This window comes from Helianthus annuus, chromosome 4 (assembly GCF_002127325.2).
Source record: "Helianthus annuus cultivar XRQ/B chromosome 4, HanXRQr2.0-SUNRISE, whole genome shotgun sequence".
NCBI classification, from domain to species: domain Eukaryota; kingdom Viridiplantae; phylum Streptophyta; class Magnoliopsida; order Asterales; family Asteraceae; genus Helianthus; species Helianthus annuus.
The window spans coordinates 112,402,359-112,546,537 of record NC_035436.2 but is presented as its reverse complement, the minus strand read 5'-3'; positions in this window follow the sequence as shown (position 1 = coordinate 112,546,537).

Below are 144,179 nucleotides of genomic sequence, written 5' to 3'. Positions count from 1 at the left end.
CGCTGAACTATGACGGCACTGGAGGTGCAGTGGTGTTCGTACGCTGGATGGAGAAGACTGATGCTACTATCCGTATGAGCAAGTGTGCCGCGGATCAGCAAGTCACTTTTGCTACAAGGTTGTTTGTTGATGAAGCTTTGACTTGGTGGAGCTTGCAAGTCCAAACTTTGGGTGATGATGTCGCGTATGGCATGTCTTGGGATGAGCTAAAGGAGAAAATGAGAGAAAAGTATTGCTCTCGTGCTGAACTCCAAAGGTTGGAGACTAAATTCTGGCATTTGACCATGGAAGGTGCTGATATTACTGGTTATACCCGAAGGTTCCACGATCTGTCGAGGGTGATCCCCTATATGGTGACTCCCAAATTTAAGCGCGTTGAACGCTACATCTGGGGATTGGCTCCGGAGTTTTGCAGCATGGTAACTTCGGCCAAACCCGCAACAATCACCGAGGCTGTAACTCTAGCTGTCAACCTTATGGAAGATGCTGTTCGAATGAAGAAGTTATTGTTGAACCCAACAGAAAAGACCGAGATGCATGTTGAGTCGTCCGGTGACAAGAAGAGAAAGCATTCGAATCTGAATCAAGCAACCCGCAGCAACAACAAAGGTTCATATAACAAGAAGCGTGACACTAACCCACTGAAGGAGGAAAGAATCTTTGCAGCGGCAAATGATACGGCAACCAAAGGATACCAAGGCACCCTGCCTAAATGCCAAAAATGTAACTATCATCATAAAGGAGCTTGTCAAATTTCAAGATGCGACAAATGTGATAGATTGGGTCACCAAACAGAAGACTGTTGGGGTAAAGGAAAGAACGGGAATGGAAACCGCAACAGTGCCGGTAATAGAAATGGTGGAAATAGAAATGGCAATGGTAATCGGAATGGGAATGGAGCTGGGCAAAACCAATGATGCTTCAGTTGTGGAAGCAAAGATCATTTCATAAAAGATTGCCCAAGGGGAAACAACACTCAGGCTCGAGCATTTGTGATTGGAGCAAAGAACGCACGTGAGGACCCTAATGTGGTCACCGGTACATTTCTCATTAACAATCACTTTGCATCCATATTATTTGACACTGGTGCCGACTATAGCTTGATGTATGTGGAATTTCAATGTATGTTTGGAATAGAATCTAGTAGATTAGATATTCCTTATTCTATAGAGCTAGCCAATGGTAATCTTGTTGAATCGGGCGAAGTTGTTAGGGGTTGCATATTAGAACTTGGTGAACGAAGATTTAGCATCGACCTCTTACCTATTCAATTGGGTAGCTTCGATGTAGTTGTCGGAATGGACTGGTTGTCCAAGAACAAAGCTGAAGTGGTTTGTCACGAGAAAATCATTTGCATCCCTCTGGCGAATGATGAAACCCTCATAGTACATGGGGAAAAACGAGACGTGCCTCTGCGAATCATCAGTTGTATGAAGGCACAGAAGTGCTTAAGGAAAGGATGTGTTGCTTTCCTAGCGCACGTTGTAGACAAGAAGGCTGAGGAACCAAAACTCGAAGACATCCCCGTGGTGAAGGAATTCCCTGATGTTTTTCCTGAAGATCTGCCAGGACTACCTCAGCAACAACAAGTCGAATTCCATATAGACTTGGTTCCAGGAGCCGCTCTTGTAGCCAAGGCACCCTATCGGCTTGCACCATCCGAAATGCAAGAATTATCTACACAACTCCAGGAGTTGTTGGATAAAGGATTCATAAGGCCAAGCTTCTCACCTTGGGAAGCTCCAGAATTGTTCGTAAAGAAGAAGGATGGAACTCTGCGGATGTGTATCGATTACAGAGAACTAAACAAGCTCAGTATCAAGAATCGGTACTCGCTACCGAGGATTGATGACTTATTTGATCAATTGCAAGGGTCAAGCTACTACTCCAAGATTGACCTTCGATCTGGATACCATCAGTTAAGGATACAAGAGGAAATCGTACCAAAGACTGCATTTAGAACACGCTACGGACATTACAAGTTTCTTGTGATGCCATTCGGACTGACGAACGCACCAGCGGTATTTATGGATCTGATGAACCGCATATGCAAACCATATCTCGGTAAATTCGTGATTGTATTTATCGATGATATCCTGATTTACTCACGAACGAAAGAAGAGGACGAACAACACCTCAGAACGATTTTGGAACTACTGAAGAAAGAAAAACTTTATGCAAAGTTTTCAAAGTGCGAATTCTAGATTCGCAAAGTACAGTATCTTGGTCACATTGTGAATGAGAAGGGCATTCATGTGGACCCATTCAAGATTGAAGTAATAAAGAATTAGGAAGCTCCCAAAACCCCAACTAAGGTTCGACAATTTTTGGGCTTAGCGGGCTATTACAGACGGTTTATTGAGAATTTCTCAAATATAGCTCAACCGCTAACCATCCTCATGCAGAAAGACAATAAGTACGACTGGGATGATAAGCAGGAAGAAGCTTTCCAATTACTTAAAAATAAGCTATGCGATGCACCAATACTATCCTTACCCGAAGGCACTGAAGACCTCGTGGTATACTGCGACGCTTCACGACAAGGCTTGGGTTGCGTGCTCGTGAGTCATCGCTTACGCTTCAAGACAGTTGAAGGCTCATGGAAGAAACTACACCACACATGACTTGGAACTCGGCGAGGTGGTATTCGCCTTGAAGATCTTGCGACATTATCTACATGGCACAAAAGTCTACAACATATATTTGATCAGAAGGAATTAAACATGCGTCAGCGACGGTGGGTCGAGCTGCTGAACGATTATGACTGTGAGATTATGTACCATCCTAGAAAGGCAAACGTTGTAGCAGACGCGCTAAGTCGAGGGTTAAGACCCTAAGGGTTCGAGCATTAGAAATGACTATTCGAACGAACCTAACTGCACGTATTCGTAACGCACAACAAGAAGCCCTTAAGGGAGAAAACCGTAAGCTGAATACCTCCGGGGTATGTTGAAATATATGGTGCCAAATGAAGAGGGAGCCTTATACTTTAAGAAGCGTATTTGGGTTCCGCTCTATGGCAACATTCGAGAAGTCATCCTTGATGAAGCACACAAATCGAGATACTCGATCCATCCAGGATCGGACAAGATGTATCAAGACTTGAAAGAATACTATTGGTGGCCGAGACTCAAAAGCGATGTTATTTTTTATGTTGGAAAATGCCTAACCTGTGCCAAGGTTAAGGCTGAATATCAAAAACCGTCTGGCCTACTACAACAACCAGAGATACCCATGTGGAAGTGGGAATAAATCTCGATGGACTTCATAACGAAATTACCCAGGACCCCTAGAGGGCACGATATGATATGGGTGATAGTTGATCGATTGACGAAATCTGCGCATTTCCTACCGATCCGAGAAAAGGATAGCACTGGAAAGCTTGCTGAGATACAATTAAAAGAAATTGTGGCACGTCATGGAGTGCCTGTCTCAAGTATTTCAGACAGAGATGGACGCTTTGTCTCAAGAATCTGGCAATCCTTTCAGGAAGCCTTTGGATCTCAGCTAGATCTGAGCACGGCCTTCCATCCACAAACAGACGGTCAGAGCGAACGGACTATACAAACATTAGAAGATATGCTTCGCGCATGTGTCTTGGACCTAGGCGGCAGCTGGGATACTCATCTACCTTTAGTTGAGTTTTCCTACAGTTACAGTTATCATACAAGCATAAAAGCCGCACCGTTCGAAGCTCTGTATGGCCACAAGTGTCGGTCGCCTTTATGTTAGGCATACGCTGGAGACAAACGAATGGTTGGTCCTGAACTTGTACAAGAGACAACCGATAAGGTTATGCAGATCCGAGAGCGCATTAAGGCGGCTCGAGATCGACAAAAGAGCTACGCGGATCGAAGATGAAAACCATTAGAATTCGAGGAGGGAGACAAAGTGTTGTTAAAGGTCTCACCTTGGAAGGGCGTAGTAAGATTCAGAAAGCGTGGGAAGCTGAATCCCTGATACATCGGACCATTCAAGATTTTGGAAAGAATTGGTACCGTGGCATACAAGTTGGAATTACCGAAAGAACTTAATGGAGTACATGATGCGTTCCATGTATCCATCCTCAAGAAGAGTCTAACACAAGAAAACGTGATCATCCTTGCGGATGAAGTGCATATTGACGACCCCCTCCGATTTACAGAACAACCCGTCGAGGTTACAGACTGGAACGTCAACAAGACCAGGAGGAGCACTGTCAAACTTGTCAAAGTGCGTTGGAACTCTAAGCGCGGACCTGAGTACACATGGGAACGTGAAGACCAGTTTAAAGAAAAGCATCCCCACCTGTTCAAGAAGACTCCTGCGAGAGTTAGCTCAGCCTGAATTTCGGGACGAAATTCTTTTAACGGGGGGAGACTGTGACAACTGGCACCAAACCGGTAATTTTCGTACACATTAATTACTATTTAATGACTGCAATTATGTGCTTAAACGTCAACATTGTTTGATTACATGATATACTTGTGAATTCATGCAAGTTTTATACTACAAGAATTACCTTCTGATAGCGTTGCGTCAGAAATACTAGTAAACTCACCGGTAAGACACATTGTGTCAACAATTCTGTAGAAAGCAGTTAGACAATAGAATTGGAGCCTAGGTGTAGGTCCAATGACAAAAATACATTAAAACCGAAGAGTACATAAAAGGGTTAACATATAGACATTCCGGAAGCTAGAATACGCACTAAAAAGCGCCCGAAACGCACTTTAAGTGCAGAATTTTACAAAATTCAGCTATAGTCAGCTTTTTAACACATAAATATTGTGCAGAATTCATGTTTTATTATCTAGAATACCCTCCTAAGTGTTGGGAATTAAAAGGGTTACAAAAGGGTAATCAAAGGACACTAAGCGGTGCAATTTAGCACTTTAACGAACCAGTATTTAACCGAACAACAGGACATTACCCGGAACATCAAAATATTACTAGAAGCATTGCTTTAATGTTTCTGAAATAGTTATGGTACCCGAACACCATAACACCCCTTATAACATAATAACACATCAAGTCCCTAAAAAAATTCATGAAAGCTAACTTGTTTATAAAATTAAAGTTTGAAATTACACATTGTCACACCCCGACCACGTAAAACAACAAAATGTGGCGGAAACGTCGGGGAGCGTTGTAACAAATCATTGTTTCACAACCATGGGTTCAAACAGTTTCGTTTTATTAATTTAAATGTATTACATTACATTGGAATTTGAAACAAATCATGAACAAATAGACTTTCATTGTTATTAAGTCACTAAGGCCTCGTCCATTCCTATGTGAGCATACACCAATATCATCATCAAATATCATCAACTATTGTACCTGAAACACATGTGAAAATACGTCAGCATAAAAATGCCGGCGAGTACATAGGTTTTGTATGGGTGTCAGATTCATGACTTGTTTTACATGTTGCAATACTTATTTGAAAACCTTATTTTGAAAAGTATAGTATTGCGACATAATTAACCAACTCAAATCAAGTTGGTTATAATTTATAAAATCTCGTAACCATGACTCCTAACTCCAAAACATTTGTTTAATTAAACCCAAATTTGAAAATCGTTTTTGAAATAAAAACTCGACTAGTGTATGTATATATATATCGTTAGAAAAACCTTTTAGTATTACTTTGCTTTGATAACCTTGCCCAAGTGATCTAGATAACGCAGTGATATATAATATATTAAAAGCACTTATATATAGGAAGTACCAGCGGCGTATCCACCATGCTTTTAGCACATTACACCCGCCCCGTTACCAAATCACTTCTCTAACCCAACGGTTCAAACAGATTTCAAATGGTTCATGTCAATCAACAGATACAAACGGATCACACGGTTCAACAGTTACAAACGGTTCACATAAATCAACGGTTAAAACGGTTCACATAATCAAATGGTTACAACGGTTCACATAGTCAAATAGTTACAAACGGTTCAAAAGGTAATTCAATGTGTCCATATGCTGGATGAGCATATGCAGCAAAATGTAATGTAAAACAATGTACTAAGTATGCACTAAATGAACATACATAACATAAAAACATAATGAAATCAAGTACTAATAGTGTACTAATGAACATAGCAATCATATGATATAAAAACATGAAAAACACGAAAGTAACAAGTAGGCACATGTGTTTCACCCCAAAACGTTTGAAAAATAGTAAAAGAGGGAACTATGTACTCACTTGAGGGTGCTTAGAAGTCTTGAACAATAACCAAGCAAAGCTAAAGGGATCACGGAATCAAACGGCACCCTATATAGGTAACTATGTAAATAACCGGACCTAAATCAGGAGATTGGATAGAATGAGGTTAGTAACCAAATGAGTAAAGGAACTCATGTAATATGGTTTAACAAAGCCTACATTCTAAAAGGAAACCTAACCTAAGTACTTACGACCCATTACGACCCGTTTAGGTAGCTTACGCTACTTTAACGCGTCGTTTGCATAAAACGCGTTTGGACCACCTAACTATTCCTATGACAAGTATTATATGCCTTAACATGTATAATAATGTTGCCTAATCAGTTTAGATGTCAAAAATTATGTTACATATGCTTAAAATGAATTTATGCGTAAAAAGGGCATTTTGGTAATTTTCCTAAGGCATATAAACTACCTATCATACAACTAACTAAACGACCTGACCATAAGGTATAACCTCGGAAGGTTATTCCCTATACAACTATAGTCACCTAATGTGTATGGTCAGATCCTAATGATCGACCAAACGGGTCGGGTTCGAAAGAGTAAGCGATTGTTTAGATCGCTTACCTTACGACCCTATATAAGCACTAAATCTAAAAGTGACGAGCTAAACCTGTAAAAACATGTTTAACGAATTTAGAAAACAGGTTTGGTATCAAAACAAACGGTTTTGATACCTAAAAGTAGTTTGGTTACAAAATACGTGAGAATACGCATTTTGGCCGAAACTACGACTCGTCACTGAGCCTAGATAACGTGGTAATCAGTAGGTATAATCACTAGGGACTATAACCATCGTGATTACACTCACGTTATGAAGTTCAAACGAACTTCGCATTAACCATAAACTGGATAATGTAGAAAGTCAAACGCAGTTTGACTTTCACGATAAAAACGAATAAAAAGAACGAAGGAATACTTACAAAGGGTCCAAGCAAGTAAATCTTGATCCAAATAGCTCAGGTATGAAGCAAAGGCTTCAACTTAGAGCACATTAGATCAGATTTGTGTGAATTGCAAGGAATGGAGGTGTGGGTATTTATAGATTTCGGTCCACCGTCAGGATCATTCCTCGTAAACGGAGTTTGGATCTCAACCCTCCATGTGTGCCCATTGTATTTCAATACTAGGGGACCTTAAAACCAGCATATAGAAAGCTTAAAAACCATTTGCAAAGGCCCTAAACAGCTGGAATAGCTGGAAATAGGCTGTAAAATGATTTTTGAAGGTCTGACATGCTTACACGGGCTGCGTAAGGTTTAATGGGGCCTTACGCGGGCTGCCTGAGCTTTCTGATCAGCAAACAAGTTTCAAACATTGCAGTTTCAGTCCCTGCATGCTTTTAAGGCCATTTTTGATGCGTTTAAGGCCCGTTAAGCCATTTTCAAGGCTCTACAATGATGCCTAATTATAGGGGACATGAAACAAGCTCAAAAATATGTCGGATTTCGGTTACTTTGGCTGCACGATCACGTTATTCGATTAATTACGACGAAACACGAATAAACACGAAACAACAATCCAAATTACGCGACGAATGAAATTTTATCATGCCAATCACTAAAACATAATATTTTAATGATTGCATAAATTTTTTGATGTCCGGATATATTCAGAACGTAAAATATGCGCGAAAATGCAAACTTATGCAATTTTTTGCGCTTTTAGTCCCTATTGATCAAGAAAGTTTATTTTTGCGCACCAAACACCTCAAAGCCTATTTCTAAGCTATGTAAAGGATATTTATGGCATATTTAACTTATGATCAAGTTCTGGAATGTTCGTTACAGTACAAAATCGGCAACTTTCACAGTTTGTCGAATTTAGTCCCTGTAAGCGAACAACCATGATTTTGGCATACCAAACCATCCAAAACTTATTTTGAAGTTATATAAAGGTTATTTAAGGTATGTTAAGCCTATGTCACTGTTCCGGAGTGTTTGTTACATTAAACTGGTTATATTAACGCATCAGATCGCGAATAACCTTCCAGAAAGCGATTTAAAGCCCGAAATCGAACAAGAATTGGCATGTGCAAACGATACACATATTTATACAAATCCCAAGTATGAAACACAATATTTCATTGATTTGGTTTTTGTCTGATGGTCGCAGTGACATAGGTGTCACAGTCTCCCCTACTTTAGGAAATTTCATCCCGAAATTTATTCGTAGGAGTCTGTCTATGACTTTGTGTCAAATAACCACCAGAGATATGCAAGGCATAATCCTATCATTTCCTTAATGGACATTCTTCAGAAACGAAAATGAACAGACAGAGTCATTTTCAACGGTTGCTTCATCAGAAATGGAAATGAAAAGGGTAATCAAATGGATGTTCATTTCCTCAACGGATAATCTTCAGAAACGAAAATGAATAGACGGAGTCATTTTCAACGGTTGCTTCCTCAGAAACAGAAATGAAAAGGGTAATCAAACAGATATTCATTTCCTCAACGGACAATCTTCAGAAACGAAAATGAACAGACGAAGTCATTTTCAACAGTTGCTTCACCAGAAATGGAAATGAAAAGGGTAATCAAACAGACATTCATTTCCTCAACGGACAATCTTCAGAAACAAAAATGAACAGACGGAGTCATTTTCAACGGTTGCTTAATCAGAAATGGAAATGAAAAGGGTAATCAAATGGATATTCATTTCCTCAACGGACAATCTTCAGAAACGAAAATGAACAGTCGGAGTCATTTTCAGTGGTTGCTTCCTCAGAAATGGAAATGAAAAGGGTAATCAAACGGATATTCATTTCCTCAACGGACAATCTTCATAAACAAAAATGAACAGACGGAGTCATTTTCCACGGTTGCTTCATCAGAAATGGAAATGAAAAGGGTAATCAAACGGATATTCATTTCCTCAACGGACAATCTTCAGAAACGAAAATGAACAGACGGAGTCATTTTCAACGGGTGCTTAATCAGAAATGGAAATGAATAGGGTTAACTCTAGACACATGAAAAAAATAGTTGTGGTTTCTGTGCACTAAATTCCATAATTATGTACGCGTCCATAAATACGTAATTCCTTGCACAGTCCGCACAGTACATTTCATAATGTGTAGGGGAAGAAAATCAAACCTGTGATGAGTGTGGCTAGACTACCATAGGGTCCTTTTAATTAGATAGACAAATGATTTCTTTAATTAGATCACTAAGGAGTCTTTTCAGCTATGTCATCACATGATATTCCTAACCAGATTTTTGGATCAATCTGTTTAACTAGACCACTCAAGGGGTCTAATTACGGAATAGTACTTCATAACCCAAGGGACTTAACTACAACGTAGAAGTCCATCAAGGATTTAAGATAGTACCTTTGGATATCCTACTATGAATCCCTTATATGAAGATTCTATGAGGATTTGGATAACAAAAATTTGGATCACACAAAAACAAAAAAGGGAACACATAAGCACATAATCACATAATTGATTAACTTGACCTTTAATTTGTTATCTTTGGACATTGATATTTAAAGCACACCAGGAATCCAATCCGTGGATATCCTTTGGCACTTTAATCATTTTCAAGAATCTATCTATGAAGATAGGAAAATCTTAATAGGAATTCGGCTTTGTCCTTATTGAATCGTAATGTACGTATTGAATCATACAAAGAATTCAATTAAGGGCTCCGATGAACGATACCCATCCACAAGGATCTAATTATGAGGATAGAAAGATCCTACATGGATTTTGGAATTTGTGTAACGAGAGGTGTTCCGACACCTTGAACTAGGCATGCTTAAGTCGATACACAAGGTAGAAAGTTCATGAGGTTGAGGCGCTAGATATGTCAAGGCGACATATGAAGCAGAATTTGAAGGTTGAACAGCAGCAGGATTTGTAACAACATTGCTTTGGATTGCAAAGCGGCACATGTTAACCAAATGTCCCTATCGTCCACTGTGGGTACATTTGAAACAGGGTATTTGATTCGGATGATGACGGTGGCATTGGTTACACCAAGGAGTAGTTCCCTTATACGGCTTCATCCCTGAGGCGAGTCATGGTGATAGATAAATCAACGGTCCTCTAGAGTACGACACCTATCCGCTGGGTAATTGCAATACCAGGTTTGGACATTTGATTGTTGTTGTGATGAAGAGGCATCTTGAAGATAATGGAAGCCATAGGAGGAAACAAGTGAAAGACAGTCAAAAGAGAATGACAACGCATGAAGATTGTGACCATTTGTTTGTTATCAAAGGCAAACAAATGAGACGGTGACTAATCAAAGTAAGCGGGTCAATATAATGTATCGCGAAGACATGCTCGCCTATAAGTGAACACTCACCCCAAGAGTTCCCATGTAAGAGTGACTGGTCCGATACTGCGGATTTGTACGAACACTCTAGCCTTAGACAGAAGACCCAGGGTACATGCACCCACCCTTCCAGTTTGCACGTGTTCACATTAATGAGACCCAAACTTTGACGAGATATTGAAAACTTTGAAGGTTCAAAACCTTATAACAAATCATCCTCGAACAGATGATTAGTTTTCAAAGTAGATTCAAAATTTATGTTCTTATTGTGGTTGTCACTTAAGGATAAATGACAGTATTGTTTTAAAATCTAAACACAAGATAACTTGTGTTAGGGTCCTAGGAAGGTTATAGTCTAGGTCTAAGCATTACTAATAACCTAATTCCCTATAACCATTGGCTCTGATACCAACTTTTCTGTCACACCCCAACCATGTAAAACAACAAAACGTGGCGGAAACATCAGGGAGTGTTGTAACAGAATCATTGTTTCACAACCATGGGTTCAAACAGTTTCGTTTTATTGATTTAAATGTATTACATTACATTGGAATTTGAAACAAATCATGAACAAATAGACTTTCATTGTTATTAAGTCACTAAGGCCCCGTCCATTCCTATGTGAGCATACACCGATATCATCATCAAATATCATCAACTACTGTACCTGAAACACATGTGAAAATACGTCAGCATAAAAATTCCGGCGAGTACATAGGTTTTGTATGGGTGTCAGATTCATGGCTCGTTTTACATGTTGCAATACTTATTTGAAAACCTTATTTTGAAAAGTATAGTATTACGACATAATTAACCAACTCAAATCAAGTTGGTTATAATTTATAAAATCTTGTAACAATGATTCCTAACTCCAAAACATTTGTTTAATTAAACCCAAATTTGAAAATCGTTTTTGAAATAAAAACTCGAATAGTATATATATATATGTATACATATATATATATGTATAGGGTAATGCTAGATAAAAAACCCTAAAATTCTTAGAAAACTCTGGAAACCCAAATGGGAAGCCATTTTTACCCAACCTCCCGACATTTTTTTTTTGAAAAAAATTACACATGTAATATACATGTTTTAGAGTGTTTTGGGCCAAAAAAAACAAAAAAGCGCCGAAGGGATTTTTAAAAAAAAAAATAAACAAATTTCAGCTCCTAACACGTGTTAAGCAAAAAAGACATAATTTTGCTGAAAATTGCTGAAACTTTTTTTTTTTTTTAAATATCCCTTCGGCGCTTTTTTGATTTTTTTGGCCCAAAAGTCTTAAAAACATGTATATTACATGTGTTATTTTTTTCAAAAAAAAAAATGTCGGGAGCTTGGGTTTTCTCGGGTTTTTTATATATATAGGGTTTTCTATCTAGCCCTACCCTATATGTATATATATATATATGGGTGTGTATATATATATATATATATATATATATATATATATATATATATATATATATATATATATATATATATCGTTAGAAAAACCTTGTAGTATAACTTTGTTTTGATAACCTTGCCCAAGTGATCTAGATAACGCAACGATATATAATGTGTTAAAAGCACTTATATATAGGAAGTACCAGCGGCGTATCCACCATGGTTTTAGCATATTACACCCGGCCCGTTACCTAATCACTTCCCTAACCCAATGATTCAAACAGATTTCAAACGGTTCATGTCAATCAACAGATACAAACGGATCACATGGTTCAACAGTTACAAACGGTTCACATAATTCAACGATTACAAACGGTTCACATAATCAAATGGTTACAACGGTTCACATAGTCAAATAGTTACAAACGGTTCAAATTGTAATTCAATGTGTCCATATGCTGGATGAGCATATGCAGCACATGTAATGTAAAACAATGTACTAAGTATGCACTAAATGAACAAATATAGCATAAAAACATAATGAAATCATGTACTAATAGTGTACTAATGAACATAGAAATTATATGATATAAAAACATGAAAAGCACGAAAGTAACATGTGGGCACATGTGTTTCACCCCAAAACGTTTGAAAAATAGTAAAAGAGGGGACTATTTACTCACTTGAGGGTGCTTAGAAGTCTTGAACAACAACCAAGCAAAGCTAAAGGGATCACAGAATCAAACGGCACGCAATATAGGTAACTATGTAAATAACCGGACCTAAATCGGGAGATCGGATAGAATGAGGTTCGCAAACCAAATGAGTAAAGGAACTCATGTAATATGGTTTAACAAAGCCTACATTCTAAAAGGAAACCTAACCTAAGTTCTTACGACCCATTACGACCCGTTTAGGTAGCTTACGCTACTTTAACGCGTCGTTCGCGTAAAACGCGTTCGGACCGCCTAACTAGCCCTATGACAAGTATTATATGCCTTAACATGTCTAATAATGTTGCCTAATCAGTTAGAATGTCAAAAATTATGCTACATATGCTTAAAATGAATTTATGCGTAAAAAGGGCATTTTGGTAATTTTCCTAAGGCATATAAACTACCTATCATACAACTAGCAAAACGACGTGACCATAAGGTATAACCTCGGAAGGTTATTCCCTATACAACTATGGTCACCTAATGTGTTTGGTTAGATCCTAATGATCAACCAAACGGGTCGGGTTCAAAAGTATAAGCGATTGTTTAGATCGCTTACCTTACGACCCTATATAAGCACTAAATCTAAAAGTGACGAGCTAAACATGTAAAAACATGTTTAACAAATTTAGAAAATAGGTTAGGTATCAAAACAAATGGTTTTGATACCTAAAAGTAGTTTGGTTACAAAATACGCGAGAATACGCATTTTGGCCGAAACTACGACTCGTCACTGAGCCTAAATAACGTGGTAATCAGTAGGTATAGTCACTAGGGACTATAACCATCGTGATTACGCTCACGTTATGAAGTTCAAACGAACTTCGCATTAAACATAAACTGAATAATGGAGAAAGTCAAATGCAGTTTGACTTTCACGGTAAAAACGAATAAAAAGAACGAAGGAATACTTACAAAGGGTCCAAGCAAGTAAATCTTGATCCAAATAGCTCAGGTATGAAGCAAAGGCTTCAACTTAGAGCACATTAGATCAGATTTGTGTGAATTGCAAGGAATGGAGGTGTGGGTATTTACAGATTTCGGTCCACTGTTAAGATAGTTCCTCGTAAACCGAGCTTGAATCTCAACCCTCTATGTGTGCCCATTGTATTTCAATACTAGGGGACCTTAAAACCAGCCCATAGAAAGCTTAAAAACCATTTGCAAAGGCCCTAAACAGCTGGAACAGCTGGAAACAGGCTGTAAAATGATTTTTTCAGGTCTAACATGCTTACACGGGCCGCGTAAGGTTTAATGGGGGCTTACGCGGGCCACCTGAGCTTTCTGATCAGCAAACAAGTTTCAAAAATTGCAGTTTCAGTCCATGCATGCTTTTAAGGCCATTTTTGATGTGTTTAAGGCCCATTAAGCTATTTTCAAGGCTTTACAATGATGCCTAAGTATAGGGGACATGAAACATGCTCAAAAATATGTCGAATGTCGGTTCGTTTGGCCGTACGATCACGTTATTCGGTTAATTACGAGGAAACACGAATGAACGCGAAACAACGATCCAAATTACGCGACGAATGAAATTTTATCATGCCAATAACTAAAACATAATATTTTAATGATTGCATAAATTTTTGGATGTCCGGATATATTCAGAACGTAAAATATGCGCGAAAATGCAAACTTATGCACTTTTTGACGCTTTTAGTCCCTATTGATCAAGAAAGTTTATTTTGGCACACCAAACACCTCAAAGCCTATTTCTAAGCTATGTATAGGATATTTATGGCATATTTAACTTATGATCAAGTCCTGGAATGTTCGTTACAGTACAAATCGGCATACTTTTGCAGTTTGTCGAATTTAGTCCCTGTGAGCGAACAAACTTGATTTCGGCATACCAAACCATCCAAAACTTATTTCTAAGTTATGTCATTGTTCCAGAGTGTTTGTGCACTAAACTGGTTATATTTACGCATCAGATCGCGTATAACCTTCTAGAAAGCGATTTAAAGCCCGAAATCGAACAAGAATTAACATGTGCAAACGATACATATATTTATACAAATCCGAAGTATGAAACACAATATTTCATTGATTTAATTTTTGTTTGATGGTTGCAGTGGCACAGGTGTCACACACATTACCCCTACCTTATTTACGGTCACATGGGGGTGACCCCACCAAAATATTGCCAAGATCTTACAATATCCATCAAGGATCTTGCTTGGATGCATTAGATTTCATATGATCTTGCTTGGATTTCTTTTGATTTCCTAAGATATTACTAAGATATTCTAGGATATTGTAAGATTCACTAGAAGATATGCACTATAAGTATGACCACTCACCTCACACTTCACCACTCCATCTCCCTCATACTCTCTCTCTCCTTCTCAGCCTAGAAGTGCCACCACCACCACCATATTCAACCACCATTCATCCATTCCAAGCTTGACATAAGGTGCTAGAAGGTGATTAACGAAGTGTGGAACTTGTGGATCATGAAGAACCTTCTCCATTTGCTTTCATCCAACCATTTTGTCATCTTCAAGTCCTAGTATTCTTCCCTAGCCTTGTTGCTAGTGGTGAGCCTTCATGATCTCTTATTTCTTCATATACTTGATGGTTAAAAGATGATACATATTGTTAAGCACAAGAACACTAAAGAATATGAAAATAAATCCTTAACATAAGCTTAAAAATATAAGAATAGATGTTGAATATGTTGATTTGCTTCTTGTTGATTGATGATTTGTGTTAATAATGTTAGACATCATAAGAAACCTACTAGATTGTGATTAAACACATTATCTTGTAAGGTAAAGTGGTAATCTTGTGAAAGACCAAGATCTTCATGATTTATGTCTTCATGAACTTGAATAATGAAATGGGTTTTCATATGTAAAAATGATTTAAAAAAAATACAAATCTTGTAAATAGATGATTTCCAAATGATTTTCTCAAGAAACCAAGTTTATTTATAAGGTATACAAAGTCATGGTTCCTAAATAAACTAACCATATTTTTAGTGTTGAGGCAAAACTAGAAACATATTTTATCAAAAAAAATACAAGAGAAATATTTTTAGAAAAAATCATCTTACAAGTTGTAAATGACTAAATCTTTTAGTAAATGATTTACAAACAAATAACCATGTTTTTAAGGCTAACTAAACCTACTAAATAACATGGTAAATTACTACAAGTTTTTACAAAAACTTCAAGTTCATGATATAGTGTAATATACTTGATTTTGACACTCGGAAAGTGTTGATGATTGTTGTGATGATTTAAAAGAAAATAAACACATGTTTTGAAAACATGGGAAACCTCCATTTTTATGGGAAACCCTGTCAAAATTTCTATAAATTTTGACACTTAGAAAAATATAAGCTTTTGAGAAACTTATTCCCTAAAAATGTATCTAAAAATTATTTACCAAGGTTTCCCTAATTTTTGTGTTAAGAAGCGATGATTTCTTCAAGACTAAAATTGATATTAAGTATGTATATTTTTGAGGAAAATATATATATTTATTGATCACTAAATTTTGTGCTAAGTGTGTGTAGTATGTATTATACGTAATAGTGTATTTGGACTTGAAAATATACTAAATACTCCTAAGGAGTGAAAATACAAAAATACACATACAACATGCTTAGACACATACAAGAAAATATATTTATGAAAATATATTTCTTCATAGAATAAATAACTTGGACAAGTTATAAACATGAAATGAAGCTTTGGACAAAATACATAATTCGGGTGTAAAATACAAGATACTTATATTTATTTTTGAGAAAATAATATAAGTAAGATACATAGTTAAAAATATAAATTATTTTTAACACAAGAATACATACACAAAAGATAGTGACTTGTACTTGTGCGATACAAGTCTAGTGACTAACGTTAATAAAACATGTTTAGGTCACAACGCTAGATAAGCAAATCCGGTGAAGTTTACGACGCAAGAACGCAAAGTTGTGAGTTCATGCTCCCCCTTTTCTTTTAACTATTTTCAGTTTTATAACTTCGGGGGTTAAATACATGTTACAAATATTACAATGTTTACAAATGGTATGATGGATACAAAAACAAGAAGCACTCTTGGTGATAATTAGTACCAAGTATGATGTGATGCGATACGAGAAATGATACGAGAAATCGTATCACGAATATGGTACCATAAGCACCATTAATCAACAATATACCTAGACCGCAGAACAAAAGGTTAGATCTAACGGTTTTCGGGCAGCCACACTCTTGGTGAGAACGAGTACCGAGTAGTGCTTTTTTGTCTCAGTCGTGAATCGACAACTAGAAAAATGCCTATGGTTTGGTTGCTTCCTATGTCGTGTCACATGTTAATGGCCTTGCAACCCATTAACAACTTGATACATGCAGAAATACTTGATTTATACAAGATACATACAGAAATACTTGATTTATACAAGATACATACAGAAATACTTGATTGATACAAGATACATACCATGTTTTTCATACAAAGTATACAAACGTTCAATACAAGAACTTCATGAACTCACACCAACATTATGTTGACGTTTTTCCAAAACTCACATGTATTTCAGGTAACTAAAGTGGATGTGCGCGCGGTCTTACTCTTGCTCATGGATGTTGTTTATGTTTGTCGTTGAATAAAGTTGTAAACTTTCAGACAATATGTTGTCTCGTGATGTAAACACTTAATCTATGTTTTCAGTAATGTAATGTTATGGGTATTTGAAGTTATTTTTACAAGCATGTAGTTTGTTTACCTTTCGTATGCAATGAGAACTTTCATGATCACACCACGTGCTTCTGCCTAAGAAAGGGGTGTGACATTTATAGAAAACGACAGCACGCTGGACACAGCCCCATCTCGGCTGTACACGGCCCCGTGTGCAGGCAAGATCCTGTCACATTTTGTCCGTATTCTGACAAAAAGTCAGAAAGGAATCTTTTGGTGGACACGGGGCCGTGTTGACCTGGGCACGACCCCGTGTCTAGAGGTTGTTTATGAAGTTTTGTCTATTCCTAAGGAACTTATCCGGATCGGGCGGTTTCTTACTGGATGGAACAACCCCAAAGTGCCTAAGATACCATAATTGATCTAGATTAAGACAAGAACGCAAGAGGTTATCGGTGAGGGTGATTCCTATGCTAAATGTAGGTGGACAAGTCCAACCCTTTCCCGGGCTCTCGTTAAAGAAGGTGTACGCCGAATCGCTCAGGTCTATGTATGCACCGAACGAAGTCGATGCAGAGTCCTTCACGGCACAATCGGCATAGGGACGACTATCGCCCAACTCTTCGCTAGAGCTAAAGGTATTATCGGGAACAACGAAGTTGTTTTTATTCGAATGCGATCCCAACAATTCTTCTTAGGTATCGTCTTGAGATGAATCAATGAAATCCATCTTAAGTTCTTTTAACTAATTAAGAATTAGATCTTCTAATTGAAATAGTTCATCAAGAAGCATTTCTCCTAGAAGGTCCGGTTGAGAGCATTCGAGAGAGAGATATGGATTATTTTTACTTTCGCCCCTCTTAAGGCTACAGGAAAACAATGGGTCTATATAGTGGGGCTTATAATTTAGAAAATAACATTCTAATTCTTTATGAGAGCCACATCATATTTGGCACCACGTACCATTAGAGTGCCGAAAGTAAAAAATATCAGTATCACTCATGTTTATATCAGAAATTACCAACCGTCGGGATCTTAGGGTTCTGTTTTCAATAACTGAATCTTGGGCACGGGGCGTGTTGAGTGGGGACGACCCCGTGTTCAACTTACTGTCTGACTTAAAACAGGATTGCCAGTTCCAATGATTGGGCACGGGGCATGTTCAGCGGGCACAACCCGTGCTGAGTTCTGCAGAAGCTAAAAAATTAAGAACATCTTAAAAAAAACAGAAAAATAAAAAAAAAACGATTAGGCTGTTGATTCCTAACTTTCTTAAAATCCTCGTGTCCCCGGCAGCGGCGCCAAAAACTTGATGTGCATGTAGTGTAATATATTTTAGGTGTAGATTTTAAGCCCTTTTTACACTTTTTAGCCAAGTTTTAAATTTGTAGAACACGATATTTACTAACACTAAACACACATATGGGCAAGTGCACCCATCGTGGATGTAGTATAGTGTTGGTAAGATACCGAGGTCGTCCAAGGACACAAGAGTTTTTAGTACCGGTTTATCCTCAACGTCTAATCAAATCAAAAGTTAGAAAAACGGCTTTTTTTTTAACTAGAAAGATAAAACTAACTAAAATTCTGAAAAATAAAATTAAAAATAAAAAAACAGATAGACAAGATGAATCACTTGGATCCGACTCGTGTGTAGTGTAACCTTTGATTATTTTCGCACTTTTGCACTTTTCAATAGATTATCTTAGTTTTTGTAGTAGACCCCTCTTTTGAAGGTGACGTTACCCTCAACCCAATAGTTTGAGTCAGCAAGGATACAATCCTAAAGGGTCGGATTATTAAAAGATAATTAATTAAGTTATTAATGCATAATGTGGTAGGCCCCTCTTTTGAAGGTGACGTTACCCTCGACTAAGTAGTCTGAGTCAGCAGGGATACAGTCCTAAATAGCCGGGTTAAAGTTTTAATAGTAGCTTACTTATGAGGGGATCAAAGAGTTTGGACCCCAGCCATCCAATACCGGTGGGTATTGAAGGAGGTCCTACTAAATTTGACCCAGGTCCTTTGCAGGATCTATACACTGAACAATGGCAAGACTCTTACCAAACTGTTCCCTTAATCCCCGACCAGGTAGCCAACATATCTCCATATAGACCGTGGAGATATGAATGGTGAAAATCTTTTATTTTATATAGACAGTAAAATAATGCCAAGACACCACGGACAAACGATAAGGAAGAATCACCTTCAACATAAGAAACTAGTTATTAAAGTCATTAATGCATAACCTAATAAAAAGTGCAAAAAGATTAAAAATAAAAAGTATTACACTAAACACTTGTCTTCACCAAGTGATGTAAGAGACTTAGGCAAACATGGCCTTTGATCGTCAATAACTCTTACGATCAATCTTGGATCCCGAGATACTCACACACTCTATGATGGACAATGGATGATGGTGGTGGATGATGGTGTTGTGATGGTGGTGGGTGGTGGGTGAAGTGTGAGAGAGGTGATGTGCCACGGGATGGTTAGCAAATGAGCTAAGCACCCCTATTTATAGCCTTAACAGTAGCTCGGGCACGGCCCCGTGTCCATCCTCCTTCTCTGTCTTCATTAATTGCAGTTTGCCTGCATTAGTTGACCACGCCCCCGTGTCCGCTGGGCACGACCCCGTGTGTAGAAGCATATCTGTACTATCAAGATTTGCCCGGATTCTGCAAATCTTATAGTTGACCACGGCCCCGTGTCCGCCGAGCACGGCCCCGTGGTGGGCGATAGAAGCTTCTACAGCTTTGTCTTTTCTGCAGACACTTGGGCACGCCCTCGTGCTCATTGAGCACGGGGCATGTTCAGCCTTCTATTCTCTTGTTTTTGCTTGGGAAGATGTTGTCGGGGGGTCGGGCATGCCACGTTTGTTCCGTTTCTTGTATTTATGTCCGATTTAGCTGCCTTTTTGCTTCTTTTGTTCATTTGAGCTCATTTAATCCTGAAAACACATGGACCGTTTGTGGGTCCCAAGCCAAGATGATCTTCGTACCTTGCTTATGGATGAAGCCCATAAGTCTCGTTATTCTATTCATCCTGGCTCAGATAAGATGTATAAGGATCTTCGTATTCAGTATTGGTGGCCTGGTATGAAGAAAGACATTGCCTTATACGTATCCAAATGCCTTACTTGTCTTAAGGTTAAGGCTGAACATCAGCGTCCTTCCGGATTATTGGAGCAACCAGAGATCCCAGTTTGGAAATGGGAAAACATTACTATGGATCTCATTACCAAACTCCCGCGCACAAAGAAAGGTCACGATGCCATCTGGGTAGTCGTTGATCGTCTTACCAAGTCAGCACATTTCTTGCCAATCCGTGAGGATTTTTCTGCTGACAAACTTGCTCAAATTTACGTAGATGAAATTGTAGCTCGACATGGTGTTCCTTTGAACATCATTTCTGACAGAGATGCTCGTTTCACTTCTCATTTTTGGAGAACCATGCAATCTGCTATGGGGTCCCAACTTAATCTGAGCACAGCCTATCATCTGTAAACGGATGGTCAATCTGAAAGAACAATCCAAACACTGGAGGATATGCTTAGAGCTTGTGTGATCGATTTTGGTGGTAGTTGGGATTCACATCTTCCATTGATTGAATTCTCCTACAACAACAGTTATCACTCCAGCATCAACATGGCTCCTTTCGAGGCTCTCTATGGTCGAAAATGTCGTTCACCAGTCTGCTGGAATGAGATTGGCGAGGCTCAACTTACTGGACCTGCCCTCATTTTAGAGACAACAGATAAGGTTAAGAAAGTTCGTGATAACCTTAAGACAGCTAGAAGCCGTCAAAAGAGTTACGCGGACCTAAAACGCAAGCCCTTGGATTTTCAAGTCGGTGATCATGTATTACTTAAGGTCTCACCTTGGAAAGGTGTGATCAGATTTGGAAAGAAAGGAAAACTTGCACCTAGATACGTTGGACCATTCAAGATCGTCGAAAGAATCGGTAAGGTAGCCTACAGACTTGAGTTACCTCCTGAACATGGAAATGTTCATCCAACCTTTCACGTGTCCAATCTCAAGAGGTGTTTAGCTGATGAAAACCTCCACATATCGCTTGACGAAATTCGTGTTGATAAAACACTGAAATTTGTTGAGAAACCGGTGGAAATCATCGAACGTGAAGTCAAGTGGCTCAAACGCAAGCGCATTCCTTTGGTCAAGGTTCGCTGGGAATCTGAACGTGGACCTGAGTTTACTTGGGAACGTGAAGATCAAATGAAGGCGAAATATCCGCATCTGTTTCCACGAGTTTCCTCTAAATAAATTTCGGGACGAAATTTCCACAAGTAGGGGAGACTGTAACATTTGTGCTTGTAATCATTGTGAACAGTTCTATTATCAATAAAACAATGTTATTTGATCCCAATGTTTGTTTGGTTGTGTTTTACATTTTTCATGTTTTGACTTTTGCTCAATTTCAAACTCTACATCGCTTTCTGGAGAGTTATAAGCAAACTGGTGCGTAAACGTACTCAGTTTAATGCGACAAATACTCTGGAACATCAACATATACTCAACATACCTTAAATAACCTTTACATAACTTAGAAGTAAGTTTTGAAGGCTTTGGTATGGCAAAAACAAGTTAATTCGCTTACAGGGACTAAAATTGAGAAACTGCGAAAGTATGCCAATTCGAACTATAATGAACATTCCGGAACATGTCCATAAGTTAAACATACCATAAATATCCTTTACATAGCTTAGAAATAGGCTTTAAGGGGTTTGGTATGCTAAAACAAACTTTTGGATCATTCAGGGGCTAAAAGTGTCAAAAAGTGCACAAGTTTGCACTTTCGCGCATAACTTACGTTCTGAATACATCCGGACATCAAAAAATTTATGTAAGCATCCTTATATTATGCCTTAGTGTTTGGCATGAGAAAAATCCATTCTTCGCACAATTTGGATCGTCTTTCGCGCTTATGCGCATTCCGTCGTAATTAACCGAACATCGCAACCGTACGGCCAAACGAACCGACATCCGGGATATTTTTGAGCACATTTTAAGTTCTCTATACTTTAACATCATTTTAGAGCTTTGAAATGGGGTTAACGGGGCTTAAACGTGTCAAAAATGCATCAAATACCAAGTTTTGGAGCTGCAGGGACCAAAACTGTAAATCTGCCAAACTAAGGGCTTACGGACCGTAAGCCAAAACCCATACGGTCCGTAAGGAGTCCCCAGTACAGCAGATTCATTGAACCCAGCTGCTTTCCTCTTCAAATGGTGAAAGGTCCAATTGCCCTTGTCTCTTCCAGCCAATGAGGGGCAAGTTCTGACTTACCATAACATTGTGACAAGTGTACGGGCGAGATCGTGGCACGTTATTCAAGAAACGATCCTAACGGCTTTGCCTTTCCTATAAATACCCCCCCCCCCCATTTTGCTAAAAACTCACACAATCTGATCTAAAGGCTCTAAGTTGGAACCATTGTTTCATACCTGAGCCATTTTGATCTAGATTAGCATTCGGGGACCCTCCGTAAGTATTCTTTCGTTCTTTTATTCGCTTTTCAAGTCCGAAAGTCGAACTATGTTCGACTTTCTGCATTGACCAGTTTATGGTCAATGCGAAGTTCGTTGGAACTTCATAACGTGAGCGTGATCACGATGGTTATAGTCCGTAGTGACTATACCTACTGATTACCACGTTATCTAGGCTCAGTGACGAGTCCTAGTTTCGGCCAAAATGTGCATTCTTGCATATTTTGTAACCAAACTACTCGTGAGCATCAAAGCCGTTTGCTTTGATGCCAAACCTGTTTTCTAAACTTAGTAAGCATGTTCTAACATGCTTAGCTCGTCACTTTTAGTATAGTGCTTATATAGGGTCGTAAGGTAAGCGATCTAAACCATCGCTTATACTTTCGAACCTGACCCATTTGGTCGATCATTAGGATCTGACCAAACACATTAGGTGACCATAGCTATAACCTTCCGAGGTTATACCTTGTGGTCACGATGTTAGGCGTTCCAAATGCGTTCTACGCGAACGACGCGTTAAGGTAGCATAAGCTACCTAAACGGGTCGTGATGGGTCGCAAGCACTTAGGTTAGGTTTCATTTTAGTATGTAGGCTTTGTTAAACCATATTAAACGAGTCTCCATACTCGTTTGGTTTACGAACCCGCATACTATCCAATCCTTCCGATTTGGTCCGGTATATTAACATAGCTACCTATTAGGTGCCGTTTGATATCCCGTGATCTTTAGCATTATCTGGTTATTATACAAGGAATTCAAAGAATTCTCAGGTGAGTACATAGAACCCCATCTTTTACTGTTTTCCAAACTGTTTTGGGGTGAAACACATGTGCCTATCTGTTACTTTCATGCCTTCCATGTTTTCACATCATATGCCTGCTATGTTGTTAGTACATTATAGTACACGATTTCATTACATTTCATGCTATGTATGCCCATTGTGTGCGTACTTAGTACATTGATTTACATTACATTTCTGTTGCATAGGTTTACTCAGCATATGGACTCATTGATTTACATGAACATTTCTGTTGCATATGTTTACTCAGCATATGGACACATTGATTTACATGAACATTTCTGTTGCATATGTTTACTCAGCATATGGACACATTGATTTACATGAACATTTCTGCTGCATATGTTTACTCAGCATATGGGCACATTGATTTACATGAACATTTCTGCTTCGTATGTTTACTTAGCATACTTAGTACAATTGTTTACATCACATGCCTTCATTTTGTTATAAAATTTGGTTTGTTTAACATGGGACAATACATTCATTAACATTAGCTACGCTGTTCGTTAGTAGGTAGTGGTACCATAGGAATTGAGAACTCCTGTTCCTGAAATCCTGGGTTTGATAGGATTGTAAGGAATGACCGAATTCGATATACATAACTTAGATAAACCGTTAATTTGTTTAAGGGTTTAACGCCACAGTCTCAAGGCTTGGATGTATGCATATTTCACAATACCGCATAAATGTTAATATCAATAGAGCATGCATTTTTCCACAGAACATAACGTTGATTTAAACCACGTTTTACTTCAACGACTTGTTTTGTGCATTTTACATATGGTTTAAGTTGATACATTTCGCTTACCATACATGATACATTTTGGGATACTCATTACATGATTTACATTGGACATAAACACGTTGACATTGACATACACATTTGGTGGTTTACATTGAACATAGACATTTGACATGATTTACACAATAACACTTGGCAATTGAGTTATACAAGAACAATCTTACATGGTGGATGGTTTGGGTAAATGGTTTGAGTAACGTGGAGTATGTAATATGATGCAAACATGGTGGATACGCCGCTGGTACTTCCTATATATAAATGTTTGTAAAATATTACATATCTTAGCGTTATCTAAATCATTTAAGTTTAGACATATAACATTTTATACAAATAACATACTTTTCAAAAAACATTGTCTTACAGAACAACTTATCTTATTCAACTCATTTTACTAGGTTATTCATTTAACCTTACGTTTATCTATACATATCATCTGATATTATCGCTTTTCAAATGGTTTACAAAGCGAGACAAATTACAAGGTTCATGACTGACTGTTATTAAACATTTCTTTAAAACTCAAGTCATGAATCCCACTTTCACAAAACCTATGTATCTCACAGGCATTTTTATGCTGACGTACCTACTTTCACATGTGTTTTCAGGAGCTGTTCCATAAGATGTTGATAACAATACTAGGGCGGACCTGTGCCTTAGAGACTAAAAATGTAGATAGAACTAGTATAACTATGTTTTGAATTCTGTACTTCCTTTTAAGACAATGTAACACCCGTGTTTGATAAATAAAATGTGACTTTAATTTCCATGGTTGTATAACAATTAATTCTGTCCACAACACTCCCCGACGTTTTCCGCCGCGGTTGCATGTTACACGCGGTCGGGGTGTGACAGATATCCAGGACATGGTCATTAACCCCCCAAAGGCTATAAGCAAACAAAACAGTTTAAACGGCTCACCTCAGTGAATTAACCTTTATATGATTAACAATTCAATGCCCGACCAAGCGGTATTTTATATACCGTACCCCAAGCTCGTATAAGGGAAAATAAGTTAAAATTATTTACCTGAGCAAATATTCATGTTTATCTTAACCGTATTCAATCAGCAAGTGTAGATAGCTTTTACTGGGCTCCAAAAACTGGAACGAAGGTTTTTTATAACCTATTAGATTTCTAACGGGTCTTAATTAAGCCTAAACTTAGACCGGTTAGTTTTAAAGGAAGGTATGCGGTTCAAAAACGCAAGATTAAGCGAAGACCGAAATAGAATGTGGTTTAGAACTGACGAGTTTAAAGACTAGTATAATATGGGTAAACTAAACACATTTTGGATTTTGAGATAAAAATGATAAGGTTCGACCCGTTTCGGTTAGTTTACGCAAACTAGTTACGTAAACCGTACCGAACATGAAAAATGCATAACGGGTAAACAAATGAGTCATGAACAGGTTTCCTAAGTTAATATGCCTTAAATATGTTGTGATATCAGTAGGATACCTTCCATTATGCCCAACAACGAATTTAAACTCAAATTATGCCCCGTAGGGGTATTTTGGTCATTTTAAAGCTTATAAAAGAAATTAAATATTAATCTGAGATTCAGGTCAGATATAATCATTAAAAATACTTAATCTAATAAGTTATATCACTAGGGTATTGCATATATGTGAAATTTATCACTTATAACCAAACGATGCACCGAAGGGGATTTTGGTAATTTCACATAGGCTTTAAAAGGTCGAATCTGGAAATATGGGTTCAAGACTTTTGCTTACTATTAAATTATAAAAATTTATTTAAAACATCAGAAGGTATTAAGTCTTATATGTTAAAAATAGTTATAACACATACTATGCGTTTAAAACGCGTAAAAAGGCGGTTTTAAGCGATTTCCGGGTTTTATAAGGAAAGCTGATATTTTTATCATTCCAGAAGGCTTAAAATATTTTATTTATCGTATAAAATCAGTAGAAAAAAGGTTGGTATCAAAATGTTATGCAAAACTTATTTTATTCAAGAAAAGGGTATAACCGACAATTACGGAATCAAAGCTAGAACCCCATGTTATGCTCAGCTTAAAAATAAATAAAAATCTTCAAAAATCCTAAAATATTATATTGCATTAGTGGGTAAAAAGTTTAGCATCAAAATTTGGGTTTAAATAGGCTATATGCTAAATATGCCGTTTAATTAATAAAAAGCTTTCAATTTTCGCTATTGAGCATAACTCTTAATCTAGACCTCAAACTGATGTCAAATTTTTAGGACATGTTTATAAATCAGTAACAAAGGTTTTTGTCCTTTCACATTTTCAAAAATCTCGTTTTAAGGTCAAAAGGGTATAATAGTCAACATTTAGGCATATAACGGAAACATGCAAATGAATCGGATAAATTAGGAACCAAGTTATATAATCACAGAGGGTTATACTAACGCATTAGCTAGTCCTAATAGAGCTCTAAGTAATATCTAAACTAAGCTAAATCGGGTCAGAAAGTCAAAGTAAAGGTCTACTTTTGCGACTTTCGGTTCCGAACTAAGCCTAAACTGAAAATTGTCGGGTTGCACATACTTAGACATGTTCTTACATTAATTACCAAGTTATACAAGTGATAAAATAGGTTTCATGGCTTCTACATTGTTAATTATGCATTATTTTGAAAATTAGCTTTCTGTTGACTTTTTATAATTAAGTTTGACCCGACAATTGACCTACTTAGAGTGGAAATCAGAGGGTGCCATTTTAATGGTTTATTACCCACATAATTACTAACTCATAGCCACTTTCAATTCGAAAAATGACTGGACCATTAGTGATTAATCACTAAGTCAAACCTTAATTACGACGATTTTGACTTTAGGCCATTAAACTAATTAAAACTGAATTAGAGAGGTTAAGGAGGCTTACTGAAGTACTTAGCATGATTTAGAAGCTTAGTGAATCTTGCTTGAGGTCTAGAGAGCTCCAGAAAATGTGTTTGAATGATTTCAATTGAATGCCAAAAAATGTTGCAACAAGTGCTCTATATATATGGACTTTGATTGAACAAGATCATGTCAACAAGGTCTATGGATGATCCCTGATGATTCCCAAGTGTCCCTATGCATGAAAAACCATTGGAGCAGCCCCTGGGATCAAATACCATGCATATAAGTCGGTTTAACAGGCTAAACAGGCATCTGTCGCTTTTCTGCACCTGCAGGTCTCACGCAGCCCGCGTAAGACATAAAGGAGTCTTACGCGGCCGGTATGGCTCCCAAATCCGGTCACCAAGTTTGCCAGATTTGCACTTTTGGTCCCTGGTCTTTCAAATCTTTATTTTAACTTGTTTTATTGCACTTTTAACCCTCTAACTTGACTTTTAAGGACTCTAAGTCATAAACCAACTTCTTTAAGTCCCCAGTTAGTTATACGATCACCGAAAAGTCATGAATTTCAACGTTGACGCTTTTAACCCTTCACTTACGAATGTTAGCTTATCTTTCTCATATGATATCGAAACCTTGTGAAATTTTTATCACTTATTCTAGTGAGCATAATTAATCATTACAAAGCTTCGGGTTCGATAAAAGGTCACTCAGATGTATAAATTAAACATGTTGATACTTTTAACCCTTGCGGTTTGTAAACTTTCACTTTCTTCCACAAATGGCTTCATATGATTGATAATTCATTCGTTTAAGGTTATAAACATCGTGTACGGTTGTTGAAAGGTATAATTATCAAATGTTGACACTTTGGATCCTTTTACACACATACGTTCTTTGTTTGTCAACTTTAGTCCCTTATATTTAATCCATTACACGTTTAAAGCTCATGACACGTGTCTTGATTATATTGGTCGTGATTTTACGAGGTGTTACAATTTTACACTCGATTTCAGACTCCTTTGAGTCTGTGACATCTGGAGCCTTACAGACGGCCGAATTGCAGCTTTCTACTACTGATTCAGACGACGACACCGCTATGACTGCTGCACTGTCACCTGCTCGAGATCCCACACTTTCACACGACCCAGAGCCTGCTCCTGAGCCAGCTTCTATTCCTTTTGGGTCAGCCTGATGTTGCACCTGCTGATCCTAAGCCCTTGCTTGATCATGACCCTACTTCTTTTGGTTTACTAGACATTGCACCCTTATACCTGATTCAGTTCCTGCACCTGTTGACCCTCCTTTTGTTAAGCTATTAATCCCCCGCCTGCACCCGCTGATGTTGCTCCTTTTCCCCTATGGAGACCGACGTCCATTGCACCGACATGCCTACCGCTCTCTTTCAGGACATAGCCACACCCCGGGAAGGTACTTCTGGTCATCACCCGCATGACGATCCTTTTTGCCACAACAACATTTTCTCTGACCTCACAGGTCGCACCGTTTGCTCCTTTCAATACTTCACCGCTGGACGAGCTATTCTGATGGTTCCTACCATACACTATGCTGAATTCAGACCCCTACCATCCCTCACATTATCGAGGCTACACACGGGATGAGTTGTTCCTATTACTTCAGCTACAGTGTGAGGTTTTGAGTCGTAGAGTTTTGGAGCTTGTGTTGATATCACGCCCTCCATCCTGTCTATGCCAGTATACTTTGATCCTCCACATTCATCACCGACTTCTTTTGCACTCTCACTTGCTGCTCTTACACCTTTCCTAGGTGTTGATGCTCGTTTCTTTACTATTGAGCAGCAAATCAGTTACTTATTTCGCCATGTATACGAGCTCGAGGAGGAGCTCGCACATGTTAGCAGTTTGCTTTTCTTCACTCCTCCACCTCAGACACCAGTATAGTTGGCTTTAGGTTTTAAGCGGATTGCATTACTTTTGGGAAAAGACACTACTAATAAGCCGAGATTGTAGAGACTTTTGAAGACAACTTTTGACCACTTGATTTTGATACACTGATAGACTTATTGGACAAGGGTAGGGTGACACTGTGTCCCTTTTGATGTAATGCAATTTGTAGACAATGTGATTGTAGTTGGTAAATAATGAAAGCTCCGTCGCCATGTCCTCACTAAGCACGTTGTTGATTTGCATGATTGTACTATAATTGTAATGCTACGTGCTTGCTTGTTATGTTCTCATTAAATATGTTCCTATCTACAAGTTTGTGCTATAATTGTGATGTTATATGATTGCTTGTTATAACGACTGCGTATATACGTGTATGTAATACACCTCCTAGGTCTTAATTGTTAAGTAGATGCTTATGTGCCTGTATCCTTAATAAGACCTGACCTATCCGATCTTTTTCTTAGAAGATGTCGCTTCAAAGGAACACCGATACCAATAACCCCTTGCCGACGAGAGAGGCAGAATTACAAGAGCGCATCTCACAGGCCATCGCACAGCACGAGGCCCTTCGCTCCGAACACAGTGGAGGTACCTCAGGAAATAAACCACCCAACGGTAATGTTTAATCACTTAAGACACATTACAAAAAGTTCTTGGGCTGCAAGCCCCTGGATTTCGACGGCACTGGGGGTGCCGTAGCCTTCGTGCGCTGGGTTGAGAAGACGGATTCTGATTTGCATTTGAGCAAATGAGCCCCAAAGCATCAGGTCACGTACATTTCCAGACTGCTACAAGATGGGGCACTGTCATGGTGGAACCTCCAGGTTCAGACGTTGGGCGAGGCTGTTGCGTATGCTTTGACATGGGACGAACTGAAAGAACTAATGCATAAGAAGTACTGTTCGAGAGCAGAAATCCAGAAGTTGGAAACTGAGTTCTGGAACTTGAAGATGGAGGGTCCAAAGATAGCTGAGTACGTGCAGAGATTCCATGATCTATCTCATGTTGTCCCCTACATGGTAGAACCAAAATTTAAGAGGATTGAATGTTTCATCGGGGGATTGGCACCTCAGATTCTAAGCCTGGTGACAACATCAAAGCCTCCAACAATTACCGCAGCTATTGACTTAAGTGTGGCGCTCACTAAAGAAGCGATTAGACTAGGAGAATTTTCAATCTCCGAAGAAAAGAAGGAGACTCCTGTGGAGCCATCTGGAGATAACAAGAGAAAGTTCGCAAACTTCAAGCAGGGTACTCAGACGAATAAAAGTAACAAGGCCAAACAGGGAAAAGAGTACATGGGTAAAATACCTAAATGCGACAAGTGTCGACGTCATCATACCGGGCGATGTAAAAATGGAATGTGTGACAACTGTAGCAAAGTGGGGCACTGCAAGGAGACGTGGCTGCATGAAACGGGACGTGGAAAGAGAGGTCAAGGGTGTTTTAACTGCAGCAACTTTGGGCACTTTAGGAAGGATTGCCCAAGGGAGATTAAACAAGATCGTGGAAGAATGTCCAACACCTGAGCTAGGGAAGCATGCCAGGATCCAAACATGGTCATCGGTACGTCCCCTGTTAGCCAACGTTATGCATTGTGTTGTTCGATACTAGTACCGACTATAGCTTCATATCTCTAGAGTTTGAGAGTATTCTTGGTTTAGTAGAAAGTAAGTTAGATATCCCGTACTCGATAGAACTAGTTAAAGGGAAGCTTCGACGTGGTAATCGGGATGGACTGGTTTTCGAGCAATCAAGCGGAGATTGTTATCCGCATCCTGACGACGAACGGAGAAACGATCGTGATTCATGAAGCAGGATACGCCCCTACGGATTATCAGTCATTGAAGACACGGAAGTTTTCGCGCAAAGGATATGTTGCCTTCTTGGCTCATGTCGTGGACAAAGAAGCCGAAGAACCTAAGCTCGAAGATATCCCCGTGATAAGGGAACATCCTGAAGTCTTCCTCGAAGACTTGCCAAGACTACAGCCCCAACGACAAGTCGAATTCCATATTGACTCTGTTCCAGGAACCGCGCCTGTAGCCAAGGTACCCTATCGACTTGCACTTCCTAAGATACAGGAATTTTCTACGCAGCCTCAGCAGTTGCCAGATTGGGGATTTATAAGGCAAGCTTTTGCCCTAAGGAGTTTCAGTACTGTTCGTCAAGGAAAAGGATGATGATTTTCAAATGAGCATCAACTACCAGGAGCCGAACGAGCTAACCAACAAGAGTCGGTAACTCTTACTGAGGATTAATGAATTATTCCTTTAACTAACTGTGAGGATCCCACGACTATTCTAAGACTGATCGTTGATCGAGTGTCATTAGCTATGAATTCGGGAAGAAGGTATACCGAGGAATTGTGAGACAATAACTTGCTTTAAACATACACTAATGCTGTGTTTTACACACGATACCACAAAACAGTTATACATAGAGTATAAAACTTTAAGAGCCTAGGAAATGCATATTCAGGACTCTCGGGGACCTATGTCAAGGTCCATTAGAGATTTCCTCGTAAAAACCACGTCTATTAATTCGGACAAACACTATTATTTTGTCATACAAGCTATTTTAGTTAACCGAACGGGTAAACTACTCGAATTTCTTTTATTGAAATTTCCACTTTTGCTTCTAGCAAGTAGATTTTTACATCTCTACTTCTCTTACTGGTAGTTGCATCACGACAAATTTTCTTCACTTTAGCAAATACTCATTATTTCATTTCTTGGAAATTCATATGTTATGCATGAACTGTTGTTATGCATATGGTTTCGTTTCGAATAAGTGCTTCATCAAGGCTCAAATGTTATTTTGCTAAATCTAATTATTGATTTGTGATTCGAATGACCTACATTATTGTAATTGTTGGCTCCTTTGCTATCGAGTCAACACACTTTCTTGAAACTTCTTTACCTTCCAATTTACATTCATGGTTTATCTTTGTAACCATTCCGAGATTCCTTTTGTCGATACATACGTTTATTTTCAGATTGCGCTGAAACCAAGTTCAATTGCTTGAACTTGTCCATTTCGCATATTCAATTTAAGATGCCATATGATGTATTGAGAGCATCATATTCGAATTTATTTTTGCAAAGGTTCTTTTGTTTCTAGTCGTAGTAGACTTGTTTGGTCTACGACTCCACTAAATCGTTTGTTGGTTTCGACACCTTGTGGTGATGCTTTCACAAAATTGAAGCTTGCGCTAATTTCGTTACGCACCTCATACACGGGTTTAATTGTTTATTGACTTGCTCTAAATCCGTTTTGTTTATCACGATTAAAGCGGTCTCAACACAGTTGTGTGTTAAGAAAATGGTACATAGGTTCATTTCATGTCACAGTGTACCTCCTAACGATTCTTTCATTGTCAATCGAATGCCTTGCGGTACTTATTACTCTTTCATCTTCGATTGGAAACAGTGGCTCTTTGATATTCTGTATTCAATTGAAAGGTCCTACTATGCTGTTTGAATCAAATCCTCAGGACTGTTTCATTACACGTTCATTTGATCTCAAGCACGGTGAACTTGTTCGGTCACCGCTATTATTGAAATATGTTAATTACGACACCTTGTGGTGTCATTACAAATTTGTAGCTCGTGCTAATCATGGACAATCGTTTCACACAAAACTACACATACTTTTGATTGACTTGTCATTTAAACATTCTTAAATGCAACTACAGAATGAGACAACGACACACCAGATTCGATTGTATTTCATTTCAGTATATTTTCGCAATTCAAGAATGTCAACACACTAATATTAACCATTTATTTATTCAAAAGTTGACATATCATTTTCGTGCTACTATCATATTCGGGTTGTTGATTTCGAGTTCATATAATGGATGCTATTGTTTTTGGAAACTCATTTGCATAATGTGACCAATTGTTTGGAAGTCCATTGGTCAAAACTCCTTTGTTGTACCTAAGCTACACGGGATTATACATCCATACGTCTCATATCCTTTGACATCAAATGCTAGAACACATACCTTTTAACCATTGGGTTCTTGTTGTTGAAATATATCCCTGGATTCACCTGATGTGAATAAGATTTGATTCGGTTTTGTGGTTTTGTACCTCAGTATTATTCATATACATACACACATAATGTAACCCAAAGGAGTTAAGGTAGTATAAATTTCGAGGACAAAATTTTCTTAACAGGGGGGAGAATGTGACAACTGCCAAATTTGCATGCATTCGTACAATTAATTAATCTTGATTAATGTTTAATGACCGTGCTGAATTAAAATTAATGACTTGAACTGCTTTCTGATTATTGCTTTACACACACATGTGCATCACATATTGCAAATGACATATCATTGACTGCATGCAAACATATAGACATAAATGATGCACAAAGCACAGTTAGCACAGTTAACAGACAAACCGGGAAGATGCTGACGGAGTTCAGAACAAAGACAGACGTTGTTTTGAGACACAGTATGAACCAGAAACCAAGTATTACACTAGTGTAGTGTGTAGGAAAGTAAGGACCACAAAACTGCATCCTCAAGTAATAGTTTAAGTGACGGAAAGTGCCTAAAACTCATAGAAACTGCAAAATTCAGCAAAATACAGCATTTAAACAGTCTAATATCCAGCAGAAATATGATTAAATGGTCCCGAATGCTTTCCAATGTGTCGGGAATCAAACGTGTCACAAAAGGGTACATAAAGCATACTAAACTGCAAGTTTAGCACCTTAACAAGCCAGTATCCAACCGAACAACCGGACACTACCCGAAACATCAAATTTACACTAGAAGCATTGTTTTAACATTACCAAGCTAGTTATGGTCCCTGAACATCATAACACACTATACAAATATCTAATAACTAAACACCATAACTAAACACTTGAAATTCAACTAGATATCTAACTAATGGTTGGAGCCTACATCTATACCCCCCCCACACCTAGTAAACAGCCATAGTGTGGCCCCCACTCCTTGATTTGTTTGAATTCTTTAATAGATGTTGTCTCCTACATGATTAGCACATTACCCATTAGGAGATATGATGTTTGAAAGTTATAAAGATGGACCACTAGTTTCATATTTCTCATTCTCTAACATACTCCACACTTGAAACTCTTTCTTCTTCCCCCTCCCACTTACGACCGAGAATAACCACCCACATACCACAATCATTCAATTATTTTCATTCAATTCCATATACACACAAGGGTATTACAAGCCGAATAAGGAAGTTTGGAGCTCTCGGAAGTTCAAGGACCTTCATCATTTGCTTTTATCCACTTGTTTTCTTCACTTGAATCATCCCTAGCCTTGAGCTAGTGGTAAGAACACAAATCCTTCCATTTTACATCTATTTCAAGTGGTTAAAGAATGATACATGTTGAAAATCATGAAGAACACTAAGAAACTTGAAGATGAAACATGAACATAAGCTTGAAATTATAAGAAAACTTAAAGAAATCATGTTGTTTAGTGTTGTTGTGATACTTGATGAATGATTACTTATGTAAATGATGTTGATCATCATATGATCTTTGCTAGATCATGATTAAAAACATAATCTAGATCATGAACATGATAGAAGTAAATGGAGCATCCTCATGAGAAACATGAACTTGAAATAATACATGGTTTTCTTGTAAAATAAAAGTAAGACATAATACTTGTAGATCTAAAAATTTTATGGGTGATTTCTAAAGAAACCGAGTTAAAAATATAAGTTTTGTTAAAACTTGGTTCTTACATAAACAAACACTATTTTTGGTGGTTAAACAAGTGTAGAAACACTTGTGTAACAAGAAATTTCATAAGGAAACATTTTTGTAATATATGATTGCAAGTTGTAAACATCTAAATCCTTCAAGAATGATGTTTTTTAAATAAACAACCACACTTTAAAGGGTAACTAAACTCACTAAACACACTACCAAGTTACTACAAATTTTCATAAACTTTTAAGTTCATGAAGTAGTAGAAAATGCATATTTTTGGCAAGATTGATAAGAGTGAGTTGTTTAGAGTTGATTGTAACTTAATTGTGATGATTTTACAAAAGAAAATGATATGCTTGAAAGCATGGAAACCTCTATTTTAGGGGAAACTATGGCAAAATTTTCTAAAAATCTAAACACTTAGAAAAAATATCGTGTCTTTTCAACAATAAATTGTTACATAAACTTTGCCATAATTTTTGCTACAAAAGTTATAGTTACTGGAGGTTGGTTTTTATAAATAAAAGTGACTAAATATGTATTTGGGTAATATATATTTAGATGACACCATGTGTGTGATTATTTGTATATTTTGTGCATTAGTTATATTATTTTAGGATTTGAAATAATATAACTCACAAATAAACCAAGAATTGCCATCCAAAGTATTACCAAAATCTCAAGGAATAAATATACAAGTTACACACAAAATATTGATGAAAACCGAACAACAAATAAAACTTACAAAATATTCCGGGAAATATGTTCACAAAGTATATTTTGGTAAATAATATTTTGGACACAAGGAAATGAAAATATGATTTTTACAATTATTACAAAGTTATATCATATATTTGACAAAGAGAAAATATATTATTTTTGGGAATTAAAATATATTTTCTTGGAATTTTTAGAAGATATATAATTTTTGGGAGGATATATATTTTCTTGAGTACACTTGTAATACATTATTTTTGGATAAAAATAAGTTTACAAATATATTTTCTAAGTGAGACTTGAAAATATATTATTACTGGAACTTATATGACAATACGAATATTTTTACCAAAGGAAAAATTATAAATAATTTTTCTAAGTAATATTCCTTAGAATATATATTTTGGGAATATATGTGGATTTTTATTAGAAATAATATTCCGGAAGATTAATATGAAATAAAGTATAAGAATACTTAATGAATACAATAAAATACGTATTCTCATACGTATAAATACACACCGGAGTACGACCCCAAAACATGGCAAAAATACACAAGATACCCCATCCTTGGGAAGCAAATACAAGTATAAATACTTGGGAAGTATTAAGTTACGATAATATGATTTAACAATTAATCCAAAATTTAATAAAAATATAACTTGGAATAATGATGAAGACACTTAGAAACGTAACCCAAGGGCACTAAATAATACTAAGTCAAGGCACGACCCGTTCGTCTAATAAGACCATAGTACATTGTAGGTAGTCGTGTACACCAGAGGAAACTTTGAGTTACAGGCGGATTCGAAGAATGCAAAACTGTGAGTTCATGACCCCCTTTTCTCTAACTGTTTTTCGTTTTATAACTTCGGGGGTGAAATACATGATACATACTGTTCACAAACAATTACAAGTGGTATGATTAGCTAAGGAATGTACTGCTAGATCATGTGAATGGATAGGCGATTGACTTAAGACCACTAATCCTTGTATAAGGACCGAGGGGCATGAGTGATAGATCTATTGGGTGTTGCGAGCCCCACCCATGGGCCTGCGAGTTGGCCGCATGTGGTGACTATGTCGTTCCACCGGAGGGGCCGGTACGAAATACGCTTACAGGGTTGAGTGCTTCCTATACCATGTCACTTATATTAATGTATTAGCTACACATTAATTGATATGTTTTTCCTTGTTGCTTCATACTAGTTACAAGTACATACATACATACTTACAAATGTTTTCAAGGGTACTCGTTCACACATACAAAACACATGAACTCGCTCAACTTTTGTTGATGTTTTCAAACTACATGTATTTCAGGAAATTAAGTATGGATCTGGCGGGCGTTGGAATTTACAAGTCATGTCTCTGATAAAAGGTGTCATCCGAAGTCGAAGGGTTTGGGTTATGTATTTTATCTTGGGTAAGATACATGGCTCGAAACCTAGTCTGGTTGTGTCTTTTGTGAAGTCTAGTATGGAACATTAAGATTTGGTGGTCATGTGATCTAAACTTAAAGTCTTCATTTTATGTTAAACAATGACGATTGTAATATTTTGAAACTCAATCTATGGATGAACACCTTGGTTTTAACATATAGTTGTTTGTTATGGTTGAATGCAATGATATTAAGCAAGTCACACCAAATCACACTTCCGCAAAAGTCAGGGTGTGACACCCAAATACCTAAACTAACATCTTAGTGAACTAGTTAACCACATTTTGGGCGTAAAAAATATTGCCGAAAAATTTATGGTACAAGAACTTGTCTAATTCCCTAAATCCCTAAACCTTTACATAAATTACAACTTTTATTATATAACCTTTATAAAAAAATTATAAAAATTTAGACCCCCCCTATTTTGTCCATGGTGGACCCCACCATACTAACCTACATGTTGGAAAATTTATTAGAAGTATGGAAGTGATGATGTGTTGAAAGGTTTGGAAGACTTTTGCAAGATTATGATGTAGAACCTACCATACTTCTATCACTTCTTATCATCTGTTTTCATCATTCGTTTTATACAAACTTTTGCAACCAAAGCTTCCCTCTAGCCCTCTCTAAATCTCGGCCAAGAACACCAAGGGAACACCACCCTTTTTCACCTCAAATTCACTATGTTTTCCCCATAATCACACCTTTTTATAACCATCTAAGCATCATTAAAACATGGAGCATACTTAGGGATTTGTGGGGAGCATAATCACTTCTTAATCATCATCTTAAAGCACTTGCAAAGTTGTAAGCCACTTTCTTACGATTTTAAGCTTGTTATTATGCTTAGATCATGAAAGTACTAGTTGATCATCTTGAAAATCAAGAAAGTTCTAACTTAAAACCCTAAACATAACTTAACAACTTACTAATCATGAAGTATTATGTGATTATTATGTGTTTTAGGGTTGAACAAGTTGTATGATCTTGTTGATTTTGGTTAAAATAGGTTGTTTGACTTAGGATTTAAGTTGATCATGTTGTATGTTTGGTGTAGTAAACTAGATTAGTGATGATCTTGTTAGATTAGTCTTAAAAATGTTATTTAAACCCTTAGAGGTTTAAATCAAGAAAGATCATCACCCTTAAATTCATGAGCTTTATATATATAAGTTTTTAAACTTGAAAGTTTAAGGATTCAATAGGCTAAACTTGATGATTAGAGACTAATAAGTGTGATTTAAAAAAACAAGTGATTTACTAAACGGTTATGAAAACTACACTTAACAAGTCTTGAATTTCAAAACATAAAAGTCTTGAAATTTTTAAGAAATTTAATATATGTAAGAGCTCATGAATTAAGGAAATAAGTGGTAGAATTTGTTTACTTGAAAGTGGTATTTTTATGAGATTAGTAGGTTAATGATATTGGTAAATCGAAAATGGTTTTAAATGCATTTTGAAAACGAGGGAAAACACCATAGTTTAGGGGAAACTATGGCAAAATTTTCTAAAAACCTAATCACGATTAAAAAGAGATTATCGGGGTGATTAACATGGTTAATCGCGATTAGTGACCTTAATTATGATTAACAACCTTAATCGTAATTAGACCAAACCCTAGTGACAAGGGTTAAGTCTTAACCATCCAAGAGTTTATTTAAACACTAAAAGTTGTTTTTATTAAATAAAGAGGTAAAAATTATATGTATAACAATCAATATATTTTTTGAGAAAATTATGTATATACTTCAAATACCCTACTTAGTGTATAATATATGTATGACTATGTGTATGTATTAGTAGTGGAAGGTTTAAATGAGAAGAATTTTTTTGTAAGAAGAAAAAAGAAGAAGTTTCAACCAATAAGAATGTTTTATTTTACTTCATTTAATATTTGCATTTAATTTTAATATAAGGGTATATTGGTAAATTTACATAAATCATTAATTTATATTCTTCTCCTTTAATAACTAACTAAATTAAATTTGTAACTCCTTTTCAAAATATATACTTTTTCCAAATTAAAAAAAAAACAACTTAATTTAAAGTGTAGAATAAATTAGTAGTTGTGTAGGATAAGTTACGAGTTGTGTAGGATATATTTCGAGGTGTGTAAGATAAATTTAAACTGTGTAAGACAAAATTCTATAATGTGTAGGGTATATGTAGGAAAATTTTGATATGTGTAGGTTTTATAGATTATATGTAGGATAATTAATGATTAGTTGACTAATTAATTAAAGAGAGAAAAATTAATGATATGAGTTATAAATGAAATGGTATTTTACTAAGATGCCCTTTCTTCTTTTTCTTCTCACATTAAAATTCTTCTCAAATGAACCTTCCCCTGTATTAGTACTAGGAATATGTACTAAAATAATACATACAAGACCTACAAAAATATAAACCTACACTACGACCTAAACCTCACAAATATTCGCGAATATAACGACGGTCGTGAACCTTCGTGCATACTCAAAATGCACACTTGTGTGATACCATAACTCGAGGCGCGTCGACGCCTTATGCTTCATCGACGAAACAGACGTGTCGACACCTCGAAAGGTTACTACGACGTTCGACAACTTCGACACAAAAACTATATATATTAACCGATCGTTATGACAACTCTAAAAATAAAATATTTTAGACACTTAATATATATTAACAGAAACGGAAGTTTAACAATGAAGATAACACTAAGTTTAATTACAAAAGTTTACTAGTGAGTTTACTTAATGCTTAGTGAAAGATTAAAAAAAAATTCAAGAACATTAAAATTGGGCTAAAAATATTGATATTGGGCTTAAATAACATAAATATTGGGCTAGACCCAACATCCTAAACACATGGGCAAAAGCCCATTTCAATAAACATTTATATAAGCCCAATTAAAAACATATAACATGGGCTAGGCCCAAATACAACAATAATATGGGCTAGGCCTAGTAACTTAGGCCGGAGAGTGTGGGGGTGCCACCCTCGCCACATCATTGTCTATAGCGCCCCAAGGCGCTATACATCCACACCATGTAATTCAAGAGGGGGCGCCATTGATGGGACTCCATTATGGTAACGAGAAGGAAGAAGGGTTCAGGTGGGGCCTACGTCTATTTCAACCAATACCATTTTTTATTTTTAATTATATTTAATAGGGGGCTCCATCCACACCATGCAAATTAAAGGGGGCTCCATCCACACCATGGATCCTACGTGTCGCTTACGTGGCCTGATAAAGCCCCTAGGGGGCTCCAACCACACCCTCCAGCCTTAAAGACATGGGCTTGGCCCAATGACAAAATACTTGGATTAAGCCCAATGACACTAAAGTGTGGGCTAGGTCCAAATGAAAAATACATGTATATTTATATAAATATATATTGTAAAAATACATTACAAATACAGTATACCTACACGTATAATACGGTATACTTACACATACAAATACGGTATACCACTCATATAAATACGGTATACCTACACGTATAATACGGTATACCTACACGTATAATACAGTATACTTACACGCACAAATACGGTATACCACCCGTATAAATACGGTATACCTATGCGTATAATACGGTATACTTGCACGTATAAATGCGGTATACCTACACGAATAAATACGGTATACCACCCATATAAATACGGTATACGTATACGAATAAAAGACTCAAGTACATGGTGATGTACTCACATACACTTGTTGAAGTGTACTCTCACAAGGATGTCGCACACGTACGACGACGTATTAACGATGTTAAAAAAATAATAATAAATATTTTAACACTTATATCCATAAAAGATATAAAATTATATTTGTGTAACAAATATAAACTCTTGAATCAAGCATACACATAAAAAAACCATTGCCAACATATTACTAAAAATACACAAGTGTTCCAAAAACAAAACACATACTAAAAACGTTCAAGATGAACAACGAGTACAAGGTCTAGAAGAGACCAACATGTCTAATGAGTTAGAACCCTTGTAGGTTAACTCACGCTTACAGAACACGGTTGCTAGAACTGATGGTTGGACACAATACTGTGAGTTCATGTCCCCCTTTTCTTTTATCATTTTCAATTTTACAACTCTCAGGGGAAATACATGTTACTTTGGTATGGTTAAGCTATGGAATGAATTATTAGATCACGTGCGAATTGACTGAAACTTAAGCACCATTAATCTTGTTTAAGACCAAGGAGCAAAGGGATAGATCTATCAGGTACAGGGCAAGCCCCACTCATGGGTCCTTGTGTGGCCACATGGAGTTTCCTTTGTTGTTCCCGCCGGGTGGACCGGTTCTAAATCGCTTACGGGTTGATGGCTTCCTATGTCGGCACACATATTAATGTCCTCGTGAAACATTAATGATCATTAAATTTGTAGGATCGTATCTCGACCCGAACGAGTCGTTCAGAGGAAATTCTATCAAATACAGATGCGGAAAATAAGTATTTGACTTAGGAACAGCTAGCAAATCACTTTAAACACCTCTTCGCATTGATTTATAACAATTTACATGCAAATCTCGATCCGGCAGCACTTCGGTACGAGTTACAAGGTCACTCCTAAATGATCCGCTCAAACAACTATTTATAGTACATGTAGATCTGCTCCAATGGACATGTCCGAATAAGCGGACCTCCATTAGACACATAAGCGGATCTACTAGTTGACATAAAAGCGAACCTATTACATGACACTATAAGCAAACCTCCTATGTCCATATAAGCGAATCTACCTCTAAACACACATACAATATCCTGTTTTCTCGTAATACGTGCCCTGATCTAACACTCTAAGTTTATGACTCGATCCAAGACGAAGTCAACAGATGTAGTGCACCAACAGACTCCCCCTCAGATGTTGACGGAGTCGTCCATCGAGTCATGACATTGTTGAATCTTCACATCTTCAGTCTTGATCAGTCTCTGGGCTTCTCTCTCTCTATCTTCATCTCTTTCTCTTTTATCATCAACAGACTCCCTCACTTTGATGTTGACAACTTTTGAATTTATCAAGTCCAACATGTGCTCCCCCTCAAATGTTGACTCTTCCTGCATAAAACTCTACCACATATATAAGTTTTATGACAAACAATTAAGCATATAAAACATCACTAATCACAAACTAATCAATCAATCAAATACTGACGAATCACTTGAAATTGTAACATTTTTCTTATCAAAACAAAACACAATCACCCAAACCAATTGTTCATCACGTTTAGCACTTAGAATTTTGAAAATCAGTTTTTCAATATCAGTCGTCGAAAATCTTTTTGACTTTTCAAAAATTCAAGCTAAAACACACTAAAAATCTTTTATGCAGAAGCAGAAATAAACTATGTACAGACAATATTTTTGTGAGAACGTGCAAGAGGATCATATCAGATTCAAAACAAATCACGAACATCGTTAAGCTTGATTACATTTTAAGCTCTAAACAATTTACCTAGATTGTCAGTATAATTGTCCACTTAAATTTTCACACAAATTTCAATCGATTCGAGATACGATATTAATGTTTTAGAAACTTAAAAACTTAATTGTGTATCACTCCACTTGAATATACTCCTGTATCCAGATCCTAATATTCAGTCTTACAGGTGAATATACCACAGATGATATCTGTAAAGGGGTTATGTGCGAGGGCCGTGAGAGCTCAGGTCGATACTTCCGTATACGCAGAGAGATGACGGCTTCGACTTTTCGGTGTGTCCCCTTTAGAGGATCTTTTGATTTCAACAGCAGCGACTATCAATTTTATTGTTTCATCAGCTTGCTGAGGGCGATGCTATGTTTCAAGCATTTTGCAGAAAGCATTATCCGGGGACTAGGTCAGAACTTCCATTCAGCAGAAGTCCCGGGATAATACCCCAGATATTATCACTGAGTATAAAGACCTAATATCTCAGAATACGGGACCTTTCAAACAAGATTTCAAGGGTTACCCATATATCCAAGAACAGTTACCCACAAATCAAGTAAGTTTGAATTTAGGTTTATATCTCGTTTCAATTTACTAAATGTGCGAAAACCTACTGACACATCCGGAGTAAGATCGTTTATCACATTTTGACTTTCCAATTCTTTAGTGTGTTGTGATAGTCCACTGATATACTATCATTTCCTCTTTTTCGCAACAAAAACTCATTTTTAAATTTTATCAAGTTTTTAAATTTTCTAATGTTTTTGGATTTTCTGAAATTTTCTACTCCCCCTAAAATGCAAACACATTAACGAAAATTGAAAACAAACTATACAAAAAAATATGACAACCGATATCAAATCACTTCAATTCGCCATTCACTAGCACATAAACAATCAGAACTCCCCCTATCAACCAACTATCTTCCCATTTAGATTTCAAAACACTTAAGTTTGTTTTAATCAAAATGGTTTTTCCGGAAAATTAGTTTGATTGATTTTATCACTTGTAGATTTATCAACCAAATGTTCGGGGATGTGGTTCATCATCTTGTCTTTCAACCAGATGTAGGAAAATAGAAGTACAAATTAATGTCCTTGATTTACCATATGCAATTAAATTGTCTTACCACTTGTAAGTTTATAACCAACAAACATAAACAAATCTCTTTACCGTTTGTATGATTGACGTTACCAAATAAAAACTCAAGAAAGATGTCGATTCATGCTCCACACTTACCAACCTGGGAGCTCCGGCAAGTCCTGAGACTTACTGTTCATAATATGTACCATCCCAGTCACAAACCAGGGATGGTTCAACCTTTTCTTTCTTTGTTTTCTTTTCATTAAATTCCTTAACCCCTTTGACTTTTCGATCAATCATCTTTCCAAAGATATGTTTTACCTTGGGGTTAAAGACCTTCTCAGCATCAAATTTGTGACAACCCGTAACTTCGAGGTAAAAACCGTTCGTTTCGCTTTTGCAAAATAATTATATTCCTGGCTTATTCAACGAATTAAATTTACACTTATTTAATTTATAGTGTGCAAACGTGTACTCGAAACCAAATCCATATTGTGTTGAACCAACCCGAACCATTTGAACCAAAGTATATGTCTCGCTTGTCGATTCGACCCACTCGCATAACTCGAAACTTATGTTAGCATAGTCATTATACTTTTATTATTATTATTATTATACTTTTATTATGATTAGTAAAAAAATGATAATAACAATCAACATTTTCTAGGTCTGCTCCCTCAAATCACTTCAACATTTAGTTATTATTGTTATTGATACGTAATGCATGCATCACCCTCATAATTCCATTCCATGTTTTCGGCCCAGGTGGGTTTTCCTTAACCCAGCAATTGGCAGCCCAATGTGGTCATATTTTCGGCCCTTGTGCACTCCCTCAACCGCCCCACTAAACCTAAATATGTCATATACGTATTCTAGCATGCAACTTTTTATAAGAACCCCAAAATCCACAAAACCCTAACCTGCGAATAACATACCTGCTCTCCCTTTCTTGCCACTGTTGACGTGAAACGAGATCAAGGAGCCTCACGGGTTCGTTCGGTTTCAAGTCTCTAGTAACTATCGTCACTCCATAACTCGGTAAACATCGTTTTATGACTTTTGATTCTTGATGTATATGGGTTTCTTGGCTGTGTTACTTGATGTTCTTGACAAACTGATGATATTTGTAGTAATAATTGTTAAGGATCTCGTGTATAGAGTGTTTAGGTTGATCATGGGTTCGGGTATGTGTCTCGGCTGATGTTTATGAGTTTAACTTGGTGGTTAGTTGTAAATTAGGTGCTACATGGTCTTACATATGATATAAACCTGCTGTGAATTAAATTGTATGTGTCACGGGTTCACTAGATAATTGTTTGCGGGATCGGGTGTCGAAAACAAAATCTGTCCAACGAATTCAGCCAACTTCAGTTGGCTGTAACCGGGTTAAAAATTAATGAAATCTGAATTTTCTTGAGTCTATAATGCGTATTTCGAAACACGATTCAAATGGCACTGGAATTATGATTTTTGGACGTCGTTTTCTATTTTAAATAAACTATTTCGTTTCAGCAACTCAAGCTGAGTTTTTCTGCAGAAAATACGCTGACTTGCGTAGCCTGTTCCGGGACTTTAAATTATCGAAACCTTACCTTTTCAGAGCCTAAAACCAAGTAACCGGAAATAGCTTTCAAACAGAAGTGGTTTCGTATTTTTTGGACAGGTCTGGGTATTTTTAGCGGAATTGTTTGTAAAACTGCTATGAGCTGCCATTTTCTGCAGAAAATGCAGCGAACGTTTTCCGTCATAACTTGGTGTGTGTTTACTGTTTGAATGTGAAACTTTTACTGTAGATACTAGGGATCGGACATGTGATTTTGTTTTTTGTTTCGCGCTAATTGGATACACTGATATTTTTAAATAAATTGTTCAGCAAACATGATCAGATTACATCAAATCTGATCATGGTTTGGCGCATGATTTTTCACGAAAAATCCGTAAGGAATTTGGTCACTAAATTTTAATGCAATGGTCTCTGGTTCGATTGAAATGTTCTGTAATTCTTCGGGAGCTATCCGATGCCCGAACGGTCTCGATTATTGCACCGCAAATTGTCCGAAAATGCACTTAAAAGCTGAAATTTTGTGACAAGATTTACTTGTGATTTGTGACGAATATGTGGTCGCTAATTGGGATAGCGACACATTGCATGCATGTGTACATATATACATTATAATATTTTATGTGCAACATGTTAGAATATGTGTAGGAACTTTGTACTCTATTTGAAACCACTAATTGACTAAATGTTAATCATACTAGCACGTGATTGACCAACCCTGACCGTTAGCTATTTTAAGAGTCAAACCGAGCAAACCAAGGTGAGTTCACACTTTCCACAAGGCATGGGATTCCCAAGGGTTGGGAGTGGGTAAAGGATTTAAACTAAAACTGCGTGATCTCCTGGTTTGGGACACGTACACACCCTCTTTATTGAAGGGTGACAACATGTGATAAGTATTTAATCGGAACCTGCGTAATCTCTTGGTTTGGAGATTACGTACACACCCTCTTTATTGAAGGGTGACAACACGGATGCTAGACCAAAACTCTCTATCATGAAGTCCCTCCTTTTATATCGACTTAATCGCCGGGCCAATGGCGAGCGAGTCACTAGTTAGATAGCGCTATTTAGGTTTGACAAGCCTCACACCGTGCCGCAGAGGACGGGCGTGAACTAATGGATCTGGGCACTAGTCAATGATGATAGACATTGACTTCAGGGCACCAACTTACTTTAGTCAGTGGTCGATATGGTAAACGGGTCTAGTGGTTAACATGCGGAAGCCCCCACCAACTATGGATATGTTTGGGAAACAGGGTAAACGGATTAACTTACAACTTACAAATGAACTCCTGGTTTTGAAACAACTTAATAATGAACACCAACTGTGAACTCGCTCAACTTTGTTGTTGACTCGTTGTTACATGCCTTGCAGGTCATTAGGTATTTCAGGAGCTTGCACGAGGAGGCGTGGACGTTGTGGGACATGGACTGTTGAGTTCCATGTTAAACTTATGAACTTTTAACTTATGTTTTGGGTTTTAAACTTTATGCTTCCGCTGATAACTTTAACTTGGTTGAATTGTTTTGACACCAATTATATTGATTGGATTGGACTTTTATTTACTTAATTTATATTGTTCAATATGATTGGTGGCTGGATCCTGGTCAGTCAAGCCTCCATACGGTGATACTCCGTGTGTGGATTTTGAGGGTGTGACAAAATTCCTGTTTATCATTATAAAATTGGTTAGAAATTTCAATTTTACCAATTTTCTTTTTATAATTCTCAGCCCGAAGTAATGGAAACTCCTCATCATTCACAATCGGAACTGATTTTTCATCTTTGACATCAGCTTCACATTTTGAAACAACTTGTGGCTCAACTGACTTTGTGGAATCAGTTTCATCGCCTGAAGATAGCTCCTCTGATTTTATCCCATCAGAATCATCGCTAGAGCTTTCACCAACCTTCTTAACAACCCATTTTTGATTGTCAGATTTGGCTCTCTTCTTGTAAAATTTGTTTGAACTCTCACCAATTTCAAACATAGAATTTTTATACAGTTTGGTTCGATCAATTGGTGGTTCAAACACAACCACTTGTTCTTCGAGTTTACGAGACACTCCCTGTTTTGATTGTATTGCCTTAGAACAATCTTTGGCAATATGTCCAACATTGCTGCATTTGAAACAGGTTCTCGTGTCTCTGTTTTGCTCAGCCATCTTCTTCAACTCATCTTGCTTCTTCGCAAGAAACTCACTATTAGATTCCCTCCAGAAGCTTGTTTTCTCTTCCTCATTAGTTGATGTACCTGAAACAAATGACATTTTGGATTTAAAATCACGAACATATTTTTCATTTTTCTGTTTTTCTGTAGGAATAAAACCTAAACCTTTCTTTTTGAAATTACCGTTATGGTTTGATTTCTTTTGGAAATCTGAACTGGAACTTTAATTCTTTTTCTTATTTAATCTTTGTTGCACTCTTGAGGTGTAATATCTTGGTTTTTCATTAAGACATAAGCCTTTTATTTCAGAAATATTTATTTCTGTGAGTATGAAAACCTTGTTTAATAATTCAGTTTTGACACCTCTTATTGGAAATTCTTCATCAGAATATAATTTGTCAGAATCATTCAAAGTGTAGGCAACTTTAAACAATCCATCATCCAAATTAGATTTTGACAACAAAAACTTTCTATCATAAACAAATTTGTCCTGTTTTTCTGTTTGACACTCTGACGCTAACTCCGACTTTGACTCCTCAATATCATCATTTTCTAACACATGATCCACGACTTTCTTCATCAATTGAGACTGTTGATCAGTGTCAGACGATCTAAACACAACATCAATACTTTCTGGTAGATTGACTGACGACTCTGACTCCCATTGTAAATTTGTTGCCTTTTTGACTCTTTCATCGTTTGGATATCTTGGTAAATATCCATTTTCCAGCGAGGGTGGACACTTGTTATAACTGACACCTTGTTTCTTACCAAATGGCGTCTTTTCAGTGTCCTTTTTCTTGTCATTCTTCTTCTTTTCAGAAGTCTTTTCATCAGCAATTTTTCCATGTACCTTCTCTTCAGGAACTTCATCATCTTCCCATGCCTTCATACTTTCAACCGTCGGATAAATCTTGTCAATGACATAAGAAGTACATGAGTAACTTTTTAACAAACGATTACTCTTTCAGTTTCAATTCTTTGCAGCTCAAGCTTTTGTTCCAAAGCAGCACACTTCTCAATGTAATTGTTTACAACTTTTTGCTTTATCATGAAAGCTCCCTGAAGTGTCTTCATTGCTGTTGCTTGTTCTTCACTCGTTTGGTTGTATTGATTCATCGCTTTGTTCAGCACATTGTAACACTCCTTCAAACTGTTCAAGTTGTAAATCAATGTGCTGTTCTGTTTCTTTATAGCTTCACGATTCTCACACTTCACTGGAATCTTTTTCGCATCAACTTCTTCCTCAACCTTGAAGTTAGGAACTTCTTTCACCTTTTGTCTTCTCACCACGGGAACATCTTCATCATCACTGCTCACTGGTGTCTTGATCTTTTTCTTTTTCTTCTTGACTTTCTCATCTTCACTATCACTTTTAGCAAGCAACTTCATATCAGCTTTGAATTTTCTTGCCCAATACTCCGTATCATCATCACTATCATCTTCAACCTTTGCCATGAAAGCAGTATAAGCTATAGTTTGATCAGGAATATAATCATCCCAAGTGAAATTTTTCCAGCTAAAACCGTCGGGTAACTTTTCATCATCTTGATCAATCACCAAAGCACTACCATCCTTTCTCTTCAAGCAATCATGATTACCCACACAAGCTCTCTTTCCAGAATCTTCAATCACATCTCTTCCATGTGCAGTTTGAGCTTGATGTTTATGTTGTTGAGATGATTGTTGACCAACTTGATGATAGATGGCTTTCCGATAGTAATCGTTATTGTGGTTGAACGAATTTTGAGCCCCACTTGCTTCACGATTAGTGCACTCCCTCTTGAAATGTCCTTTTTCCCTGTACCGAAAACAAGTGACTTTAGATTTGTCAAAACCTAAAGTAGAAACATTTGCATCACGAAGATCATCTCTCCCCGTGATTTGTTTGAATTTCTCAGCTCTCCGTAACACGCTAGCCAGACACCATTTTATGTCCATCAGCTCCATCTCTTCAGCATCTATCTGGTCGTAGTCTTCTTTGGTTAATATTGGATTCCCGATACGACCTGCAATAAATCAAGTATAAGATTCCAAAACCATTCCTAATAAAGACATTTGATTTTTAGCAACTTCTTCAGAATAATCTTGATCATTTTCAAGATTCAAAACAATGTTGCACTGAAGTTTTCTCCCATTCTTAGTTGCAGAGATATTTGGATCAAAAGATGGAAATGATGTGAAACTAGTCTTGCTGTTTGATCCAGATGATGAACTTCCTGATGAATTTTTGGCACTATAGGCAGTTTCAACTTTCGGAGATAGATTTGATGATTTCTCATTTATCCCTGCCTTATAGTATAACCCTATATCTTGTTCACCATCAAAATCTTTCATTCGGATAACTTTTCGTTGTTCCATTACTTGAGCTTCGATCTTTTCAATGAACTTGCTGAGTGTCAAATTGCTAAAACCCTTCTTGTTTCTGAGCATCATAGGGTATGTGCCCCAAGTCTCATATGGCAAAGCATCAGCAAGTTTTTCGATCAACTCTTCATTTTCTTTCTCAATACTTAATCTCTTCATGTAAGCAAGCAAATTACAGTACCGTTCGATAATCTCTCTTGTACTTTCATTCTTTAACCCACGAAACAAATCAAACTCTTTCTTTAGAAGTGACTTCTTGCTTTTAACCATCTCTTCACTTCCCCGAAACTTTGACCGTAACGCTTTCCAAATTGAATATGAAGTTCCATTGTGTTGCAAAAGCACCATAATATCCTCTTTTACTGCTTGTTGAAGAAGACTTAGCATCATCTTTTCATCTTTGTACTTCTTCCTAGCATCAGCACTTAGATCTTTTATCGGAACGGGTTCTTCATCATCATCCATCGGTCGAACATACTTTGTCTCGACACATTCCCAAGCATCTAGGTAATTAACTTGTACCCAATTCTCAAACCAACCTTCCCAACCTTTAAATTCTTCTATGTTCATGAGTTTAGGTGGTTTTGCATTGTTCCCGTTTCGTTCTCGAGCATTGTATTTTGTGCAAAAGTGATCGGTGTAACTGGAGTAGCAAATGCGTTGAAAAATTCCTCGTCCACTCTCAAATTTTTCAAAAATTACACAACAGCCTTAAAAGCGAACCGGATTGTGTGTAGTGATCACAAAAGCGGATCTTTGACAGTGAGCGAATCTACCAAGCGGAACTACTCAACAATTGGAGCGAAACTACCCTTTAAGCGGACCTAACAAGAGAATCTCTCAAATGTCCGTTAAAGCGGATCTATCTCGGACACACTTTTGACCCATTTTTAATCCGTATTTTGACATCAAACTTTCCAGGGTTTGTCTCTATACTGTTGCGCACAATCCTTGAAATTTTGAGTCAATTTTGACCGTTGAATGTTTCTGAAATGAAGAAAGAAGGTGTAGAAGAAAGAAAACTTGATGAATTTCAGCTATTCTCTGCAGAACTCCTCCTCCTGAAGCTCTGATACCACCTGTAGGATCGTGTCTCGACCCGAACGAGTCGTTCAGAGGAAATTCTATCAAATACAGATGCGAAAAATAAGTATTTGACTTAGGAACAGCTAGCAAATCACTTTAAACACCTCTTCGCATTGATTTATAACAATTTACATGCAAATCTCGATCCGGCAGCACTTCGGTACGAGTTACAAGGTCACTCCTAAATGATCCGCTCAAACAACTATTTATAGTACATGTAGATCCGCTCCAATGGACATGTCCGAATAAGCGGACCTCCATCGGACACATAAGCGGATCTACTAGTTGACATAAAAGCGAACCTATTACATGACACTATAAGCGAACCTCCTATGTCCATATAAGCGAATCTACCTCTAAACACACATACAATATCCTGTTTTCTCGTAATACGTGCCCTGATCTAACACTCTAAGTTTATGACTCGATCCAAGACGAAGTCAACAGATGTAGTGCACCAACAAAATTCATAGACGCTCTACATTCCTACTTACGACACTTGAACTTTCAAATGTTTTTGAGATTCATTTGAAGTGCACAAACTTAAAACACATGAACTTGGTCAACTTTTGTTGATGTTTTCAAACTTACATGTATTTTAGGAAACTAATGGGATCTTGGTGCTAGTGGTACTTTTGAAGCTTTTGGAATAACAAGTTATCGATGTTATCCTTTTGGAGGGTTTGGTCCATGTATCTCATCTTAATGATATATAGGATGCAAAGCCTTGTATTTTAAACTTATGTTGAACTAGTCCTTTTGTAAAACTTAAAACTTATGTTGTCTTGTATTTAAATAACTTATGGTGTGTAATACTTAACTTATGTCAATGGGTGAACATCATATGTTTTTAATCATGTAGTTGTTTACTATTACCGTATGCAATGAAAACTAATCAAGTTCACACCGCGCGCTTCCGCTAATGAACGGGTGTGACAAGTTTCGTACGAAACTAAATGAATGCTATATATTTTGTTAAAATATATTATAAAAGGTATATATATTTCATTTATATCTTTTTAAATAAATGTAAGATTAATCATGACATTGTTTAGGACCTATGTCCCGTAGTGAGATGAAAGATTGGGTAAAAAGGGGGACCTGATAACGGTTATGCCATTGGTACTAGATAGTCGAAGAAACAGGGTGACAAGGACTTGAGGACATGACATCATTGCAACCATAGCGACGAGCATAAGAGTACGACCACGATTAGGACACTGGCAGTAAAAAATGTTGCTTCCCTTTTTGGATGATAGGGTGTCTTGATGTAACGTTTCACACTTGGTGGGTAGATGTGAAGAACCTGAAACATAACCACGACCCTGCTTAACATTTAGAGGGTTACGCGTATGCCAGGAGACTCTCTGATGGCGAGTTTAGATTGGTGGAGGAGTTTTCATCGCAAGACATGGAGACATGTAAAATGTGGAAAACTATGACTGAACATAACCCCAAAAACAAGTCTATTCCGAAAGATATACACAACGCTCGCCAGAATATTAATGCCATAAAGTTTGATAAAAAAAACATCTCCCATGCAGAAACTAGAACAATCGCTTGTCGAGAAACACTTCACCTATTACATGCAGTAGGATTCCTCCACAAACACCGTTGAGAATATTTCCTTATTCATAAATTGTCCTTCAAAATGTGGCAGGCATTCCCGCATGTTGTCACACCCCGAAAATCCACATGCGGCACACCACCGCTTGGAGGCGTGACTGACCAGGATCCAGCCACCAATTATACTGAGCAATTTAATTAATAACATAAGTAATACTCACCAACCCCAAGGTTGGCAAATATCATAATCAAAGTTCAAAAGTATTCAAGTTTAGGTAATAGTTCAGGTAAGTAGCGGAAGCATAGACAAAATGGTTTAAAACAAGATTCTTAGTTCAAGATTGTTAAAAACCCAACACACGGGTTAGACGACCACTACACATCCGCAACCTGCAAGCTCCTGAATTCACTGGGTACCTGCAAAGCATGCAGTAGGGTATCAACATAATGTTGGCGAGTCCACGAGGTGTCAAGTTTTAGTTTTCGAAAACGTAAGTTGTTTATATAAAGCATTTATAATCACGTGGTGGGGAGCTACCCCATCTGTAAGCTCACTAAACTGTAGATACCGAAACTGTTGACGGAAAGTTGTTGTGCCCCGAGTCAATGTCTATCGTCATTGACCAAGATGCAAGGTCTACTAGTTCACGCCCGATCTCCCTCGGTCACGGTGTGAGGTTGTCAAACCTAATAGCGCTATCAACTAATAACCCGTTCGCCCCCGGCGATTAATCGGTACTGTAAGCAGGGACTTAAGGTGATAGAGTTTCATTTAGCTTGGCTAGTTGTGATTTATAAATAATATCCAAACGTATCTCCCCCGGAGATAGTAATTACCCATTCGGATTTCCCCCGGAAATAATAGTTCAAAAGTATTTTTCTCAAAGTTGGCAGTTGTCCGTGTCCCTCCCTGGGATGCATGCTTGTAGTGTGTGAACTCACCTTGGATTGCTCGGCAGATTAGGTTACTTGTCAAGCACGTTGGTCACCACGTCCTAACATGGTTACCAGTATAGGTCAGGTTTGGGTACAGAGAATGTCACGTGTTTACACATAATCTTTCACATAGCACGCATACAGTTACATGTAGAGTTATTGGGCTTGTTCTACTATTGGATCAGTCAACAGTATCAATTAAAACACAGTTCAGCTAAACAGGCAGCCCAAACAAATCACGTTGTAGCCTAATAACTAAAGTGAGCAGTCCAGTCGAGACAAGGTGGTCTCGACTTGTAATGGTTGGTCTCGAGTGGTGCAAGCATGACTCGCAACCCCGGAGATCTCGAGTCCCGTCTCGAGTTGTCATGATGTGGTCTCGAGTCCCTGTAGTCCGTTTTGAAGTTGCTGGGTCTAGGTCTCGAGTCGCAACCATTGCGGTCTCGAGTTATAGCTCCATGGTCTCGAGTCGCAACCGTTGGTCTCGAGTCGTTTACCTGCTGATTCTGATGCATCTGCCCGAATTGTACTATGCAACAGAATTTGTTTCCATGATTTTTGTGTACTAACCAATGAGGGTTCACAAACATGTTTTGTTGTCTAAAACCCTAATCAAATGGATCAAACAACCAGATTTCAAATTTTTGTAACAACATTCAACCACATTCAACCACATTCAACACACATTCATCATATGTTCATCATTTTAGGGTTTCTATATTATCCAACATGTTCATCCTACATAACCATGCATTTTATGAGCAAAATAACCTAGATATCAAGATCACCTTGCACTTAACATAATCCGGATGGTCATAAACATTCTTAAACTATCATTCTTGTCATTTTGAACATCTTAGCAAAACATCATCATGTAATAGTTCACACACATTATCAAACTCATAAATCATACAAAATCATGCAAAAGACCTCTAAACTAGTCATCTTTCTTGTTCATTAACCACCCATAACTCTTAACACAAATTAACACTAACCGGTTGATGAAAAGGCACCGAGTCAAGGAAGAAGGTGGGAAAATGAAGTCTCCGAGTGATGATGATGAGCTTGACCGAGTTCCTTGTTGTTGTCGATTGAATCCGAGAGAGGGAGAGGGAGGTGATGCTTGATTGTTAGGGTTTAAGGTTTTCTAGAGAGAGAGGGAGTGAGGATGATGTGAGAGAGAGTGTAGAGGAGAGTGTGAGGGTCTTCGGGTTTATATATATAAGGTGGTGTACCCTAAGTGGGTTTCCGAGTGGGCTAAGGGAGGTTGCGGCCTAACCGGCCCAACCGTTTACTGTTTACTCGAGACCGAGAGTGGTCTCGAGTCGGGTTCGTGGTCTCGGTTCACTATTATACACAATTACTTATATATATAATTCACATACTTAATACAAGAATCACATAACTCGTCAAGGTAATTCACGAACTTTCATATAATATTATAAGTACACCAAAGGCTAATACAAGAAGGTTGCTCGGGAAAACCTAGAGTGTCACATTATCCCCAAGTTTTAAGAACTTTCATCCCGAAAGTTAAGGCAGCCACTGACAAGCTAGTACGAGTGCGAACGTTTCAACGGGGAGTCACATCATCCCCCTGTTAGTTTGGAATTTCGTCCTGAAATTCGGTTGTAGCTTCAGTGCTGGGGGTTTCGTTTGGGAACAACTGGGGATACTTGCACTTCATTTGGTCTTCCCGCTCCCAGGTAAACTCTGGGCCACGTCGCGAGTTCCAACGGACTCGCACGAGAGGTATCTTGCTACGTTTGAGGGTTTTGATTTCTCGATCCGTGATCTCAATCGGTTCCTCAGTAAAGTGTAGCTGTTCGTCAATAGTGAGTTCCTTGAAGGGGATTATGAGTGTTTCATCCGACAGTCACTTCTTCAGGTTAGACACGTGAAAAGCATTGTGCACCGCACTCAGCTCTTCAGGCAGATTCAATCTATAAGCAACCTTACCAATTTTCTCGGTAATTTCGAATGGTCCAACATATCGCGGATTCAGCTTGCCCCGTTTACCAAAACGAACCACACCCTTCCAGGGTGAGACCTTAAGTAGAACCCGGTCCCCGACGTGGAATTCTAGCGTTTTCCTACGCTTATCAGCGTAGCTTTTCTGACGGTCACGAGCTGCCTCCATGCGTTGTCTGATCTGGGCAATCTTCTCCGTTGTGTCTACCACCAGTTCTGGCCTGTGACCTGGCTGTCACCAACTTCCGCCCAGCAAAGAGGTGATCGGCATTTACGACCGTACAATGCCTCGAAGGGTGCTGCCTGAATGCTGGTGTGGTAGCTGTTATTATAGGAGAACTCCACTAGCGGTAGATGCTTCTCCCAATTCTTGCCAAAATCGATCACACATGCTCTAAGCATGTCTTCCAGGGTTTGGATGGTGCGTTCAGACTGCCCATCCGTTTGTGGGTGATAAGCGGTGCTCATGTCCAAACGTGAGCCAAAGGATTTGTGCATAGCTTGCCACAACTCCGAAGTAAAACGAGCGTCTCGGTCGGAAATAATGGAGGTTGGCACCCCATGCCTCGAGACCACTTCCTTTAAGTAAACCTCTTCCAAGGTAGAAAACTTGTCTGTTTCCTTAATGGCCAAAAAGTGTGCGGACTTGGTCAATCGATCTACTATCACCCAAACAGTGTCATTCCCGCGCTGGGATCTAGGTAGGCTAGTGACGAAATCCATGGAAATTTGCTCCCATTTCCATTTCGGGATTTCTGGTTGTTGGAGTAGGCCTGCTGGTTTCTGGTACTCTGTCTTGACTCGTGCGCAAGTCAAACATTTGCTGACATATGTTGCTATGTGTGCTTTCATGCCAGGCCACTAATAGGTGGTCCTTAAGTCGTGGTACATCTTATCCGAACCAGGATGTACTGAGTAACGGGACTTATGGGCTTCGTCCATCACAAGTTCACGTAGGTCTCCATAGAGCGGAACCCAAATGCGCCCTGTCACATAGTAAGCACCATCTTCTTTTTGTTCTGATCACTGCTTCGATCCTCGCAGGGACTCAGCCCTGATGTTTCCCGGTTTCAGAGCTTCAACCTGAGCATTTCGAATTTGAGTAGGGAGGTTAGACTGGATGGTAAGTTGTAGCGCTTGCACGCGCTTGGGCGTAGTGTCTTTTCGGCTGAGGGCGTCTGCCACGACATTGGCCTTGCCCGGATGGTACTTGATTGCGCATTCATAATCATTCAAGAGTTCGAGCCATCGACGTTGTCGCATGTTTAATTCCTTTTGCTTGAAGATATGCTCGAGACTCCTGTGATCGGTGTAAATGGTGCACCTGGTACCGTACAGGTAATGTCTCCATATCTTAAGAGCAAAAACCACCGCTCTCAGTTCCAAGTCGTGTGTAGTGTAGTTCCTTTCGTGAGTCTTAAGTTGTCGAGAGGCGTAGGCAATAACTTTCTCGCGTTGCATTAACACGCAACCGAGCCCATGAATAGACGCGTCAGTAAACCACAAAGTCGTCGGTACCCTCAGGTAACGAGAGAATAGGAGCACTACAGAGGTTATCCTTTAGCTTCTGAAATGCGGATTCCTGAGCTTCATTCCATTTATAAGCCATACCCTTCTGAGTAAGAGTCGTGAGAGGCTGAGCGATCTTTGAGAACCCCTTGATAAATCTACGATAGTATCCTGCCAATCCCAAGAATTGACGAACTTCGGTCGGAGTCTTAGGGGTAGGCCAATTCTTTATAGAGTCGATCTTAGCTGGGTCGACGTGAATCCCGTCCTTATTGACCACGTGCCCAAGGAAATGGACTTCTCGAAGCTAGAAGTCGCATTTCGAGAACTTGACGTACAGTTGCTCATTGCGAAGGAGTTCGAGGATAAGGCGTAGGTGCTGTTCATGCTCTACTTGGCTTTTCGAGTAGATCAGGATGTCGTCGATAAACACAATCACGAATTTGTCGAGGTAAGGCTTGCACACTCGGTTCATGAGGTCCATGAAAACCGCAGGCGCGTTAGTCATTCCAAAGGGCATGACAAGGAATTCGTAATGACCATAACGGGTTCTGAATGCAGTTTTGGAGATGTCTTCATTACAGACTCTTAGCTGATGATAGCCTGATCGCAGATCAATCTTAGAGTAGTAGCTGAATCCCTGCAACTGATCGAATAGGTCGTCGATACGCGGGAGAGGGTAGCGATTCTTGATGGTAACTTTGTTCAGCTCGTGATAGTCGATGCACATTCGGAAAGTGCCATCCTTCTTCTTAACAAAGAGCACTGGTGCTCCCCAGGGTGACGAACTAGGACGGATAAATCCTTTATCCAATAGTTCCTGCAGTTGCGTAGAGAGTTCCTTCAGTTCTGCGGGGGCTGGTCGATAAGGCGCACGAGCTATAGGTGCTGCTCCGGGAGCTAGCTCGATTTGGAATTCAACCTGACGGTGGGGAGGGAGTCCAGGTAGTTCTTCAGGGAACACCTCGGGGTAGTCGCGTACTACTGGAAAATCTTCAATCCTCTTTTCCTTTTCCTGTGTGTTAGTGACAAGTGCTAAGATAGCGGTGTGCCCCTTCCGTAAACACTTCTGGGCCTTCAAGAACGAGATGATGCCTGTGACTTCTCCGCCTTTGTCACCTTGCACGATGAGGGGTTTGCCAGAACGGCGGCGAATGCAGACCATTTTCTCTTGACAGAGGATTTCCGCGCGATATTTGGACAACCAATCCATACCGATGACGACGTCGAAGCTTCCAAGAACGATAGGGAAAAGATCGATGATGTAGGTCTGACCAGACAGTACTAATTTGCAGCCTTTGATAACATGTGAGGCCTCGATGTTTCGACCATTAGCTAATTCGACGATATGATAAGAACTTAGTAACGAAGGCGAGCGCTTAAGCTTCTTACTAATACGTAGGGACACATAGCTAGCATCGGCTCCGGAATCAAATAATACAGAAACATAACGATCATCGAGTAGGAACTTACCCGCCACGACGTTGGGGTCATTCCTCGCTTCTCTATCTCCAGTTACAAAAGCCCTTCCCCTTGCACCATTCCCAGCATTGTTGTTCTGATCGTTGTTTCCAGCTCCCTGATTGTTGTTGCGGTTCTGGTTCAGTTCAGGGCAATTCTTCTTAAAGTGCCCCTCAGCTCCACCCTGGAAACAACCCTTGACGTTCCCATGATGTTGCTGCTGCTGCTGGTTCTGTCCGGCGGGGCGAGGACTCCTACAGTCCTTGGCCTCATGCCCCATCTTGTTACATCGCTGACACTGACCTTTCCCACAAGGCCCACTGTGGTGTCGATTGCACTTGTTGCATTTAGGGTGGTTCCCGCGATAGCCACCTTGTTGTTGAGGGCCCTTGTTGTTGTCAGTTTTCCTTTGCTGGGTTGGGGCCTGAGTGGGGTTAGCATCCTTGCTTTGATTTCCTTCCCACTTACGCTTGTTGTCATTAGAAGTTCCAGCAGTAGCACTGACCCTTTTGGGCAGCTTGCCCTGTTCCATGGCCTGATCAGTAAGTTTGTGAGCAAGACGAACGACCGGCTGAATGGTATTGAGGTTGGCTGCAGTCACATGGCTTCGAATCTCTGGAGCCAAACCCTTGATGTACAATTCGATTCTTTGATACATAGGTTAAGACACGTTTGGGCAAAGAGCAGCATAGTCGTTGGACTGTTTGGTGTATGCCTCGATCCCTGATCCAACCATCTTGAGCTCAAAGTACTCGTTTTCGAGCTTGTGGACGTCATCCCTGTGACAATACTCCTCCTTAATCATGTCCTTGAAATCCTCCCACGTAGTAGCATTAGCAGTTTCCAAACCAAACATCTGAATTTGCGCCTTCCACCAGGAAAGCGCGTTTCCTTCAAGCGTACCAGTAGCAAACTTCACCCAATTCGCAGGGGGACACTCATAGACAGCAAAGACGGCTTCGACTTTCTCAATCCAGTGTAGGAGACCTATGGCACCCTCAGTGCCATTGAAAGGGAGAGGTTTGCAATCCATGAAAGTTTTGAAAGTACACACGTGTGGTTGCGCAGGTGCGTGCTGACCTCCAGGGTGAGCCGCGAAAGCTGCAGCCACCGTGTTAAGCAGGTTAGTGAATTGAGCCTGAGTCATGTTAATGTTTCCTCTTCCGCATCCACTCATTGTCTTCAAAATCAGAAAACATAGTATGAGCGTGATGTCGTCATGTAGCGAGAATGAGATAAAAGAGGGAGGTGTATCTATCTAACTAGGCACACTAGTGCGTATAGCAAAACAAAAACATAAGGCAAGCAAGCAAATAAGGACTAGTCCGGGTTATGAGGTCTAATGTGTTGAGTCTTGCACTTGGAGTGTAGTGCCGTCACGAGTCACGGGTTATAGTCTGGTTTTTCTCAAAAGATTTCCCCTTTTTAAAACCAAGTTCACTATAACCAATGGCTCTGATACCAATCTGTCACACCCCCAAAATCCGCATGCGGCACACCACCACTTGGAGGCGTGACTGACCAGGATCCAGCCACCAATTATACTGAGCAATTTAATTAATAACATATGTAATACTCACCAACCCCAAGGTTGGCAAATATCATAATCAAAGTTCAAAAGTATTCAAGTTTACGTAATAGTTCAGGTAAGTAGCGGAAGGATAGACAAAATGGTTTAAAACAAGATTCTTAGTTCAAGTTTGTTAAAAACCCAACACACGGGTTAGACAACCACTACACATCCGCAAGCTGCAAGCTCCTGAATTCACTGGGTACCTGCAAAGCATGCAATAGGGTATCAACATAATGTTGGCGAGTCCACGAGGTGTCAAGTTTTAGTTTTCGAAAACGTAAGTTGTTTAGATAAAGCATTTATAATCACGTGGTAGGGAGGTACCCCATCTGTAAGCTCACTAAACTGTAGATACCAAAACTGTTGACGGAAAGTTGTTGTGCCCCGAGTCAATGTCTATCGTCATTGACCAAGATGCAAGGTCTACTAGTTCACGCCCGATCTCCCCCAGTCACGGTGTGAGGTTGTCAAACCTAATAGCGCTATCAACTAATAACCCGTTCGCCCCCGGCGATTAATCGGTACTGTAAGTAGGGACTTAAGGTGATAGAGTTTCGTTTAGCTTGGCTAGTTGTGATTTATAAATAATATCCAAACGTATCTCCCCTGGAGATAGTAATTACCCATTCGGATTTCCCCCGGAAATAATAGTTCAAAAGTATTTTTCCCAAAGTTGGCAGTTGTCCGTGTCCCTCCCTGGGACGCATGCTTTTAGTGTGTGAACTCACCTTGGATTGCTCGGCAGATTAGGTTTCTTGTCAAGCACGCTGGTCACCACGTCCTAACATGGTTACCAGTATAGGTCAGGTTTGGGTACAGAGAATGTCACGTATTTACACATAATCTTTCACATAGCACGCATACAGTTACATGTAGAGTTATTGGGCGTGTTCTACTATTGGATCAGTCAACAGTATCAATTAACACATAGTTCAGTTAAACAGGCAGCCCAAACAAATCACGTTGTGGCCCAATAACTAAAGTGAGTAGTCCAGTCGAGATAAGGTGGTCTCGACTTGTAATGGTTGGTCTCGAGTGGTGCAGGCATGACTCGCAACCCCGGAGATCTCGAGTCCCGTCTCGAGTTGTCACGATGTGGTCTTGAGTCCCTGTAGTCCGTTTTGAAGTTGCTGGGTCTAGGTCTCGAGTCGCAACCGTTGCGGTCTCGAGTTGTAGCTCCATGGTCTCGAGTCACAACCGTTGGTCTCGTGTCATTTACCTGCTGATTCTGATGCATCTGCCCGAATTGTACTATGCAACAGAATTTGTTTCCATGATTTTTGTGTACTAACCAATGAGGGTTCACAAACATGTTTTGTTGTCTAAAACCCTAATCAAATGGATCAAACAACCAGATTTCAAATTTTTGTAACAACATTCAACCACATTCAACACACATTCATCATATGTTCATCATTTTAGGGTTTCTATATTATCCAACATTTTCATCCTACATAACCATGCATTTTATGAGCAAAATAACCAAGATATCAAGATCACCTTGCACTTAACATAATCCGGATGGTCATAAACATTCTTAAACTATCATTCTTGCCATTTTGAACATCTTAGCAAAACATCATCATGTAATAGTTCACACACATTATCAAACTCACAAATCATACAAAATCATGCAAAAGACCTCAAAACTAGTCATCTTTCTTGTTCATTAACCACCCATAACTCTTAACACACATTAACACTAACCGGTTGATGAAAAGGCACCAAGTCAAGGAAGTAGGTGGGAAAATGAAGTATCTGAGTGATGATGATGAGCTTGACCGAGTTCCTTGTTGTTGCCGATTGAATCCGAGAGAGGGAGAGGGATGTGATGCTTGATTGTTAGGGTTTAAGGTTTTCTAGAGAGAGAGGGAGTGAGGATGAAGTGAGAGAGAGTGTAGAGGAGAGTGTGAGGGTTTTCGGGTTTATATATATAAGGTGGTGTACCCTAAGTGGGTTTCCGAGTGGGCTAAGGGAGGTTGCGGCCCAACCGGCCCAACCGTTTACTGTTTACTCGAGACCGAGAGTGGTCTCGAGTCGGGTTCGTGGTCTCGGTTCACTATTATACACAATTACATGTATATATATATATATATATATATATATATATATATATATATATATATATATAATTCACATACTTAATACAAGAATCACATAACTCGTCAAGGTAATTCACGAACTTTCATATAATATTTTAAGTACACCAAAGGCTAATACAAGAAGGTTGCTCGGGAAAACCTAGAGTGTCACATTATCCCCAAGTTTTACGAACTTTCATCCCGAAAGTTAAGGTCCAACAACAAAGGAGGGAATACGCTGTTAGAAGAAAACACTCACAAGCGTCTAACATTGAAGGTCCAACAACAAAGGAGGGAATACGCTGTTAGAAATAGCTCAACTGGGCATTCCGAACAAAGCAAGTGCGAACCTCCCTAACACAGCTCTTACATACCGCCGCAAGATTCTCTAATACCAAGTACTGTTGTATAGTCTGAAAAGTCAGTAATGCGACGTAGTCCCTCAACAGCTTCCAGAAAAAAAAAGAGCCACGCAAGGACCATGGTTTTCCATAAGGGGCTTCGTATTAGGAATAAATTGATGTGTATCAGCCTAATACGAAGCCCTTTATACGACTAGCTTGTATAAGTTTGATACCCATCAGACTTACACCATACGAGTCGAAACAAAAAATACACACTAACGATGCGGTTTAAAAGATTTCAACGATCCGGTTTTGAATTTTTTCGTAGTAAAGGTTTAGTTATTTTTCCCACGATCATGAATTGTAATTTGTTTCCATTTGCATTTGCATCTGTTAGATTTTTTGTATTTATTTGATTTTAGGTTGAAAGAGTTTGAATTTTGGGGTTCTTTTTTAAACCTGTTGAATCCATACGATGCGTACTGGTTTATACACATCGTATGGATTCTAAAGTTCATCATTTTTATAATAAATATGGTCGTATATGCATCGTATTTAGTCTATACGATGCGTATACAAGCCTTTTATTTTTAATTTTTATAAATTAAATTGTTTATTCAATATAACAAATCTGTTAAAATATATAATAAATATTTATATAAATTATATGTTATATACTTAATGAAAGTAAATAATAAATGTTGTATATTTAGTTATATATTTAATTAAAATAAATAATAAATGTTGGATGATCAGCACGTAGTTCGGGGTCCTGGGCACGGTGCCCCGGATATTGACACGTTGCCCAAGTACTCGGATTTGGTGTTCGAGGCAATGGGTGAGGCTTTTCACCGTTGTGAGAAGCTACGACGGATGGAGGTTGCCACCCATGGGGCAGCTGATTGCCCAACACTGGAGGAGGTTTAGGATGCGGCAAAAGCACGGGATATCATTAGACATGATACCCTGTGGGATAGGTTGTTCGAGCTGGCGTACCTCTTGTTACGGATGACTTAGGGAGATATCGATGCGACAACATTTTTCGGTCGCAAGGCCCATATGATATCGTGCCTCATGTGTATCCGGATGATTCGCAATCGTCAGGCGCAGGTCAGAATTCATAGACATTAAGTGATGGCTAAGATTCGCAATTGTCGGGCACCGTTCAGGATCTGACAGTCTAGGATAGTTTGTTGTCCTTTTTTTGTGTTTTCATATTTTGATGTATTTAGATTATGTTATGTATGAGCAAACTTATATCTAGTTAAATATGCAATTTTAGTTTATTTAAATTTGTGATTTCATTTACAATGTTTGGATTGGTTGGTTGGTTACGTATAATGTAGAATAAAATACGACACTGCATGATACAATAGGATACGGCACGTAGTGATACAATATAATACCTATATATAAAATGTGACACAATGCGACACAATATGATACGACATGACGATACAATACGATCTGACATGTCATGACACAATACGATACGACACGTCAGGATAAAATACAAAACATATAAAATTAATATTAAAAAAAACTACAATAACTACCGACATATGCCATCTTTTAACACCAAAAATCATTTAATTGGTTCGTATACTACTCGTATAGACCTATGCGAGTCGTATAGGGTTAACATTAAACTAAATAAAATCTTTAATAATTTTAGAGCATCTTTTAACCCAAATTTTTACAATAATTTTTATTCAACATAATAAGCTTAGAAACCAAAAAGTCAAGGGAAACTAAGCTAGGGAGCTATGACTTTGAATAATAGCTTTAAATTACGTTTTAAAGGCTTTTATTTGTATTTTCTCACAAAAACACTAAAAATATTAAAAAGTAATATTTATCCAAAATTGTATAAGGCCAGAACTGATTTTGGAAATGTTTTTGAATTATTTTGGCATTGGAAGGATTTTTAGTGAATTTAGGGTTTTAACGGGCATTTAAAATGACTTTTATTTCAAAACAAACATCTATAAATTATAGAAATAAAAACCTACAGATTTTTAATTTTGAAAATAGTCTATTTTGATGTTCCAAAGTAGTTTTGAAAATTATCCAAAGGTTTGAGGCCATGTTCGCCAAAACAGTAATAAACGCTAAACCCGACATGTGTCGGAAACATAACCGACAAGCCCCAAAACATATCACACTTTTTACAAGACATTTATTCTCATCCCAAGACTTATTTGGTGTGAACTTTTTAATTACATGAATCCTTAGAAATTTGAAAGTATAAAACATTAATAAAACCCAAGTTTTGGAAATAAATGCTAATGAGTTTTGTTTTAAAGAAATTTACCAACCGCTAGCCTCATCAACACTATATACACTTGGTTTATTGTACAAGTCCTAGTCATGTGTCATTTAGATTAGATATGAGGCCTTGTAGTGCCTCGCTTTGTAAAAACCGGATAGTACATCCACGCTTAGCTAACGTCTTTGGGTAGAAGCAGGAACATGAATACCATGAGTTCACGGCCTTACTTGTTTTATACTTCGAGGGAGAATGTTTGTGATTAATTTTATAATTCACATACAACATGCTAATTTCTTCATAAAAAGTTTCTATACTCATACATGCATGTGTAGTTACAGAAATATGTAAGATAACCATATGATTGGAGATAAAACGAACTAATTTTATGATTAGCTATTCAAGTTACATGAAACGTGCTAATTGCATTATGGATGGATTTTCGTACTCGTATGTGCCTATTAACCAATAGATACCCGTAGGGTGATAACACTGAAACTTGATCTTGATTGTATTACATACATGAGACGTAAAAGTAACCATGAAAAGTCCTCTACTTAGTATAATCATTAACTAGAATAGCCATGGATATTGTAAATAGATCTATTTGGATTGACATCCCTTCATGGTTGGTAGCGCTAACTTGTCTGGTATGATATCCATAACGTACTCTGTGTTTGTGGTAAACACTAGATTGGGGGGAAATAACGTCAAGGTTTGGTTATACGACTCATGATAAATACAACACTGCTTACTCTTGCTAGGTTAAAAATAATATCACCCAAGATAGGTGTATCCAGCGTATGAAATGATTAAAAACTGATAGAAACCATTAAGGTTATGGTTGATGAAGTTTATCTAGACATAGGTGTTATGCCGGTGTATACGGTGTATGAAATAATTAAAAGTTGATATAAACCATTAAGGTTATGGTTGACGAATTTTGTCTAGACATAGGTGTTATGTCGGTGTATGAAATGATTAAAAAGCGATAGAAACCATTAAGGTTATGGTTGTTGAAGTTTGTCTAGACATAGGTATTATGCCTTACATTGACCTATATGCTAGTTAACAAAGATATAGGTATTATATCCTTCATGGTAAGAATATTGAGTCTTCAAGAATATATTTATGACAAATATGACTTGTTTTTAAAGATATGTTAACCTTATCTTTTCAAAAGATAAGTATGTTGAATTTACAAAGATGTGTCTATTGTATATTTTAATAATGATCTTTTCAAAATATATAAGGAAACTGATACCCATTATGTCATGTAAAACTTGTGAACTCACCAACTTTATGTTTACGTTTTTAATCATGTTTTTCAGGTAACATTTAACTATGGCATGGTTGGAAACAGGCGAAACGTGCGGAACCTTAAAAGTCTGCGACCTTGACAAGTTTAAGATAGACTTTTAGATTGAACAACCACCTAGAAGGTGCATAGATGACTTGGCGTTCAACATTCCTCATGCCTTAATTATATATTCCGCTGCATATGTAATGATACCAAGAGGTCATGCCCAACTCTGATTTTCGCGGGTGTAACACTCCACCAAATCACTTATAATAGCTTAGTTTGAGAGAGGGAGATAGAGACTTGTAATCGTCAATATTCAAGAAGTTTTTTTTGTTTTTTGTTTTTTGTTTTTACTTATTCATCATGATCCTTTCCATGATCATTGTTTGTGAACAAGTTTGTATGGACATTCTTGGCTAAAATTATTGTATTGCTTAGGTTGAAGATGAAGCTTGGCATGAATTAAATGTTTAAACTTTGGCAAAGTGGTATGTTATGTTTTTGATAATTCTTTCTACCTTTTTTTCTTTACAAAATGGGACTTTGTTCTTCAGTTTTGGTCTTTGATCTTGTGAGTGTTCTTGATAACTTAGTGGTGTGAAGCTTATTAATACACTCATGGTTTGTAACAACCCATTTGCTAGTAAGGAAATCCCCATTTTGGCAGTGGTTATAACTCATTTGTGGTCGAAATATCAAATCTTGAGATTAACCCTCATTATCAAGAACTTCATTGGAGCATGTACAGTCTAGATACTAGGCTTCAATGTTAAGACAAAACTTCGTTCACCGACATCACTTACACGGTCTTTATGCTAGGCTTGGCGCGAACCAAGAGTTGGTGAACTCATGTTGAAATGTATACGTCTATATATATTATAACGTCGCCCATTAAATAAAGATCAACCACCTCTACTAAGAACAAGTCACATCAGAAACATATTATCATGTATATATGCCTTTGTTGGACCTAAAAAGGGGTCATGATTATAAAGCTACGCGAGGTGGTAATGTTCTAGAGGAAAAAGAGAAATTAGATTCCTTCAACCTAGACCTTGCGGTGGCTTTATAAACAAGATTTCCAGTAGGCTAAGGGAATGTGGTAACCTGACCAAGGGCCTTTCCTTTTTAACCTCAAAAATAAATTTTGTAGATTTAATAAAAACTCACTTGTAACCTTAGCTTGGAGTCGAGTATTTCTAAGTAAGTTTAGCACACCACAATGCCAATAAGTTAGCTATAATTCAACCAAAGTGAATTCCAAAACCAAAGCAATACATTGTGTGATCTTGATGTTCTCAAGTCATTACTATTAGTCACATATGTTTTCTGCTTTATATTTAGTCCACAAACCAAATAAAAGATAACTAAGTAAACTAGTTGGTAACATTAAAAAGGTTGAGTAGTAAAAGTCGTGTCCATTGGGTCTGGCACTTGATCCTTACATAAACTTTACTACAATTGATTGGTACACTTTCCAATTGTGTGTGTTTAGTCTAAGTAAAAATCATTTCTTATAAATTTAAAATGAGATAACCGTGTTCAAAAGTTATTATATTAACTCACCCAAAACACAACACATCACACGTATGGTTCTATCTCCCTCCCTCAGTTAGAAATAGAAATCTGCAATAGTGGACGGAAGAGAGGCGGAGGAGTTTTTTAGACTTATCATGGATCTTTATTAGTTTAAGTTAAATATGAATTCGTACCATTAGGTTTCGACGAAAGATAATTTTGGAGCTTTCTCAGTTGGGTCGGTGAATGATCTGAGTGTCATGCCCGGTCAAAGATACATTTATACATCCCAAATTACCAAAAACTAAGAGTTAGTGGTAGCAAGGGGTCGAACTACGAAGAGTCTATGATTTTTGTCAGAACGTAGTTAATTGTAAACTTGAAACAATTACGAAGCTTGCAATTGATGATTAATTTTTCTGTATGTTTGGAAAGTGAGTGTCGGATTGGACCTACAATTTTACTATGAAATACTAACAATATTACTTGAACTATTGCAAAAGTGATTACTTGATTGAAAACAATGATTTGGAACAAGTTTCATGTGCGGTTCGATAAATGCAAGACCTAGGGTTTCTACACGTTTTAACTTGATTCAGTTGTGTTAGATGATTAATAAATTTAGTGTCACGTGACTTAGGTGCCAAGAGCTATCAACGTTTCTAGAATGGACCGCTGCTGGTGGTGATTTCTTGTTCGACTTTTGTTTCGTCATCTTCTTGTCGGCTGCTGGTGGTGGCTGGTTGTAAGGGGTGGGCTGTGGTGGTCGTTGTCGTAGTAGGTGGTGGGAGATGGCGGTAGTGCTTGAGAAGGAGAGGAAGATATGTGAACAAAGACTTTTAGTTTTTGTTCTGTATATATAATTTATAATAATTAATACTAGATTTTACATAAGAGTCCTTGAAGAGATGAAAAGACAACAATCCCACATGACCAGATTTAACTAAAAAATCTAACTAGGTATTGACCTAAAGGATATAACGTGAAAGATTTTTAAGCATTAAGTACAAAACTTGTGAACTTTTACACTAAAAAACAGTGCCTGCAATTTGGTATAAACATAAAGGACAAAACTTGTAATTTACTCTTCTTTTATTGAAATCTTTTTAGAGATATATAGTTGTATAAACACAAAAGGGCGATTAATATAGTGGTAACTATAGCACTACCAATTTGTAATGTGAATGTCTTTTCCCAAATGATGGAGAGTTTTAGCCTTGTGGTAGATACTTCAGTAGATTTAGGGGCTGTTTGGCGACTTCTAGATAGTTAAGTGCTGAAGCAGTAAGAGGTTTGAACAATTAAATTTTGAACCAGTAAGAGTTCTGAGTTCTGAACTATTAAAACTCAGTACAATATTTAATCGTTTAGAGGCCTTAACCATTCAGACTTAGTATAATGCTTAACCATTCAGAGGCAAATGTCTGAACCATTGAGACATCTACCCGCGAAACAAACAGGCTGAACCATTGTTGAACCAGTAAGAGGTCTAGTAAGAGGTCTGAACCATTAAGAGTCCATTAAGAGCAAAACAAACAACCCCTTAGCATTAGCTCTGCAAGAGTGTTAGCTGCTATAATAATAATAATAATAATAATAATAATAATAATAATAATAATAATAATAATAATAATAATAATAATAATAATAATAATAATATAATATAATATAAATTTATAAATCAATATGAAATAGAGTTGTAAGAAGAAGTTATACGTGCCATGTCAGAGGTAAAGTCTTTCTCAACAAATATGCGTACGTGGAGTGTTGTTTGGTAGAAGAGTCAATGGTTGACCGACAATTTTATTTTTTAATGACGTGGCATTTAAATGTTGGTTACCTATAAACTTTTTTTCTTGCCGTATTACACCAGAAAATCCCAATCGGTATGTTTTATGCGTAACGCTATGCATACACCTTTAAGATATCTAGTTATGTCAAACATACCCCTATAGTAAATGAGAAGATATCATATATCTCCTTAAACTATGCATATTTGAATGAATTTCTTTATCGTGTAAAATACTTATCTTCAGTAACAATGACTGTGTACATCCAATACCCATTTTTTTCTATTTATATATTTTCTTTCGAGGATGCTTCAAGGACGATCACAACTTGTTTGTGTAGGAATTTTTTTTGAGTTAATGAGTTTGGGAAGTTATGCTAGATCTTCTAAAAAATAATCGCACATCGAAGAAGTTATGGGAAGCTCTATATGAAAGATTCCATGGAAACCTAGATATGATCGATAGCGAAATCGAATTGATCAAAAAGGAGTTTGAGATCTTTACAAGTCTGAAGGGAGAAACTCTACATCAGCTTATATAAAGGTTTTGGCATTTGTTAGTAGAATTGGATAAATTCAGAATTTTGAAGATAAATCTAGAAATAAATAACAAACTGGCAGATGCATTACCTAAAAACGAGTGGGGAAGTTTTTTGATACTGGTTAAAGGACAACAGGATGGATGAGTCTCATAGTGAGTCAGTTTATTCTATTCGGAAACTGGACGCACATGATTTAGACATCCGGAAGAAAATTAAGATGAAATTGTTTTGGTCAAAAATCAGACTAGGATAATGCAACCAAATCTTATTTTATGAGGTGTGATGCTTGAATTATATTGCAATTGTGTGAACAACTTGTAAATGAAATGAACAAGAGACACAAGGATTTATACCAAGAAAAAGCCCTTGATCAAGAGATGATCTCCGGCATAAAAAATCTCGGGTGATGAAAACTACCGATCACCAACTTTATTGAACAAATAAAGGTTACAAATCGGGATGATAACAAGCTTGTTATAAGGATCACTAATGTACAATATGTGTATAATCGCCAAAATGTTGAAGAGAGCTTTGGAGAGTGTGTGTGTTGCCAATTGTTCTTACTGTCAAGACATGTTATCCCCTTTTGAAAATAGAAATAAACTAAGTAACAAACATTCCGCAAATTGTGCTAGCCTTCCACCACTTCCATAACGGTAACACAAGCTATACACATGCAAAATATGAGAGCATATTCTCCTGGAATATCGGTAAGACTAAGTCCCACTCGTTCATTCTTGCAAAACAAGTTCGAATATAATGGAAACAACCGTTAGTGTTAGGATAATAATGAGGATCCTGGATCCTTAAACCTGCAACGTCTTCAGAGGATCCTTAATTCAAACAGAACTGAGGATCAGTGATCCTGGCTGCACATGAGGATCCGTGATCCTTAGGTTTAGAAAATCCATGCCTAACAATTGCCCCCAAAATATGAGGAATAAAGTAAAACTTAATGAGTCATATTTTTGTGCCTTATCTGCAACGAACCAACTATAGTAAATATAGTCGTTAAAACCGAACTACCCGTTGCAAATCATACGTCAGCAACGTGACAACCTGCAAAACTCATCATTATAAATTCGAACTTAGAGATAAGGATCAAGAGGCATTTAAATTCGTGTGTTACTTCCCTTTAAATCCTCATTCGGAGACTGATCAGGTATCTCTCTTCCTCCTTCTCTCTTCATTTACTTATTCTGATTTTCATTTTCTGAACATCCATGGCAAAGATGATTCTACGATCCTCACCGGCCAAGGATCCAAAGAAGGATAGTCCCCTGAAAAGCCAAGGGATTGTCAAAAATCCTTCATCTAAGCTCTGTCGCTTCACCGACCCAGAGATCGATCGGATCCGCCATTGCATCCCGGCGGATGCTGTTTTCAAACCTTTTGATTCTTCTGCGAGGAGTGATAGCATCTCCGATACATGTGTTGCTTTTCCGGCCACCCCCTTCTTGATGGGATTCTCCTATCCGTTCCCTGCCTTTACCCAATATTTCTTTACGCTCACCAGTATGTGCTATATTCATGCCATGATGATGTGGAGGGTTCTGCATACCCTGGAAAACATCATTGAGCAGGAAGGTATAGAGATTGGAATGTCGGAGTTGGCCGAGTTGTACAATCTTGTCAGCCATGGTTCACATCGTTTCTTGTTCAAACATAAGCCTGGTGATCCTCATCCAATCCTTAAGACCACAAAGAATGATACCCACTGGAAAACCGTTTCTTCTTTGTTAAGAGGGATTCTATTCCAGACGGGAAAGATCTCCCCAAAAAGTGGACCACTCATGGTAGGATATAGGATCCTTATAGAAGGATCATAGAGTGATTTTGTTTCTTTTAAGGATAACTGATCCTTTTCTGTCTTTTTTGTGCAACCATCTCAGTTTCTCATCTCATAGAGTCCCCTGCAACAAAAGAAAGAATCGTTGCCTTTTGGAACCTTGATCCTGCTGTTAGAACGTTCCAGGCTAAAACAAAGGATTCACAGGAACTATCCTCTGGTTCAGTCACCATGTCAAGTAAGTATTTACATTTATGAATGATTTAAATATTTAAATAGATGTAGAACAAGGATACTTATCTGTTGTTTGCCATTTGTAGGTGCTGGAAAGTCTTCAAAATCAGCCTCTCGCTTCAGTGTCAGTGATCTTGATGCATTTGCTTCCTCCCGGTCGGCAAGAAACAACTTGCTACTAGCCCTAGTATCCCAGCTCCTAAGGCCGTCAGCACCAAGGGCAACGGTGGAAAGAAGAAAAAAACTGCCGACACTCTTGAAGGCCTGCCTCTCATCCGGTACCAATTTGACGAGTATGTTTCTGAGGTAAGGATCCCGGATCCTTAAGTCTGTTTTGCCCATATTGAGGATAATAGATCCTGACATATGTCATTCTTTTTTGCAGAAATTCGTTGAGATCCAGATGCTCTTGGATTCATATGCTGATGAGGCTGAGCAGAAGCAGCTGGACTTCCAGAAGATGTACCTGGCGAAGGATCAGAAGATTGCCTCCCTCGAGAAAAAAGTCAACTTGGTGAAGAGGGAGCTAGTCCTGGCCCACATTATATCTGATCAGGAGAAGGCTAAAGTGATGGAGGGTGCTAAGCTTTCTGCCACAATAGCCATGCTCAAGATCAAACTTCAGATGGCAAAGGAGGCTGAGGATCCTAACTTCGATAGGACTGCCTGGGACCAGGAAGGTTGGAAGGCCAAGTTGGCTGAGCTGGATGATGAAGAGGAGACTGAAGAGGTTCTGGCAATCGAGGCTAGTGGCAGCGGGTTGAAGGATTAGGCTGAGGATGCAGAGGCTGGTGGTGATGCAGTGAAGGTGTGAGCTGCACAAATGGGTGATGATGGAAATTTCTAGACGTGGTCGGAGCCCATTTTTTATGGTTTGGTAGTTTTTTGGTTGTTGATATTTTTAGAACAATGGTTGGTTTGTAATGGTGAACAATAGTATCTAGGTTTAAGGATCACTGGTCCTTTGAACAATAGGGGGGTAACAAAGGTGGAGGGATCCTTCTGTTTGTGGAGGATGAAGCCTTTGGTGCCCCTCGCTTTTATTTCCTGCACTGATTGAACATTTAGTATGGACACCTTTTGCCAACCCAAGTGGACGGGCCACGTTTTGCTGGTAGAAACTTGGATTGGCAATTTTGACAACCTTTAAAGGGTTTAACTTTTGATAAATAAATAAAACCTTAATATTTTGGCTATCTCATGTTGTATATGTTATGTCTTTTTAGTTGTTATTGTTTATTTCCTTGAATTTGCAAGTTTAAGACAATAGTATATTAGATTATGTTAAAAAAGCTAAGGATATGATCAAGGATCAAATATTCTTTAATCGAAAAATTCGAAAAGTGATGTATATTGAGGATCATATATCCTGTTGTCAAAGAATAAGGGTAACTCAAATAAATCAAGAATAAAGTGAAGATAAATAAGGATCATACCTGAGAATCCAAGTTAGGATCCTAAACCTTTAATACTACAATCAGGATAAATAAAAGACAAACCTTAGTAAAAGGTTAGGATCAAGGATCCTTGGTTCTTTAGCTTTAGAAACTTGAAATGGAACATAACTTGGGACTAAGCCAATAGAAGAGAAGAGTTAGTAACTGGGGACACCCCAACAATTCTGGGGACAAGCCCAACATACTGGGGACAAGCCCATAAACTGGGGACAAGCCCAAAAAACTGGGGATAAGCCCAAAGGATCTTGTGTAAACTGGAGTATGGCCCTCACTGGCGACTATCCAAAATTAGTGACATGAAAATGCCAAAACCTTAGCTAACGTGAAAAATTAGAAACCTTAGGAACGGATGTATGGTACGTCTACCATTATACGTAGGATCCTGAGTATAGCCAGTATAATGAAATTGTCAGCCCCTAAAGCGGGTACTGGTCCCATTGCCTTGAACTGCACCAGGATCATCGTGCGCTACTGGCGAAACTGGGGACAAGCCCAAAAGCTGGGGACAAGCCCATAAAACTTAGGAGACTTTTATGGATATTTGATCCTTTGTTAAGAGGATATATCAATCTTCTTCAAAACTCAGAATTAAGTGAAAGAAGGATAAAGGATCCAGGATCCTTCTCCTTGTAAATAAGTTAATTAAAGAAGTGGATAAATTGAGGTTAGATCATTACCAGAGTGAGGATCATCTATCCTCTAAGGATCCTTTATGGACATCGGACACGGAAATAGCTAAGTGTTTTGGTCAAAAATTACACAAGGATAATGCAACCAAACTCCTAGTTACGGGGAATGATGCTTGAAATGAAGAACAATAATAAGGATCACTTCGATGTAAATTGCACAAATGACACAAGGATTTATACGAGGAAAAAGCCCTTGATCAATGAATGATCTCCGGCATAAAAAACCTCGGGTGATGGAAACTACCGATCACCAAGCTCAAATAAATCAATAAAAGTTTACAACTTCGGATAGTGACGAGCTAAGTACAAAGACCACTATGGTTAATCGTGTAAAAGTGTGGGAATTGTTAAGTGTTTGTTGAGAGCTTTGAGACTGCAATTGCACGAGAGTGTGTGTGTAACCGAAAATGGCTAAGTGTTCTAAATTTTGCTCGTCACCCCTTTAAAAATGAAAGCTAACTAAGCTAACTAACTGTCCGACTTTTGTGCCATGCTCCCACGTTCTCCACAACGTCCATTTCTATTCAAATGTGTGCGAAATACCCGTGGAATATTCCATAGTAACATTGCCAAGACCAAGTCAAGCTCAATACTCCTGCAAAACAATACGAAACACAAACAGCCAGTCGTTAGTATGAGGATCCTTAGGGTGATCCATGATCCTGATCCTGAAGCTCTTCTGAGGATCACTATCTGTCACAGAAGTAAGGATCACTTATTAGGATAGCAAATAAGGATCACTCATTGTTAGAAAATCCTCCCCTAACAATTGCCCCCAAAATATAAGGAGTAAAATGTAAAATTAACGAGTTATGTTTTCTTGATCTTATCTGCAACATACTCAACGGATATATAGCCGTGGATATCGAACTATCCGTTGCATTATGACGTCACAGAAGTGACACCCCTGCAGAATCATCATTATAAATAGGAGATATGGATATGATCGTTTTCATTTAAATTCCAGAGCTACTCCCATTATAACTGCATTTCGAAGATAAACAGGTATTCATCTTCTTCCTTTCTTTGCTCTGTTTTCCTCCCCTTTCAATTATTCTACCAAAATGTTGCTCCGAAACTCCCCTTCCAAGGATCACACGAAGAACAGCCCGCTAAAAAGCCAAGGAATCATTGAAGATTCCATAAAAGAACGATGTTGCTTCTCCGATCCACAAATCGATAGGATCCGCTACTGCTTCCCGGCGAACACGGTGTTCAAATCCTTTGATCCCAACGCCCTCAGCGATCACATTTCTGATAACTGGGTTGCGTTTCCTGTTACCCCGTTCACCATAGGTTACACATATCCCTTTCCAGCTTTCACCCAATCCTTCTTTTCCCTGACCGGCATATCTTACATCCAAGCCATGCCGATGATCTGGAGGGTTTTATATACCCTTGAAAGGATCATCGAGCAGGAGGGGATAGATTTAGGCATGGCTGAGTTGGGAGAACTGTATGATCTTACCACCTTTGGTTCCCATCATTATCTGTTCAAACGAAAACCTGGAGAGGAGCATCCGATCTTCAAGGCTACCAAAAACGATACCAACTGGAAGCGACGCTTCTTTTTTGTTAGGAGAGATTCTATCCCTGATGGGAAGGATCTACCCAAGAAGTGGGCTACCCATGGTAGGCTGGAGGATCCTGAGAAGGATCACCAGAGAACTTTATAATATGAGGATCACTGATATTGTTTTGTTTTCTTGTTGTGCAGCTATCTCCGTTTCAGATCTCAGATTGACTCCTGCTGCTAAAGAGAGACTCTCAGCCTTCAAGAGACTTGACCCTGAAACAAGAACTTTCAAGACTACTGTTAGGGCTGGATTTTTACAATACATGATCCTCACGTGTGATCCTAACCAGTGATCCTTGTTTCTTTGGCAGATAGTGATCCTCAGCAGAGTTCCAGGATCAGGATCACGGACCATCATAGGATCCTCATGCTAACCGTTGCTTTCGTTGAATTTAATGTTGTTTTGCAGGACATCTAGCAGGATCCGCTCTTAAGCATCACAATCAAAGGACGCGTCTTTACAACTATAGCATGTGCTTAATCGGAGATGGACGTTGTGAAGGATATGGAAACTTGGCATGATTTAAGGGCAATAATTTAGGCTAGATTTACTTTTATTTCTAAAGGAGTAATGAGCTGATTATTAGTCTTTTTACCTAAAATAGGTCACCTACACTTGTATATATAACACTCTTCCCCATTCGGAAGAACACACAACACAATTCTCACACGCTTAGACACTCGAAACTATAGTGATCCTTGTACCCAGCTCATTATCATCCGAAGTTGTAACTATTTTTCTTATATTAAAGTTTGGTGATCGGTAGTTGCCGTCACCCGAGGTTTTTTATGCCGGAGATCATACATTGATCAAGGGCTTTTTCCTCGTATAAATCATTGTGTCTTTGCATATTTCATAGTAAAAGTGATCCTTTACTTTTTCAACAAACCAAGCATCATACCCCGTTTACATAGAGTTTGGTTGCATTATCCTTTGTGTGATTTTTGACCAAAACAGTTTGGCGCCCACCGTGGGGCAATTGGTGCTTCATTCATAAGAAAACCTTTTGTTCGAAATCATTTCAAAGAATTACATGGCTTCATCATTGAAAAACATGTCCACGGCGATGTCTGCAGTCACCTCGTCTCAGAACACTCTGCCTCCTCCACCGGCAGGATCCCAGAAGAATGCTGAGAAGAGACCAACTCCTACTAACTCTAAACCTCCATCTTCCTCTGCTATGAATTCTTATACTCCCAGTACTAGTGACGTATTTACTCTGATTTTGCAGATGAAGGATCGCATGCAGCGGCAGGATGAAACTAATGACAGGATCCTCAGGGAAATTGGAGATCTCAAAAGACAAAAGAAAACGGCAGAGGGTCATTCCCCACTAATGCCCAAATCCTTGAGCATTGATACTCCAATGATCACTTCTCAGCCATCGGGAATTCCAGACGTGCAAATTATGGGAGAATCTAGAGGATTGCACCTCGGATCGGCAGCAATGACTCAGGCATCAGGCTCACACTTTCAGCCAGCAGGATCCTATCCCCAGCATATGGGATCCTTCATAAATTCGGGAGCCTATCCGGGAGCCCAGCAGTTTCAAGGATCCTACTTTGTTCCAGGATCATCCCAGGGTCAAGGATCCTCCTTTGTTCCAGGATCACCCCAGGTTCAAGGATCCTCCTTCGTTCCAGGATCATCCCAGATACCAAGATCCTTCCAGATACCAGGATCCTTCCAGATACCAGGATCCCTAAAAAGTTTGCAAACAGGAAGTCTAGATGTCCATCAAGGGGACTTCATTCCAATGCAGACCATTGCTTCCACTGGTCCCTCCGTTATTCCAGAATCCCAGCAATATGGATTCACTAACTTGAACCCAATGGGAGGTAACACTTTAAATAATTATCTTACCACTAACCATGGATTCATGCAGGATACAGGTATCAATCATGCTATGGCCAAGGAGTTGCAGAAGCTAAAAGATATGATCTCAAGTGTTCCAGGGGTAGTCAAGCCTATCCCAGAGATTGCAGATGGAAGCCATAAGGTATCTCGCTTTGCACCACCAATTTGTGATGCAGAGGTACCCAAAAGGTTCCATATCCCTACTATGAAGCTGTATGATGGTACAACGGATCCAGAGGAACACGTAGCACAATACAGGGAGAGGATGGAGATCAATCCTATCCCAGAAAAGTTGAAGGAAGCATGCCTATGTAAAGGATTTGGATCCACTCTTACTGGATCAGCTCTTAAATGGCTGCTAAGTCTTCCCCCTTACTCTATTACTTCATTTGCTAACTTAGTTAATTTATTCAATAACCAATTCTCTTGTAGTAGAAAATTTGAAAGATTAACTAGTGATTTATATAGGGTAACTCAAAGTCATAATGAATAATTAAGGGATTATATAACTAAATTCAGTAAAGAATCCTTGGACATTCCCAACTTGGATATGGCTACGGCTGTTGAAGCCTTCAAAATGGGACTGCTTAAGGATTCATTGTTCTATGATGATCTTGTTATGACACCATGCAGGAACCTAGATGAAGTAAGAACTCGGGCGCTCAGGTTCATCCGGCTAGAGGATGACAAGAGGATCCAGGAGAGACAAGTAGGATCCTCAAAACAGGAGAAGCAAGGATCCTCCTTCAAGAGCAATAAGTTCAAGTCCTACCATAGAAATGACAACCAGAATGTGCATGCTGTTGACCAAGAAGAGGATGATGAAGATTATCCTCCAATCTCAGAATATTGTTTTTCCGTTGATCATCATGAACTAATCCTTGCAATGCAGAATCTAGGAGAAAAAGCTAGGTGGCCCAGGAAGAATGATAAACCATCCGGGACTAAAGACAAGTCAAAATGGTGTGCCTACCATGAGGATTTCGGGCATCTAACTGAAGAATGCATAGCTTTAAGAAAAGAAATTGGATATCTGTTAAGCAAGGGGCACCTAAAAGAATTGTTGGGAAGAAAAAAGCAAAGGACTCAGGATCCTGAAAGGATCCCTGAAAAGGCTCCAGCACCTCCGGCAAATGCACAAGTGATCAACTTTATTTCCGGAGGATCAGACATCTGTGGTACATCCTTCTCGGCGGCTAAAAGGCATGCAAAGGAATCAAAAATGGATAATGGAGAAAGACCTATTAGAACATCAAGTGTCTCAGAAGGGAAGATGATAACGTTTGATGAGGATGATCGCATTAACATTCAGGATCCTCATCATGATAGTTTAGTTATTACTCTCTTTATCTCTAACTATTTTGTCCGCAGGATCCTTATCGATGGAGGAAGCTCAGTGAACATTATCCAGCTTGATGTTCTGAAGAAAATGGGTATCCCAGAATCAGACATCACACCAAGATCCTCTGTGCTTGTAGGGTTCAGTGGAGAAACGAAGAAAACTCTGGGGGACATCAAACTCCCAATCTACGTGGAAGGATTACATAATTATCAGAAATTTTGTGTTATTGACTGTTTATCTTGTTGCAATGTTATCCTTGGCAGGCCTTGGATACATGATATGAAAGCAGTCCCATCCACCTACCATCAATGTGTGAAGCTCCCTAGCCCATGGGGAATAATCAAGATCGACAGTGATCAGCAGGAGGCTAAGGATTGTTATACCTCATCCATGAAGCCAACCTCGAAGCCAAGGGAGCAATAGCAATTACAGTATCCTCCGAGGAATGTCTTGGAGGAAAGGGAACAAGATGTGGATGAAATCCTCTTGGATCCTAGTGATCCTGAATCAAAAATCTATATCGGATCAGGGATCCTTGGCAAGATGAAAGAAGATATGATATCCTTCCTCAAAAGAAGAAAGTCTACCTTTGCATGGAAGCACGAAGATATGACAGGTATATCTAAGGATATCATAACTCATAAACTTGGCATTGACAGGTCTATAAAACCAATCTATCAAAAAAGGAGGAAGTTTGCACCAGAAAGGAATGCCATTATCCAAGAAGAAGTAGAGAGACTACTTCGAGCAGGTATGATCAGAGAGGTAAAATATCTAAAATGGCTAGCCAATGTGGTTGTTGTCCAAAAGAAAAATGGAAAGTGGAGGGTATGTGTCGATTTCACCGATCTGAATAAGGCATATCCCAAGGATCCTTTCCCATTACCCCACATTGACTCCATGGTGGATGCAACGGCGGGACATGAACTGTTGACCTTTATGGATGCATCATCTGGATTCCAACAAATTCAGATGGAACCATCTGACCAAGAGGATACAGCCTTTATGACCCCAACAGGTTTGTATTGCTATATTGCCATGCCTTTTGGATTAAGAAATGCAGGTGCAACATATCAAAGGCTGGTGAATATGATGTTCAAAGATCAAATTGGACAAACTATGGAAGTATACATAGATGATATGGTAGTCAAATCAAAGAAAGCTGAGGATCACCTAAGGGATTTGGAAGAAGCATTTGATATCCTTGATAATTATAACATGAAGCTTAATCCTTCAAAATGCCACTTTGGTGTTAAGGCAGGTAAATTCCTAGGATATATGGTAACTCAGAGGGGCATTGAAGCAAGTCCGGAGCAAATTAAAGCACTAGTGAACATCAAGTCCCCTGCCAATGCTAAGGATGTGCAAAGGCTAACAGGCAGGATAGCAGCTCTGAACAGGTTCATATCAAAATCCTCAGAAAAATGTAAAGAATTTTACGATATCCTAAGGAAGAACAAGAAGTTTGAATGGACTGAGAAACATGAGAATGCTTTACAAGCCCTTAAAGAATATATGTCCTCAGCACCAGCATTATCAAAGCCCGAAAAAGGAGATGTGTTATCTTTATATTTGGCGGTATCCTCAACCGCTGTAAGTGTTGTCCTTGTTAAGGATCATGAAGGTACACAATATCCTATTTACTATGTAAGTAAGAGTTTACTTGATGCCGAATCTAGGTACTCACACCTCGAAAAACTTATTCTTGCATTAATCATGGCATCAACTAAGCTAAGGCATTATTTTGAAACCCATACTATTGTTGTTAGAACTAACTTTCCAATTAAGAATGTCCTCAGGAAACCAGAGATGTCAGGAAGAATGGCTAAGTGGGCAGTAAAGCTTAGTGCCCATGATATAAGATATGAGCCAAGAACAGCCATTAAATCCCAAGCACTAGCTGACTTTGTGGCTGATTTCAGTAGTGATCTACAAAAAGAAGCAGAATTGGAGGTCCAACAGCTGGATGAGACCAAGGATCCTTGGATACTACACACTGATGGATCCTCAAATGTCAAGGGCACAGGGCTCGGGATACTACTATAATCGCCACAGGGGGGACATAATACCCCACTCCATAGCCTGTGAGTTCCAAGCAACTAGCAATGAGGCTGAATATGAAGCCTTAATTGCTGGCTTGCAAATTGCTAAGGATATGGGGGTGAAATATCTTAAAGTATATGTAGACTCATTATTGATCACCAATCACTTTAACGGATCCTATGCTGTTAAAGGTGAAAAACTAACCAAATATTTAGAGATAGTCAAAAAATTGGCACTCTCTTTTGTCTCTTTCAGCTTAACACAGGTACCAAGGGAGGATAACACGGAAGCTGACGCATTGGCCAACCTAGGATCATCCTTAAAGATTCCAGAAGATATAAGTATCCCTATCATCCATATCCTGGCTCCTGCTATTGAAAATCAGGTGGCCATGGAAATAGAAGAGGATACTGCAGTAATCCCTAGTGAAGAAGCTCAATCTTATGCAGGATCATGGATCTCACCAATCATGAGATACTTGCAATACGGGGAGATTCCGATGGGAGAAAATCCTAGAGCTTTCAGGATTAAGGTATCTCAATTCACAATCCTAAATAATATGCTATATAAACGATCTCTTGCAGGACCATATTTAAGATGTATCGAGGATCCTGAAATTAAAGAAGTGTTGAGAGACTTCCGTGAAGGAGATTGTGGAAACCACACTGGGGGCAGGGCATTGTTCTCAAGGATCCTTAGAACAGGATACTACTGGCCAACCATGAAAAGGGATGCTGTAGAATATGCTAGGAAATGTGATCCTTGTCAAAGACACAACAATATCCTTCATCAACCAGCTGAACTGCTACACTCTATACCATCCTCTTGGCCATTCATGAGATGGGGGATGGATATAGTTGGCAAGTTCCCTAAAGCACCTGGTGGAAAAGTATTTATGCTTGCCATGACTGACTACTTCTCTGAGTGGATAGAAGCTGAAGCCTTTGCTCAAGTCAGAGAAAAAGAAGTTATATCCTTTATCAAAAGAAACATTATAACTAGATTTGGCATTCCCTCTGAAATTGTATGTGATAATGGTTCCCAATTCATTGGAAGCAGAACCACTAACTTTTGTGACAGTTGGGGAATTAAGATGATAACATCAACACCAGTTCATCCACAAGCCAATGGCCAAGCAGAATCATCCAACAAGATCATCATCAACAATCTGAAGAAGAAGCTAGGATCCAAGAAGGGAAAATGGGCAGAGGAGTTACCTTATGTGCTATGGGCTGATAGGACAACTCCCAAGAATGCCACTGGTCAAACACCTTTCTCTTTAGTATTTGGGGCAGAAGCAGTGATCCCAACAGAGATGGTGATCCCAACTGCTAGAACGAGTGCTCGTGATCCTGAAGAGAATGCTACAATCCTGGCTCAGGATTTGGATACTATTGAGGAAATCAGGGATCTGGCTAGGATAAGAATGGCAAGCTACCAACAAAGAATGGCTGGTGCTTACAACAAAAATGTTAGGATAAGGAAGTTCCAAGTCGGAGATATGGTGTTGAGAAAAGCATTCCAAAACACTATCAATCCTGCTGATGGGAAGTTAGCACCAAAATGGGAAGGCCCTTACTTGATTGAAGCTGAAGCAGGAAAGGGGGCATACAGATTGCTAACTATGGAAGGAAACTTGTTACCACGAGCCTGGAATGCTGTTCACTTAAAGAGATACTTTATGTGAACATGATCCTTCAAGCATGTGATCCTTACACTGAAGTATCCTCGAAGGATCCCGGTGATGTCAGTGATCCTTACTCTGGTAATGTCCTTATCTTAAAACTATTACATTTCCTTACTTTTTACCTAAGGATAAGGATCATGTATCCTTCATCCTCTTCTCACGAACCATTTGAGTTATGATAGTTCAGGTATCTTCAGCATATCGTTAAAGCTCTTCAAAAGCACCACAGATCCTTGGGTTCAACCCCAGTTATCCTTGGGATTATCCCCAGTTTCTGCCAGCAGCGCACGATGATCCTGATATAGTTCACGTCTTTGGGACCAGTACCCACTTCCGGGGCTGACAACCTCATCGTACTGGCTATACCCAGGATCCTCTGTATAATGGTAGACGTACCATACATCCGTTCCCAAGGTTTCTAACGTTTTCACGTTAGCTAAGGTTTTGACATTTTCATGTCACTAAGTTTGGATAGTCGCCAGTAAGGGCCATACTCCAGTTTACATACGATCCTTTGGGCTTGTCCCCAGTTATCCTTTGGGCTTGTCCCCAGTTATCCTTTGGGCTTGTCCCCAGTTATCCTTTGGGCTTGTCCTCAGTGATCCTTTGGGATCATCCCCAGTTATCCTTTGGGCATGTCCCCAGCTACTAACTTATCTTTTACATTGGCTTAGTCCCAAGTTATGTTTCATTTTTCAGGTTTTTAAAGTTAAACACATAAGGATCCTTAATCCTTATTATCCATTAAAATCTCATCTACGGTCATCTTGATTAAAGGTTAGGATCCTAACTTGGATCCTCAGGTATGATCCTTGACTATTTTGATTATACTAAACAACCCTTACACTTTGACAACTAAACCTATGATCCTTGAAATTGATTAAATTTTCAGTGTCAGGATATTTGATCTAGGATCATATCCTAAATTTATTAAACATGGTCTGCTCAACTCTTGTTACTCTAACAAATATGTTTCTAAAACAAACTGGAAAATAAAGAGGATAAATAAAGGATAACAACACGAGATAAGCCAGAAAGATTAAAGTTATTTTATTAACAAAAGGATCTTAAACCCTTTCAAAAAGTTGTCAAAATTGCCAACCCACGTTTCTACCAGCAAAACGTGGCCCGTCCACATGGGTTGGCAAAGGGTGTCCATTGTCTATGCGGTCTTAGCAGGTGCAGGAAATTAAAGGCGGCAAGATCACAAAGGCTTCATCCCCCAAACAGAGGATCCCTCCACCTTTTGTAATCCTACCTATTGTCCAAAGGATCCATGATCCTTAACCCTAAAAACTATTGTTCAAGTTACAAACCATAATTGTTTCAAACATCAACAACCACAAACAAACCACTACCAAAACTTAAAAAATTGGGCTCCGGCCTAGTCTCGAAATATCCATCATCGCCCAATCCAGCAGCTCACACCTTTGCTGCTCCATCACCACCAGCTTCTCCACCCTGATCCTTGTCAGCATCACCGCCCTCCAGCATTGGGATCTCCTCAGCTTCGTCCTCATCCTCCAGCTCTGCCAATCTTGCCTTCCAACCCTCTACGTCCCATGAGCTTTTGTCAAAGGCAGGATCCTGAGCCTCCGCAGCCATCTGTAGTTGTATCTTGTACATGGCAATTGCGGCAGAGACCTTGGCATCCTGGGTGATCTCCTGCTTCTCGCCATCCATGTCAATCAGCCTTTGAGCAGCCTCATCCTTTGTAGCCCGGAGTTCCTTCTCAAGATCGGCTATCTTGAGATCCATCAATACGCCCGTTTGTTGGAGGTCGGCAATTTGGCTTTCCTGATCCTCGACATGGCCAAGGTAGGTCTCAATCTCAGCAAGTTTCTGCAAAAGAGAAAAAAGGTAAGTTCAGGATCAGGTGATCCTCAAAGAAGCAGGATATACAGGCAGAATACACAAGCAGGATATTCGAGAAGGATAACCAACAGGGGCAATGATCCTTACCTCATTGACATAGTCGAGAAACTGTTGGCGGATCAGGGGAAATCCTTGGAGATCCTCAGAAGTCTTTCTCTTCTTCCCCTTACCCCTAACAGGTGCTTTAGGGGCCGAAGCAGAGGGACTGGCAACATAAGTCTTCTTTCTTGAAGACTTGACAGTGGCAAGTTCATCAATCCCGAACTTAGAGGCAGACTTAGTAGACTTCCTAGCGCCTACACAATCAAAACAAGATAAGTCTCCTAACTAATTTAACATTTTTGCATAGAACTTACTTTTTGGTAAGGATACTTACTTGACATTGTGGCAGATGCGGAGGATACTTCTTGTGAATCTTGGATGGTGACTTGAAAACTTCTGGTCTCAGGATCAAGCTTTTTGAAAGCTAAAACTCTCTCTCTTGCAGCAGGGGTTAACTTGAGATGAGCAATGGAGATAGCTGCACAAAGGACAAAAAAGACATTAGTGATCCTCATCATAAGAGACAAGTCTGATGGTGATCCTTCCAGGATCCTCTATCCTACCATGGGTGGCCCACTCCTTGGGCAGATCCTTCCCATTAGGGATGGTATCCCTCCTTACAAAGAAGAAACGACGCTTCCAGTTTATATCATTTTTGGTAACCTTTAAAACAGGGTGATCCTCTCCAGCTTTCCGTTTCAACAAGTACCGACAAGAACCAAACGTGGTAAGATCATATAGCTCGGCCAGCTCCGACATCCCTAAGTCAATCCCCTCCTGCTCAATGATCCTCTCAAGGGTACACAGAACCCTCCAGATCATCGGCATGGCTTGGATATAGGACATGCCGGTCAGAGAAAAGAAGGATTGGGTGAAGGCTGGAAAAGGATATGAATATCCTATGGTAAACGGAGTTGCAGGAAAGGCCACCCAGGCGTCAGAAACAGAGTCACTCAAAGCAGTGGATGTGAATGACTTGAAAACAGCATCCGCCGGAAAACAATGACGAATCCTATCTACATGAGCATCGGTAAAGCAGCACCTCTCCGTAGGAGAGTCCTTAATGATCCCTTGGCTTTTCAGGGGACTGCTCTTCTTGTGATCCTTATGGGGAGAATTTCGGAGCAACATACTCGCGGCAGAACAAAAACAGAGCAAGAGCAGAAAAAACAAAGCAGGAAAAGGAAGAAAGAAAGGAAGAGAATACCTGATCAATCTTCGGTGGAGATTATAAAGGGAGTATATACTGAATTTAAATAACAAATCGATCCTTACCCTATCTCCTATTTATAATCATGATTTGCAGGGATGTCACTTCAGTGACGTAATGATCGCAACGGCTAGTCCGGTTATAACGGCTAGTTATCGAGTTGTCCGTTGAAGATAAGATCAGAACAAAATATAACTCATTAATTTACAAAACTCCTTATATTTTGGGGGCAATTGTTAGGGCTGGATTTTATAATACATGATCCTCACGTGTGATCCTAACCAGTGATCCTTGTTTCTTTGGCAGATAATGATCCTCAGCAGAGTTCTAGGATCAGGATCACGGACCATCATAGGATCCTCATGCTAACAGTTGCTTTCGTTGAATTTAATGTTGTTTTGCAGGACATCTAGCAGGATCCGCTCTTAAGCATCACAATCAAAGGACGCGTCTTTACAACTATAGCATGTGCTTAATCGGAGATGGACGTTGTGAAGGATATGGAAACTTGGCATGATTTAAGGGCAATAATTTAGGTTAGATTTACTTTTATTTCTAAAGGAGTAATGAGCTGATTATTAGTCTTTTTACCTAAAATAGGTCACCTACACTTGTATATATAACACTCTTCCCCATTCGGAAGAACACACAACACAATTCTCACACGCTTAGACACTCGAAACTATAGTGATCCTTGTACCCAGCTCATTATCATCCGAAGTTGTAACTATTTTTCTTATATTAAAGTTTGGTGATCGGTAGTTGCCGTCACCCGAGGTTTTTTATGCCGGAGATCATACATTGATCAAGGGCTTTTTCCTCGTATAAATCATTGTGTCTTTGCATATTTCATAGTAAAAGTGATCCTTTACTTTTTCAACAAACCAAGCATCATACCCCGTTTACATAGAGTTTGGTTGCATTATCCTTTGTGTGATTTTTGACCAAAACAACTACCACCCAAGATTCTCAGGAAGTATCCTCTGGTTCTGTCACGATGTCAAGTAAGCATCCTTGCTTAATAATTCAAATAAATAATGAAATGCAAGTGAAATTAAGATACTTATCTCGTTTTGGTTGTGTAGGTGCCGGAAAGTCCACCAAGTCTGCTTCAAAATTCAGCGTCACCGATCTCACCACCGTTAGATCCTCCAAGAGAAAAGCTCCTACCAGCCCGTCAACTTCGATCCCCAAGGCACCCCTCAAAGGGAATGGAGGCAAGAAGAGAAAGGCCTCCGAAGCTGAGGATCTGCAAGGTCTCCCCTTGATCCGCCAACAATTCCTCGATTACTTCAATGAGGTAAGGATCACCATCCCTGCTCCTATATCCTGCTGATATGAGGATCATTTGGTTCTAACCTTATCCTTTGTCCTCTTTGCAAAAATTTGCTGAAATTGAGACCTATGTTGGCCACGTTGAGGATCAGGATAGCAAGATTGCTGATCTTCAACAGGTTGCAGTGCTAAAGGACCTCAAGATAGCTGATTTTCAGAAGGATCTCCAAAACACCAGAAACGAGACGGCCAAGGTGTTGATCAACTTTGACTACGAGAGGCACGAGATCACCGAGGATGCCAAGGTCTCCGCCGCCATAGCAATGTACAAGACCAAGCTGCAAATGGCCCTGGAAGCTCAGGATCCTGCTTTTGACAAGAGCACCTGGGATGTGGAGGGCTGGAAGGCAAGGCTGGCTGAACTGGAGGATGAAGAAGAGGCTGAAGAGATCCTGACCATTGAGGCTGGAGGCAAGGGTGAAGGTGGTGAAGCAAGTAGAGCCGGAGGTGGTGATGCAGCGAAGGTCTAGGCTGCGGGATTGGGCAATGATGGAAATTTCGAGACTTAGCCGGAGCCCAATTTTTTTTTGTTTGATGGTGGTTTGTTTTGTTGAACAATAGTTTTAGGTTTAAGGATCAAGGATCCTTCATACAATAGGCAAGATTGCAAATGGTGGAGGGATCCTCTGTTTGGGGGATGAAACCATTGTGATCCTGCCGCCTTTATGTTCCTGCACAACTTCAAACCTATTATCATGGACACCCTTTACCTCCCTCAGCGGACGGGCCACGTATTGCTGGTAGATGCTTGGGGTAGGTAATTTTGACAACCTTTAAGGGTTAGTCTTTTTGTTAATAAATAAAATCCTAATCTTTTGTCGCTTATCCTGTGTTATAGTCCTTTTAGTTCCTTTAATTTTCAATTGTTTTGATGTGCATTTATTAAATAAGCAATTTTGAATAAGTCAGACTGAAAACATTTAGGATATGATCCATGATCAAATATCCTATGGTTGTAAAATCCCAAAAAGTAGTATATGTTTTAAGGATCATAAGTTCGTTGTCATAGTATTAGGGTTATTCAAATAAACAATGAATAAGATAAAATAGTTAAGGATCATACCTGAGGATCCAAGTTAGGATCCTAACCATAATCAGGATAACTATAAGATAAACCTTAGAGAGAAATAAGGATCAAGGATCCTTAGTTGTTTAACTTCAAGGACCTGAAATAGAGCATAACTTGGGACTAAGCCAATATAAGATAAGAGTTAGCAACTGGGGACAAGCCCAAGGATAACTGGGGACAAGCCCAAGGATAACTGGGGACAAGCCCAAGGATAACTGTGGACAAGCCCAAGGATCGTATGTAAACTGGAGTATGGCCCTAACTGGCGACTATCCAAACTTAGTGACATGATAATGCCAAAACCTTAGTGTTTTGGTCAAAAATCTAATGGGGATAATGCAACCAAACTCCAAGTTACGGGGAATGATGCTTGAAATGAAGAATTATGATAAGGATCACTATGAAATAAATTGCACGAACAACACAAGGATTTGTACGAGGAAAAAGCCCTTGATCAATGAATGATCACCGGCATAAAAAACCTCGGGTGATGGAAACTACCGATCACCAAACTTAAATAAATCAATTAAAGTTTACAACTTCGGATAGTGACGAGCTAAGTACAAGGATCACTATGCTAAAACGTGTAAAAGTGTGAGAAATGCTAAGTGTTTGCTGAGAGCTTTGTGACTGCAATTGTACGAGAGTGTGTGTAAGCAAAAAATGGCTAAGTGTTCTAATTTTAGCTCGTCACCCCTTTAAATATGAAAGCTAAACTAAGCTAACTAACTGCTCGACTTTCATGCCATTCTCCCACGTTCTCCACAACGTCCATTTTCATTCAAATGAGTGCGAAATACTTGGGGAATATTCCATAGTAACGTTGCCAAGACCAAGTCAAGTTCAATACTCCTGCAAAATAATATGAAATACAAACAGCCAGTCGTTAGTATGAGGATCCTTAAGGTGATCCATGATCCTGATCCTGAAGCTCTTCTGAGGATCACTATCTGTCATAGAAGTAAGGATCACTTGTCAGGATAATAAGTAAGGATCACTAATTGTTAGAAAATCCTCCCCTAACACTTAGCTAACGTGAAAACGTTAGAAACCCTAGGAACGGATGTATGGTACGTCTATCATTATATGTAGGATCCTGTGTATAGCCAATACAATGGAATTATCAGCCCCTAAAGTGAGTACTGGTCCCACTGCCTTGAACTATACCAGGATCATCATGCGCTACAGGCGGAACTGGGGTCAAGCCCAAATAACTGGGGTTAAACCCAAGGAACTGGATTGCTTCTGTAGACAGTAATTGCTTTGCTAAGAATTCCTGAACTTTCAAAACTCAAAATCATGTGAGAGAAGGATAAAGGACACATGATCCTTATCCTTATATGATAAAATAAGGAAATGAAATAGTTCAAGATTAGCACATTACCAAAGTAAGGATCATTGACGCTTTGAGGATCCTTCAAGGATACCCCTGATATGAGGATCATCTATGACATTAGGATCCTGCTCACATGAAATATCTCTTCAGATGAACAACATTCAAAGCTCTTGGTAGCAAATCTCCTTCCATGGTTAGCAATCTATATGCCCCCTTTCCTGCTTCAGCTTCAATTAAATAAGGGCCTTCCCACTTTGGTGCCAATTTTCCATCAGCAGGATTCGTGGTATTCTGAAATGCTTTCCTTAACACCATATCACCCATTTGAAACTTCCTGATCCTGACATTTTTGTTGTAAGCACCAGCCATTCTTTGTTGATAACTGGCCATCCTTATCCTAGCCAGATCCCTGATTTCCTCAATAGTATCCAGGTCTTGAGCCAGGTTCTCATCATTTTCCTTGGGATCACGGGTACTTGTTCTAGCAGTTGGAACTACCATTTCTGTTGGGATCACTGATTCTGCCCCAAATACCAAAGAGAATGGTGTTTGACCAGTAGCAATCTTAGGGGTTGTCCTATCAGCCCAAAGCACATAAGGTAATTCTTCTGCCCATTTCCCTTTCTTAGATCCAAGCTTCTTCTTCAAATTGTTGATGATGATCTTGTTGGATGATTCTGCTTGACCATTAGCTTGTGGGTGGACTGGTGTTGATGTTATCATCTTAATCCCCCAGCTGTCACAAAAGTTAGTGGTTCTGCCCCCAATAAATTGGGAACTGTTTTGGTCAAAAATCTAACGAGGATAATGCAACCAAACTCCAAGTTACGGGGAATGATGCTTGAAATGAAAAATTATGATAAGGATCACTATGAAATAAATTGCACGAACAACACAAGGATTTGTACGAGGAAAAAGCCCTTGATCAATGAATGATCTCCGGCATAAAAAACCTCGGGTGATGGAAACTACCGATCACCAAACTCAAATAAATCAATTAAAGTTTACAACTTCGGATAGTGACGAGCTAAGTACAAGGATCACTATGCTAAAACGTGTAAAAGTGTGAGAAATGCTAAGTGTTTGCAGAGAGCTTTGTGACTGCAATTGTACGAGAGTGTGTGTAAGCAAAAAATGGCTAAGTGTTCTAATTTTAGCTCATCACCCCTTTAAATATGAAAGCTAAACTAAGCTAACTAACTGCCCGACTTTCATGCCATTCTCCCACGTTCTCCACAACGTCCATTTTCGTTCAAATGAGTGCGAAATACTTGGGGAATATTCCATAGTAACGTTGGCAAGACCAAGTCAAGTTCAATACTCCTGCAAAATAATACGAAATACAAACAGCCAATCGTTAGTATGAGGATCCTTAAGGTGATCCATGATCCTGATCCTGAAGCTCTTCTGAGGATCACTATCTGTCACAGAAGTAAGGATCACTTGTCAGGATAATAAGTAAGGATCACTAATTGTTAGAAAATCCTCCCCTAACAATTGCCCCCAAAATATAAGGAGTGTAATGTAAAAGTAACGAATTATGTTTTCTTGATCTTATCTCCAACAAACTCAACGGATTTCTAGCCGTTAATTTCTAACTAGCCGTTGCGTCGTGACGTCACAGAAGTGACATTCCTGCAAAATCATGATTATAAATAGAGATAGAGATATGATCGAATGCATTTCAATTCAAAGCTACTCCCTTTATAACCGTATTCAGAAGATCAACCAGGTATTCTCCCCTTCATCTTCTCTCTTTGCTTGCTCTGTTTTTCTTTCTTTTTACTATTCCGTTCAAAATGATGCTTCGGAATTCCCCTGCTAAAGATCACCGGACGGAAAGCCCCTTCAAGAGTCAAGGGATCATCACAGACTCTGCTAAAGAACGCTGTATCTTCACCGATCCTCAAATTGACAGGGTCCGGTACTGTTTTCCTGCAAACACCGTGTTCAAACCCTATGATCCTTCTGCCCTGAGCGATCATACTTCTGATTCGTGGGTTGCCTTCCCTTTGACCCCGTTTGCCATAGGTTACACGTATCCTTTCCCAGCTTTCACCCAGTCCTTCTTCTCCCTGACCGGCATATCCTACATCCAAGCTATGCCGATGATCTGGAGGGTCTTATATACCCTTGAAAGGAACATCGAGCAGGAGGAGATAGATTTAGGCATGGCTGAGTTAGGAGAACTATATGACCTGACCACCTTTGGTTCCCATCGCTATCTATTCAAACGAAAACCTGGGGAGGAGCATCCGATCTTCAAGGCCACCAAGAATGACACCAACTGGAAGCGGCGCTTCTTCTTTGTGAGGAGAGATTCTATCCCAGATGGGAAGGATCTACCCAAGATGTGGGCTACCTATGGTAGGATGAAGGATCCTGGGGAGGATCACCAGAGAACCTTTCTTTTGATATAAGGATCACTGACTTTTTATTGTTCTTTTGTTGTACAGCTATCTCCGTTGCACATCTCAGACTGACTCCGGCTGCTAAAGAGAGACTTTTGGCTTTCAAGAGACTGGACCCTGAAATAAGAACTTTCAAGTCTACCACCCAAGATTCTCAGGAAGTATCCTCTGGTTCTGTCACGATGTCAAGTAAGTATCCTTGTTTAAAGGTTTAATTAGATAATGAAATTCAAGTAAAATTTAGATACTTATCTTGTTTTGGTTGTATAGGTGCCGGAAAGTCCACCAAATCAGCTTCGAAGTTCAGCATCACCGATCTCACCAATGTCAAATCCTCGAGGAAGAAGACTCCTGCTAGCCCAACGGCTTCAATCCCCAAGGCACCCCTCAGGGGGAAGGGAGGCAAGAAGAGGAAGGCCTCCGAGGCTGAGGATTTGCAAGGCCTTCCCTTGATCCGCCAACAGTTCATGGACTACTTCAATGAGGTAAGGATCACTGTCCCTGCTTGTACATCCTGCTTGCATGAGGATCACTTGGTTCTGACAATATCCTTGTTTTCCTCGCAGAAATTTGCTGAAATAGAGACCTATGTTGGCCACGTTGAGGATCAGGATAGCAAGATCGCTGATCTTCAACAAGTTGCTGTGCTGAAAGACCTCAAGATAGCCGATCTTCAGAAGGATCTCCAGGCCACCAAGAATGATGCTGCCAAGATGCTGATCAACTTTGACTATGAGAAGCACGAGATCACCCAGGATGCTAAGGTCTCTGCTGCCATAGCAATGTACAAGATCCAGCTGCAAATGGCCATGGAAGCTCAGGATCCTGCTTTTGACAAGAGCACCTGGGATGTGGAGGGCTGGAAAGCAAGGCTGGCTGAACTGGAGGATGATGAAGAGGCTGAGGAGATCTTGACGCTTGAGGCTGGAGGCAGTGGCAAGGATCAGTGCGGTGTGGCAAGTGGAGCTGGTGGTGAGGATGCAGCGAAGGTCTAGGCTGCAGGACTGGGCAATGATGGAAATTTCGAGACTTGGCCGGAGCCCAATTTTTTTTTGTTTAGTGGTTGTTTGTTTTGAACAATTTGATGGTCTGTACTTGTGAACAATAGTTTTTAGGATTAAGGATCCAGGATCCTTCAGACAATAGGTAGGATTACATATGGTGGAGGGATCCTCTGTTTGGGGGATGAAACCATTGTGATCCTGCCGTTTTTCCTTTCCTGCACAACTTTAAACCTATTAAGATGGACACCCTTTACCTACCCCAGCGGATGGGCCACGTATTGCTGTTAGATGCTTGGGGTAGGTAATTTTGACAACCTTTGAAGGGTTAGTCTTTTTGTTAATAAATAAAATTTTAACTTTTTGTCGCTTATCCTGTGTTGTTATCCTTTAAGCTCCTTTAATTTTTTATTGTCTTGATGTACACTTATTAAAGGATATGATCCATGATCAAATATCCTATAGTTGAAAAATCCCAAAAAGTAATATATGTTCTAAGGATCATAAGTTTAGTTGTCAAAGTATAAGGGGGATTCAAATAATCAGCGAATAGAACTGAAATAGTTAAGGATCATACCTGAGGATCCAAGTTAGGATCCTAGTCATAATCAGGATAACCATAAGATAAACCTTAAAGAGAAATAAGGATCAAGGATCCTTAGTTGTTTAACTTCAAAGACCTGAAATAGAGCATAACTTGGGACTAAGCCAATATAGGATAAGAGTTAGCAACTGGGGACAAGCCCAAGGATAACTGGGGACAAGCCCAAGGATAACTGGGGACAAGCCCAAGGATAACTGGAGATAAGCCCAAGGATAACTGGGGACAAGCCCAAGGATAACTGGGGACAAGCCCAAGGATCGTATGTAAACTGGAGTATGGCCCTAACTGGCGACTATCCAAACTTAGTGACATGATAATGTCAAAACCTTAGCTAACGTGTAAATGTTAGAAACCTTAGGAACGGATGTATGGTACGTCTACCATTATACGTAGGATCCTAGGTATAGCCAGTACAATGGAATTATCAGCCCCTAAAGCGAGTACTGGTCCCAATGCCTTGAACTATACCAGGATCATCGTACGCTACAGGCGAAACTGGGGTCAAGCCCAAATAACTGGGGTTAAACCCAAAGACCTGAATTGCTTCTGTAGATAATCAACATTATGCTAAGGATACCTGAACTTTCAAAACTCAGAATCTCGTGAGAGAAGGATAAAGGATACATGATCCTTATCCTTGTATGAGAAAATAAGTAAATGAAATAGTTCAAGATTAGGACATTACCAGAGTAGGGATCATGGATGCTTTAAGGATCCTTCAAGGATACCCCTAATGTAAGGATCATCTGTGCCATGAGGATCCTGTTCACATGAAATATTTCTTCAAATGGACAGCATTCCAAGCCCTTGGTAGCAAATCACCTTCCATGGTCAGCAATCTATATGCCTCCTTTCCTGCTTCAGCTTCAATCAAATAAGGCCTTCGCATTTTGGTGCCAACTTTCCATCAGCAGGATTGGTGGTATTCTGGAATTCTTTCCTCAATACCATATCTCCAACTTGAAACTTCCTTATCCTGACATTTTTGTTGTAAGCACCAGCCATTTTTTGTTGATAACTAGCCATCCTTATCCTAGCCAAATCCCTGATTTCCTCAATAGTATCCAGGTCTTGAGCCAGGTTCTCATCATTTTCCTCAGGATCACGAGTACTTGTTCTAGCAGTTGGAACTACCATTTCTGCTGGGATCACTGATTCTGCCCCAAATACCAAAGAGAATGGTGTTTGACCAGTAGCATTCTTGGGGGTTGTCCTATCAGCCCAATGCACATAAGGTAATTCTTCTGCCCATTTTCCTTTCTTGGATCCAAGTTTCTTCTTCAAATTGTTGATGATGATCTTGTTGGATGATTCTGCTTGACCATTAGCTTGTGGGTGGACTAGTGTTGATGTTATCATCTTAATCCCCCAGCTGTCACAAAAGTTAGTGGTTCTGCCCCCAATAAATTGGGAACCATTATCACATGTAATTTCAGAAGGAATGCCAAATCTAGTTATAATATTTCTCTTAATAAAGGATATAACTTCCTTTTCTCTGACTTGGGCAAAAGCTTCAGCCTCTATCCACTTGGAGAAATAATCAGTCATAGCAAGCATGAACACTTTTCCACCAGGTGCCTTAGGGAGCTTACCAACTATATCCATACCCCATCTCATAAATGGCCAAGAGGAGGATATAGGATGTAGAAATTCAGCCGGCTGATGAAGGATATTGCTGTGTCTCTGACAAGGATCACACTTCTTAGCATACTCCACAACATCCCTTTTCATAGTTGGCCAGTAGTATCCTGTCCTTAAGATCCTTGAGAACAATGCTCTGCCCCCAGTGTGGTTTCCACAATCTCCTTCATGGAAGTCTTTTAAAACTTCTTGCACTTCAGGATCCTCGATGCATCTTAAATATGGTCCTGCAAGAGATCGCTTATACAACATATTATTCAAAATTGTGAATTGAGATACCTTAATTTTGAAAGCCCTAGGGTTTTCTCCCATAGGAATCTCTCCGTGTTGTAAGTATTTCATGATTGGTGAGATCCATGATCCTGATCCTGGAAAAGATTGAGTATCCTCACTAGGGATAATCGCAGAATCCTCTCCTATTTCCATCGCCACATGATCCTCGAATGCAGGAGCCAGGATATGGATAATGGGAATGCTTATATCCTCCGGGATCTTCAAAGATGATCCTAAATTAGCCAGTGCATCAGCTTCTGTATTTTCTTCCCTTGGTACCTGTGTTAAACTAAAGGAAACAAAAGAGAGTGCCAATTCTTTGACTATCTATAAATACTTGGTTAGCTTTTCACCTTTAACAGCATAGGATCCATTAAAGTGATTTGTAATTAACAATGAATCTACATGTACCTCAAGATACCTGATTCCCATATGCTTAGCAATTTGCAAACCAGCAATCAAGGCTTCATATTCAGCCTCATTGTTAGTGGTTTGGAACTCACAAGCTATGGAGTGGGGTATTATGTGACAACTCGAACTTTCGACTTTCACTTTCGCATTAAATGCACGCTGACTTTGACTGTTTGATAGTTGACTTGTTGACTTGTAACTGTACATGTTATGTGTTAATGAAACGTATTGTATTGTGCATATATGTGATTACTGTCATAATGTGAGAATTATTATGAAACACATAGACTTAGACTGATTAAACCGCATAGTGCCTGACGAAACAGAACTAGATTCACCATCAAACCATCTTGACGAATCAGAGTTGTGATTCGCCAAGGACCACTCAACGAAACAGAAGCCTGTTTCGTCAACCCATTCTCGACGAAACACAATGTGATTCGCCGGCCCAGTTTCGCCGAAGCCCACTATGGGCCCAAAACGTTATTGAGTGTTTAAAACGTGTACCGACCTCCTGTTTCACAATCTTTAGAAAAACTGAAAACCCTAGAGCTCCTATGCACCGACGGCAACTGTGTGTGTGTTCCCGAGACCCTCCAGCGATTAACTCATCATCCAAGAGTCCACTCGTTACGTTCGTGTCGCTCGTTTAGCTCTCGGTTAGTTATTTCTAGCACTTATTTGTCTATGAATCGCCAAGGAATACCATGATTGTTTTGGTCAAAAATCACACAAGGATAATGTAACCAAACTTTATGTAAACAGGGTATGATGCTTGGTTAATTATAAAAGTAAAGGATCACTCTTATGAGAAATATGCAAAGACACAATGATTTATACGAGGAAAAAGCCCTTGATCAATATATGATCTCCGGCATAAAAAACCTCGGGTGATGGCAACTACCGATCACCAAACTTCAATATAAGAACAAAATGGTTACAACTTCGGATGATAATGAGCTGAGTACAAGGATCACTATTGTTTCGAGTGTCTAAGTGTGTGAGAGTTGCGTTGTATGTCGTGTGTTCTTCCAAACGAGGAAGAGTGGTATTTATACAAGTTGTTAGGGCTGGATTTTTATCATACGTGATCCTTATACGTGATCCTAACCAGTGATCCTTGTTTCTTTGGCAGACAGTGATCCTCAGCAGGACTTCAGGATCAGGATCATGGACCATTGGAAGGATCCTCATGCTAATAATTACCTTCGTGTAATACAACATTATTTTGCAGGAACATCTAGCAGGATACGCTCTTAGCATCATAATCAAGGGACGCGTCTTCACAATTATGGCATTAGCTTAATCGAAGATAGACGTTGCAAAGGATATGGAAACTTAGCTTGATTTATGGGCGGCAATTTAGGCTAGATTGTCTTTTATTTCTAAAGGGGTAATGAGCTGATTATTAGTCTTTTTACCTAAAATAGGTCACCTACACTTGTATAAATACCACTCTTCCTCGTTTGGAAGAACACACGACATACAACGCAACTCTCACACACTTAGACACTCGAAACAATAGTGATCCTTGTACTCAGCTCATTATCATCCGAAGTTGTAACCATTTTGTTCTTATATTGAAGTTTGGTGATCGGTAGTTGCCATCACCCGAGGTTTTTTATGCCGGAGATCATATATTGATCAAGGGCTTTTTCCTCGTATAAATCATTGTGTCTTTGCATATTTCTCATAAGAGTGATCCTTTACTTTTATAATTAACCAAGCATCATACCCCATTTACATAAAGTTTGGTTACATTATCCTTGTGTGATTTTTGACCAAAACAGTTTGGCGCCCACCGTGGGGCAATTGGTGCTTCATTCATAAGAAAACCTTTTGTTCGAAATCACTTCATAGAATTCCATGGCTTCATCATTGAAAAACATGTCCACGGCAATGTCTGCAGTCACCTCGTCCCAGAACATTCTGCCTCCACCACCGGCAGGATCCCAGAAGAATGCTGAGAAGAGACAAACTCCTACTAATTCTAAAACTCCATCTCCTTCTGCTATGAATTCTTATATTCCCAGTACTAGTGATGTATTTACTTTGATTTTGCAGATGAAGGATCGTATGCAGCGGCAGGATGAAACTAACGAAAGGATCCTTAGGGAAATTGGAGATCTCAAAAGACAAAAGAAAGCGGCAGAGGATCATTCTCCACTGATGCCCAAATCCTTGAGCTTTGATACTCCAATGATTACTTCTCAGCCATCAGGAATTCCAGACATGCAAATCATGGGAGAATCAAGAGGATTGCACCACGGATCGACAGCAATGACTCAGGCATTAGGCTCACACTTCTAGCCGGCAGGATCCTACCCCCAGCATTTGGGATCCTTCGTGAATCCGGGAGCCTATCCGGGGGCACAGCAGTTTCAAGGATCCTACTTTGTTCCAGGATCATTCCAGGGCCAAGGATCCTCCTTTGTTTCAGGATCATCCCAGGTTCAAGGATCCCCCTTCGTTCCAGGATCATCCCAGACACCAGGATCCTTCCAGATGCCAGGATCCCTAAAAAGTTTGCAAACAGGAAGTCTAGATGTCCATCAAGGGGACTTCATTCCAATGCAGACCATTGCTTCCACTGGTCCCTCCGTTGTTCCAGAATCCCAGCAATATGGATTCCCTAACTTGAACCCAATGGGAGGTAACACTTTAAATAATTATCCCACCACTAACCATGGATTCATGCAGGATACAGGTACCAATCATGCTATGGCCAGGGAGTTGCAGAAGCTAAAAGATATGATCTCAAGTGTTCCAGGGGTAGTCAAGCCTATCCCAGAGATTGCAGATGGAAGCCACAAGGTATCTCGCTTTGCACCACCAATTTGTGATGCAGAGGTACCCAAAAGGTTCCATAACCCTACTATGAAGCTGTATGATGGTACAACGGATCCAGAGGAGCACATAGCACAATACAGGGAGAGGATGGAGATCAATCCTATCCCAGAAAAGTTGAAGGAAGCATGCTATGTAAAGGATTTGGATCCACTCTTACCGGATCAGCTCTTAAGTGGCTGCTAAGTCTTCCCCCTACTCTATTACTTCATTTGCTAATTTAGTTAATTTATTCAGTAACCAATTCTCTTGCAGTAGAAAATTTGAAAGATTAACTAGTGATTTGTACAGGATAACTCAGAATCATAATGAATCATTAAGGGATTATATAACTAAATTTAGTAAGGAATCCTTGGACATTCCCAACTTGGATATGGCTACGGCTGTTGAAGCCTTCAAAATGGGACTGCTTAAGGATTCATTATTCTATGATGATCTTGTTATGACACCATGCAGGAATCTAGATGAAGTAAGAACTCGAGCACTCAGGTTCATCCGGCTAGAGGATGACAAGAGGATCCAGGAGAGACAAATAGGATCCTCAAAACAGGAGAAGCATGGATCCTCCTTCAAGAGTAATAAAGAAAAGAGATTGGATCCTCCATGAGGATTTCGGGCATCTAACTGAAGAATGCATAGCTTTAAGAAAAGAGATTGGATATCTGTTAAGCAAGGGGCACCTAAAAGAATTGTTGGGAAGAAAAAAGCAAAGGACTCAGGATCCTGAAAGGATCCCTGAAAAGGCTCCAGCACCTCCGGCAAATGCACAAGTGATCAACTTTATTTCCGGAGGATCAGACATCTGTGGTACATCCTTCTCGGCGGCCAAAAGACATGCAAAGGAGTCAAAAATGGATAATGGAGAAAGGCCTATTAGAACATCAAGTGTCTCAGAAGGGAAGATGATAACGTTTGATGAGGATGATCGCATTAACATTCAGGATCCTCATCATGATAGTTTAGTTATCACTCTCTTTATCTCTAACCATTTTGTCCGCAGGATCCTTATTGATGGAGGAAGCTCAGTGAACATCATCCAGCTTGATGTTCTTAAGAAGATGGGAATCCCAGAATCAGACATCACACCAAGATCCTCCGTGCTTGTAGGATTCAGTGGGGAAAGGAAGAAAACTCTGGGGGACATCAAACTCCCAATCTATGTGGAAGGATTACATAATTACCAGAAATTTTGCGTTATTGACTGTTTGTCTTATTGCAATGTTATCCTTGGCAGGCCTTGGATACATGATATGAAAGCAGTCCCATCCACCTACCATCAATGTGTGAAGCTCCCTAGCCCATGGGGAATAATCAAGATCGACAGTGATCAGCAGGAGGCTAAGGATTGTTATACCTCATCCATGAAGCCAACCTCGAAGCCAAGGGAGCAATAGCAATTACAGTATCCTCCGAGGAATGCCTTGGAGGCAAGGGAACAAGATGTGGACGAAATCCTCTTGGATCCTAGTGATCCTGAATCAAAAATCTATATCGGATCAGGGATCCTTGGCAAGATGAAAGAAGACTTATTATCCTTCCTCAAAAGGAGAAAATCTACCTTTGCTTGGAAACATGAAGATATGACAGGTATATCTAAGGATATTATTACTCACAAACTTGGCATTGACAGGTCTATCAAACCAATCCATCAAAAAAGGAGAAAGTTTGCACCAGAAAGGAATGCCATTATCCAAGAAGAAGTAGAGAGACTACTTCGAGCAGGTATGATCAGAGAGGGAAAATATCCAAAATGGTTAGCCAATGTGGTCGTTGTCCAAAAGAAAAATGGAAAGTGGAGGGTATGTGTCGATTTCACTGATCTGAATAAGGCATGTCCCAAGGATCCTTTCCCATTACCCCACATTGACTCCATGGTGGATGCAACATCGGGGCATGAACTGTTGACCTTTATGGATGCATCATCTGGATTCCAACAAATTCAGATGGAACCATCTGACCAAGAGGATACAGCCTTTATGACCCCAACAGGTTTGTATTGTTATATTGCCATGCCTTTTGGATTAAGAAATGCAGGTGCAACATATCAAAGGCTGGTGAATATGATGTTCAAAGATCAAATTGGACAAACTATGGAAGTATACATAGATGATATGGTAGTCAAATCAAAGAAAGCTGAGGATCACCTAAGGGATTTAGAAGAAGCATTTGATATCCTTGATAAATATAACATGAAGCTTAATCCTTCAAAATGCCACTTTGGTGTTAAGGCAGGTAAATTCCTAGGATATATGGTAACTCAGAGAGGCATTGAAGCAAGTCCGGAGCAAATTAAAGCACTAGTAAACATCAAGTCCCCTGACAATGCTAAGGATGTGCAAAGGCTAACAGGCAGGATAGCAGCTCTGAACAGGTTCATATCAAAATCCTCAGAAAAATGTAAAGAATTTTACGATATCCTAAGGAAGAACAAGAAGTTTGAATGGACTGAGAAACATGAGAATGCTTTACAAGCCCTTAAAGAATATATGTCCTCAGCACCAGCATTATCAAAACCCGAAAAAGGAGATGTGTTATCCTTATATTTGGCGGTATCCTCAACCGCTGTAAGTGCTGTCCTTGTGAAGGATCCTGAAGGTACACAATATCCTATCTACTATGTAAGTAAGAGTTTACTTGATGCCGAATCCAGGTACTCACACCTCGAAAAACTTATTCTTGCATTAATCATGGCATCAACTAAGTTAAGGCATTATTTTGAAACCCATACTATTGTTGTTAGAACTAACTTTCCAATTAAGAATGTCCTCAGGAAACCAGAGATGTCAGGAAGAATGGCTAAGTGGGCAGTAAAGCTTAGTGCCCATGATATAAGATATGAGCCAAGAACAGCCATTAAATCCCAAGCACTAGCTGACTTTGTGGCTGATTTCAGTAGTGATCTACAAAGAGAAGCAGAATTGGAGGTCCAACAGCCGGATGAGACCAAGGATCCTTGGATACTACACACTGATGGATCCTCAAATGTCAAGGGCACAGGGCTCGGGATACTACTAAAATCGCCACAGGGGGACATAATACCCCACTCCATAGCCTGTGAGTTCCAAGCAACTAACAATGAGGCTGAATATGAAGCCTTAATTGCTGGCTTACAAATTGCTAAGGATATGGGGGTAAAATATCTTAAAGTATATGTAGACTCATTATTGATCACCAATCACTTTAATGGATCCTATGCTGTTAAAGGTGAAAAACTAACCAAATATTTAGAGATAGTCAAAGAATTGGCACTCTCTTTTGTTTCTTTCAGCTTAACACAGGTACCAAGGGAGGATAACACGGAAGCTGATGCATTGGCCAACTTAGGATCATCCTTAAAAATTCCAGAAGACATAAGTATCCCTATCATCCATATCCTGGCTCCTGCTATTGAAAGTCAATTGGCCATGGAAATAGAAGAAGATACTGCAGTAATCCCTAGTGAAGAAGCTCAATCTTATGCAGGATCATGGGTCTCACCAATCATGAAATACTTGCAAGACGGAGAGATTCCAATGGGAGAAAATCCTAGAGCTTTCAGGATCAAGGTATCTCAATTTACAATCTTAAATAATGTGCTATATAAACGATCCCTCGCAGGACCATATTTAAGATGTATTGAGGATCCTGAAATTGAAGAAGTGTTGAGAGACTTCCATGAAGGAGATTGTGGAAACCACACTGGGGGCAGGGCATTATTCTCAAGGATCCTTAGAACAGGATACTACTGGCCAACCATGAAAAGGGATGCTGTAGAATATGCTAGGAAATGTGATTCTTGTCAAAGACACAGCAATATCCTTCATCAACCAGCTGAATTGCTACACCCCATACCATCCTCTTGGCCATTCATGAGATGGGGAATGGATATAGTTGGCAAGCTCCCTAAAGCACCTGGTGGAAAAGTATTTATGCTTGCCATGACTGACTACTTCTCTAAGTGGATAGAGGCTGAAGCTTTTGCTCAAGTCAGAGAAAAAGAAGTTATATCCTTTATCAAAAGAAACATTATAACTAGATTTGGCATTCCCTCTGAAATTGTATGTGATAATGGTTCCCAATTCATTGGAAGCAGAACTACTAACTTTTGTGACAGTTGGGGAATCAAGATGATAACATCAACACCAGTTCATCCACAAGCCAATGGCCAAGCAGAATCATCCAACAAGATCATCATCAACAATCTGAAGAAGAAGCTAGGATCCAAGAAGGGAAAATGGGCAGAGGAGTTACCTTATGTGCTATGGGCTGATAGAACAACTCCCAAGAATGCCACTGGTCAAACACCTTTTTCTTTAGTATTTGGGGCAGAAGCAGTGATCCCAACAGAGATGGTGATCCCAACTGCTAGAACAAGTGCTCGTGATCCTGAAGAAAATGCTGCAATCCTAGCTCAGGATTTGGATACTATTGAGGAAATCAGGGATCTGGCTAGGATAAGGATGGCAAGCTACCAACAAAGAATGGCTGGTGCTTACAACAAAAATGTTAGGATAAGGAAGTTCCAAGTCAGAGATATGGTGTTGAGAAAAACATTCCAAAACACCATTAATCCTGTTGACGGAAAGTTAGCACCAAAATGGGAAGGACCTTACTTAATTGAAGCCGAAGCAGGAAAGGGGGCATACAGGTTGCTAACCATGGAAGGAAATTTGTTACCAAGAGCCTGGAATGCTGTTCACTTGAAGAAATATTTCATGTGAACATGATCCTTCAAGCATGTGATCCTTATATTGAAGTATCCTTGAAGGATCCCGATGATATCAGTGATCCTTACTCTGGTAATGTGCTTATCCTAAAACTATTACCTTTCCTTACTTTTTACCAAAGGATAAGGATCCTGTATCCTTCATCCTCTTCTCACGAACCATTTGAGTTATGATAGTTCAGGTATCTACGGCATGTCGTCAAGAATCTTCAAAAGCAACGCAGATCCTTGGGCTTGTCCCCAGTTATCCTTGGGATTATCCCCAGTTTCCGCCAGCAGCGCACGATGATCCTGATATAGTTCACGTCTTTGGGACCCGTACCCACTTCCGGGGCTGACAACCTCATCGTACTGGTTATACCCAGGATCCTCCGTATAATGGTAGACGTACCATACATCCGTTCCTAAGGTTTCTAACGTTTTCACGTTAGCTAAGGTTTTGACATTTTCATGTCACTAAGTTTGGATAGTCGCCAGTAAGGGCCATACTCCAGTTTACATACGATCCTTTGGGCTTGTCCCCAGTGATCCTCCGGGATCATCCTCAGTTATCCTTTGGGCTTGTCCCCAGTTATCCTTTGGGCTTGTCCCCAGTGATCCTCCGGGATCATCCTCAGTCATCCTTTGGGCATGTCCCCAGCTACTAATTTATTTTTTACATTGGCTTAGTCCCAAGTTATGTTTCATCTTTCAGGATTGTCAAAGTTAAAACACATAAGGATCCTTAATCCTTATTGTCCATCAAAATCTTATCTACGATTGTCTCGGTTGAAGGTTAGGATCCTAACTTGGATCCTCAGGTATGATCCTTAACTATTTTTGATTATACTCGTTATCCTAACCAACCCTTACACTTTGACAACCGAACCTATGATCCTTGAACTAAAGTACTTTGAGAATCTTCAATATGAGGATATTTGATCTAGGATCATATCCTAAATCTATTAAGCATATTTTTTACTCTTGTCACTTTAACAAATATACTACAAAAACAATTGAGAAACAAGAAGATAATTAAAGGATAACAACACGAGATAAGCCAGAAAAATTAAGGTTATATTATTAACAAAAGGATCTTTAACCCTTTTCAAAAAAGTTGTCAAAATTGCCAACCCACATTTCTACCAGCAAAACGTGGCCCGTCCACATGGGTTGGCAAAGGGTGTCCATTGTCTATGCGGTCTTAGCATTGTGCAGGAAATTAAAAGCGGCAGGATCACAAAGGCTTCATCCCCCAAAAAGAGGATCCCTCCACCTTTTGTAATCCTACCTATTGTTCAAAGGATCCAGGATCCTTTACCCTAAAAACTATTGTTCAAAGATTACAGACCATAAATTGTTCACAAACCACCAACAACCACAAAAAACCACTACCAATCCTAAAAAATTGGGCTCCGGCCTAGTCTCGAAATATCCATCATCGCCCAATCCAGCAGCTCACACCTCTGCTGCTCCATCACCACCAGCATCTCCACCCTGATCCTTCTCAGCATCACCACCTTCCAGCATGGGGATCTCATCAGCCTCATCCTCATCCTCCAGCTCCGCCAATCTTGCCTTCCAACCCTCCACGTCCCATGAGCTCTTGTCAAAGGCAGGATCCTGAGCCTCCGCAGCCATTTGTAGTTGTATCTTGTACATAGCAGTTGCGGCAGAGACCTTGGCATCCTGGATGATTTCCTGCTTCTCGCCATCCATGTCAATTAGCCTTTGAGCAGCCTCATCCTTTGTAGCCCGGAGCTCCTTCTCAAGATCAGCTATATTGAGATCCTTTAACACGCCCATCTGCTGCAGGTCAGCGATTTGGCTCTCCTGATCCTCGACGTGGCCAAGGTAGGTCTCAATCTCAGCAAATTTCTGCAAAAGAGAAAAAAGGTAAGTTCAGGATCAGGTGATCCTCAAAAAAGCAGGATATACAAGCAGGATATTCGAGAAGGATAACTAACAGGGGCAATGATCCTTACCTCATTGACGTAGTCAAGGAACTGTTGGCGGATCAAGGGAAATCCTTGAAGATCCTCAGGAGCCTTCCTCTTCTTCCCCTTACTTCTAACAGGTGCTTTAGGAGCTGAAGCAGAGGGACTGGCAACAGAAGCCTTCTTTCGTGAAGACTTGACGTTGGCAAGTTCATCAATCCCGAACTTGGAGGCAGACTTGGCAGATTTGGCAGACTTCCCAACACCTACACAATCAAAACAAGATAAGTTCCCTTACTAATTAAACAATCTAGCATATAACTTACTTTTTACAAGGATACTTACTTGACATAGTGGCAGATGCGGAGGATACTTCCTGTGAATCTTGGACGAAGACTTGGAAACTTCTGACCTCAGGATTGAGCTTTTTAAAAGCTAAGACTCTTTCTCTTGCAGCAGGGGTTAACTTAAGATAAGCAATGGATGTAGCTGCACAAAAAAAAAAGACGTTAGTGATCCTCATCGTATGAGACAAGTCTGATAGTGATCCTTCCAGGATCCTCCACCCTACCATGAGTGGCCCATTCCTTGGGCAGATCCTTCCCATCTGGGATGGTATCCCTTCTAACAAAGAAAAAGCGACGCTTCCAGTTTGTGTCATTCTTAGTAACCTTGAAGACAGGGTGATCCTCCCCAGCTTTCCGTTTTAGCAGATATCGGCAAGAACCAAACGTGGTAAGATCATAAAGTGCGGCCAACTCTGCCATCCCCAAATCAATTCCCTTCTGCTCGATGATCCTCTCGAAGGTATACAAGACCCTCCAGATCATCGGCATAGCTTGGATATAAGATATGCCGGTTAAAGAAAAGAAGGATTGGGTGAAGGCTGGAAAAGGAAACGAATACCCTATGGTGAACGGAGTAGCAGGAAAGGCCACCCAAACGTCTGAAACAAAGTCGCTCAAAGCAGTAGGTGTGAAGGATTTGAAAACAGCATTCGCCGGAAAGCAATGACGAATCCTGTCTACGTGGGCATCAGTAAAGCAACATCTCTCCATAGGAGAGTCCTTGATGACCCCTTGGCTTTTTAGGGGACTACTCTTCTTGGAATCCTTGTGTGGAGAATTCCGGAGCAACATGCTTGTGATGGAACAAAAACAGAATAAAAGCAAAAAACAGAGCAAGAAAAGGAAGAAAGGAAAGAGAGAAGAAGAGAGTACCTGGTCAATCTTCGGTAGCGATTATATAGGGAAGATATCTCGAATTTAAATGCAGAGTGATCCTAACCCTATCTCCTATTTATAATCATGATTTGCAGGGATTGTCACATCTGTGACGTAATGATCACAACGGCTAGTCCGCTTATAACGGCTAGTTATCCGAATAGTCCGTTGAAGATAAGATCAGAGCAAAATATAACTCGTTTATTTACGATAAACTCCTTATATTTTGGGGGCAATTGTTAGGGCTGGATTTTTAACATACGTGATCCTTATACGTGATCCTAACCAGTGATCCTTGTTTCTTTGGCAGACAGTGATCCTCAGCAGGACTTCAGGATCAGGATCATGGACCATTGGAAGGATCTTCATGCTAATAATTACCTTCGTGTAATACAACATTATTTTGCAGGAACATCTAGCAGGATACGCTCTTAGCATCATAATCAAGGGACGCGTCTTCACAATTATGGCATTAGCTTAATCGAAGATAGACGTTGCAAAGGATATGGAAACTTAGCTTGATTTATGGGCGGCAATTTAGGCTAGATTGTCTTTTATTTCTAAAGGGGTAATGAGCTGATTATTAGTCTTTTTACCTAAAATAGGTCACCTACACTTGTATAAATACCACTCTTCCTCGTTTGGAAAAACACACGACATACAACGCAACTCTCACACACTTAGACACTCGAAACAATAGTGATCCTTGTACTGAGCTCATTATCATCCGAAGTTGTAACCATTTTGTTCTTATATTGAAGTTTGGTGATCGGTAGTTGCCATCACCCGAGGTTTTTTATGCCGGATAACTAGCCGTTATAAGCGGACTAGCCGTTGTGATCATTACGTCACAGATGTGACAATCCCTGCAAATCATGATTATAAATAGGAGATAGGGTTAGGATCACTCTGCATTTAAATTCGAGATATCTTCCCTTTATAATCGCTACCGAAGATTGACCAGGTACTTTCTTCTTCTCTTGCTCTGTTTTTTGCTTTTATTCTGTTTTTGTTCCATCACAAGCATGTTGCTCCGGAATTCTCCACACAAGGATTCCAAGAAGAGTAGTCCCCTAAAAAGCCAAGGGATCATCAAGGACTCTCCTATGGAGAGATGTTGCTTTACTGATGCCCACGTAGACAGGATTCGTCATTGCTTTCCGGCGAATGCTGTTTTCAAATCCTTCACACCTACTGCTTTGAGTGACTTTGTTTCAGACGTTTGGGTGGCCTTTCCTGCTACTCCGTTCACCATAGGGTATTCGTATCCTTTTCCAGCCTTCACCCAATCCTTCTTTTCTTTAACCGGCATATCTTATATCCAAGCTATGCCGATGATCTGGAGGGTCTTGTATACCTTCGAGAGGATCATCGAGCAGAAGGGAATTGATCTTGGGATGGCGGAGTTGGCCGAGCTTTATGATCTTACCACATTTGGTTCTCATCGATACTTGCTGAAGCGGAAAGCCGGGGAGGATCACCCTGTCTTCAAGGTCACTAAGAACGATACAAACTGGAAGCGTCGCTTTTTCTTTGTTAGAAGGGATACCATCCCAGATGGGGAGGATCTGCCCAAGGAATGGGCTACTCATGGTAGGATAGAGGATCCTGGAAGGATCACTATCAGATTTGCCTTATGTGATGAGGATCACTAACGTCTCTTTTCTTTTGTCTTTCGTGCAGCTATTTCCGTTGCTCACCTAAAATTGACCCCTGCTGCAAGAGAAAGAGTCTTAGCTTTTAAAAAGCTTGATCCTGAGGTCAGAAGTTTCCAAGTCACCGTCCAAGACTCACAAGAAGTATCCTCTGCATCTGCCACTATGTCAAGTAAGTATCCTTATAGAAAATAAATTATATGTAAGATTGTTTGATTAATAAGGCAACTTATCTTGATTTTGATTGTGTAGACGCCGGGAAGTCTGCCAAGTCTGTCAAATCTGCTTCCAAATTTGGGATAAGTGATCTTGCCAATGTCAAGTCTTCGAGGAAGAAGGCTCCTGCTGCTAGTCCTTCAGCTTCAGCTCCTAAGGCACCTATCCGAGGCAAGGGGAAGAAGAGGAAAACTTCTGAAGATCTCCAAGGATTTCCCCTCCTTCGTCAGCAATTCCTTGATTATTTTGACGAAGTTAGGATCACTGCCCCTGTTGATTGTCCTGACAAGTTTAGGGATCACCTATGTCTGATGTTGTTTTCCTGTTTTTCTTGTAGAAATTCACCGAAATGGAGACTTATGTTAACCAGGTTGAAGATCAAGATCGTCAAATTGCCGACCTCCAACAGATGGGTGTGTAGAAGGATCTCAGGATTGCTGATCTTGAGAAGGAGATCCGGGCTGTTAAGGACGAGGCTGTCAAAGCATTGATCAACTTTGATTATGAAAAGCATGACATTACTCAGGATGCTAAAGTCTCTGCCGCGATAGCTATGTACAAGATACAACTGCAGATGGCTACAGAGGCTCAGGATCCTTCCTTCGATAAGAGCACATGGGATATTGAAGGCTGGAAAGCAAGGCTGGCGGAACTGGAGGACGAGGATGAAGCCGAGGATATCCCAATGCTGGAGGGTGGTGATGCTGACAAGGATCAAGGCGGAGAAGCTGGTGGTGACGAAGCAGCGAAGGTGTAGGCTGCATGATTGGGCGATGATGGATATTTTTGACTAGGCCGGAGCCCAATTTTTTAGGTTTGGTAATAGTTTCTTGTGGTTGTTGATGGTTTGTGAAACAATTATGGTCTGTAATCTCTGAACAATAGTTTTTAGGGTTAAGGATCCTGGATCCTTTGAACAATAGGTAGGATTGCAAAAGGTGGAGGGATCCTCTGTTTGGGGGATGAATCCTTTTGTGATCCTGCCGCTTTTACTTTCCTGTACCTGCTAAGACCGCATAGACAATGGACACCCTTTGCCAACCCATGTGGACGGGCCACGTTTTGCTGGTAGAAATGTGGGTTGGCAATTTTGACAACTTTTTTGAAAAGGGTTAAAGATTCTTTTGTTAATAACCTTAATTTTTCTGGCTTATCTCGTGTTGTTATCCTTTAATTATCTTCTTGTTTGTCAATTGTTTTTGTAGTATATTTGTTAAAGTGACAAGAGTAAAAAATATGCTTAATAGATTTAGGATATGATCCTAGATCAAATATCCTCATATTGAAGATTCTCAAAGTACTTTAGTTCAAGGATCATAGGTTCGGTTGTCAAAGTGTAAGGGTTGGTTAGGATAACGAGTATAATCAAAAATAGTTAAGGATCATACCTGAGGATCCAAGTTAGGATCCTAACCTTCAACCGAGACAATCGTAGATAAGATTTTGATGGACAATAAGGATTAAGGATCCTTATGTGTTTTAACTTTGACAATCCTGAAAGATGAAACATAACTTGGGACTAAGCCAATGTAAAAAATAAATTAGTAGCTGGGGACATGCCCAAAGGATAACTGAGGATGATCCCGGAGGATCACTGGGGACAAGCCCAAAGGATAACTGAGGATGATCCCGGAGGATCACTGGGGACAAGCCCAAAGGATCGTATGTAAACTGGAGTATGGCCCTTACTGCCGACTATCCAAACTTAGTGACATGAAAATGTCAAAACCTTAGCTAACGTGAAAACGTTAGAAACCTTAGGAACGGATGTATGGTACGTCTACCATTATACGGAGGATCCTGGGTATAGCCAGTACGATGAGGTTGTCAGCCCCGGAAGTGGGTACTGGTCCCAAAGACGTGAACTATATCAGGATCATCGTGCGCTGCTGGCGGAAACTGGGGATAATCCCAAGGATAACTGGGGACAAGCCCAAGGATCTGTGTTGCTTTTGAAGATTCTTGACGACATGCCGTAGATACCTGAACTATCATAACTCAAAATGGTTCGTGAGAAGAGGATGAAGGATACAGGATCCTTATCCTTTGGTAAAAAGTAAGGAAAGGTAATAATCTTAGGATAAGCACATTACCAGAGTAAGGATCACTGATATCATCGGGATCCTTCAAGGATACTTCAATATAAGGATCACATGCTTGAAGGATCATGTTCACATGAAATATTTATTCAAGTGAACAGCATTCCAGGCTCTTGGTAACAAATTTCCTTCCATGGTTAGCAACCTGTATGCCCCCTTTCCTGCTTCGGCTTCAATTAAGTAAGGGCCTTCCCATTTTGGTGCTAACTTTCCGTCAGCAGGATTAATGGTGTTTTGGAATGTTTTTCTCAACACCATATCTCCGACTTGGAACTTCCTTATCCTAACATTTTTGTTGTAAGCACCATCCATTCTTTGTTGGTAGCTTGCCATCCTTATCCTAGCCAGATCCCTGATTTCCTCAATAGTATCCAAATCCTGAGCTAGGATTGCAGCATTTTCTTCAGGATCACGAGCACTTGTTCTAGCAGTTGGGATCACCATCTCTGTTGGGATCACTGCTTCTGCCCCAAATACTAAAGAAAAAGGTGTTTGACCAGTGGCATTCTTGGGAGTTGTTCTATCAGCCCATAGCACATAAGGTAACTCCTCTGCCCATTTTCCCTTCTTGGATCCTAGCTTCTTCTTCAGATTGTTGATGATGATCTTGTTGGATGATTCTGCTTGGCCATTGGCTTGTGGATGAACTGGTGTTGATGTTATCATCTTGATTCCCCAACTGTCACAAAAGTTAGTAGTTCTGCTTCCAATGAATTGGGAACCATTATCACATACAATTTCAGAGGGAATGCCAAATCTAGTTATAATGTTTCTTTTGATAAAGGATATAACTTCTTTTTCTCTGACTTGAGCAAAAGCTTCAGCCTCTATCCACTTAGAGAAGTAGTCAGTCATGGCAAGCATAAATACTTTTCCACCAGGTGCTTTAGGGAGCTTGCCAACTATATCCATTCCCCATCTCATGAATGGCCAAGAGGATGGTATGGGGTGTAGCAATTCAGCTGGTTGATGAAGGATATTGCTGTGTCTTTGACAAGGATCACATTTCCTAGCATATTCTACAGCATCCCTTTTCATGGTTGGCCAGTAGTATCCTGTTCTAAGGATCCTTGAGAATAATGCCCTGCCCCCAGTGTGGTTTCCACAATCTCCTTCATGGAAGTCTCTCAACACTTCTTCAATTTCAGGATCCTCAATACATCTTAAATATGGTCCTGCAAGGGATCGTTTATATAGCACATTATTTAAGATTGTAAATTGAGATACCTTGATCCTGAAAGCTCTAGGATTTTCTCCCATTGGAATCTCTCCGTCTTGCAAGTATTTCATGATTGGTGAGACCCATGATCCTGCATAAGATTGAGCTTCTTCACTAGGGATTACTGCAGTATCTTCTTCTATTTCCATGGCCACTTGACTTTCAATAGCAGGAGCCAGGATATGGATGATAGGGATACTTATGTCTCCTCGTCGCTTTTTAAGGATGATCCTAAGTTGGCCAATGCATCAGCTTCCGTGTTATCCTCCCTTGGTACCTGTGTTAAGCTGAAAGAAACAAAAGAGAGTGCCAATTCTTTGACTATCTCTAAATATTTGGTTAGTTTTTCACCTTTAACAGCATAGGATCCATTAAAGTGATTGGTGATCAATAATGAGTCTACATATACTTTAAGATATTTTACCCCCATATCCTTAGCAATTTGTAAGCCAGCAATTAAGGCTTCATATTCAGCCTCATTGTTAGTTGCTTGGAACTCACAGGCTATGGAGTGGGGTATTATGTCCCCCTGTGGCGATTTTAGTAGTATCCCGAGCCCTGTGCCCTTGACATTTGAGGATCCATCAGTGTGTAGTATCCAAGGATCCTTGGTCTCATCCAGCTGTTGGACCTCCAATTCTGCTTCTCTTTGTAGATCACTACTGAAATCAGCCACAAAGTCAGCTAGTGCTTGGGATTTAATGGCTGTTCTTGGCTCATATCTTATATCATGGGCACTAAGCTTTACTGCCCACTTAGCCATTCTTCCTGACATCTCTGGTTTCCTGAGGACATTCTTCATGATCCTTCACAAGGACAGCACTTACAGCGGTTGAGGATACCGCCAAATATAAGGATAACACGTCTCCTTTTTCGGGTTTTGATAATGCTGGTGCTGAGGACATATATTCTTTAAGGGCTTGTAAAGCATTCTCATGTTTCTCAGTCCATTCAAACTTCTTGTTCTTCCTTAGGATATCGTAAAATTCTTTACATTTTTCTGAGGATTTTGATATGAACCTGTTCAGAGCTGCTATCCTTCCTGTTAGCCTTTGCACATCCTTAGCATTGGCAGGGGACTTGATGTTTACTAGTGCTTTAATTTGCTCCGGACTTGCTTCAATGCCTCTCTGAGTTACCATATATCCTAGGAATTTACCTGCCTTAACACCAAAGTGGCATTTTGAAGGATTAAGCTTCATGTTATATTTATCAAGGATATCAAATGCTTCTTCTAAATCCCTTAGGTGATCCTCAGCTTTCTTTGATTTGACTACCATATCATCTATGTATACTTCCATAGTTTGTCCAATTTGATCTTTGAATATCATATTCACCAGCCTTTGATATGTTGCACCTGCATTTCTTAATCCAAAAGGCATGGCAATATAACAATACAAACCTGTTGGGGTCATAAAGGTTGTATCCTCTTGGTCAGATGGTTCCATCTGAATTTGTTGGAATCCAGATGATGCATCCATAAAGGTCAACAGTTCATGCCCCGCTGTTGCATCCACCATGGAGTCAATGTGGGGTAATGGGAAAGGATCCTTGGGACATGCCTTATTTAGATCAGTGAAATCGACACATACCCTCCACTTTCCATTTTTCTTTTGGACAACGACCACATTGGCTAACCATTTTGGATATTTTACCTCTATGATCATACCTGCTCGAAGTAGTCTCTCTACTTCTTCTTGGATAATGGCATTCCTTTCTGGTGCAATCTTTCTCCTTTTTTGATGGATTGGTTTGATAGACCTGTCAATGCCAAGTTTGTGAGTAATAATATCCTTAGATATACCTGTCATATCTTCATGTTTCCAAGCAAAGGTAGATTTTCTTCTTTTGAGGAAGGATAATAAGTCTTCTTTCATCTTGCCAAGGATCCCTGATCCAATATAGATTTTTGATTCAGGATCACTAGGATCCAAGAGGATTTCGTCCACATCTTGTTCCCTTGCCTCCAAGGCATTCCTCGGAGGATACTGTAATTGCTATTGCTTCCTTGGCTTCGAGGTTGGCTTCATGGATGAGGTATAACAATCCTTAGCCTCCTGCTGATCACTGTCGATCTTGATTATTCCCCATGGGCTAGGGAGCTTCACACATTGATGGTAGGTGGATGGGACTGCTTTCATATCATGTATCCAAGGCCTGCCAAGGATAACATTGCAACAAGACAAACAGTCAATAACGCAAAATTTCTGGTAATTATGTAATCCTTCCACATAGATTGGGAGTTTGATGTCCCCCAGAGTTTTCTTCGTTTCCCCACTGAATCCTACAAGCACGGAGGATCTTGGTGTGATGTCTGATTCTGGGATTCCCATCTTCTTAAGAACATCAAGCTGGATGATGTTCACTGAGCTTCCTCCATCAATAAGGATCCTGCGGACGAAATGGTTAGAGATAAAGAGAGTGATAACTAAACTATCATGATGAGGATCCTGAATGTTAATGCGATCATCCTCATCAAACGTTATCATCTTCCCTTCTGAGACACTTGATGTTCTAATAGGCCTTTCTCCATTATCCATTTTTGACTCCTTTGCATGTCTTTTGGCCGCCGAGAAGGATGTACCACAGATGTCTGATCCTCCGGAAATAAAGTTGATCACTTGTGCATTTGCCGGAGGTGCTGGAGCCTTTTCAGGGATCCTTTCAGGATCCTGAGTCCTTTGCTTTTTTCTTCCCAACAATTCTTTTAGGTGCCCCTTGCTTAACAGATATCCAATCTCTTTTCTTAAAGCTATGCATTCTTCAGTTAGATGCCCGAAATCCTCATGGTATGCACACCATTTCGACTTGTCTTTAGTCCCGGATGGTTTATCGTTCTTCCTGGGCCATCTAGCCTTTTCACCTAGATTCTGCATTGCAAGGATCAGTTCATGATTATCAACGGAGAAACAGTATTCTGAGATTGGAGGATAATCTTCATCATCCTCTTCCTGGTCAACAGCATGCACATTCTGGTTATCGTTTCTATGGTAGGATTTGAACTTATTACTCTTGAAGGAGGATCCATGCTTCTCCTGTTTTGAGGATCCTATTTGTCTCTCCTGGATCCTCTTGTCATCCTCTAGCCGGATGAACCTGAGTGCTCGAGTTCTTACTTCATCTAGATTCCTGCATGGTGTCATAACAAGATCATCATAGAATAATGAATCCTTAAGCAGTCCCATTTTGAAGGCTTCAACAGCCGTAACCATATCCAAGTTGGGAATGTCCAAGGATTCCTTACTAAATTTAGTTATATAATCCCTTAATGATTCATTATGATTCTGAGTTATCCTGTACAAATCACTAGTTAATCTTTCAAATTTTCTACTGCAAGAGAATTGGTTATTGAATAAATTAACTAAATTAGCAAATGAAGTAATAGAGTAGGGGGGAAGACTTAGCAGCCACTTAAGAGCTGATCCGGTAAGAGTGGATACAAATCCTTTACATAGGCATGCTTCCTTCAACTTTTCTGGGATAGGATTGATCTCCATCCTCTCCCTGTATTGTGCTATGTGCTCCTCTGGATCCGTTGTACCATCATACAGCTTCATAGTAGGGATATGGAACCTTTTGGGTACCTCTGCATCACAAATTGGTGGTGCAAAGCGAGATACCTTGTGGCTTCCATCTGCAATCTCTGGGATAGGCTTGACTACCCCTGGAACACTTGAGATCATATCTTTTAGCTTCTGCAACTCCCTGGCCATAGCATGATTGGTACCTGTATCCTGCATGAATCCATGGTTAGTGGTGGGATAATTATTTAAAGTGTTACCTCCCATTGGGTTCAAGTTAGGGAATCCATATTGCTGGGATTCTGGAACAACGGAGGGACCAGTGGAAGCAATGCTCTGCATTGGAATGAAGTCCCCTTGATGGACATCTAGACTTCCTGTTTGCAAACTTTTTAGGGATCCTGGCATCTGGAAGGATCCTGGTGTCTGGGATGATCCTGGAACGAAGGAGGATCCTTGAACCTGGGATAATCCTGAAACAAAGGAGGATCCTTGGCCCTGGAATGATCCTGGAACAAAGTAGGATCCTTGAAACTGCTGTGCCCCCGGATAGGCTCCCGGATTCACGAAGGATCCCAAATGCTGGGGGTAGGATCCTGCCGGCTGGAAGTGTGACCCTAATGCCTGAGTCATTGCTGTCGATCCGTGGTGCAATCCTCTTGATTCTCCCATGATTTGCACGTCTGGAATTCCTGATGGCTGAGAAGTAATCATTGGAGTATCAAAGCTCAAGGATTTGGGCATCAGTGGAGAATGATCCTCTACCGCTTTCTTTTGTCTTTTGAGATCTCCAATTTCCCTGAGGATCCTTTCGTTAGTTTCATCCTGCCGCTGCATACGATCCTTCATCTGCAAAATCAAAGTAAATACATCACTAGTACTGGGAATATAAGAATTCATAGCAGAAGGAGATGGAGTTTTAGAATTAGTAGGAGTTTGTCTCTTCTCAGCATTCTTCTGGGATCCTGCCGGTGGTGGAGGCAGAATGTTCTGGGACGAGGTGACTGCAGACATTGCCGTGGACATGTTTTTCAATGATGAAGCCATGGAATTCTATGAAGTGATTTCGAACAAAAGGTTTTCTTATGAATGAAGCACCAATTGCCCCACGGTGGGCGCCAAACTGTTTTGGTCAAAAATCACACAAGGATAATGTAACCAAACTTTATGTAAACGGGGTATGATGCTTGGTTAATTATAAAAGTAAAGGATCACTCTTATGAGAAATATGCAAAGACACAATGATTTATACGAGGAAAAAGCCCTTGATCAATATATGATCTCCGGCATAAAAAACCTCGGGTGATGGCAACTACCGATCACCAAACTTCAATATAAGAACAAAATGGTTACAACTTCGGATGATAATGAGCTGAGTACAAGGATCACTATTGTTTCGAGTGTCTAAGTGTGTGAGAGTTGCGTTGTATGTCGTGTGTTCTTCCAAACGAGGAAGAGTGGTATTTATACAAGTGTAGGTGACCTATTTTGTGACAACTCGAACTTTAGACTTGCTTTGATGTAACGTTACGTGCTTATGTGACATTTTGAACTAATGGACGTTATGTGATTTATTGAATGTCGTTATGTGCTTAGTGTTTTACGTGTTTGCATGTTAATCGAGCCAAAACCGATTGCACATTATAACCGGTCACACAAGCCCATTTTGGGCCACACTTTGAAATCGGATCCAATAGGCAGCCGAGTGGGCTCGGCCCACTCCCCACTCGCAAACACTATACCCTTTGGTAAGGGTGTGATTCTCATTGTTGTTACAAAAACACACAACACACAAGAACCCTAGTTTTCCCTTTCTCCCTCTCGTTTTACTTGGAACCCGACGGCACAAGACCATCCGATCATTCTCTTGTTCGGATCACCCTTCTTTACTCGTAATCGGTTAGTGTTTTGTTTATGCTTTTGTGTTAAGTGATTTTATGATTTCATGTTTAGATGAAACCGATTAAAGCTGCATGATAATGAACTAGGGCAGGTTAGATTATGTTGTTTATGATTGGTCTTCGGATTGATTGCATGATGATAGATATAATCAGGTTTTGTATGAATGATAATCGGATAGGTTGCATGCTAGTCCGATGATATGTTTATGACTCGGTTTAGATTTGTGTGCTAATCCGATTAGTTGTTTGATGCTGTTATGAACATGCTAATGATGATGATTGTGAAGGTTTAATGAATATGATTGAATGATGAATAAACATTGTTTGATCTGATTTCTGAAACTGCCTAAGTTGTTTGCTAGAATCACGGAAAGATTGTTGCAGGAATTATGGAAACCAGTTACACACACGGTTGCGACTCGGTATCACTCATTGCGAGTCGGTACCCCACTCGAGACCACACAGCAACATCAGCCGCAATCATGGTTGCGAGTCAGGTTGCGACTCGTAACCGGACCATGACGAGCCGATATCACCATTGCGACTCGTAACCTCTTGTTGCGACTCGTAATCTCCGGCTGTGACTCGTAACTCTCGGTTGCGACTCGAGATCGCTGGTTGCGACTCGAGACCACCTTTGCACGTACACTGTTTTGGGCCTACACTGTCACGGGCCCAATCTTATGACTGTTATGTTATTGGACTGCTTATCTGTTTGGGCCGACAAGATATTTGGACTGTTTGTATTTCGGGCTTAGACATTGGATCGCACATGAATGTTAATGCTATGCTCTTACTTGTTCACATGCATACGTGATTCTTGCCATGATTATATGTGTATACAGACGTGTAGCTTATACGTGCAATAGTTGAGTACGAACCTAACTTGCATAAGTAACCATGATAGGACGTGATTGATCCCTTACTTGTATACTTGAGCATTTTATTGTCTGCCGAGCAAACCCAGGTGAGTTCACACTCCTACTAAGGCATGGGATTCCCGGGTCGTAGGAATGGGATAAAGGTTACAATTGACTAAGAACGTACATATGCTTTTTCCTAGACTATCACCTACCATGATCCTCGGATGTCAGGACGGTTCCGTAGGTTAGAATAACACCTACGTGGTCATATGCCAATCACTGCCTCGGATGTCAGGCACGCACGTAAAACCTACGTGTACGCATTACTTACTTCTATCCTCGGTACAAAGGATACGTACGTGAAACCCACGTACACCCCCGCGTCTCCTATCCTCGGTTGTGAAGGATACGTGCGTAAAACCTACGTACACCCCATACGCGCTACTGTTCTCGGAAGAAGAACAGGGATGATACGAGTAGTTGATACGAATAGTCTAGTGGTCACATAACATGGGAAGCCCCCACCTATACAACTTACTATCGGCCCAGTAGAGCCACCCGTTACTTACTGATACGCACTTACTTACTGTGAACTCGCTCAACTAGTTTGTTGATCATTCTGTTACATGCCTTGCAGATCGATAGGTACATGGAGCTTGCACAAAGAGGAGCCGGTCGTTGTGGACAAGGATCGTATTACTTTGTTGGACACATGTGACATTTCATTATTTTAACTTGGGTTTACAACAATGCTTCCGCTACTTAAACAATGCTTGGTTTTGACACATCGATCATGTCATGATAAACTACTTTAATGACTTTTATTATTACTAAATGCTATGTTTGATATGATTGATGGCTTGATCCTGGTCATGTCACGCTCCCAAGCGGTGGTACTCCGCGTGTGGGATTTTGGGGGTGTGACATATTTTAGGTAAAAAGACTAATAATCAGCTCATTACCCCTTTAGAAATAAAAGACAATCTAGCCTAAATTGCCACCCATAAATCAAGCTAAGTTTCCATATCCTTTGCAACGTCTATCTTCGATTAAGCTAATGCCATAATTGTGAAGACGCGTCCCTTGATTATGATGCTAAGAGCGTATCCTGCTAGATGTTCCTGCAAAATAATGTTGTATTACACGAAGGTAATTATTAGCATGAGGATCCTTCCAATGGTCCATGATCCTGATCCTGAAGTCCTGCTGAGGATCACTGTCTGCCAAAGAAACAAGGATCACTGGTTAGGATCACGTATAAGGATCACGTATGATAAAAATCCAGCCCTAACAATGATAATCTGCGATTTACACAACTTGTATAATTAGGGTTATCGATTAATGATTAATGTTTTGATCTTAACGACTTGCTTGATGTTTAATCGGAATGGTTGTTATTGTCAAATCGATTAGAATGTTGTTGGTGAGATCTGAATGTTGATGGCATGCTAATAGGGTTCGATAATGTGACATACTATGTTAATCGGCTTGGTGTACGCATAAACTAGGGATCGCGATGGGTATTAGTATTATGATGATTGCATGATGATTAGATGATGATCCTATGATTGCTGCATGATTGTTGTTTGATCGATAATGTTGATGACGGCTGTTAGCATGTTTAGGGTTTCTGAAATTGTAACAGTTGTTGACGTAACTGATAACTTGACGAAATAGGCAACTTGGCGGAACTGATATTGACGAAACAGGGGAAGTGTTTCGTCAAAGACAGTTGACGAAACTGGATTTTGATTCGCCAATGGGGGTTGACGAAATAGAACCTTGTTTCGCCGAGGGTAGTTGACGAAACAGAATGTGTTTCGTCAACATGTGTTTCGCCAACTTGAATATTTGCACAGTAACCTGACTTAACTCTGTTAGAAGTTAACTAAGATATTTAACTGCTGTTAGGTGATATGCATGACTTATGTGATAATGGTTACATGCTAGTACTTCTATGATTATACCTATACGTGAATAACTTGGATATAAACTGATTATGCATACGTACGTATTTAGGACGTGATTGATTTACTTCGAGCACATACTTAGCATACCGAGCAAATCCAAGGTGAGTTCACACAGCCAAGGCATGGGGTTCCCGGGTGGGAATGGGATTTGATGAATTATTGTGTATACTCAGATGGTAGAACCTAACGATAAGATACGACTAGACTAGTAACACTTATTGAACTGATCTTCGAACACCTGCCAAGGGTTGGCCGCGATATTATGATTGACTTCGCACACCTGCCATAGGAAGGCCGCGAACTAAATTTACTAATCTTCGCACACCTGCCTGGGAGGCCGCGATACAAATAAACCTAGTCTAGAACACTTGGGAAAAACATCCCCTAATATCTTTGCATACCTGCCTGGGAGGCCGCGATGGAAACTGATACGATATATGACCTAACGAACGAACATACTACTACTCACACTATACTATTACTGAACTATTAACTGTGAACTCGCTCAACTAGTTGTTGACTCTCTGCTGCATGCCTTGCAGGACCTTAGGTACTTATGGAGCTTGCACTAGGAAGGAGCAGGGCGTTGTGGAGCACAGATCATCAATACTATGTTTAACGTTTCGAATATTTGAACTTATGATTTACTTTGTGTTTACATACTTATGCTTCCGCTACTTAACTATGTTTGGTTTGAACATCAATTGTATTGAATTGGGTTTTACGAACTTCTTTGATTATTATATACTATGTTCAATATGATTGATGGCTTGATCCTGGTCATGTCACGCCTCCAAGCGGTGGTACTCCGCAGGTGGATTTTGGGGGTGTGACATATTATGTCCCCCTGTGGCGATTTTAGTAGTATACCAAGCCCTGTGCCTTTGACATTTGAGGATCCATCAGTATGGAGTATCCAAGGATCCTTCGTCTCTTCCAACTGCTGGACTTCTAACTCGGCTTCCTTTTATAAATCACTACTGAAATCAGCCACAAAGTCGGCCAATGCTTGGGATTTGATGGCTGTTCTAGGCTCATATCTTATATCATAGGCACTAAGCTTCAGTGCCCATTTAGCCATCCTTCCAGATATCTCTGGTTTCCTGAGGACATTCTTAATTGGAAAATTAGTTTTAACGACAATAACATGAGTTTCAAAATAATGTCTCAACTTAGTAGATGCCATGATTAATGCAAGAATAAGGATAGGCTTTGCAGCGCACCTATTCTCTCACTGCCAGAGGATAGGCTTTGCAGCGCACCTATTCTCTCACTGCCAGAGGGCACGGATGATTTTGTGGTTTATTGTGACGCATCGATACAGGGGCTTGGTTGTGTATTGATGCAACGAGATAAAGTTATTGCCTACGCCTCTCGTCAACTCAAGGTTCACGAACGGAACTACACGACGCACGATTTAGAGCTGGGAGCTGTTGTTTTCGCGCTTAAGATATGGCAACACTACCTGTACGGTACCAGGTGCACGATTTACACCGATCATAGGAGTCTCGAGCATATCCTTAAGCAAAAGGATTTGAACATGCGTCAACGAAGATGGGTTGAACTTCTGAACGATTACGAATGCGCCATCAAGTATCATCCAGCCAAAGCCAATGTTGTGGCTGACGCTCTCAGTCGGAAAGACACCCTACATAGGCGCGTACGAGCTTTGCAGCTCACTATTCAGTCCAGTCTTCCTACATAGATACGAACTGCTCAGATTGAAGCATTGAAACCCGACAACGTCAAAGCTGAAGCCTTACGCGGCTCAAGGCAACGAATGGAACAAAAGGAAGACGATGCCTACTATGTAACGGGGCGTATTTGGGTCCCACTCTATGGCAGTTTACGAGAGCTTGTGATGGATGAAGCACACAAGTCCCGCTACTCAGTACATCCAGGGTCGGATAAAATGTACCACGATCTCAGAACTACATACTGGTGGCCTAGCATGAAAGCCCACATCGCTACTTACGTCAGCAAGTGTTTGACTTGTGCAAAAGTCAAAGTGGAGTATTAGAAACCAGCGGGTCTACTGCAGCAACCCAAGATACCGCAATGGAAATGGGAAGAAATTTCCATGGATTTCGTTACAGGCCTACCCAGATCCCAGCGTGGGAATGACACCATATGGGTGATCGTGGATCGACTCACCAAGTCTGCACACTTCCTGGCTATAAAGGAAACGGATAAGTTCTCCACTCTCGCAGACGTTTATCTTAAAGAAGTGGTATCGAGGCACGGGCTGCCCACCTCCATCATTTCGGATCGGGATGCACGATTCACGTCAGAGCTATGGCAAGCGATGCACAAATCTTTCGGCTCACGATTAGACATGAGCACAGCGTATCACCCTCAGACGGATGGGCAGTCTGAGCGAACGATCCAAACTCTTGAAGACATGCTTCGGGCATGTGTTATTGATTTCGGCAACGGCTGGGAAAAGCACCTCCCTTTGGTGGAGTTCTCATACAATAACAGCTATCACACCAGCATACAAGCCGCTCCATTCGAGGCATTGTACGGGCGTAAATGCCGGTCACCTCTCTGTTGGGCAGAGGTGGGGGATAGTCAGATCACGGGTCCGGAGATTGTAGTGGACGCCACAGAAAAGATTGCACAAATACGACAACGCATGGCGGCAGCACGCGACCGTCAGAAAGCATACGCGGATAAGCGTAGGAAGCCTTTGGAATTTCAGGTCGGGGACCGGGTTTTACTTAAAGTCTCACCCTGGAAGGGTGTGGTACGTTTTGGCAAACGGGGCAAACTAAATCCGCGCTATGTCGGACCGTTCGAGATCATTGAGAAAATAGGCAAAGTGGCCTACAAGCTAAACCTACCAGCAGAACTCGGGGCAGTTCATAATGTTTTTCACGTATCGAATCTGAAGAAATGCCTGTCAGATGAAACCCTCATAGTTCCTTTTAAGGAACTCACTATCGATGAGCGGTTGCAGTTCGTCGAGGAGCCAGTTGAAATCACGGACCGGGATGTTAAGGTCCTCAAAAACAAGAGAATCCCTCTTGTTCGAGTTCGTTGGAACTCCCGTCGTGGCCCAGAGTACACCTGGGAACGCGAAGACCAGATGACAGAAAGGTATCCCCAGTTATTCGAAACCAATACAACCACTGCTGAGGCTGAAGCTACTACCACGGAATTTCGGGACGAAATTCCAGATCAACGGGGGGAGGATGTGACACCCCAGGAAAACCAGTGAACGATGCAACCTATCTAGCTTCCTCAGTGAGTACGTACCAAATTTCGGGACGAAATTTCTTTTAAGTTGGGGATAATGTGACAACTCGAACTTTCGACTTTCACTTTCGCATTAAATGCACGCTGACTTTGACTGTTTGATAGTTGACTTGTTGACTTGTAACTGTACATGTTATGTGTTAATGAAACGTATTGTATTGTGCATATATGTGATTACTGTCATAATGTGAGAATTATTATGAAACACTTAGACTTAGACCGATTAAACCGCATAGTGCCTGACGAAACAGAACTAGATTCACCATCAAACCATCTCGACGAATCAGAGTTGTGATTCGCCAAGGACCACTCAACGAAACAGAAGCCTGTTTCTGTGACAACTCGAATTTCCAAGATTTCTATTTCGCATTTATTGCACGTTCTTGTATTATTTAGTCGATTGATTTCACAATTATTTGCTATGGAATGAGATACGTTTTGATACAACGAATTGTATTGTGTGATTGTGCATGGTTATGTGTTGCTTGTGAAAGATTTGTCAAATAAAGGAATGTGGTGTTGAAACTGTAATAAATAATACTTAAGGGTGTGTAGGGTTGATAGTGAAACTTTAACAACTCATAACCCTAATCCCCTCCCTAATCATTCACTAATCACTCTCTAAGAATCAAAACACGTACCCACATTCCCTAATCCTCTCTACAACCACCTTCTTATCATTCTTGGATTCACAAGTCTTCCACATCAAGTTTGATTGCTAATCCAACTAGAATCGAATCAAGGTAATGGTTTAATCATCGTTGATGTTAATTGTTTATTGATTATTTGGAATTGTTGTTGTTCTTGATTCTTGATTTGTGTTCTTGGAAGCCCTAGTTCTTCATATAAGGTTCTGTGGTTTTGATTTAATTATGAAATAATGTGATGATGATGATGATTAATTGCATTGCTTGATACATTGATCTTATGATGATTTTTGGTTGTTAAGTATCGGTCGATTGAATTGATCTTGCATTGTGAGAATCATGAACTAGGGTTTGGAATAATCATCGAAACGTAACTGTTGTCGTAAGGCTGTAACTGCGAACTTGAATATTTGTATGATGCTGATTGTCTGAGTTTGTGGATGATAAAAGTCTGAGATTATGCTAGATCCGAGTTTGAATGATAATGTGTGTCTGAGTTTTTAATATGTGATGAAGTCCGAGGATTGGTAAGGGTCATGGTCCGACTTTGTTGACAATCACATAAGGTCCGAGTTTAGGTTAATGGATAAGCTTGCCCGAGTTTATTGAAGTTGTTGGACCGAGTTTATTGGATTCTCCTTGGACCGAGTTTATTAATGGTTGATGTGTCCGACTTTATATAATTGTGAAGTGTCCGAGTTTAACCTCCCTCCTTTTGTCCGAGTTTAATGAAGGAAACCCCCCCCACCTATATCCGAGTTTCAAAGGGGGGTTACCCTTGTCCGACTTTGTGAGAGTGTTCCCCCATGACCGAGTTTATAATGAATCATATGGACCGAGTATAATGGACTCTCTTTGGTCCGAGTATAATGTTACACATGGACCGAGTTTAAGTAATCAAGTCAGGTCTGAGTTTCAACCCCAAACACATGTCCGAATTTATGGTGGTTAATTGAAGTCCGAACTTTATGTTGGACGCAAGAGAGGTCCGATTTTGTTGAGCATCTAGTCCGAGTTTAAAGGACTTGGTATGTGGTCCGACTTTAACCCCACACTTCATATTGTCTGAGTTTTATTCTTTGTTGCATGATCCGACTTTCAACAGGGGAAGCCCCCATACTTGTCTGAGTTTTAGAAGGGCAAGGCCCTGTCTGTCTGTCTGATGTTTTGTGATGTTTAAATTGAATCAATGAACCGCATACTATATAATGACTAACCTGTTAAGCTTATTAACGATAATAACATGTTAGGTATGTTAATCAGTGGTAACCAGGTTAACATTTACGTTAGGTTAAACTGTGTAATCAAAGATGCGACGCATGAACTATATGAATACGATTAACTGTTTACGTGATGTATGATTTTGTATATGATTGTATGATACTGAATGCATCAGTATAATCCTGCATGAATGAACGATCTATGTGATATCATCCTGCATACAATAAGCACACAAAACACAGTTTCTTGAATGTCAATGATTTGTAAACCCTAATTTGATGCAAACACTTACATCGTATCATATGCAACATATCCTAGGTCGTGTGTAACGGACTTAGACGTTTGATAAACCCTAGAGCATAGCATACCGAGCAAACCAAGGTGAGTTCACACAGCCAAGGCATGGGGTTCCCAGGGTGGGAATGGGATTTGATTATTTATTGGTACTTGTCTATAATGGAACGTAGTGATGTTATGGAATGAACTAAGGTACTTACTCCACTGTTAGAACTACTGCTAGACTAGTAACACTTATTGAACTGATCTTCGCACACCTGCCAAGGGTTGGCCGCGATATTATGACTGACTTCGCACACCTGCCTTTGGAAGGCCGCGAACTGTAAATTACTAATCTTCGCACACCTGCCTGGTAGGCCGCGATACGGATAAACCTAGTCTAGAATATACGGGATGAACATCCCCCTAATATCTTCGCATACCTGCCTGGGAGGCCGCGATGGAAACTATTACGATACACGACATAACGAACGAACATACTACTACTCACACTATGCTATTACTGAACTGTTAACTGTGAACTCGCTCAACTAGTTGTTGACTTTCTGCTGCATGCCTTGCAGGACATTAGGTACATATGGAGCTTGCACAGGGAGGAGCAGGTCGTTGTGGTGCATGGAACGTGGATGTTTTGATAAACTTACAACACTTGAACTATTTACATACACTGGATTCTCATTGTTACGCTTCCGCAACTTAAACTATATTTTGTTGGAACATCAATCGTATTGAATGATTTGTTTACATTTATTATACTTGACATTAACTGCATGTTCGATATGATTAGTGGCTTGATCCTGGTCAGTCACGCTCCCAAGCGGTGATACTCCGCAGGTGGATTTTGGGGGTGTGACAGATTGGTATCAGAGCCATTGGTTATAGAGAACTTGGTTTTAATATGGGAAAACGTTTTTATTAAAACCAGACTATAACCAGGACAGTGCTCTCAACGATCCACAACGACGCTTCGCTCCACGTGCAAGACTCAACATCCTAGGTAATAAGGTTTATGTTTATTACCTGCTTGCTAGAACTGCATAGAACTTTGCTCGTAGTATGCTTACATTACTTTGCTCACTACTTGTTATTGCTTGAGAACACCTACGTGCTTACACTTTTCTGTCATCGCCCTACTCGCGAACCACTCTCACTTACATTACTTTTGCTATGAAGATCATGTCTGGAAGAATTAGCATGACACAAGCCCAGCTAGAGGCTTTCGTTCAAACTCAAGTTGCTGCGGCACTTGCAGCAGCTCAAGCAGGTCAACACGCGCAGCAGCCTGTCTGCACTTTCAAGAACTTCATGGACTGTCGTCCAAATTCTTTCAGTGGCACCGAGGGGGCAGTGGGACTCCTCCATTGGTTTGAAAAGCTAGAGTCAGTATTCGAAATGTGCGAGTGCCCTGAGGCTCGCAAGGTCAAGTACGCCACTGGCACTTTGGAAGGAATCGCGTTGACTTGGTGGAACGCGCAAGTACAGATCTTAGGGTTGGCAGCTGCTAACGCCACACCCTGGAACGGTTTCAAGGAACTTATCAAAAGGGAGTACTGCACACGTGAAGATATTCACAAGTTGGAAGACGAGCTGTATAATTTGAAAATGGTTGGATCAGAGATCGAAGCGTATACTAAACGGTCGAACGAGCTAGCCGTGCTATGCCCAACTATGGTAGACCCACCATACAAGCGTATTGAGATGTATCTCAAGGGTTTGGCGCCAGAGATCCAGAGCCACGTGACATCGGCCAATCTTGACAACATTCAGGCTATTCAGCGCCTCGCTCACCATATTACAGATCAGGCAGTGGATCAGAACAGACTGCCAAAGCGTGTCAAGGCTACTGCTACTGCTGTCACTACTTCTACTACTCCCAGTGACAACAAGAGGAAATGGGAGGGGGATTCCAGCAAGAGATCGGTTACTGTTCAGTCTCAGCAGCGCAAGACAAATGACTACCAGAATTCGAGTCAGCAATCATCTGGCAGTCAGGGGCAGGGTGGATATCGGGGAATTCACCCCCTGTGTAATAGGTGCAACAGACACCACAGTGGAAGATGTCGCAGGGAACAATGTCAAAGATGCCTCAAGATGGGTCATGAGGCTAAGGATTGTAGAAGCTCTCGGCCAGCAAATCAGAACCAGCAACTGCCACCACCAGCTCCACAGAACCAGCAGCAGCAACCACAGCGTGGAAACCGGGGATGTTTCCAGTGTAGGGCAGAAGGTCATTACAAACGCGATTGCCCTCAGTTGAACCAGAATCAGAACCACAACAATAACCAGGGCAACGGGAACAACAACAACAACGGGGGAAACAACAACAACAATGGCAACGAGGCAAGAGGTCGAGTTTTCGTGTTAGGCGGAGGAGACGCAATGAACGCTAATTGAACTTATAACTTATCTTGGGTTTTCATTATTATGTTTACCCTACTCGAACAAAGTTTGGTTTGAACATTAATCGTGTTGGGTTTTATGAATTATTTTACCTATTATATTTTATGTTTGGTATGATGGATGGTTTGATATTATTGAACGCACCTGCCGTATTTATGGACCTTATGAACAGGGTGTGCAAACCCTATTTTGACAAATTCGTCATTGTTCTCATCGACGACATTCTGATCTACTCCAAGAGTCAGGAGGAACACGTGCAGCACCTACATCTTATCTTGGAACTCCTTCGAAAGGAGCAATTGTACGTAAAGTTTTCTAAATGCGACTTCTGGCTTCGTGAAGTCCATTTCTTAGGCCATGTGGTGAACAAGGATGGGATTCATGTCGATCCATCCAAGGCGGGATACTACAGGCGGTTTATCAAAGACTTCTACAAGATCGCGCAGTCGCTTACTATGCTGACCCAAAAGGGTGTCACCTACCGTTGGGGAGATTCCCAAGAAACCGCTTTTCAGTAGCTAAAGGATAGGCCTTGCAGCGCACCTATTCTCTCACTGCCGGAGGGCACAGATGACTTCGTGGTTTATTGTGACGCATCGATACAGGGTCCTGGGTGTGTATTGATGCAACGGGATAAAGTTATTGCCTACGCTTCGCGACAACTCAAAGTTCATGAACGGAACTACACGACGCACGATTTAGAGCTGGGAGCTGTTGTTTTCGCGCTCAAGATATGGCGACACTACCTGTACGGTACCAAGTGCGCAATTTACACCGATCACAGGAGTCTCGAGCATATCTTCAAGCAGAAGGAGTTGAACATGCGTCAACGACGATGGATCGAACTGCTTAACGATTACGAATGCGCTATTAAGTATCATCCAGGCAAAGCCAATGTTGTGGCCGACGCCCTCAGTCGAAAAGACACTTTACCTAGGCGTGTACGAGCTCTGTAGCTCACTATTCAGTCTGATCTTCCTGCACAGATACTAGCTACTCAGATAGAAGCACTGAAACCCGAAAACGGCAAGGCTGAAGCCTTGCGTGGCTCACAACAACGAATGGAACAAAAGGAAGACGGCGCCTACTTTGTATCGGGGCGTATTTGGGTCCCACTCTATGGCGGTTTACGAGAGTTTGTGATGGATGAAGCACACAAGTCTCGCTACTCGGTACATCCAGGGTCGGACAAAATGTACCACGACATCAGAACTACTTATTGGTGGCCTAGCATAAAGGCCCACATCGCCACCTATGTTGGCAAGGGCTTGACCTGTGCAAGAGTCAAGGTTGAATATCAGAAACCCGTAGGCCTACTTCAGCAACCCAGGATACCACAGTGGAAATGGGAAGAAATTTCCATGGATTTCGTTACGGGCTTACCTAGATCCCAGCGTGGGAATGACACTATCTGGGTGATCGTTGATCGACTCACAAAGTCTGCTCACTTCTTGGCTATCAAAGAAACGGATAAGTTTTCTACCTTAGCAGACATTTACTTGAAAGAAGTCGTTTCGAGGCACGGAGTGCCAACCTCCATTATTTCGGATCGGGATGCACGATTCACGTCAGAGCTATGGCAAGAGATGCACAAATCCTTCGGCTCACGATTAGACATGAGCACAGCATATCACCCTCAGACGGATGGGCAGTCTGAGCGCACAATTCAAACCCTAGAAGACATGCTTCGAGCGTGTGTTATCGATTTCGGCAACAGCTGGGAAAAACATTTCCCTTTGATGGAGTTCTCATACAATAACAGTTATCACACCAGCATTCAAGCCGCTCCATTCGAGGCATTGTACGGACGTAAATGCCGGTCACCTCTCTGTTGGGCAGAGGTGGGGGATAGTCAGATTACGGGTCCAGAGATTGTAGTGGACGCCACAGAAAAGATTGCGCAGATACGAGAACGCATGGCGGCAGTTCGCGACCGTCAGAAAGCCTACGCGGATAAGCGTAAGAGGCCATTGGAATTTCAGGTCGGGGACCGGGTTTTACTTAAAGTCTCACCCTGGAAGGGTGTGGTTCGATTTGGTAAACGAGGCAAACTCAATCCACGGTATGTCGGACCGTTCGAAATCACTGAAAGAATAGGCAAAGTAGCCTACAGATTAAACCTACCAGCTGAACTCGGTGCAGTTCACAATGTATTTCACGTGTCGAATCTGAAGAAATGCCTATCAGATGAGACCCTCATAGTTCCTTTTAAGGAACTCACTATCGACGAGCGGTTGCAGTTCGTCGAGGAACCAGTTGAAATCACGGACCGGGATATTAAGGTCCTCAAGCACAAGAGAATCCCTCTTGTCCGAGTTCGTTGGAACTCCAAACGTGGCCCAGAGTACACCTGGGAACGCAAAGACCTGATGACAGAAAAGTACCCCCAGTTATTCGAAACCAATGCAACCACTACTGAGGCTGAAGCTACTACTACTGAATTTCGGGACGAAATTCCAAATCAACGGGGGGATGATGTGACACCCCAGGAAAACCAGTGAACGATACAACTTACCTAGCTTCCTCAGTGAGTGCGTACCAAATTTCGGGACGAAATTTCTTTTAAGTTGGGGATAATGTGACAACTCGAATTTCCAAGATTTCTATTTCGCATTTATTGCACGTTCTTGTATTATTTAGTCGATTGATTTCACAATTATTTGCTATGGAATGAGATACGTTTTGATACAACGAATTGTATTGTGTGATTGTGCATGGTTATGTGTTGCTTGTGAAAGATTTGTCAAATAAAGGAACGTGGTGTTGAAACTGTAATAAATAATACTTAAGGGTGTGTAGGGTTGATAGTGAAACTTTAACAACTCATAACCCTAATCCCCTCCCTAATCATTCACTAATCACTCTCTAAGAATCAAAACACGTACCCACATTCCCTAATCCTCTCTACAACCACCTTCTTATCATTCTTGGATTCACAAGTCTTCCACATCAAGTTTGATTGCTAATCCAACTAGAATCGAATCAAGGTAATGGTTTAATCATCGTTGATGTTAATTGTTTATTGATTATTTGGAATTGTTGTTGTTCTTGATTCTTGATTTGTGTTCTTGGAAGCCCTAGTTCTTCATATAAGGTTCTGTGGTTTTGATTTAATTATGAAATAATGTGATGATGATGATGATTAATTGCATTGCTTGATACATTGATCTTATGATGATTTTTGGTTGTTAAGTATCGGTCGATTGAATTGATCTTGCATTGTGAGAATCATGAACTAGGGTTTGGAATAATCATCGAAACGTAACTGTTGTCGTAAGGCTGTAACTGCGAACTTGAATATTTGTATGATGCTGATTGTCTGAGTTTGTGGATGATAAAAGTCTGAGATTATGCTAGATCCGAGTTTGAATGATAATGTGTGTCTGAGTTTTTAATATGTGATGAAGTCCGAGGATTGGTAAGGGTCATGGTCCGACTTTGTTGACAATCACATAAGGTCCGAGTTTAGGTTAATGGATAAGCTTGCCCGAGTTTATTGAAGTTGTTGGACCGAGTTTATTGGATTCTCCTTGGACCGAGTTTATTAATGGTTGATGTGTCCGACTTTATATAATTGTGAAGTGTCCGAGTTTAACCTCCCTCCTTTTGTCCGAGTTTAATGAAGGAAACCCCCCCCACCTATATCTGAGTTTCAAAGGGGGGTTACCCTTGTCCGACTTTGTGAGAGTGTTCCCCCATGACCGAGTTTATAATGAATCATATGGACCGAGTATAATGGACTCTCTTTGGTCCGAGTATAATGTTACACATGGACCGAGTTTAAGTAATCAAGTCAGGTCTGAGTTTCAACCCCAAACACATGTCCGAATTTATGGTGGTTAATTGAAGTCCGAACTTTATGTTGGACGCAAGAGAGGTCCGATTTTGTTGAGCATCTAGTCCGAGTTTAAAGGACTTGGTATGTGGTCCGACTTTAACCCCACACTTCATATTGTCTGAGTTTTATTCTTTGTTGCATGATCCGACTTTCAACAGGGGAAGCCCCCATACTTGTCTGAGTTTTAGAAGGGCAAGGCCCTGTCTGTCTGTCTGATGTTTTGTGATGTTTAAATTGAATCAATGAACCGCATACTATATAATGACTAACCTGTTAAGCTTATTAACGATAATAACATGTTAGGTATGTTAATCAGTGGTAACCAGGTTAACATTTACGTTAGGTTAAACTGTGTAATCAAAGATGCGACGCATGAACTATATGAATACGATTAACTGTTTACGTGATGTATGATTTTGTATTTGATTGTATGATACTGAATGCATCAGTATAATCCTGCATGAATGAACGATCTATGTGATATCATCCTGCATACAATAAGCACACAAAACACAGTTTCTTGAATGTCAATGATTTGTAAACCCTAATTTGATGCAAACACTTACATCGTATCATATGCAACATATCCTAGGTCGTGTGTAACGGACTTAGACGTTTGATAAACCCTAGAGCATAGCATACCGAGCAAACCAAGGTGAGTTCACACAGCCAAGGCATGGGGTTCCCAGGGTGGGAATGGGATTTGATTATTTATTGGTACTTGTCTATAATGGAACGTAGTGATGTTATGGAATGAACTAAGGTACTTACTCCACTGTTAGAACTACTGCTAGACTAGTAACACTTATTGAACTGATCTTCGCACACCTGCCAAGGGTTGGCCGCGATATTATGACTGACTTCGCACACCTGCCTTTGGAAGGCCGCGAACTGTAAATTACTAATCTTCGCACACCTGCCTGGTAGGCCGCGATACGGATAAACCTAGTCTAGAATATACGGGATGAACATCCCCCTAATATCTTCGCATACCTGCCTGGGAGGCCGCGATGGAAACTATTACGATACACGACATAACGAACGAACATACTACTACTCACACTATGCTATTACTGAACTGTTAACTGTGAACTCGCTCAACTAGTTGTTGACTTTCTGCTGCATGCCTTGCAGGACATTAGGTACATATGGAGCTTGCACAGGGAGGAGCAGGTCGTTGTGGTGCATGGAACGTGGATGTTTTGATAAACTTACAACACTTGAACTATTTACATACACTGGATTCTCATTGTTACGCTTCCGCAACTTAAACTATATTTTGTTGGAACATCAATCGTATTGAATGATTTGTTTACATTTATTATACTTGACATTAACTGCATGTTCGATATGATTAGTGGCTTGATCCTGGTCAGTCACGCTCCCAAGCGGTGATACTCCGCAGGTGGATTTTGGGGGTGTGACAGTTTCGTCAACCCATTCTCGACGAAACACAATGTGATTTGCCGGCCCAGTTTCGCCGAAGCCCACTACGGGCCCAAAACGTTATTGAGTGTTTAAAACGTGTACCGACCTCCTGTTTCACAATCTTTAGAAAAACTGAAAACCCTAGAGCTCCTATGCACCGACGGCAACTGTGTGTGTGTTCCCGAGACCCTCCAGCGATTAACTCATCATCCAAGAGTCCACTCGTTACGTTCGTGTCGCTCATTTAGCTCTCGGTCAGTTATTTCTAGCACTTATTTGTCTATGAATCGCCAAGGAATACCATGATAATCTGCGATTTACACAACTTGTATAATTAGGGTTATCGATTAATGATTAATGTTATGATCTTAACGACTTGCTTGATGTTTAATCGGAATGGTTGTTATTGTCAAATCGATTAGAATGTTGTTGGTGAGATCTGAATGTTGATGGCATGCTAATAGGGTTCGATAATGTGACATACTATGTTAATCGGCTTGGTGTACGCATAAACTAGGGATCGCGATGGGTATTAGTATTATGATGATTGCATGATGATTAGATGATGATCCTATGATTGCTGCATGATTGTTGTTTGATCGATAATGTTGATGACGGCTGTTAGCATGTTTAGGGTTTCTGAAATTGTAACAGTTGTTGACGTAACTGATAACTTGACGAAATAGGCAACTTGGCGGAACTGATATTGACAAAACAGGGGAAGTGTTTCGTCAAAGACAGTTGATGAAACTGGATTTTGATTCGCCAATGGGGGTTGACGAAATAGAACCTTGTTTCGCCGAGGGTAGTTGACGAAACAGAATGTGTTTCGTCAACATGTGTTTCGCCAACTTGAATATTTGCACAGTAACCTGACTTAACTCTGTTAGAAGTTAACTGAGATATTTAACTGCTGTTAGGTGATATGCATGACTTATGTGATAATGGTTACATGCTAGTACTTCTATGATTATACCTATACGTGAATAACTTGGATATAAACTGATTATGCATACGTACGTATTTAGGACGTGATTGATTTACTTCGAGCACATACTTAGCATACCGAGCAAACCCAAGGTGAGTTCACACAGCCAAGGCATGGGGTTCCCGGGTGGGAATGGGATTTGATGAATTATTGTGTATACTCAGATGGTAGAACCTAACGATAAGATACGACTAGACTAGTAACACTTATTGAACTGATCTTCGAACACCTGCCAAGGGTTGGCCGCGATATTATGACTGACTTCGCACACCTGCCATAGGAAGGCCGCGAACTAAATTTACTAATCTTCGCACACCTGCCTGGGAGGTCGCGATACAAATAAACCTAGTCTAGAACACTTGGGAAAAACATCCCCTAATATCTTTGCATACCTGCCTGGGAGGCCGCGATGGAAACTAATACGATATATGACCTAACGAACGAACATACTACTACTCACACTATTAACTGTGAACTCGCTCAACTAGTTGTTGACTCTCTGCTGCATGCCTTGCAGGACCTTAGGTACTTATGGAGCTTGCACAAGGAAGGAGCAGGGCGTTGTGGAGCACAGATCATGAATACTATGTTTAACGTTTCGAATATTTGAACTTATGATTTACTTTGTGTTTACATACTTATGCTTCCGCTACTTAACTATGTTTGGTTTGAACATCAATTGTATTGAATTGGGTTTTACGAACTTCTTTGATTATTATATACTATGTTCAATATGATTGAGGGCTTGATCCTGGTCATGTCACGCCTCCAAGCGGTGGTACTCCGCAGGTGGATTTTGGGGGTGTGACATATTATGTCCCCCTGTGGCGATTTTAGTAGTATACCAAGCCCTGTGCCTTTGACATTTGAGGATCCATCAGTATGGAGTATCCAAGGATCCTTCGTCTCTTCCAACTGCTGGACTTCTAACTCGGCTTCCTTTTGTAAATCACTACTGAAATCAGCCACAAAGTCGGCCAATGCTTGGGATTTGATGGCTGTTCTAGGCTCATATCTTATATCATAGGCACTAAGCTTCACTGCCCATTTAGCCATCCTTCCAGACATCTCTGGTTTCCTGAGGACATTCTTAATTGGAAAATTAGTTTTAACGACAATAACATGAGTTTCAAAATAATGTCTCAACTTAGTAGATGCCATGATTAATGCAAGAATAAGCTTTTCAAGGTGTGAATACCTGGATTCGGCATCAAGTAAACTCTTACTTACATAATAGACAGGATGTTGTGTACCTTCATGATCCTTAACAAGGACTGTACTTATGGCTTTTGAGGATACCGCAAGATATAAGGATAACACATCTCCTTTTTCTGGTTTCATCAAGGCTGGAGCTGAGGATAGGTATTCTTTGAGAGCTCGTAAAGCACTCTCATGCTTCTCAGTCCACTCAAATTTCTTGTTCTTCCTTAGGATATCATAGAATTCTTTGCACTTCTCCGAGGATTTGGATATAAATCTGTTCAAAGCTGCTATCCTGCCTGTTAGCCTTTGCACATCCTTAGCATTGGCAGGAGATTTGATGTTCACCAAGGCTTTGATTTGTTCAGGGCTAGCTTCAATGCCTCTCTTGGTCACCATATATCCTAAGAATTTACCTGCTTTAACACCAAAGTGACATTTTGAAGGATTAAGTTTCATATTATATCCGTCAAGGATATCAAATGCTTCATCCAAGTCTCTTAGGTGATCCTCAGCTTTTATGGACTTTACCACCATATCATCTATGTAAACCTCCATAGTTTGTCCAATCTGATCCTTGAACATCATATTCACCAGCCTTTGATATGTTGCACCTGCATTCCTTAATCCAAATGGCATAGCAATATAGCAATATATACCGGTTGGAGTCATAAAAGCCGTATCCTCTTGGTCAGATGGTTCCATCTGAATTTGCTGGAATCCAGATGAAGCATCCATAAAAGTTAACAGTTCATGACCCGCCGTTGCATCCACCATGGAGTCAATGTGGGGTAATGGGAAAGGATCCTTGGGACATGCCTTATTTAAATCAGTGAAATCGACACATACCCTCCACTTTCCATTTTTCTTTTGAACAACAACCACATTGGCCCACCATCTTGGATACTTTACCTCTCTAATCATACCTGCTCGGAGCAATTTTTCTACCTCTTCCTGGATAATGGCATTTCTTTCAGGTGCAAACTTCCTCCTTTTTTGATGGATTGGTTTGAATGACCTATCAATACCGAGTTTATGAGTGATAATATCCTTAGATATACCTGTCATATCCTCATGTTTCCATGCAAAGGTAGTCTTCCTTCTTTTGAGGAAGGATACAAGGTCTTCTTTCATCTTGCCAAGGATCCCTGACCCGATATAGATTTTGGATTTAGTGTCATCAGGATCCATGAGGATTTCCACCACATCCTGCTCTCTTGCCTCCAAGACATCCCTTGGAGGATACTTTGATTGCTATTGATCCCTTGATTTTGAGGCTGGTTTCATTGATGAAGTATAACAATCCTTAGCCTCCTGCTGATCACTATCGATCTTCACTATTCCCCAAGGGCTAGGGAGCTTCACACATTGATGGTAGGTAGATGCGACTGCCTTCATATCGTGTATCCAGGGCCTGCCAAGGATAACATTACAACAAGATAAACAGTCAATAACACAAAATTTTTGATAATTATGTAATCCTTCAACATAAATTGGGAGTTTGATGTCCCCCAGGGTGTTCTTAGTTTCGCCACTAAATCCCACAAGCACGGAGGATCTTGGTATGATATCTGATTCAGGGATACCCATTTTCTTCAGAACATCTAGCTGGATAATGTTCACTGAGCTTCCTCCGTCAATAAGGATCCTGCGGACAAAATGGTTAGAAATAAAAAGAGTAATAACTAAACCATCGTGATGAGGATCCTGGATGTCAACACGATCATCCTCATCAAAGGTTATGACTTTTCCCTCAGAGACACTTGATGTTCGAACAGGTCTTTCTCCATTATCCAATTTAGCTTCCTTTGCATGCCTTTTAGCTGCTGAGAAGGATGTACCACAGATGTCTGATCCTCCAGAAATAAAGTTTATCACTTGTGCATCTGCCGGAGGGGCTGGAACTTTCTCAGGGATCCTTTCAGGATCCTGGGTCCTTGACTTTTTTCTACCCAGCAATTCTTTTAAATGCCCCTTGCTCAATAGATATCCAATTTTCTTTCTCAATGCGATGCATTCTTCTGTTAAATGCCCAAAATCCTCATGGTATGCACACCACTTTGATTTATCTTTGGTTGCAGCCGGTCTGTCATTTTTTCTAGGCCATCTGGCTTTTTCTCCTAGATTCTGCATCGCAAGAATTAGTTTATTGTTGTCAACGGAAAAACAATATTCAGAAATTGGAGGATAATCCTCATCATCATCTTCTTGATCAACAGCATGCACGTTCTGGTTGTCAAATCTGTTATAGGATTTGAATTTGTTGTTCTTGTACGAGGATCCTTGCTTTTCTTGTTTTGAGGATCTTGCTAATCTCTCCTGGATCCTCTTGTCATCCTCTAGCCGGATGAACCTGAGTGCCCGGGTTCTTACCTCATCTAGGTTCCTGCATGGTGTCATAACAAGATCATCATAGAACAATGAATCCCTAAGCAATCCCATTTTGAAGGCCTCAACAGCCGTGGCTATATCCAAGTTGGGAATGTCTAAGGATTCTTTACTAAATTTGGTTATGTAATCCCTTAATGATTCATTATGACCCTGAGTTATCCTATATAAATCACTAGTTAATCGTTCAAATTTTCTACTACAAGAAAACTGATTATTGAATAAGTTAACTAGATTAGCAAATGAGGTAATAGAGTAAGGGGGAAGACTTAGCAGCCATTTGAGAGCTGATCCAGTAAGAGTGGATCCAAATCCCCATCATAGGCATGCTTCCTTTAACCTTTCCGGAATTGGATTGATCTCCATCCTCTCCCTGTATTGTGCTATGTGTTCCTCAGGATCCGTCGAACCATCATACAGCTTCATAGTTGGAACATGGAACCTTTTGGGTATCTCAGCATCACAAATTGGTGGTGCAAAACGAGATATCTTATGGCTTCCATCTGCAATCTCCGGGATAGGTTTGACCACTCCTGGAACACTTGATATCATATCCTTCAGTTTTTGCAACTCTCTGGCCATAGCATGGTTGATACCTGCATCCTGCATGAATCCATGGTTAGTGGTAAGAGAATTATTAAAAGTGTTACCTCCCATGGGGTTCAAGTTAGGAACACTGGATGTGAATCCATATTGCTGGGACTCTGGGATGATGGAGGGACCAGTGGAAGCAATGGTCTGCATTGGAATGAAGTCTCCCTGATGGACATCGGAACTTCCTGTTTGCAAACTCCTCATGGATCCTGGCATCTGGAAGGACCCCTGAAACTGGGATGATCCTGGAACAAAGGAGGATCCTTGAACCTGGGATGCTCCTGGAACAATGGAGGATCCTTGAACCTGGGATGATCCTGGAACAAAGGATGATCCTTGAACCTGGGATGATCCTGGAACAAAGGAGGATCCTTGAACCTGGGATGATCCTGGAACAAAGGAGGATCCTTGAACCTGGGATGATCCTGGAACAAAGGAGGATCCTTGAAACTGGGATGATCCTGGAACAAATGAGGATCCTTGAACCTGGGATGATCCTGGAACAAAGGAGGATCCTTGAACCTGGGATGATCCTGGAACAGAGGAGGATCCTTGAACCTGGGATGATCCTGGAACAAAGGAGGATCCTTGAACCTGCTGCGCTCCTGAGTAGGCTCCTGAACTCATGAAGGATCCCATATGCTGAGGATAGGATCCTGCTGGCTGGAAATATGAACCTGATGCCTGAGTCATTATTGTCGATCCGTTGTGCACTCCTTTTGGTCCACCCACATACTGAACATCTGGAATCACCGAAGGCTGAGAAGTAATCACCGGAGTATCAAAATTCAAAGATCTGGGCACCAGTGGGGAATGATCCTCTGCCACTTTCTTTTGTTTCTTAAGATCTCCGATTTCTTTGAGGATCCTGTCATTGGTTTTATCCTGTTGCTGTATATGTTCCTTCATCTGCAAAATCAAAGTAAACATGTCACTAGTAGTGGGAGTGTAAGGAGCAGAAGAAGTTAGAGGTTTAGAGAATATGGGAGTTGGTTTCTTCTCAGCATTTTTCTGAGATCCAGCAGGTGGTGGAGGCAAAAGTGGAATGCCCTGAGACGAATTGACCGCAGACATTGCCATAGAGGTATTCTTCACTGATGAAGTCATGTATTCGTATGCAATGAACTAGAATGATCACCAACAGAAAATTTTCTTATAAACAAAGCACCAATTGCCCCACGGTGGGCGCCAAACTGTTTTGGTCAAAAATCTAACGAGGATAATGCAACCAAACTCCAAGTTACGGGGAATGATGCTTGAAATGAAGAATTATGATAAGGATCACTATGAAATAAATTGCACGAACAACACAAGGATTTGTACGAGGAAAAAGCCCTTGATCAATGAATGATCACCGGCATAAAAAACCTCGGGTGATGGAAACTACTAATCACCAAACTCAAATAAATCAATTAAAGTTTACAACTTCGGATAGTGACGAGCTAAGTACAAGGATCACTATGCTAAAACGTGTAAAAGTGTGAGAAATGCTAAGTGTTTGCTGAGAGCTTTGTGACTACAATTGTACGAGAGTGTGTGTAAGCAAAAAATGGCTAAGTGTTCTAATTTTAGCTCGTCACCCCTTTAAATATGAAAGCTAAACTAAGCTAACTAACTGCCCGACTTTCATGCCATTCTCCCACGTTCTCCACAACGTCCATTTTCGTTCAAATGAGTGCGAAATACTTGGGGAATATTCCATAGTAACATTGCCAAGACCAAGTCAAGTTCAATACTCCTGCAAAATAATACGAAATACAAACAGCCAGTCGTTAGTATGAGGATCCTTAAGGTGATCCATGATCCTGATCCTGAAGCTCTTCTGAGGATCACTATCTGTCACAGAAGTAAGGATCACTTGTCAGGATAATAAGTAAGGATCACTAATTGTTAGAAAATCCTCCCCTAACAATTGCCCCCAAAATATAAGGAGTGTAATGTAAAAGTAACGAATTATGTTTTCTTGATCTTATCTGCAACAAACTCAACGGATTTCTAGCCGTTAATTTCTAACTAGCCGTTGCGTCGTGACGTCACATAAGTGACATTCCTGCAAAATCATGATTATAAATAGAGATAGAGATATGATCGAATGCATTTAAATTCAAAGCTACTCCCTTTATAACCGTATTCAGAAGATCAACCAGGTATTCTCCCCTTCATCTTCTCTCTTTGCTTGCTCTGTTTTTCTTTCTTTTTACTATTCCGTTCAAAATGATGATTCGGAATTCCCCTGCTAAAGATCACCGGAAGGAAAGCCCCTTCAAGAGTCAAGGGATCATCACAGACTCTGCTAAAGAACGCTGTATCTTCACCGATCCTCAAATTGACAGGGTCCGGTACTGTTTTCCTGCAAACACCGTGTTCAAACCCTATGATCCTTCTGCCCTGAGCGATCATACTTCTGATTCGTGGGTTGCCTTCCCTGTGACCCCGTTTGCCATAGGTTACACGTATCCTTTCCCAGCTTTCACCCAATCCTTCTTCTCCCTGACCGGCATATCCTACATCCAAGCTATGCCGATGATCTGGTGGGTCTTATATACCCTTGAAAGGATCATCGAGCAGGAGGGGATAGACTTAGGCATGGCTGAGTTAGGAGAACTATATGACCTGACCACCTTTGGTTCCCATCGCTATCTATTCAAACGAAAACCTGGGGAGGAGCATCCAATCTTCAAGGCCCCAAGAATGACACCAACTGGAAGCGGCGCTTCTTCTTTGTTAGGAGAGATTCTATCCCAGATGGGAAGGATCTACACAAGACGTGGGCTACCTATGGTAGGATGAAGGATCCTGGGGAGGATCACCAGAGAACCTTTCTTTTGATATAAGGTCACTGACTTTTTATTGTTCTTTTGTTGTACAGCTATCTCCGTTGCACATCTCAGACTGACTCCGGCTGCTAAAGAGAGACTTTTGGCTTTCAAGAGACTGGACCCTGAAATAAGAACTTTCAAGTCTACCACCCAAGATTCTCGGGAAGTATCCTCTGGTTCTGTCACGATGTCAAGTAAGTATCCTTGTTTAAAGGTTTAATTAGATAATGAAATTCAAGTAAAATTTAGATACTTATCTTGTTTTGGTTGTATAGGTGCCGGAAAGTCCACCAAATCAGCTTCGAAGTTCAGCATCACCGATCTCACCAATGTCAAATCCTCGAGGAAGAAGACTCCTGCTAGCCCAACGACTTCAATCCCCAAGGCACCCCTCAGGGGGAAGGGAGGCAAGAAGAGGAAGGCCTCCGAGGCTGAGGATTTGCAAGGCCTTCCCTTGATCCGCCAACAGTTCATGGACTACTTCAATGAGGTAAGGATCACTGTCCCTGCTTGTACATCCTGCTTGCATGAGGATCACTTGGTTCTGACAATATCCTTGTTTTCCTCGCAGAAATTTGCTGAGATAGAGACCTATGTTGGCCACGTTGAGGATCAGGATAGCAAGATCGCTGATCTTCAACAAGTTGCTGTGCTGAAAGACCTCAAGATAGCCGATCTTCAGAAGGATCTCCAGGCCACCAAGAATGATGCTGCCAAGATGCTGATCAACTTTGACTATGAGAAGCACGAGATCACCCAGGATGCTAAGGTCTCCGCCGCCATAGCAATGTATAAGATCCAGCTACAAATGGCCATGGAAGCTTAGGATCCTGCTTTTGACAAGAGCACCTGGGATGTGGAGGGCTGGAAAGCAAGGCTGGCTGAACTGGAGGACGATGAAGAGGCTGAGGAGATCTTGATGCTTGAGGCTGGAGGCAGTGGCAAGGATCAGGGCGGTGAGGCAAGTGGAGCTGGTGGTGAGGATGCAGCGAAGGTCTAGGCTGCAGGATTGGGCAATGATGGAAATTTCGAGACTTGGCCGGAGCCCAATTTTTTTTTTTGTTTAGTGGTTGTTTGTTTTGAACAATTTGATGGTCTGTACTTGTGAACAATAGTTTTTAGGATTAAGGATCCATGATCCTTCAGACAATAGGTAGGATTACATATGGTGGAGGGACCCTCTGTTTGGGGGATGAAACCATTGTGATCCTGCCGTTTTTCCTTTCCTGCACAACTTTAAACCTATTATGATGGACACCCTTTACCTACCCCAGCGGACGGGCCGCGTATTGCTGGTAGATGCTTGGGGTAGGTAATTTTGACAACCTTTGAAGGGTTAGTCTTTTTGTTAATAAATAAAATTTTAACTTTTTGTCGCTTATCCTGTGTTGTTATCCTTTAAGTTCCTTTAATTTTTAATTGTCTTGATGTACACTTAATAAATAAGCAATTTTGAATAAGTCAGATTGAAAACATTTAGGATATGATCCATGATCAAATATCCTATAGTTGAAAAATCCCAAAAAGTAATATATGTTCTAAGGATCATAAGTTTAGTTGTCAAAGTATAAGGGGGATTCAAATAATCAGCGAATAGAACTGAAATAGTTAAGGATCATACCTGAGGATCCAAGTTAGGATCCTAGTCATAATCAGGATAACCATAAGATAAACCTTAAAGAGAAATAAGGATCAAGGATCCTTAGTTGTTTAACCTCAAAGACCTGAAATAGAGCATAACTTGGGACTAAGCCAATATAGGATAAGAGTTAGCAACTGGGGACAAGCCCAAGGATAACTGGGGACAAGCCCAAGGATAACTGGGGACAAGCCCAAGGATCGTATGTAAACTGGAGTATGGCCCTAACTGGCGACTATCCAAACTTAGTGACATGATAATGCCAAAACCTTAGCTAACGTGTAAACGTTAGAAACCTTAGGAACAGATGTATGGTACGTCTACCATTATACGTAGGATCCTAGGTATAGCCAGTACAATGGAATTATCAGCCCCTAAAGCGAGTACTGGTCCCAATGCCTTGAACTATACCAAGATCATCGTGCGCTACAGGCGAAACTAGGGTCAAGCCCAAATAACTGGGGTTAAACCCAAAGACCTGAATTGCTTCTGTAGATAATCAACATTATGCTAAGGATACCTGAACTTTCAAAACTCAGAATCTCGTGAGAGACGGATAAAGGATACATGATCCTTATCCTTGTATGAGAAAATAAGTAAATGAAATAGTTCAAGATTAGGACATTACCAGAGTAGGGATCATGGATGCTTTAAGGATCCTTCAAGGATACCCCTAATGTAAGGATCATCTGTGCCATGAGGATCCTGTTCACATGAAATATTTCTCCAAATGGACAGCATTCCAAGCCCTTGGTAGCAAATCACCTTCCATGGTCAGCAATCTATATGCCCCCTTTCCTGCTTCAGCTTCAATCAAATAAGGGCCTTCCCATTTTGGTGCCAACTTTCCATCAGCAGGATTGGTGGTATTCTGGAATGCTTTCCTCAATACCATATCTCCAACTCGAAACTTCCTTATCCTGGCATTTTTGTTGTAAGCACTAGCCATTTTTTGTTGATAACTAGCCATCCTTATCCTAGCCAAATCCCTGATTTCCTCAATAGTATCCAGGTCTTGAGCCAGGTTCTCATCATTTTCCTCAGGATCATGGGTACTTGTTCTAGCAGTTGGAACTACCATTTCTGCTGGGATCACTGATTCTGCCCCAAATACCAATGAGAATGGTGTTTGACCAGTAGCATTCTTGGGGGTTGTCCTATCAGCCCAAAGCACATAAGGTAATTCTTCTGCCCATTTTCCTTTCTTGGATCCAAGTTTCTTCTTCAAATTGTTGATGATGATCTTGTTGGATGATTCTGCTTGACCATTAGCTTATGGGTGGACTAGTGTTGATGTTATCATCTTAATCCCCCAGCTGTCACAAAAGTTAGTGGTTCTGCCCCCAATAAATTGGGAACCATTATCACATATGATTTCAGAAGGAATGCCAAATCTAGTTATAATATTTCTCTTAATAAAGGATATAACTTCCTTTTCTCTGACTTGGGCACAAGCTTCAGCCTCTATCCACTTGGAGAAATAATCAGTCATAGCAAGCATGAACACTTTTCCACCAGGTGCCTTAGGGAGCTTACCAACAAAATCCATACCCCATCTCATAAATGGCCAAGAGGAGGATATAGGATGTAGAAATTCAGCCGGCTGATGAAGGATATTGCTGTGTCTCTGACAAGGATCACACTTCTTAGCATACTCCACAGCATCCCTTTTCATAGTTGGTCAGTAGTATCCTGTCCTTAAGATCCTTGAGAACAATGCTCTGCCCCCAGTGTGGTTTCCACAATCTCCTTCATGGAAGTCTTTTAAAACTTCTTGAACTTCAGGATCCTCGATGCATCTTAAATATGGTCCTGCAAGAGATCGCTTATACAACATATTATTCAAAATTGTGAATTGAGATACCTTAAT